The 126,515-nt window shown below is 38.7% G+C and overlaps 3 pseudogenes; 2 read left to right on the top strand and 1 right to left on the bottom strand.

The window, feature by feature from the left end:
• The first annotated feature begins 17,171 nt into the window (after positions 1 to 17,171).
• Positions 17,172 to 113,880, top strand: LOC143384896 (cytochrome P450 3A25-like; annotated as a pseudogene).
• LOC143385376 (olfactory receptor 2AE1-like) lies at positions 24,716 to 25,649 on the bottom strand (annotated as a pseudogene).
• On the top strand, positions 55,218 to 56,145 carry LOC143384854 (olfactory receptor 2AE1-like; annotated as a pseudogene).
• Positions 113,881 to 126,515: the final 12,635 nt, after the last annotated feature.

Here is a 126,515-nt window from a genome sequence, read left to right as displayed (position 1 = left end):
AAAATCAGGAGGCCTTATATTCTGACTTATCGCAAAGGAAAAGCTCAAATCATATTTTGGTGTTCCTAGATCTTGTATCTGCTCTGGAATTGCATCAAGGTGTTTGGAGGTCTATGTGTCCATGTAGGCTGCTGTTTTCTTTCTTTTTATTTCCTTTCACATCCATTGGTTTGGGACATGCAGACTTTCCAGAAAGCATGAACCTCTCTTTTGTCAAGAATTTGGGTAACTTCTGTCTACTGCAATATTCCCTCAGGGACTGCACAGCAACATGAATACCACTGGTGGGACCATCAGCTCCATCTTGTCTATGTCTCATCTCTCCTTGAGAGGCAATCTTCCCAACAGAATTAGTACAGAATGGCCTGAAAGTACAGTGAAGGTGACTGACACAGGGCCAACTCTTCTTGGTATATTAACAAAGCAGGAAGATGGAGTGGTTGCCAAAAACTCCTGAGAAAGGATCATGCACAACCACAACAATCTTACCCAATTCAACTCAGCCAACTTTTCTTGATTCCAGGGGTGAAACCTTCTGCTGGAGATCAGGCTACAATGGTGGATAATATCCAGCCTGGGCCCTTGAGAAGTTTAATGTCTGGTTTAGGGAAACACTGGTGGAAACAAGCAATGTGTTAGAAGAGTAGAGAGGACAACAATGGAAGTGTGTACAGAGCACAGAAGTTGCTTCAGAGGAATAAATGCTGTTGCTGGTGGTGATGGTGGTGATTTGTTCATTTCTTGGTATGTGAGGATTTTTGATTGTTTGTTTTGAACTGGGAATTGAACCCAGGAGTGATTCTCCACTGAGGTGCAGCCTTTATTCATTTATTTTTTATTTATTTGATTATTTATTTTGGTACTGGGGATTGAATCCAGGGGTGTTTAATCACTGAGCCATATCCCCAACAGTTCACTATTTGTTCTAATTAGTTATACATGACACTAGAATGCATTTTGACACATTATACTAAAATGGAGTATAATAATTCTTTTGGTTGTACATGATGTAGACATACGCCAGCCATGTAACCACATATGCACATAGGGTGATGACCAGTTCTTTCTACTATCATTAATATATACATGATGCTTAGTTGATCACTGCATTTCTGAATCTGGTTTTGAACTCATGATCTTCCTGCCTCAGCCTATAGAGTCCTGAGGAGAACAGACAAGGAATAAGTTGTCCTACTCTTCGAGATTAGTAAGGAAAGACTCTACCAAAATAGATGCTATAAGAGCTGGCTTTTGGAGGCTCAGCAGGAGTCTTTTATGAGGCAAAAAATATTCTAGGCAGAGGAACCTGTGTGGGCAAAGATATATGTATGGAGCTTGTGTTAAAAAAGGTGTTATGATTTATTTGCAAATACAGCAGCTATGGGCCTGGGGTTGTGCTCAGAGGTAGAACGCTCACCTACCATGCATGAGACACTGGGTTTCATCCTCAGCATCACAGAAATGTTAAATAATGATGTTGTGTTCACTTATAACAACAACAACAACAACAAAAAGACAAGCAGCTAGGATCCAGGAACATATAAGGAGATTTAATGCCAGTGGCCTCACTTGAGTTTCTCATAATATCACATAACTTTGGCATTATTGATTATGCAGTGATTTCCTGATTTTCCATAAAATAAGAATTGAAAGAATTACAGCAGTCCCATGCCAGGTATAAAACACAGGTCTGGCCACATATCACACACCCCTCAGATATTCCAAAGAGTAATTGCAAAAATCAAGAAAAGAACTTTAGACAGTGCAGCCACACCAGAAAGACAAGGGGATCCATGTTTTAAGTCATGTCTTCCAGGTGCTGGCATGACCCAAAGGTTTAAATAGAAGCAGAATTGGGACAGTGGGGAAGAGGTATGCATTGTTAAGCAGTCTTGTCCAAAATGAGGTCTGCAGGATCACTATCTCACTTCTAGCACTGTTAGGTCACTCCTGAGAAGTCCTTATCACTTGAAAGGAATAAATTTTATTTATTGTTCAGGATGTTTATCTACCAGACCTGGAATCCTAAAAGCGGCAGTGTAGGTCCCATGGAATGATTGCTCCTGTTGAGGGAATAAACTCCTGTGTTTATCTGTCTACAAGGCTCTGCCTTAACGGGAAGGAAATGAACAATGACTGAAGACTTCTGGGAACCACCTTGGGGTTCTGAAGCAAAATAATGTAAAAGCTGACACTTGAGGAGCTGGGGTTGTGGCTCAATGGTAGATCACTTGACTGTCATGTATGGAGCCACTGGGTCTGACACTCAGCACTGCACAAAAATAAATAAATTAAACAAAGGTGTTTGTTCATCTACAACTATAAAGAATATTTTTATAAAAGCTGATAGTTGAATATCCCTTCAATCTTGCCTCAATCTTCAAGGGGGATAAGATAGATTAGATAAATTTGTAATCTATTGCTAGTTTTTATATGAGCACTCCTTAAATTATTAACATGTCTATGTGCAGAGCTGAGCAGTCACAAATATTAAGTTAGTAAAGGATACTGAATGAAGGAAGAATGCCAAGCTTTATCCTGCTTTTAGTTACTCATTGTACAGCTGCAGTTCCCAGAGTCACTGTCTTTACCCAAAGGCAGTATCTGTAAGTCCCTGTTTTCAAACAAAGGTGAAAGTAGGAGAGTGCATGATTCTTTGCCAGCTGCAAAGAGGACACTTGACCCCTCCAATTCCAGGAAATGCAAAGGTGGCCTTTCCACTGAATTCATCCCTGGCCTCACCTCCTTTCCCAGCACAAAAACTGGCCTCACTGAATCATAGCTTGTCACAGAATGGACACTCTGCAGGCACAGTTCTGCAAAGGGCAGCCCATATAGCTGAAAGAAAGATACAGAATTCAAAACTGATGAAGCTTTTCTATCTGTGAGTCACTGTCCAGCCTTTTCTCCTCCAGAAGCCTGGAGTTGGTGGTCTAATCAGGTTCCTGTTTTCCTTAACTATTTGGAAGATCAAAATAGATGATGGAATTGAAATTGCTATAAACACTAAAGAATTTTCTATTGATCTTAGGCAGACTGCTTGAGCTTATCCCTGTCCTGATATCTATTTTACTATGGGTTTGGGTATTTATGGGGAGGTGTGTTCCCAGGGATAATCTGATTGGCTCTGAGTTTGCACGTAGAGTAATGAACCAGAATTGACCATATACAGCTAATGTGTAAGTTCTTTTCACATGCAGTGGGAACCTCATCCTTTCAAGCTTTGGGAATTCTGGGGAAAACCAGGTTCCTTGGGTTTTGTCTCTCCTTCTTCTGGGTTTTCTGCAAAAAGACATTCTGGAGGACTGTACCTGTTCATATACTGATTCCTGTAACCTCCTGGCAGTAGAACCATTTGTACAATGCACTATAGCCCCTCAGACACCCTGGGAGGTTGAGTAAAGAATTCCTTCTTTTCTGTGAACCTTGCCTAGCACATTCTTCCCTCTGAAAACTCCATTCTCCCACCCTGAAATTCACAGAAATGGGTGAATGATCAGTGTCTAGAACAGAAAATACCTGACAGAAATTTTAAGAAGTTTTATTCTTTTCTTTTGTATTATCTTTCCTCCCTCTGGGAGATTAGCATCAGTAAAGAGACTTATTTACCCTCAATATAAAATCTATATTTGGGGTGACAAATACCCCTAACCCAATTGGGATTTTTTTATTTCCCTCTACACTCCACCATGAAAGAATGAATCTATACCATCTAGAAGTGATGTGATTTAATTTTATTATATTGTTATACTTAAAGCTTCATCCTAGGATTTCATAAACTGACTTCCATACCATTTTCATTTAATTGAAACAAGCCTTTATTGAAGCACACTAGTGGCCACTGACTAGAACATAAAGCTGTTCCCCCGATCAGCCCTGAACAATTGCAAGGGTGCTGAAAAATCTCAAAAAGCCTGAAAATCTCAAAAGGGATATTCGGGGGTCTAGCCAATGCAAGCAAGCCAGGCTACAGAAGCAGGAGAGTGCAATTAAGTGGCAGGAAGCCTAACCAATCACAGTGAGTCCAGTCACTCCAGTTAAATAAACAGAGCCCTGTTACCCTAGTTACAGAAACAAATCCCCATTAGGTAGTTCTGTGTTCTTAAAGGTTTTGATAGCAAAAGGAAAACAACAGCTTGACCCAGTCATGACCCTTCTACTTGGCATCTTTGTTTTACAGAATGGAGTCACAAAACAAAATGGAGTCACATTTGCTTTTACTATCACATTCCCACTGGTTTTAGTAGGTTTGATGTCAATCTTGCACATCATTAGGCCTCAGTTTCTTTTTCATCCTTCTGCATCTAAGGGACCATACTAGGCTTGCAAAACCATAAATCAGATCTCATCTACACTCTTGTTTAATAGGCAAGGCCATATATTAGTTCCAATCAAGAGAAGGACTAGGGGCCCAACTATGGCTGAGATGATGGTAGTCAGCCAAGGAGACCATGAGAATAGGTTTTGGAACTAATTGCCTGAAGCGTCTTATGTATTTTTTTTCTTTCTCACTAGCACCAAACTCTTTTTTATTTTCCAAGAATGGTTTGCATAAAACAACAAGTTTTTTTCTAGGGCCATGCAAAGTCCTCCTTGTTTTAGAAAGGAATGATTTAGACCCCATCTGTTTGTAATACTATTTCTATAAGAGAGTCTAGTGAAAACTCTAGTTTGGATATTGATATTTTTAGTTCTCCTTAATCTATATCTATTTGATGGCTGAGGGACTGAAAATTCTTAGAGACTGTGATAAGAGCTGCAGTTCCCAAAGCAGTATACCAAACCAGCTATTCCCATACCAGCCAGGAGAGGAGCTAAAATGGGGGCAGCCTGTCTATGTTGATAAATCAGTGGGCCCTGGCCTTTTAATAAGTCCAGGTTCTTTTCCTTTTTCTCCATCAAAATAGTAGGTTACATAATTTCGAGTTATTGACAGTTTTGAGATTTAGGCAAGAAGTTTGAAGTGGGACCCAGGAAACACAGTTTTTGGTGAACAGGGAGTTGTTCCACTTATAATTTGGGTTGTGGAAGCAAGTGTCTCTTTCTGGTAGATCACCCAGGGTGACCTTGTGGGTAATTCCCCAGGTACATCTTCCTGAGCTAGGCATATTGGGGAACATCTATACAGACCATAATTTTTCTCTAATATTAGGGACCTAGTTCTGCTATAAGGGAAAAGGGCGATGACTGTTCTTGCTTCTTAGAGGTGAGAGGGGCCAATGTGAAGTGGGCAAGCAATTTGGAGTACCTTTGTAGAAACTGAGAAGGTTAAGGAGTCCATTGTAAAAATCTGTTTCAGAAAGAACAGACTAAAAATTCACCTGGGGGTGGACACTTCTATGAGAGAAACAAAAAGACATGAGTACTGAAATAAAATTAATGCAAAATAGCAGTTGTAGTATCTGAAATCTTTTCATGAATATTATGAAAATGGTAGAAATTAATAATTGTTTACCAGGAGGTGAAAGACCTGAGAAATTGTCCCCATACAAGGCCTAACAAAGCCTAATAAGGCCTTTTTTTAGGGATATAAATATTTAACATTGTCAGAATTATAAGGAATGTAGACACAACATTTAGTTAAGTTAGTTAATGTCATCTGATTTTTGTAAAATATCTTTATTGGCATGACCTCTACATTCAGTAGAGATTACTTTGTTACTAAGGGCTAGGTAATTATACTAGCAAACACTGATTAAGTCTACTTGTGTATGAGGTTAGGAAAATATGTAGGACTTAAAATAACTAAAAACTTCAGGCTCTGGCAATTTTTATTATCAGGCATTCTTGCCTAAGAATTTTTCTTTTGTTGCCTCCGGTCTTACTTATTTTTTTTTGTGTGGGGGGGTATTAACACATGTGTACATTTTAATTTACATTAAAATAACTGTTGTTTATTTTAAATGCGCAGGAATGGCTGTGCTTTGGTTTTTAACTGTTTTTGCTAGTTGTTTAAGACCAAGCTGGTCAAACTGACCTTTTTTCTATCTATTGGTAAGAGTCAGCTGAGTTTTCTTGCAGGACACTCTTGGGGAACTTGTGAGCCACATTTCAGCTCTGCTAGTGCCATCTGCATTAAAATGGGTCAAGGTCTTGCTGACCATGTGGCTTCTGACCATGTGGAATGGAGACATTCCCCATCAGGCATGTCTCCCCCTTTTAATGACCCTCCTCTTTTGTAGCATGCACACTCATTGGCTTTCTGTTCTCCAGTGGTCTCATTAATCTCCCTTATCAGGAGGTTACGTGGCCCAGAGTTGCAAAGCTCTTCCCCCTGTCCTGAGTTCAGGCTGACTCAGAGGGCAAGAGCCAAATATTGGTTTTCTTGGCCCCTTTATTTTAACCTTAATTTTTAATTTTGACCTTAATCATCAAGAAAGTCAGTTTTATCAGTCTTAAACTGAGAATACTATGTTTTAACTTTAATATTTATAACTTTAGAGTTAATTTTTTTACATAACACAATATCTTTATTTTATTAACTTATTTAATGACGAGGATTGAACCCAGTGACTCACACATGCAAGGCAAGCACTCTACTGCTGAGGCCTTAGCCCCTTTACAGTTAGTTTAATCCCTTTTAATTATTATCTGTCTACAGATGATGGCTTAGCATCTCAAATTAACTTAGGTTATGTTTTCATGAAGTATTACCTCTGTAAAACATTAATGGGCATCAGTTATTGTTAGTTTTGGAGCAGTCTGCACAAATGTTAGCTTCGCTTGTTTGCCTCAAGTCTGAACACTCAACCCCACTCAAGGTTGAACACTGGACTTTCACTCTTCTGGTATAATGGAAACTCACATCTGACTCCTGCCTGGTCTTCCTGAAGGCAGAAGATGACACCCTTAGCAACTACAGTGATACAATCACTGTATGCCAACAAGGCAGCTTGTAGACCCAGAGAGCCCATTAGATTTTGGCTATAAAATCTCTCTCACAAGGTCCCCCTCTCTTGTTCTCTCTTTCTTATCTCACTTTTGCTCTCTTTCATTCTCCTTATCATTCTCTTTCTCTTTCTTTCTTTCCCTCTCTGGTACCCTTTGTTTCCCCCCTCTAGTATTTTCCTTTCTCTCTCTCTCTCTCTCTCTCTCTCTCTCTCTCTCTCTCTCTCTCTCTCTCTGTTTTTCCTATTAATCAGACACTGCCACTATAATGGTCTCTTGGTTGTTCTGAGTGTCATGGTCACTTTTTTTTATTTATAATGAAAATACAAAGTGAAATTAACAAAAGTAAAATCATATCTAGCTTGTATATAATTTTGAACCTTGGCTGAGTTATATATTTTTTATTTGAGATCATAGTAATCTTTTTAATAAAATCAATCTTTGAATATAACTTTAAATTAACTGAAATCTGGCCTACTTTGAAGTTATTTTGACATGCTGTAAGGTGGGAGGCAGAGCGTTATCTCAAGTAAGGCAGGGCTCTTCACAAATCTTAGGTAAAGTGTTTTAGTTCTAAAGCTGATCTTTGTCTCTCTTTTTAGATATTATTTTATAAAGTTTACAAAATTGTTTTCTGACTCTGTATAAGTGTTAGCTACCACAATATGACATACATCTGAAACATTAATTAAGAAAAGGCTGAGCGCTCTTTATATGTGGAAATGTGGAAAAAATGTTTTATAATATTAACTTTTAAACAGATCAGGCTCTCATTATCTCTTAAAATACCTTTAAATTTTTATATCCCAGTGTAAAAGGTAACATAAAGTTTGGTTACAGACATCAAATAATATAAATAAATTCCCATTAAAATCTATTATCCTTATAAGTTTAAATTACCATTACAGACAATTTTAGTTTGGAGAATACCAACTTGATAAAATGTTCCTTTAAACCTTTTACCTTAAAGACTTGCATACCTGAAAGATATGAACATATTTAATGTGTAAAGAGAGTAATGTACCACACATTTATCTATGTTTTTATATTAACCAAGGTTAGCTTTTAAAGAAAAATCTAGACTCTGTAATGTAGGACAATACTTTTAAATAAACTTTGCTATTTAACCAAGATTACTTGTTCTAGGGGATAAAATTAACAGACACAATGTAATAAATATTTTTAGAAGTTTTTGTCATTTTAGCATATAAATATATCAGTACATTAATATTTGTCTGTAGGGAATGACCTTGGATAGTTTTAACTATTTGTGGTACATATATAACCAACTTAGTTACATATAAACCTTTTAATATTTATCTTTTATATGTAGACATATATTAATTAATTAGACCCTTTTGTTGTTTACTTAGATACAATATAATTATACTTTACCACATAAAGACTTTTCATCTGGAAACATTTTTTACTAAATATATTTTTATATTAGAACCTTTTAATAATTTTTAATCCATTGATCCTTCTTTCTGATTGTAACTTGAAATAATCTTTATACATTTCTGAATTTATATAAATTACTCTATTTTAGTAAGATGAAATGTTTTGTTATTTATGGTACTTTAATTGAAATGTAGTTGAAACCTCTTGACTCCTTGTATGTAGAATTAGACCTGTTGGGACTTTTACTTTATAGTTACCTTATTTTTATGATAACACAAAATATTTTTTAAACAGAGAGAGAGAGAATTTTTTAATATTTACTTTGTAGATTTTGGTGAATACAACATTGTTATTTTAGTTTTATGTGGTCTTGAGGATCAAACCCAGCACCCTGCCCATTCCAGGTGAGCATGTTACCAATTGAGCCACATCCCCAGCTGGACACAAAATAATTTTAATTTTTTTTTAATTTACCAACAAATGAAAATACCAACATTGTTTGAGTATTTTTTCTTATGGAATTTAAGGAGTTAAGAGTACTTGATATTATATTTAACAGTTAGCATTTTAACTTTGTAAAACAATTAGATGCTTCTAACAAACACATCCATAATTAATTTTATATATGTTTAGATGTAACTTATGTTTCTTTTTTAAAAAACAAGGTATCATACAAGTGCATTGAATAGTGTTAGTAATCTTTTTTTCCTGTTGAAGAAAAATCCTAGAGACAATGGATATCAGACACTTTTTAAACATTAACATTTTTAACAGCTGTTTAAACATCTAGAAACAACCTGTGTATTAGTAAGTTTAAAGTCATTTGTACTTTTAATTATTTTTCCAATTTAAATTGAACATTTTAAATCATATTAATCAAAGATATTTGGATATATTTGTTTAAATTTTAATTTATGAGCTCAGATGTCAATTTTTTTGTACCAAATATATGTAGACATGGCAATATATGTAGACAGTACACTGGTGCACCCACACAAAACAAACAGACAAACAAAAGCCTTGTAGCTTATTTTTTAAAAACTATTAGATTGAGAGTTAACCTTTGTAAATTGGCATTAGAATAAAGCAGAGTGTAATCAGAAAAACATATTAATCTAGGCATATTGGATCAAAATTATCAATTGACAAATATAGAATTTTAAAAGTTTTTCTGACCTTTTCCTGAGGTGGTCCTGTTCATCAAAGCTAAAAAGAGTTAAGCGAATACAGACAAATGAAAGGGTATTATTTTTTTTCCTGAAGGAACTTCCCAAAGATGCAGCTCTATTGTCTCCTTGGGAGAGTCCCCCAGGTTGAGGTCCCATTCTAAACTGTTTTTTCTGGTTTCTTGGAGAGTGGCCACCAAATTTTATCCTGACATTGAAAAATCTTTGGACCACTTTTTTAATAGTTGGGAGTTATTCATGCTTGCAAATACTGAGAGACAAAAGCCAAATTTCCCAGACAAAATTATGCTTTTTGTTATACAATTTAGGAATAATAATTTTATAAAACCCTTTGGTTTTAATCTGTCCTCTAAAGTAACTGACATGATTTACCCAGTTGACCACCTGGCCCAGTTCTTAAATGAAGGCAATCTCCAGAATGCTTTTTTTTTTTTTTTTTAACCTTTAGGTTTTACTTTTGACAATTCTTTTAGCCCTGTGGCAGCACTTTACATTTTAATGCAAGCTGTATTGAGCACAGTTAAAACAATTTTAACCGTTTTTTTCCCATTAGAAACAAAATGAGGTAGAAATTAACACAGAACACAAAGGGAACAAACAAAAACAAACCAACAACAAAAGTTCTGAAAATTTTTTAAGAAAATAAGTTAAAGGGATACCATTAGAGATCTCTATAGAGCTTCCTTGTCCCATGATGTTGATGGAGGGAACGAGTCCTGATGAAAGAAGAGCAGTTATGAGAACAAGAAAAGGCCCCATGCATGACACATAGACAGATAAACACCAGACAGATGGCCAGCAAACAGACACTGGACAAATGATAAATAGCAAGGCAGACGCTGGAGAAATGAAAAACAGAACAGATGCAGGACAAGCAACAATTGGTAAGGTCACACAGAGAGACCCCTAATGGGGCAGAGACCATATCTCATCTTGCCCCCAGGAACACATGAGGCCACAGGGAGGCCTCCAGTGGGAGAGAGACAAGATCTCATCCTGTGCCCTGACATAGATGAGGCCCTGCAGGGAGGCCTCCAGTGGGACAGAGACAACATCTCATCCTTTGCCCAGATACAGACAGATGAGGTCACACAGGGAGACCTCCAATGTGGCAGAGTCATGACTTGTCCCGCCCCCAGGTACAGGTAAGAGCCCACTGGGAGGCCTCTAGGGAGACAGTAACAACATCTCATCCTGTCCTGGGAAAGGTGTAAGCAACAGTGTCCAATCTGACCTTTTCCCCAGAGGAGGCGACTCACCATATCTGACAGGCCGGCAGGAGGCTTTTCAGAGCATCCTAGGATAAGGCTGAGTTTCAAAGGCCCATATTTGGAGGCAAATTTGGTGTGAGGGTAAGGAAGAAATGTATCCTGGACGAGCCCCCAGATGTTTTAGTTAAAGCTTCATCCCAGGGTTTCATAAACTGACTTCCAAACCACTCTTGTATAACCAAATCAAGCCTTTATTGAAACACACTAGTGGCCACTAACCAGATTATAAAGCTGTTCCCCTGATCAACCCTGAACAATTGCAAGGGTGCTCCTTATAATCCTGAAAACCACAAAAGGGAGTTTGGGGGTCTAGCCAATGCAAGCAAGCCAGGTTACAGAAGCAGGAGAGTGCAGTCAAGCAGCAGGAAGCCTAACAAATCACAGTTGCCTCAGTCACCCCAGTTACAGAATCAGAGCCCCGTTACCCTAGTTACAGAAACAATGTCCCATTAGGTAGTTCCGTGTCCTTAAAGGTTTTGATAGCAAAAGGAAAAGAACATCTGGACCCAGTCATGACATTCTACTTGGCATGGTTGTTTTGTAGAATGGAAGCACAAAACAAAATGGAGTCACATTTGCTTTTACTATCACAGTATTTAATGGCAGGATTTGTACAGAATATATGAAACCTATGCTGCCGTAAACATTCTCCTCTAAAAAGCAGCAGCAAGTTCTTATTGAAACTGTCTGGAACACATTTTGGGTTCTTATTTTATATTGCATATTTTCTTTTCAGTCAAAAGGACAGTTCCTGAACTTTGGAGGGTCCCCCTCCATGTAGATGAAAGGAATTTCAAGGCATACTTGGCCATTTATTCATGCCACAGTTTTCTCCTCTGCCACTATGGGGCCACTTTTGCAGAACTAGCTGTTTCATAGTTAAAATTGGCCACGACTCTCTTATTCACCATTTATTCTTTCTGTATTTCTCTCATCTTTTCAGATGGTGGAACAGGGGTTGTATGACATAGAACACTCTGGCATGGGGCTGTGAATATGACACATCTGAGTTGCTGGCCACCCAGGCCAAAGGAGCACCAGCCTATGTGGGTTTTCATACAAAAGGAGTTGATGCATGGAGACAATAAACAAACTGTGTTGTGACTGGCCACCTTGGTGGACATGAGCATGCCTGGCTCTGCGCTACCATCTGAGCATCACCAGTTGGAGGAACAGACTCAATGAGAGGGAGAATGTCCTGGAGATGATTCCTCAGTCATTCATTTCTTGCAGTAGCACTCAGAGAACATAGGGAACTCAGCCTTCCCTCTGGCTCAATTCAATCAGATTGTCTGACAACAGACTTGGGTGACACTCAACATAGCTCAAATTTGTGTGAGGTAGAGAGAAGTCTCATTGTTTCAAAATGCTACACTTGCTATTCAACTGAAGAATATTATTACTGCTTCCAAGGATCCATATAAAGTCAATTTTAAAGAAGGGCTGGATGCTAAACCAGGAGCATGGCATGGAAAGAAGGAAAAGCTCAAAAGCTTTGTGACCAAGTTGTAAGAAAAAAATGTCACCAGAGGCTCTCAGCGGACCCTCTGTGATTGAGTGGATTGTGTTAACCAAAATCTCCTCATCAAAGTAACATCAAAATATCACACACAGACCCTTTTTAGCCTGAAAATACTACATTAAGGAAAGGGGCAACATATCAAAGAGACACGCAAATAAAATGCCCTGGCAGAATGCCAGGCTTGACCTTGCAGGAGCACTCAAGTCTGGGAATGTGTATGGAGTATGAACCTAAGAATAGGGGCATGAAGTCTCAACTTCTCTTAGCCTATCATTATGCCTTTAGGATAAGGGGGGCCTCTCTAAATGGAGTTGGGAAGGAGAGAATGTGCTGTTAGAGTTTTTGTTATGTATCACCTACATGTTACCTCCCTCATTGCCTGGTCCAGTTCCTGAGTCAGAGACTGGTCAGGCCCTTATTTATAGAATGACAATCATGGTGACCTGGCTTTCTCTCTCACTTTATAGATATGGAACCTATTAACATGTGCTATGTGAGAAGCTGAGAATTCCTGGGCCAACAACTCTGCAATTCATTGGAATGCTTCTGTAAGTTGAGTATGGTTGAGTTCCTTCTTTTTCTTTGGCAAAAGAAAATGCTAGTTTAATGTCATTGGTAAAAATACACTTCCTTGGGAGAAAGTTCCCAGCTCTCATCCTTTTTGAAACAGTGTGAAAGCTCCACCCTGAGCACAGCCAGGTTTTCCCTGGGGCTCAGTTGTCAACTCTTCAAGAGCCTCAGTGGAAATACTCAGATCCCTAATTCACCTGCATTTGATGCTCAAGATTTTTTTCAGACTTGTACATATCATAAAGAGGATGTTTAATTTGCCTTTGTACATTTGAGCAAAAATCTGTGAAAGAGAAGATGTCAAGCATATTCAAACATTCCTATTCATAACAAGATTTCATGAGTAGCTTTTTTTAAAAAAGTGTTCATGGATATATTTGAAACTACGATTTCTTGAACAATGCAAGTATTCATAGTTTGATAATTTGCACATACATAATTTCTTAATATATAAATCTATGGTTATTTCATGGCACTACCCAAGTTTTACTACTGAAGGTACATGTAGAGATTCGAGGGATGAAACAAAAGCATTCTGCATTTTTTAATTATCCTTCAAAGATAACACCCTATCTGTGAGTCTTAGAAGGGAGAAAATACAAAAGAGATAAGACAGCTCTTATCTATGGATTTCACATAATTAACCACAAGATGAGTATTTTTTTTCAACAAGGTCAGATTTAGTGATATAAAATAAACAGGAATTGGATGATTTAAAAAATTATTAAAATTTAAGTCAATTGAATGGAGTGTTCCAAAAGAAATGTGAATTTGTGGCTTGCATTTGTCATTAACCTGTTTAGGTATTTGACTCAGGGCCTGAATACTGGACAGAAATTCATGAGCACTAATCCAGATTGTCAGAGGATATGCTGCTCTCTGCTTAGATTATCTTTCCCAAAGACTGAGTCTTCTTAATTAGATTCTATTTCTACAATTTGGAGACCTAATGACCACCTGAGAATTTCATACTGATGTTCTCTTTGGAAAAACAATCATTTAATCTTCACACTTCCCAGATAAACTGTTTACTAGACAGGCTGTAAGGTCCACATAATTGGGGTCTCCCTGTGCATCATGAAAGCATCACCCCTGAAACATAGCAACAGAAAAAATTCTTTTTAAGTGTTAGAAGCAAAAACTTAGAGCAAGGACTTAATTTATTGACTCTCATGGGTAGGGGTGGCATCGCCCCATCCTCTCCACATTGATCTGGAAAACTGGAAGGTGACTCCATTTTGTCAATCCTCACTTATTCTTTCTCACTCCACAACATGCATGAGAATCACCATTATGGTTAGGGTGTACCCCAGAAACTCATGTGTGAGGCAATGGAAGAAAGTTTAGAAATAAAGTGATTGAATTGTGAAAGCCTTAATCTACTCGGTACACTATTTCCTCAGTAAAGATTAACTGGGGGTAACTATAAACAGGTAGGGTGTTGGTGGAAGAGGTGGGTCACTGGGGGCCTGGCTTCAGGGCATACATTTTGTCCCTGGTTAGTGGAGTTTCTGTCTGCTTCCTGGTACCATGTCCTGAGCTGCTTTATTCTGTCACACTCTTCTGCCATGTTATTCTGCCTCACCTCAGTCCATGGCAACCGAGGAAGCTGTGTATGAACTGAGACCTCTGAAACTGTAGGCCCAGTAAATCTTAATTTTCTACATGGTTCTTTTCAGGGTCACAGTAGTGAAAACAACAACTAAACTAATCATATCAACATGGTCATCTTAGAGGTGACTGGTGCCTTGAACTTCCTAATTCCCCAGTATTCTAGGGAGATTCATGAGAGAAATGAAAAATATCTGGGGAAAAAATGAGTGAAGTATCCTTGTGAATGTCTCTGGGAAACTCACTTACTTTCTCTCAGCTTTGGTTTTTTCACATCCATGTGGATGGTATGATTCAAATTTGGCAGGATTTCAGAAACAGTCCATGCACATGAGAAAATAATACAGAAATCCAGGCTTGCTTCATATTCATACTCAAGGACAACTGGCCAAACAGTGGCACACACCTGTAGTCCCAACCACTCTGGAGGCTGAGGCAGGAGAATCACAAATTCAAGGTTAGCTTGAGCAATATAGGAAACATGGCAATACCTTGTCTCAAAAATAAAAAAGAAGGATAATTTCTTCAATATGTACAATACTTCAAAAAATTCAAGGTAAACTCTAAATTCTCTTTTCAAATATCTCTTTTATTTTCTCTTCTTTGCCTTTGGATGTCTTAGAATAAGATCTTCCCTCTAACTGCCAGTGATGGACCATATTCCAGTCTGATTTCAAGGGATTGGAATCATTGGTTCCTCAATTAGAAGCAGGGTTCAATATTTTCAAAATAACAATATAAATTCTCTTGTTTCTCCTCCCAGGGTTTTTGGCAATATGACCCCCAATGTCATGAAAAGTATGGGAAAATGTGGGGGTGAGTATTTTGGAAACTTCCCTTGGGTTGACTTGTTGGATGGGGCACTCTAGGACAAGAGGACAATGCCAGCCCATAGCTATTACTGATAATTAATTATAAATCTTTTAGAGTCTTCTTTTCCTGCCAAGGGTCCCATATTTCACCAGGTGTCAAGGTTTATGTCCAAGAATGTCACACTTCAGACTTTTCTAAGTCTCTGATGATCCAAACCCTCTTGGCCTCACCTTCTTTCCAGTGCCCAGCCTCTATCCCCTTTTCCATTTTTCTTCATTAGGAGCCTTTAATAATGCATAGGAGGCATTAAATCAGACCTTTCTAAAATGTGAACCATGCATGGCTTAATCTTCTTTCAATATTGCCACTTTAGTAAATTGTCACTTTATATAAATTTGGGGGTTATTATGTACATTTGAAAGAAAAGTGGAGACAGAGATGAATAGATTGGGAAGTGATTTGACCCCTGCTTTCTTTTATTTTAACTTTCTCTGCAAGTGTAAAGTCTTGGGGATTTCATTTGTTTTTCCCTGTCAATTAGGAGTTTTCAATAGAAGTGTACACAGGGATTTCTCTGCCTACCTCATTCTACTGATTTTGAAGAATGCACTTCCAGTACATTTTAAACCACTGTGTTCCCATGACCTTGTGCACTTCAAAATCTGCTGTGGTGAAAATAGCTAATTTCAGCAGCCATTTTCTTAATAATGTTTGATGAAAGCATTTCCAGAGGTATTATTGTAGTTCTTGTGGACTACAAGCAAGTGAGAGAAGGCTTTGCCTCTTCCTCCCTCTTCATCTTCTCTCATTAAGTCCTCAAAACTGCAGAGCTGGCCACATTATCCTGCATAACTGGCATGGCACATAAAGGCCATTTTGTTGAGTGGAACGAGCACATGGGGCTGAGTCTCCATTGAGACTGTCTCTTGCATCTTAAGCACTTGTAAGAACTTAATAATTTGATTTAATAGGCAACAATAATTTAATTGTTGTATAGTTTTCTCTATCTAATATCCTTTCACATCAGAAGAAACAATTGAGAGCATGAAGAGAGAACCTTCAGAGTGGATAAAAACTTTGTTTCCTGTGCAGCAGTCTGGCTGGGCACAAAATAACCAGTGCTGCCAGGAGGCACTTGTAGGTTCAAACAGGAACTCCTTTATTGCCCAAACTCCAAGGGCACTCCATGCGCACTCCCCGGGAATTCTCTCAGCCCCCAATGGGGCTCCACAAGAACTCAATGGGAACTCAATGGAACTCCAGAGAACTCAAAAGTAGTGGGCACCTGAGGCAGCAGGAGTCGCCCTATTGACAGACAGCAGGGGTCTATATACAACTGAATACACAGCCTGTTTTAATCCAGCATCATCCAGTCACAACAATTATATACAGCTTAACTTAATTATCATCATCTTAAAGGCTCACTGGCATCACCTCTCAACCACTCTTTCTGGCAAAATGCTAGGTGCCATCCCTATTCCCTGTGGCTCTCAACATCCCTGCACTTCTTTTATGGTATTAATATTCACAATATACAAAGAACTCAATGAGCTTAACACCAAAAAGTCAAATAACCCAATCAATAAATGGGCAAAAGAACTGAGCAGACCCTTCTCAAAAGAAGAAATACAAATGATCAATGAATATATGAAAAAAGGTTCAACATGTCAAGCATTTAGAGAAGTGCAAAATTATTTTCCATGATTTTATAATTATGTCAAAATGAAACTTATTGTTATGGATAAATAAAAAGAACTAATGAAAAATTTCAAATGACATTTTGTCTTTATGTTCTAGAAGAGATATTTGATTCATTATAAATATCTCATACTTTATAATCCAGGGAAAACCACTACCTCAGGGACTTGACTCTCCTCTAACTGTGGGTGGAGTTGTGTTTGTGCTTAGATGTTCCCCATCACTAACCAATATGGAGACGCATTGGTGAATCACCTGAGTCAGGAAGTGAAGAAAGGTGAGCCTATCACTGTGAAGGGGTAAGTTTCAGGCCAGCTCTGGGGTTCTGAGCTGTTTTAAGACCTTCCAGCAGCCTGCCAGGGAACTGAAATTACCACTATTGAGCTACTCCCTGACCAGACAAAAGCAAGTGTGTGGTGTCACAAACACAATGGGCCAAACAAGAAGAAGAGGCTCCCAGGAGAAGGTGGGGCAGCTGGGACATCTGTGTACAGAAAACAGAATTAGTTTATCTGCTTGATCGTCAATGTGGATATTATGTAAGTCAAAACACATGTTTTATAATGAAGAATGTGATCACTCAGAAGTTGGGGGTAGAGCATAAGGAATGTTGGTTGGGGCAAGTTTCTGATACCTATTGAGCAGGGACAGAAAGATACAATGCAGGCTATGTAACAACAAATCTCTTCATGGTTGCAATGAGAATGTCAGTAAAATGAAAAATATGAAATATTCCTACCACTTCTTCCTCCAATCTCAATAGAGATAGGGTCCTGAAAGGATACAGATCACAACTACCATATCATTTGTTGTATAAAATGGGTTATTTTGACCCAAGCATAATCTCTGATACTGTAATGGAAAATCTGAAGAAAATATTTTCACCAAGTTGTGAGATCATCCAAGTACATTTTGAGGAGATTTTCAATATTTTAACTGAGGATATTCTTACTCATTATCTTTTGCGAGATTCTGCCTTTGGGTCACTTCAGATCCTAGAGTGCAGGACCTCTCAGGAGCAGTAGCAGTGGGTGCAGAGAAGGGGAGACAATGTTTCTGCCTCTCAGAACAGGGTGTTGCTATGTAATGTGCTGGAGAGGAATCAGCTCTGCACAGACTGTGCTTAGGCAGGGCCTAGGTCAAGGTCACCTATCTTGGATCCCCTAGCAGGAGTCAGTTATAACACCCTGGTCCTGCTGAAGCTCTGTACTTAATCAATTTTATCATCTACACTCCACTCACTGATGTAATTTGTCTGATTATGGGTGTCTGTCTCTCTGTGACTGAACTCCTTGAGCTCACTGCCCTGGTGTCCCTAACTCCCTTGGCACTGGAACAGCTGCCTCATGGCATTTGATAGGGGCATGGACTAGTCATTTGTTCAACAGATATTTCTGACAGTGTGTGAATGTGCTGGTCACACTTCTTCTAGCATGTGTAATAGGAGATTAAAGTGGTACAGATTAAAAGTTTACATTTCTTTCCCTACTCAGAATTTTGGGGAGCTACAACATGGATGTGATCGTTAGCACATCCTTTGGAGTTAATGTCAATTCCCTCAACAATCCACAAGACCCATTTGTGAAAAAAGCCAAGAACATCATTGGTTCAGATGTCCTCCAAACATTGTTTTCTTATAATTAGTATGTGGATTACCATTTCTTTTTTCTTTTAAAATAACAACATCATTAAGATATTATTTACATACTATATGATTCATTAAAATGTAAAATTCCATAATTTTAACATGTTAAATGATACATGCAGCCATCATCATTATCAAAACTCCGAAACTCATTATCTTTTAACTGTCAGCTTCCAAAATCATTTACCCTAAACAAACATTACTCTATTTTATATCTCTTTAGCTTTGCATATGATGTATGCATTATAAAAATGGAGACATGTAATATGCAGTCTTTTGTGATGCAAAGTGATATCATTTAGCATTTTGTTTTCAAGTGAAATATATATCAGTACTTCATGTTTATGGCCAAATAATATTCCATTGTATAGATATACAATGGAATTTAGTTATCTTTTCATCAGTTGATGAACATTTGTGTTATTTACAAATTTTGGCTATTGTGATTGATGCCCTTATGAAAATTAGTGTGAAACTTGTTTGTCAACTCTAGTTTTCTATTTTTTTTGTAGTTTTCAATTTTATCTGAGTGTATACTCAGGAGTGAAATTGCTGCCTTGCAAAGTACTTCTGCCAGTGTTTTCCATAATAGCTGTATAATTTAATATTCTTTCCAAAAATGTGTGAAAGTTCCAATTACTTCATTTATTTCCTAACACTTCATGTTTCCATCTCTTATTTTAGACATTGTAATGGATGTGAGATGGCATCTTATGTGGTTTTGATTTGCATTTTCCTGTTGGTTACTGATTCTGAGCAATGTTAATCACTTTTTTATTTATTATTTTTAGTTATACAAGATATGTTTATAAAAACATAAAGTATATCTTCTTCTAATTAGGATCCCAGGATTGTGGGTGTACATGATATGGAGATTTACTATGAGGTATTCATCTATGTCCATAAGAAAGATAATTCAGATTCACTATTTTGAAGAAATATCTATCCATGTCTTTTGCCCACAATTTCCTGAAGCATTTGTCTTTTTGTTTTAAGGCTTAAGAATCTTACTGGTGTGAGGCTTTACCATGTAAACAACAAGAGGAAGGAAATATTGTGCTTCATTTGTGTACAATGAGTCAAAATGCATTCTGTTGTCATGTATAACTAATTGGAACAAAATAAAAATAAAAGAAAAAAGAATTTTTAGATAATTTAAGTGAAAAAATAATTATTTCATATTCTTTACACAGTTTCTTATCAGATTATGCTTTGAAACACGTTTGTTGTGTTCTATAGATATCTTTTCACTTTCTTGATAGTGTCCTTTGAGGCACATAAATTTTATTTTTTTGCAGTTCGTTCATATCATGGGAGGTACTACATATGCCAACCATTAAAATGAATGAATTACATTTCAAAATCTTAAAATGTATTGATCTCAAAGCTGTAGTGTTCACAAAAGAAAGTAATTGACAGTAGATGCATGCAACCTGATGCCATTTATATAAATGTTAAAACCTCAAAAGGTCTTGGAAACCTAGCTCAATAGAGCTAGTATTGTGGCAAGCATCATTGTTGGAGACTTAGTATTTTCTTGCTGCTAAATCATTTGCTCAGCCTACAGCATCAGATTCTTCAGCTCTTTCCATGCAGGTAGCTTCATCACTGGGTCTCTCTGAGCCATCTTCTTTCCCCTCTTCCTTCAAGAGTTTCTCTTGGTGGAGAATCATGTCTGGAATTTCTGGGTCAATCCTCAGTCGTCTGAACCTTGGTTCTAGGTCCTCCATGCCTGATGGCACATTCAAGTGCCCAAATAGAAAGAAAAGCACCTTCTGGGAAAATACAAGCATGACCTTTGCCCCACATTATAACTGGATCTGGTCCTCTCCATTGACCAGTTTGTAAATCTTTCCACCAAACTTGGCCTAAAGGGCCTGTTGCTGTGGAAGACATGTGTCACTCAGCTGCAGTGTGACACTCTGAGTCACAGTTTTAAAAATTAAAATTGAACAGAGCAGGATTGAGGTTATATGGGGGTGTGTCTTAGTCCTATCTCCCCCTTTTCATTTTTCTAAAAAATTGTAGCTTAATAGATAAATGACCTCAATTTACAATAACTTGACCTTGAGGGTTTTAAGGAATACCTGTTTTATTGTCGATATGAAACTCTTGGCAAAATTGTTGAAAAGAAGAGCTAACATAAGCTGGTGCATTATGTTTTAATTTGTAAAGAACATCCTAATATTGCAAAAGCAGGCAGAAATGAGAAATAGCATGTTGAGTATTTTCTTTTGCATGAGCTGTGGCAAAGATAAATCTAGAATAAATATCTACAATTACATGTACATAAAATTGCTTACTAAATTGAGGAATGTGAGTTACATCCATTTGCCATGACTTATTTGGTTTTAATCCATGTGGATTTACCCCAGATGTTAAAAATGGAGTGTGTATAACACATTGGGGGCAGTGATGTACAATTTGACAAAGTTGCTCTCTAGTAATATTAAATTTTTATGTAAGCATGAAGCATTTTGATTATGCAAAGAATGCAAGGCTTGTGCACAGTCATATAAAGATATTTGCTGACAAACAGCAATCAATTTATCAGTCTTATGATTACATGATATTAAAGGCCCTGGAAGATTAGTGTGGGGCCATATGGGGCCTATAAAACATGGGTGTTTTTGCAGTTGTACTGTCCTTTGGAGGGTATGAAACAAATTAAATAATTCTTGTGATGGTGTATACCCAATAGTTGAAGTTTCAATATTTTTTCAACTCAAACTGCATATAAACTGTCAGAATAAATATTGAGGGACTCATTTGCAAAAAAAAAAAAAGGACATAAAGCTAAAATGAGAGCTTGTAGTTCTGCTCATTGGGCAGAAGAAGATAAGGTTTGTATCACCTCTGTATGAGCATGACTATAAAACCTGCTTTCCCTGAGCTTGAGCCATCAGTGAATACCATTAGTGCTCCATCTATTGGATATGCATGCACAATCTTTGAAAAAATAAGTGTAGTTACAAAGGCAAATTGAATAATTTTATCACAAGGATAATGACTTTCTATCTGACCAGGAAAATTAGCAAAAGCTACTTGCCAATTATTAGAAGTTTGGAAAAGCCAATCATTCTGTTGAGCAGAAAATGGAATGATTATAATATTAACTTCTGATCCAACCAGCTATAAAACTCTGCCTTTGTTAACTAATTGAGCAATCAAATCATGAAAAGGAGTTAAGAGCTTTGAGAAGACTCGACTAAATGAATCCACTCAATAACTCCCATATTGCACCTATAGGAGATTAAGTAGTGGTGAATATCAATAAATATGAAGGCCCTTGTGGGTTATTTCTAATAAGGTGAGCATTTTTAATAGCAATTTCAACTTTCCTCAAAGCCATTCTTCCTTCTACTATGAGCTGAAGAAAAGCTGGAGAAGGCTTTCCCTGTAATATCTGGAATAAAGGACTTAAATCTGAAGGAGTTAGCTTTTTAAGATGGCCTCAGCCAATTTAAATCACCTAATAGTTTTTGAAAATCATTAAGAATGTGCAACTCCCTGACTCTAATTTGTATTTTGTGAGGACAGAATGTATGCCCTTCAATCAAATGACCTAGATATTAAAAAGGGGTTATCCTCTGTACATTTTGAGGTGCAATGCACAAACCCATTGCTGTGAGTGAGGTCTCTAATTGGGCAAAGAAATTTAGGAGTACATCTGAATTCACATGAGCTCAAAGTATATAATCCATTAAATAAATAATATATGCATCAGGAAATTTCTCCCTCACAGGTGTGATGGTGTATGCCACAAAATTTTGACAAAGGGTAGGGCTGTTACACATTCCCTAAAGCAACACTTTCCAGCAATATCTTTTAATTGGTTTTTGAAAATTTATTGCTTGGACACTAAAGACAAACCTTTCACAGTAATCTGGGCATATTGGTATACACAAGAAACAATCTTTTAAATCTACTACTATTAAAAGAAATCCAAAGGGACAGCTGTAGGAGAAAGAAGCCCTGGTTGTAAGGCTCCGTGGGCTTGATAAAACAATTAATTTCCTGAGATCTTGCAATATTCTCCAGTTGCCAGATTTTTTCTTAATTACAAAGATGTTCCAAGGACTGAGCATAGGTTGTAAATGGCCAGCCTGAAGTTGTTCCTGAACTAACATGTGGGCTATTTTAAGTTTTTCCCCTGTTAAGGGCCACTGACTAACCTAGATTGGTTCTTCCATGAGCCAATGATTTTTTTTCTGCTGTTCTCTGCGTTGGGGATCAAGTTAGGGTGCCTATCAAAAGTTTTGGCTGGTGCATTAATTAGTCTCTCTTGGGAAGATTGAGTTGTAGGTAAATACTATTGTAAATTTTCCTCTGTTTCCCTAGGAAAAATTTTTATTAAGTTCCTCAAAAAACATGATAAAATTTGAAGTTACTAATAACAAACCTAAGCTGCTTAGAATATCATGACCCTACAAATTTACTGGCAAGATGTCTAAAACATAAGCCTTAAAAATTTCAGAGTTACCATCTTTATCACCCCAGTGAAGATATTGAGCTCTTTGTGCAGGCTGAGAGGTCTGACCTATCCCCTCCATGTTGGCAGGTGCAATATGTAAAGGCCAGCCCCTAGGTCATAATCTACTAGATAGAACAGATATATCAGCCCCAGTGTATATGATACCTGAATTTTTTATGATTAATTTTAAGATTCATTAGAGGGCATTCTTGGTGAGCTAATTGAGCCCAGTACACTTGGTCTGGCAACCCGAAAGTTGAGGTCTACTCTGGAGATAGGCATGTCGCTCAGTGGTAGAGCACATTCCTAGCATGTGGGGGGCACTGGGTTTGATTCTCAGCACTGCATATAAATAAATGAATAAAATAAAGGTCCATCAACACCTAAAAACATATATTAAAAATAGAATGAACAATTTCATTAATGCAAATTCCAAATACATGACTCAGTACTTAGATCATAGCAGTAAAACAGACTCAGTAAATATTTGTCAAATATATGTATTTTACCACCATTTTACCCATCTATTCCAGTCCTTGGATTATACCCAAAGGACTTAAAATCAGCATACTATAGTGATGCAGCACATCAATGTTTATAGTAGCTCAATTCACAATAGTTAAACTGTGGAACCAACCCAGGTGTCTCTCAATAGATGAATGTATTAAGAAAATGTGATACATACATACTCAATGGACTATTACTCAGCTTTAAAGAAGAGTGAAATTATGCCATTTATCAGTGCATGGTTGAAGTTGGAGAAAATCAGGTTAAGTGAAATAAGCCAATTTCACAAACCAAAGGCCAAATGTTCCCTCTAATATGTGGATGCTAATTCACTATAAGGCAGGGAACACTAGGAAAGAATAGCATTACCTTATATTAGGTAGAGGGAAGTGATGGGAGGGAAGGAAAGAGGATGTAGTGATAGAAAAGGCAGTAGGAAAAAAACAGACATTTTTATTGTATGTATATATATGACTACATGACCAATATGATTCTGCAACAGGTACACTCAGAAAAATGAGAAGTTATATCCCATCTATGTATGACATGTCAAAGTGCATAAACATATTCTACTGTCATGTAGAACTAATTGAAACAAATTTAAAAATATATACATATTTTACAAAAAGTATGTTCAGGTACTATTACTTTGTATGGAATAACAATTCTCTTCTAAAAACTACTGATTCAGGAACTTATTTTTCACCCTTCCTTTCAAAAAACACTTCACTTCATGTCCCATGATTCTGATATTAAGCAAATCTTCTGATTTTATATTTCATAAATACACTTGAGTAACATCATTTATATCTGTTTTATGAATGAAAATATTAATGGCAAAAGCCCTTATATCTTCTTCCTAATATTTGTTGGAGTTTCACTGAACTTTGCAAGTCTTCTTTGGAGAGATTTTTAATCTTTTCCCCTAGTTCTCTAAGGGAGTGTGAAATGTGCCCCATGATGCTTAGATACCTGAGACCAAGGTAAAACAGTGATGTTATACATAAGCCACCTATTTCTTGCAGTATACAAAGAGAATCAAAGATCTGGATTCTTGAAAGATTTATTCAGATCAACATAAGGAGCTTATTCTATTCCATTCTCTATTTGGAACAACTGCAATTGAAATCACTGGGTGATCTGTATCCCTAACACTCTCCTTAGAGCTTTAGCTACATCCTTATTCCGGAGAGCATAAATCAGAGGACTCACAGTGGGAGTAATGATGCTATAGAACACAGAACCAACTTTTTTTTCAGGGGAGTGCGCTGGGACCTAGGCCCCATGTATGAGAATATGCAGGCACCGAACCAGAGAGAGACTACAATGAGGTGGGAGCTGCAAGTGGCAAAGGCAATTCTCTTACTCCCAGCTGAATGCATTTCAATGACACTGTGCAGGATGAAGCCATAGGATGTAGAAACCAGGATGATGGGGAGGAGGAGAAGCACAATGGTGCTGATGTACACTGTGGACTCACAGACGGTGATGTCAAAACATACCAACTTCATGACAGCTGGATACTCACAGTAGAAGTGATGTATTTTCCAAGGTCCACAGAAGGGAAAGTGCATCAAGATAACTGTGTGAATTAGGGAGTTCAGAGATGCCCCAACCATGACATGAGGGCCATCATCAGTCCGACCTTCCTGCTCATGAGCACAGTGTAACACAGAGGATGACAGATGGCAACATACCTGTCATAGGACATGAGAGCTAGCAGAACACACTCAGCACCACCCAGAGACAAACAGAGGAAGTGCTGGGTGGCACATCCCAGGAAGGAGATGGACTTGCTGCCAGACTGGTAGTTGGTAGCCATCTTGGGGATGGTTGTGCAGACGTGCATCAGGTCCATGAGGGAGAGCTGGCTGAGCAGGAAGTACATGGGGGTGTGAAGCCCACATTCCACACAGATGAAGAGGATGGTGAGGGTGTTGCCACTCAGTGCAATGAGGAAGACCATCATGGTCAGGCAGAAAAGGAAGAGGTGGGCCAGGGAGTCATCGAAGAGCCCTTCAAGGATGAAGTCTGCCAGAGACGTCTGATTCCTCAGCCACATGGTCCCTTCTCAGTCCCTGGGGAAACAGGGAGTGGAGACAAAGTGTGATGCCAGAAATATGGGGTCCTGTGTACAGGGTGATAAGCTCTCTTGATCCAATAAAACATTTGTGACGAGATTTTTCTCTATTTGTAAGTATCCAGCAGCTGAAATTATTGAAATTCAGTTTTTTCAAAACAAGAGAAACCTAAAATTTGTTATAACAATTGTGGTCATTTGAAATACCAAGACTATTAAGGGCCAAAATTTATGGCTCTTCTTACTAAATATAGGCATATGTGTGTGTAATCATATGTGTGATTTGTGTTAGTGTGTGTCTGTGTTTGTATGGTTGTTGGATTATATTTCCTATTTTACCAGGCAGGTTCTAACAAGAGCATCTGAACCACTAAGACATTTCTATTTATACATGTAATTCCTAACATTACAGAACTTTGGCCTTATTTCTTTTGGAAGCTGGTTAAGGAGTTTGTGTACTGCTGTCATGTTTAAGTCTGAAGTGGAAACTTTAAGTCTACAGGACAAGCAGTAGAAAGGGAAGATAGTACAAAGCAGGGCAGACAAGAGGCCGACTAAATCCAAAAGCATGAGCTATATCCCCACAAGAGAAAACAAACAAAAAGAGTCAGTTCTGATTGCCTATGGAATTAGGGACTGGTGTTCTTTTTTTTTTTGTATTGGCTCTTTTGAATTCTACAAAATACTAGTGTTTGTTTTAACATAATTAAAAAGCATCAAATAGGCCTCAATTCAGTCCACCTACTTCTCTTTCACTCTCCTTCTCTCTTACTCTGATCTCTTCCCTCTACTCAGCTGATCTGCTATTTATTTATGGTTTTTTTTATTAGTTACTTGTGGTTATACATAAAGATGAGATCCATATGGTATATTCATATAGGCATATGGGAAATTTAGGTCAGATTTCTAATGAAGCTGAATGCACACCCCTAGCCCAGAATTCCAAGAGCCTAAAGGAGAATCCTGGGGAAGGGTGAGCAACTGCCGGCCCAGCCACTGCTCCCTACCAATGAGGTGTGAGCCAGCAGACCAGCAAAAATGTATTAGTACTCACAATGACTGCTTACCTTCTTCCCTCTAATATACAAGGAAGCTCCCCTTGAGACCCACCTTAAACAGAAATGATGGATTAGAGGAAATTTAGTGAGATGTAGTTTATCCAAGCCAACCTCACACATCACAAAGTCACTGCAGTCCATCTTCTGCCATTTTGACACACATGCACACCTCCATCACTCAAGTTAACCTCAAATACAAAAATGATATGTGTGTAAACTAAATACAATATATACAGCATGAAGGAAAACACGTTAATCCTTTCTCCAGGAGAAAATCCAAAGTTCTTTGTTTGGCCTAGGGGAGATATTCATTCCTCTGATATATGTGTCCCCTTTAATATCCTGGAACTTCAATATTTTCTGAATGATATATATGAAAAATATTCTTATGGAAACATGAAAGAAATATTCATTACTCCCACTCATGGGATAGAGATTCTTATCCAAAAAAGGGTTAACCAGTATCTTGGATATCAGCCCCTGTTTTCTCACTCAGTCCAGGCATCTTCCCAATAGATCCATGAACAAACTGGACATGGCATCAGGGGTAAAGTTAACCCCTGGATTCAGCATGATGGACATACACTCACCAAGGCTAATCTGTCTGAAGCCGCTGCTGAGAACTCATGGCTAACAGCAAAGATCATCGTGAGTTCCCAACATAGCACCATTCCTGGGGTGATCAACCAGCCCCTCCATAGTACATTGTTGACATTGGACCACATTCAACATAAAAGAGACACTCCTTTTTTTTCTGGACTGGACACTCTGGGTATGCATTTTGTTTCCTCGCCCGAACTGCTGCTGCCAGAACTACCATCTCTGGATCACAGAATGATTTATTCACCATAAGAGTATTCCACACAGCATTGTTCCTCATCAAAAAGCTTGATTCACAGCAAATAAGTGTGCAAATGTGGCTTGTGTTCATGGGATTTGTTGTAATTAACATAGGTCCTCCATCTTCCTGAAACACACAACCTGATAGAATGGTGAAATACCCTGAAAGACTCTGTCTCAAGCAACACCTAGGTGGCAACACCACTCATCGCTGGGACAATGTCCTCCAGGATGTGGTACATGCTCCACATCTGCATCTAATTTATGGTACTGCTTCTCCCACAGCAATGAATCATAGGATCAGACTCCAAGCATTCAATGGATAGAAATGAGAGTGTGTTCTCTCCCTATAACAATGATGTCTATGGCCCACCAACATTATTTGTTCCTGCATTTTTCAGTTCTGCTGCTTTAGAAAACTCTTAACTACAAAGGGAGATATTCTTCTACACAGACACAAAGTGATTCCATTTTTTGAGAGTTGAGGTTGCCCTGCTGCCACTTTAGGATGCTCATTATAGCTGAATCAACAGGTGAAGAAGAAGGTCACTCTGTGGCATGGAGTGATTGATTCTGACTAGGAAGGGGAAACTGAGATGCTACCTCACAATACAGAGAGGAAGAGCAATTGTGACATAGGACATTTTATCAGTGCCTCTTCAAACTCCCAGGTCCTGTGATGGACAGCAATAGGAAACTAAAGCCCATGTCAGGTGACACTGATAAGGGCTCAGATCCTTCAGAGATGAAGGTTTGGGTCCCCCACCTGACTAGAAACAATGACTAGCTGTGAACCAAGGCAGTATGGTTTGTGGAGTGAAATAGGATAATAATAAACACCAGTAATGACCATGTGGACAAACCTCAGGAACACAAATTGCCATATTTTGTGCATTTCTTCTTAATGCTGATAAGAATTTGTATTTATATTAAACACATTAAGCATTTATTTCACTGTCATCCTCTTATCAAACATGAGGTGTGAATAATACCTAAAATCATATCTCAGTATTTAAATAACTGGATATAAATGAAGTAGTATGAATCCATAGAAACAGAATAAATATCACCCAAAATATAAAAAAGAGGAATTTTTCCCTTAATGAGAAAAGGTTTGTATATTTTATATACTCTACTTGGGAAAAGTTGACAACATCTTAGTTTATACATAGATTAGTCATATCATATTAGGTTTAAGGATATTTTATATTGTCTTTATTGGAATAATGAGCAAATTTTTTTAAAAATGCATGAGTGCTCTGTTGACACAAAACAAAGCAACCATACCTATGTCCTGGGTAGATTTGTGAGTCAATAAATGACAAAAAAATGCTGACAAAACTAGGGTTTTCACATTGATTAGGCCACACTTGACAATCTGCCCTCTCTCCAGTTCTCCCCAAAACACTAATAAGAATGAGAAGTTCATCTCCATGGGGGAAATCAGACTCAAAAAGTCATAAACTAAGTAGAGTCTTCTATCACTTCTTGTGTCTTACCTCCTCAATATCTTCCTATACTTTCACATATTCTGAATCACTGATGTACATTAACAGGAAAGAACCATTACCATTAATGGAAAGTGATCATGACAATTATAAGAGTGAATACCAGTAATTAAAAATAATTATGTGAGTATAAAAAATTAACTTCAAACATAATAGCAAATAACACAGGACTTAATTCATTCTGATCAAATTTCAACTCTACCAGTAAAAACGAGTTCACATTTATTTTTCTTCTGTCCTAGGGTTGCCCTAGGATTATAATGACAGTCCTGTCACACTGTTACTTCCTGCTCAGCTTCTGTGGACTAAGAGAACAATTTCAACCCTGGTTCTCCTGATTACTCCAACCCAGTCGACTTGATCTGCACACATTTTTTCTACCTAATTACCCACACACATCTCTTTCTCTTTCTTCATTAGTTTCTGACTTTCTCTATGAACCTCCTTGGTATAAGTTTTTCATGGTCTGTCTCTATTCTCTCTTCCTTCCTTAGGCAACCCATTCTTACTTGTACCCCTTAAGTTATGTCTTTCTTTATCTTCTCAGGAAGCATCCTCATGTGCTGATCAAATGTCACCATTGATTAAAGGATAATCTCACAATGCCCTAGTTTCTAATAAAGGCTTCTGAACACCTCAAGCCCCAACACTATGTTACCTGCAATTTTCTCTGCAGAGATTTGTGCACAGAAGTGAAATGGAGAGAGAAGAACATCCTTCCAGCTGCACATTGGCTATTGGTCTTCCACACAAGCACTTGCTGAAATATTCCTCAGACTCCTCCTCTAACCCTGGAAGCTGCATCTTCTAGCAGAATACCAGAGAGAATATTTGTCCAGCTCAGTCATCATGGTGTGCACTAATTATCCTAGTGATGGAGATCACACAAACAATAGGATATGATGTTCTAGGACCCTCTCTAAATCTGTCTGTGTTCATTATTTTGAGCCCTGTCAAACAGATTAAGTAAAAACGAACACATATGGCCCCTTCTAGTTGGGACCTGGTGTGGTACATATGTTTCCTCTTGACTCTAAACTTACATTTGATCTTATTTACATTACCACATTGAGAGCCTGGGAAATAGAAATGGCCATTTATGTTACCTGAGTAAGATACTAAACATAATGTTAGCTTAATCCTCAATGCTCCCAGAGTCCAATAAATATCCACTTTGCAGTCTCTGTGGTTTTGCGTCACCATAGCATCCTTGTCATAGATTTACCCTCATTCCCTAGTAGTGACATACAAGTATATAGGTTTTATGTAGTTACTAAGCTCCTTCCATACCACAGAGATGTTTCCTCAACAGTAATCAAAGGGGTCAGAAGAGGCCAGACTGTCCTGACCTGAGCCAGTCATGAAGGAAGAGGCCATTCTCCATGAGGATAAAACATCCCTCAGGTCCTCAGGACCTCTGATGTCAGCAGAGGTGAATAGAGATCTGAAGACCTGATGGCATCAGGGATTCTCACTCAGAAGACACACTGTGCCACAGTCTGTCTGGGAACAAAATAACTGAGCCACCACACACCTTGTAGATTCAAACAGTAGCTCTTTATTCCCGAACTGTCACCGGCACTCTACACGCACATTCTGGGAAAATACACACACTCCCCCGGGCTCTGCATACCAAATACTCTCTGAATCCCATGAGAACTCAACAGGAACTCAAGGATCAGGTGCCTGAGGCAGCAAGATATGCCCTATTCCCAGCAGGATCCACCCTAAACCTGGAAGCGCCCTATTCCCAGCAGGATCTATCCTAAACCCGGATCCACCCTAAACCTGGATCCACCCTGGTCCTTGAGCAGGGTCACCTTTCTCAAACATTCATGCAATGTCACTGCAAATGACCTGGGTCCAAGGCAAGCCCATTTCCACGATGGAGAGTCCTCCCTCTAAGCAACATTGGGTAGGCTGACAAGGAAATTGCCTTGCGTCATTCCTACTTGGCTATGGCTCTCAGCATCTTCCCCCTTTTGATTAATTAAACAACAAGCAATGTGGCTTAGAGACCATGTCTGTTAGGTTGTCCAATTCAACATATGGTTCTTACCCGTCATCTGATGATCTGACCTCTAGGCGTCAGCCTCCTGTCTTAGGTTGGTACCACTGCAATTGGATCATACCCATCACTGACTACTGGTCCAGCATACAGCCATACTTGTGGATAGGCCTATTCACCAGTGGGGGGGTGAAGTTCCTTGCCTCACCTCTGTTGGCCCCCAAATTTGGCCTTGGTGCCAGTGGTGAGGTGAGGTTCTTTGCCTAACCTCTGTTGGCCTCCAAATTTTAGACCATCACTAGCAGAAGGGGGGAGATACAGAAATGCCATGACACCAAGCCAATTGACGGCTCTATTGGAAAAATTGTATCACCGGTGACATCATCAGCAAAGAATATGCCAGCACTACCACAATTCGCTGCACCAACAGATAGTTCACAATGCATTCAAGTGATCCATAGTCCAGGTAAGTTCTGCAAGCAGTTCAAAGTGGAGGAATCTATCAATATGTCCATTTCCTCCCAAATTAAATCGACTCCTTGATTGAGCATTACTTGTTGAGTTATTATTCATTGATGCATCAGTTATATAGTTTACTTTGATAGCTATCATAGAAGCTGTAGTTTGGTTTTATCTTTGTCTTCACCGGCACTGGGATGAAGATAGGAATTCTGGCAATGATGCTAAAAAGAAATTATGTAAATTAAACCATTAAAATCATGTGAATAAAAAAAAATTCAGATCCATTTTTTCATGAGCGCTCCTCATATATGAAATATGGACATATGTACATACAGACATACAACACAAAACACAAGAGTGCACACAAACGTACAACACATAAGACAATAGTAAAGGCCCTGTAGCTTTACACAAGTGAAATCTCCATTGCAATGTTTAAAAACTCCACAGTCAAAAAATAAAACTGATCAGAAAAAACATTAACCTAGGTTTGTATGAGCTCAAAAAATAAAATAAAACTTTATGATGTGGGAAAAGGCAATATTAAAATAGATATTTAAAAAAGCATCCTGGTTAATCACTGTCACAGATGTAAGCATAGCCAAACTGGAGCTCTGGATATCAGCTGTTATGGATTTGAGTCAAATCATCTTCTTTTTGGTCTGTAGAAATTGCTTTGGTTAGTCTCTCTGGAATCCAAATCGCCTGTTGTTCTCCCTGTGGAAACACACAAACTGAACCCTGACTCCAGACAATCACTGGGTCAGGACCTTTCCATTGTCCTGTCAGAATATCTTTCCAAAGTACCTTAGGCTTATGTACATTTTTTTGGACACATATGACTTTCCACAGCACTGAGACTTGATGAATCCAAATTAAAAAATTTTAGAGTAAAAAGGGTTATTTTAAGTTTATCTTTGGGGGATATATACCCCTTAAAGATCCTTTTAAATTTAAGTCTTTAAAAAGCATTCTGCCTTAATTTTTAGAATTATTTTAGTCCTTTTAATTTTTTGATGTGGTATTAAAACAATTTCCTTCTAGTTTAATGTTTTCTAAATTGGCTCTTGTCTATAAATTTTAACACCCTCATCTGAGACTTCTAATTTCTGCACCACCAGAAATTAAAGTTGATGGGCTTTTTGAAAAAATTACTAATAATCTCCTTGTTCTTCTATTTTATCCAATATTTGACTTTGAACTTCTCTTTTCTACCTTTTTCTATCTTGAATGTCTGTATCTAATAGTTGTCTTAGCCTTTTGCATTTTCTATCTGAAATACCTTTACTTGATATTTTCAACCATTTTCTATCTTATTTCTGTCTTCTAGTTTTTTCCCCCCTAAGGTTTGTACATTCACCCCTAGTTGATTTTTCCCCCTAGTTTTCTTTTGTTTTCTATTTTGTGGGTTTAAAATTCTTGTCTTCCTACATCTTCTCTAACTTGCTACATCTTTTCTATCTTCCTACATCTTCTCTTTTTTTACCTTTCTGTACTTCTGTCTTTAAAGTTTTCCACTTCAAATTTTTAATCTTCTTTATCAAAATATATTTTATCCTATTATCTTCCCATTTTCACTTTTTTTTAAGTAATGCTTTTAAGATTAACTAGGCTTCGAATGACACAATTTTTCCTCTGTCCTGAAGGCATCTCAACCACCTTCAATTTAACCTTTTAAAGCCTTTTGCAACTTACTTAGACATTTTACAACTTTTTACTTTACCACACAGAGATTATCTCATTTAGAAACATTTATTTTTTTTAACCTTTATATTAAAATATATTTCCACATCTTGAATCTTTTTATATATCTTTTGTAGCTGTTAACCCTTTATAAAAATCACATTCTGAAACAACTCTTATAAAATTTCTGATTTAGACAAATTATTCCACTTTAATAAGATGAAATACTTTCAAGTTTTTTTATGGTACTATAATACTATAATTGAAACCCAACTGAAACTTCTTATACTCTTTGTATATAAATTACACATGATAGAATCTTAACTCTTAGTAACCTTGTTTTAGCAAAGACACAGACACAAAGCAATATTAAACTTTTTTCCATTTACCAATTTATGAAAACACACATAATGTTTAAATATATTACCTTATGTAACTTAATAAGTAAGAGTACTTGATTTTATATTTAGGGGTTGATATTTTAACACTTTCGCTTTGTAAATTAATCAGATGTCTGTAAAAACCAAGATCTTAGACAAGTGTAGAAAACAGAACTAGCCATCTCTTTCTTGTTGAAGAAAAATCCTTCTACAGGATACCATGATGGTCCCATTGATATACTTAATAACTCATCTTTAAAAAGCCATGGGCTACATTTTTGTATTTCATCAACATATGTCCTAAGTGTTCTTGATCTTATGCCTCCTTCCTCTAATAATTTCTCTTCCTCAGGGGTAAACAACTTTAAACCTTGAGTCAACCATTTTCCCCAGTTTGCCTGAGAAAGTTCTAGGAACAGGCAACTTGAAATAAAAACAAAATATATCAAAACAAGAACACATTGTTTTTTGAAATGGTCACCCATTCTCTCACCTTCCCTCAGGGGCGACCAATTTCACTTACCTCTAAGCTTCAGACGTTGCCCGCACGGGCCACCAAATGCTGCAATCTGTCTGGGCACAAAATAACCCAGCCACCACACACCTTGTAGATTCAAACAGCAGCTCTTTATTCCCGAACTGTCACCGGCACTCTACACGCACGTTCTGGGAAAATACACACACTCCACCCGGCTCTGCATACAAAATACTCTCTGAATCCCGCAAGAACTCAATGGGAACTCAAGGAGCGGGTGCCTGAGGCAGCAGGATATGCCCTATTTCCAGCAGGATCCACCCTAAACCTGGAAGCGCCCTGGTCCTTGAGCAGGGTCACCTTTCTCAAACATTCATGCAATGTCACTACAAATGACCTGGGTCCAAGGCAAGCTCATTTCCACAATGGAGAGTCCTCCCTCTAAGCAACATTGGGTAGGCTGACAAGGAAATTGCCATGCGTCATTCCTACTTGGCTATGGCTCTCAGCAACACCAGATGTCTTCTGGGCACCATTACCCAAGATACCAATTAGTCTGTGCCATGTGCACTGAGGTGAGTATCCCACGATGCTGTACTTGAAGTTTGTTAGCAGGGGAGGGGGGACCTGGGTAATTTGTGGGATCTGCTTCTGAAGATAACATGGGAATACTCTCTAGGGGCTAGTTAATAATACAGAGTAACTGTTCCTACAGTCCCTGATTTGCTTTCTTCATTAGCGAATTCAGGTCTCTGCAGCCCCTTTCCATGCTACTCTTTTGAGAAGAAAGTCTGAGTGCCTTCTTGCCCAGTGGCCACTTTTCTGTTTTTTCCCATGTGTCATATTATAGAAATGACAGCAGGTAATTACCAAACTCAGTCTTGTTGGTGCTTCAATTCTATGAACCACCCAAAATAGCTTGTCAGGATATTTTATATGGACCAATAGAAAGAAAAGTGCGTTCCCGACATTTCGTTTACTCCCAAGTTTTATTCACTTACTGTCCTCCTCTCATCATAAGCATATTTGAGCTATTCTTGTTTCTCTTATCTCAACTCAGATATTAAGTTGCCTTGCTTCTCTGAGTTTACCTTAACTCTATATCATGGCTTGTTGTTTAAGTAGAGGAAACGTATTATCACTTGCTTCAAAACCTACAAACTAATACTTTTATCTTGTACCTTCCTTTATGACAGAATATAGTTTTAATTAAGGCAGTCTTGGCATTTATATGATTTATTTATTGTTTCAGAAACATTTTATGAGCACCTGCTGCATTCCAAGAACTGTACCAATTACATAATTATTAACAAGCATGAGAGGTCTTTTCCTCCTTAGGAGTTACAGACACAACTATGTCAACTTGGGTTAAGGATTTGTATTAATCAATATCCAATGCAAGTGACAAAAGACAGAATGTGTTGAATCTTTTTTGTTTGTTTGTTTGTTTTTAGTTATGTCTAACATTAGGATTCATTTTGACATAATTACAAAGCATGGAATATGATTTGTCCCAATTCAGGCTGCAGTATTTCCCTTTCCCTTCCTTTCTCCCTCTTTCTTTTCTTTCTTCTAATCTACTGATCTTTCTACTATTTACTTTTAGGCTTTTTTTTAAAAAAAACTTGTAAATATACATTATGGTGAGGTTCCTTGTGGAATATACATTTATGTGGTATAACCATATATGAATTTTAAATATATTCATATATATGAAAATTAGTTCAGATTCACTCTGCTGCTCTTCCCTTATCATGTACTATCTCCCCCTATTTATTCCCCTTTATCTAGTCCACCTATCTTACTTCTATTTTGATAGAATCCCTCATTTTCCTTTAATCTTTTTCTCTCTCTCTTTTTTGGACTAGCTTTTACAAATCAGAGAAAACATTCAATGTTTGGCTATAGTGAGAGATAGAGGTCAACTTTCATTTTCTACATATGGATTTCCAGTATTCCCAGCACCATTTATTCAAAAGGCTATTTTTTCTCCAGTGAATGTTTTGGAAAGTTTGTCTAGTATTAGATAATTGTATTTATGTGGGTTTACCTCCTCTATGTCTTCTATTCTGTTCCTTTGTTCTTCAATCTGTTTTTTGCCATGCTGTTTTGTTACTATAGCTCTGTAGCATATTTTGAGATCTGATATTGTGATGCCTCCAGCATCACTGTTTTTGCTCAGGATTCCTTTGGCTATTCTGGGTCTCTTATCTTTCCAAAGGAATTTTAGAGTTGCCTTTTCTAGCTCTGTGAAGAATGTCATTGGTGTTTTGATGGAAATTGGATTGAATCTCTATAATAGTTTTGGTGATATGGTCATCTTAATAATATTAATTCTGCCTATCCAAGAACATGGGACATCTTTCCATCTTCTAAGGCCTTCCTCAATCTCTTTGTTAACCATTATACAGTTTTCATTGCAATGTTTCCTGAAATCCATTGTAATATTTAGCACCACTTTTTTCCCCCAGGTTATTGTGAATGGAATAGTTTTCTTTATTAAAGTATAGGAAAGTTATTGAATTTTGTATGTTCACTTTAGAAACTGATTTTACTAAAATTTTATTAGTTCTAAAAGTCTTATGTTGGTCTCTTCCTTGATGTCTTCTGTAACACATAGTTTATTCAGTAGCATATTGTTTTGTCTCCAGATTGTGGAGAGATTTTTATTTTTTATTTTGTCATTGACTTCCAATTTTATTCCATTATGCTCTGACAAAATGTATGGTAGTATCTCTACTTTTCAATTTTTGTTTCAAGCTATGGAACAAACCAAGTTGTGTTTCAACAGATGAATGAATGAAGAAAATGTGATATATCTCCAGCCATAGCCAATGGACTATTATTCATCCATAAAGAAAAATTAAATAATGGTATTTGCTAGTTAATGAAAGGGAGACTATTATTCTCAGTGAGATATGCCAGAAACAGAAAGCCAAAGATTCAATGTTTACTCTGATTTGTAAAAGCTAGTCCAAAATTAGAAAAAAAAAGAGAAAAAGATTAAAGGAAAATGAGGGATTCTATCAAAATAGAAGTAAGATAGGTGGACTAGATAAAGGAAAATGAAAAGGGGGAGATGGTACATTATAAGGGAAGAACAGCAGAGTGAATCTGAACTTTCATATATATGAATATGTGTAAAATACATATATGATTATACCACATAAATGAATATTCCACAAGGAACTTCACCATAATGTATATTCACAAGTTTCTATATTAAAAAGCCTAAAAGTAAATAGTAGAAAGATCAGTAGAGTAGAAGAAAGAAAAGAGAGAGGGAGGAAGGAAGGGAAAGGGAAATACTGCAGACTGAATTGGGACAAATTATATTCCATGCTTTGTAATTATGTCAAAATGAATCCTAATGTTAGACATAACTAAAAAGAAAAAAAAAGATTCAACACATTCTATCTTTTGTCACTTGAATTGGATATTGACTAATACAAATCCTCAACCAAAGTTGATATAGTTGTGTCTGTAACTTCTAAGGAGGAAAACACCTCTCATGCTTGTTACTCACAAAATAATCAGTACAGTTCTTGGGACACAGCAGGTGCTCATAAAATGTTTCTGAAACAATGAATAAATCATATAAATGCCAAGTCTTCCTTAATTAAAACTATATTCTGTCATAAAGGAAGTTACCAGATAAAAGTATTAGTCTGTAGGTTTTTAAGCAAGTGATAATATGTTTCCTCTATCTTCAGAAGCAGGTCCCAGGTCCCACAAATTACCCAGTCCCCCCTCCCCTGCTAACAAACTTCAAATACAGCACCATGGGATACTCACTTCAGTGCACACAGCACAGACTAATTGGTATCTTGGGTAATGGTTCCAAGAAGACATCCGGTGTGTCTTCTGAGTGGGAATCCCTGATGCCATCAGGTCTTCAGATCTCTATTCACCTCTGCTGACATCAGAGGTCCTGAGGACCTGGAGGATGTTTCATCCTAATGGAGCATGTTCCTCTTCCCTCATGTCTGGCTCAGATCAGGACAGTCTGGCCTCTTCTGACCCCTTTGATTACTGTTGAGGAAACATCTCTGAGGAATGGAAGGAGCTTAGTAACTACATAACACATACATACTTGTATGTTACTACTAGGGAATGAGGGTAAATCTATGACAAGGGTGCTATAGTGATCCAAAACCACAGAGACTGCAAAGTGGATATTTATTGAACTCTGGGAGCATTGAGGATTAAGCTAACATTATGTTTAGTATCTTACTCAGGTAACATAAATGGCCATTTCTATTTCCCAGGTTCTTGATGTGGTAATGTAAGTAAGATCAAATGTAAGTTCAGAGTCAAGAGGAAACATATGTACCACACCAGGTCCCAACTAGAAGGGGCCATATGTGTTCGTTTTTACTTAATCTGTTTGACAGGGCTCAAAATAATAAACACAGACAGATTTAGAGAGGGTCCTAGAATACCATGTCCTATTGTTTGTGTTATCTCCATCACTAGGATAATTAGTGCACACCATGATGACTGAGCTGGACAAATATTCTCTCTGGTATTCTGCTAGAAGATGCAGCTTCCAGGGTTAGAGGAGGAGTCTGAGGAGTATTTCAGAAAGTGCTTGTGTGGAAGACCAATAGCCAATGTGCAGCTGGAAGGATGTTCTTCTCTCTCCATTTTACTTCTGTGCACAAATCTCTGCAGAGAAAATTGCAGGTAAGATAATGTTGGGGCTTGAGGTGTTCAGAAGCCTTTATTAGAAACTAGGGCAATCAATGGTGACTTTTCATCAGCACATGAGCATGCTTCCTGAGAAGATAAAGAAAGACATAACTTAAGGGGTACAAGTAAGAATGGGTTGCCTAAGGAAGGAAGAGAGAATAGAGACAGACCATGGGAAACTTATACCAAGGAGGTTCATAGAGAAAGTCAGAAACTAATGAAGAAAGAGAAAGAGATGTGTGTGGATAATTAGGTAGAAAAGATGTGTGCAGATCATGTTGGCTAGGTTGGAGTTGAAAGAATGAACAAGGCTCATAGGAGAAAATGCCCATTTAATGAGGAACAGCTCTGCATATTTATAGATCCAGTGGTAGTTTGACATTTATGACAGTTTAACAGTTTAATAGTTTTACAGTTGGCATGGGGTGCTTTCTGATTGGTGGGTAAAGATCATGTGAGTCGGCAGGGGTAGTCTGATTGTTTGGTAAGGATCATGTGAGCCAAAAGGGCTAGTCTGATTTGTGGGTAAGGATCATGTGAGCCAGCAGGGCTCATCATTGGACGGCTCTTCTTGGGGAATGGGGAAGTTAGTCTTTGTAGCTAGGGTGACTCCCAACTCCCAATCAGCCAGGGTGATTCCCTTCTCTTTGTTATTAAATGAGAATGGGTGTCAACTCATTCTAGCTGCTTCCTGCTCAGATGGGGCGGTGTGGGAGAATCAGAGAGGAGGGTAGTAACGAGCCCCCACAGGAGGACAGAGAGGACCTGTATAACTTCAAGAACCAGATTGGCAACCGGAGATCTGGGCTGACTGATCCGCGCGGCCCGCCTAGCGGCTACAGACGGCGGGGAGCCACCGAGAAGAGACCAGCACGCAAGCAGGGAGAAACGTTGCTGCAGATTCTGAGGAATCCTGCCATCTGAGCACTCACGGAGCCCTGGGCTGAGTTCAGGATTTCAGACAGGTAAGGAAGCGGCACAGTTCTATCCCCCACAACGGAAACTCCACCAAGGAAATCTGAGGCCACCATCTTGGAGAGCCAAAATAACCACCACCACTCTCCAACCGATTGCAACAATAAAACAGGGGCGTGTTACTCAGCCCATCTCCCATACAGTGGGGAATTCGCATAAAATCTCTCCTAGGCTCTCCAGGGGAGGGATTATCAGAGCAAGCCTACATAAAGACGCGGGGAAAACTAGAGACACCCGACCTTCAACTCCCCCTCCCATCAGCGGGGAAAAGGAAACCTGTACTGCCAGTGCAGGGGGAGGGGCAAGTGGAAAAAATCAAAACAATAGTGCTGGGGCTCTCAATACCCACCCTCCACGCCCAACAAATGGCAGGCCCAGAGTACAGTTTGACCTGCCGAGAGGCATCACTCAGGGGAAATCTGGTCTAGCAGGAGAAAACAGGGCTAGCAGGAGAAACCAGGGGACTAGAGGCCAGACCCTCACGTCTGGGAGGCTGGAGTCCGCGCCCCCCGCGCGGCTGGGCAGCTAGAGATCGCCCGCTCACCAGCGACAGCTGGCCCATTTCCCCTGCGACTGAGCAGCTGGGAACCACATGCCTGCAGGCAATAGCCGGCCCATTGCCCCTGTGTTTTGGCGGCTAGGGATCGCACGCTCCCCAGCGACAGCCGGCCCATTACCCCTGCGACTGAGCAGCTGGAAACCGCACGCCAGCCAGCAAAGCCAGACCATTGCCCCTGCGTTTAGGAGGCTAGAGATCGCTCGCCCACCAGCGTCAGCTGGCCCATTTCCCCTGCGACTGAGCAGCTGGGATCCGCAAGCCTGCTGGCAACAGCCAGCCCATTGCCCCTGTGTTTTGGCGGCCAGAGATCGCACGCCCCCCAGAAACAGCCAGCCCATTGCCCCGGCGTCTGAGCAGCTGGAAACTGCACACCAGCCAGCAAAGCCGGCCCATTGCCCCTGCGATTTGGCGGCTAGAGATCGCACGCCCACCAGTGACAGCCGGCCCATTGCCCCTGTGACTGAGCAGCTGGAAATCGCACGCCCACCGGCGACTGATCGCCTGCCGGCTGCCCTTGCAACTGGGCAGCTAGTGACCACCTGTCCGCAGGACACAGCCGGCCCTTTCCCCCTGCGGCTGGGTGGCTGGAGACTGCACGCCCACCAGCGACAGCCAGCCCATTGCCCCTGCGATTGGGCGGCTAGAGATCGCATGCCCACCAGTGACAGCCGGCCCATTGCCCCTGAGACTGAGCAGCTGGAAATCGCACGCCCACCGGTGACCAACCGCCTGCCGGCTGCCCTTGCACCTGGACAGCTGGTGACCGCCTGCCCGCAGGTGACAGCTGGCCCATTGCCCCTGCGGCTGGGTGGCTGGAGACCGCACGCCCACCAGCGACAGCCGGCCCACTGCCCCTGCAACTGAGCGGCTGGAGACTGCACGCAGCCGGCGACTGATCGCCTGCAGGCTGTCCGCGTGACTGGGCAGCTGGAGAGCGCCCGCCTGCCGGCGACAGCCGGCCGCTGCTGGTATGGCTAGGTGGCTGGCGGAAGACCGCAAGCCCACTGGCCACCGATCATCTGCCCACTGCCTGCACGACTGGGCGGCTGGAGACCACCCGCCCTCTGGTGACCAACCCCGCGTAGGGGCGACTAGAGACCACCCACCTGCTGGCGACAGCCCACCCGCTGTCCACACTACTAGGCGGCTGGAGACCTCCCACCCACCGGTGACCAATCGCCCGCCAGCTGCCTGCGCGACTGGGCGGCTGGAGACCTCCCGGCCAACGTTGTCTGGGTGCTGAAACCAACCAGAGACAGTCAAGTCCCACCCCCCCATTCGGACACCCCAGCAAGGAGCCTGGGGCCCGCCATAGCAGAGAGGTGATGTCACTGGAGCTTGGCCTTGGGAATTCCTTCCCAGCGGAATTCACTTTAGCAGACATAGTCTACCAACACAAAGGAGAGACAACAAAGATATACAAAACCAAAACAAATTTATAGAAGAGAGCAGAAACACAGCAATCAAATAGAGCTGGAAAGTAGCGTGAACATGAAAAAACAAGGGAAAAGAGTAGTACAAACAATGCAGGACAACTTAAATCTATAGGAAGACCTAGAAGCATCAGAAACAGGGATAGGGAAAGAACTCAAAGAATACCTAACTCAGATGGAAAGGAATATTAGAGAAGACATGAGACAACAAGTCCAAGCAATAAAAGTATATTTTGAAAATGAGTTAAACAAACAAATTCAAATGGCAAAGCATGAACTTTACCAGGAGATAGAGATTTAAAAAAAAATCAAATAGTAATCCTAGAAATACAGGTATCTATATACCAGATTAAAACCTCATACAAGAATATTACAAATAGACTAGATCAAGTAGAAGTCAGAACATCAGACAATGAAGACAAAGTTTATCAACTTGAAAAGAATATAGTCAACACAGAAAAGATGCTTAAATCCCATGAGCAATCTATTCAAGAGATATGGGATGTCATAAAAAGACCAAATTTGAGAGTCATTGGGATAGAAGAAGGCATAGAGAATCAAAACAAAGGAATGGACAACTTATTAAATGAAATAATCCTATAAAACTTCCCAGAGATGAAAGATGGAATGGATTGCCAAATCCTGGAAGACTACAGGACCCCAAACATTCAAAACCGTAATAGACAAACTCCAAGACTTATAATTATGAAGATAGCCAACATACAGAACAAGGAGAGAATATTAAAAGCTACGAGAGAAAGGAGGCAGATTACATTCAGGGGTAAACCAATTAGGTTAACGACCAATTTTTCATCACAGACTTTGAAAGCGAGAAGATCCTGGAACAATGTATTTCAAACGCTGAAAAATAATGGATTCCAACCAAGAATACTGTATCCAGCAAAATTAAGCTTCAGATTTGACAATGAAATTAAAATCTTTCATGATAAACAAAAGCTAAAAGAATTCGCAGCCAGAAAACCAGCACTGCAAAGCATTTTGAGCAAAGCACTACAAGAAGAAGAATTGAAAAATAGTGCTCAAAACTATCAGCAGGAGGTATCTCAATAAAGGGGGAGGAAAATAACCAAAAAGTAAAAACTAGCCAAACTAAAATAAATAAATAAATAAACATGACTGGAAGTACAAATCATATTTCAATTGTAACCTTAAATGTTAATGGCCTAAACTCACCAATCAAGAGACATAGGCTGGTAACCTGGATCAAAAAAACAAATCCAACAATATGCTGCCTTCAGGAGACTCATATGATAGGAAAAGACATACACAGGCTGAAGGTAAAAGGTTGGGAAAAATCTTACCACTCACATGGCCCTCGGAAGCAAGCAGGAGTGGCCATACTCATATAGAATAAAATCAACTTCAAACCTAAGTTAATCAAAAGGGATAAAGAAGGACACTATATACTGTTAAAAGGAACCATCCACCAACAAGACATAACAATTATCAATTTGTATGCACCAAACAATGGAGCTGCAATGTTCATAAAACAAACTCTCCTCAAGTTCAAGAGTCAAATAGACTACAACACAATAATTATGGGTGATTTCAACACACCACTCTCACCATAAGACAGATCCTCTAGACAAAAGCTGAATTAAAAAACTATAGAACTCAATAGCACAATCAATAACCTAGACTTAACCGACATATATAGAATATATCAACCATCATCAAGTGGATACACGTTCTTCTCACCAGCACAATGATCCTACTCAAAGATAGACCATATATTATGCCATAGGGCAACTCTTAGTAAATATAAAGGAGTGGAGATAATACCATGCACTATATCTGATCATAATGGAATGAAACTGGAAATCAATGATAAAAGATGGAAGGAAAAATCCTACATCACATGGAAAATGAACAATATGCTACTGAATGATCAATGGGTTACAGAAGACATAAAGGAGGAGATAAAAAAATTCTTAGAGACAAATGACGATGAAGACACAACATACCGGAATCTATGGGACACAATGAAAGCATTTCTAAGAGGGAAATTCATTTCTTGGAGTTCTTTCCTCAAAAAAAGAAAAAACCAACAAATAAATGAGCTCACACTACACCTCAAAAACCTAGAAAAGGAAGAGCAAAGCAACAGCAAATGTAATAGAAGACAAGAAATAATTAAAATTAGAGCAGAAATCAACGAAATTGAAACAAAAAAAACATTGAAAAAATTGAAAAAACTAAAAGTTGGTTCTTTGAAAAAATAAATAAAATCGACAGGCCCTTAGCCATGCTAACGAAGAGAAGAAGAGAGAGAACTCAAATTACCAACATACGGGATGAAAAAGGCAATATCACAACAGACACTACAGAAATACAAAAGATAATTAGAAATTATTTTGAAAAACTATAATAAAATAGAAGATAGTGAAGATATCGATAAATTTCTTAAGTCATACGATCTGCCCAGATTGAGTCAGGAGGATACACACAATTTAAACAGACCAATAACAAAGGAAGAAATTGAAGAAGCCATCAAAAGACAACCAACCAAAAAAAGCCCTGGACCTGATGGGTATACAGCAGAGTTTTGCAAAACCTTCAAAGAAGAATTAATACCAATACTTTTCAAGCTATTTCAAGAAATAGAAAAAGAAGGAGCTCTTCCAAATTCATTCTATGAGGCCAACATCACCCTTATCCCAAAACCAGACAAAGACACTTCAAAGAAAGAAAACTACAGACCAATATCTCTAATAAACTTGGATGCAAAAATTCTCAATAAAATTCTGGCAAACCGAATACAAAAGCATATCAAAAAACTTGTGCACCATGATCAAGTAGGATTCATCCCTGGGATGCAAGGCTGGTTCAACATACGAAAATCAATAAATACTATTCACCACATCAACAAACTTAAAGACAAGAACCATATGATCATCTCAATAGATGCAGAAAAAGCATTTGACAAAGTACAGCATCTCTTTATGATCAAAACACTAGAAAAACTAGGGATAACAGGAACTTACCTCAACATTGTAAAAGCTATATATGCTAAACCCCAGGCTAGCATCATCCTAAATGGAGAAAAACTAAAGGCATTCCCTCTAAAATCTGGAACAAGACAGGGATGCCCTCTATCACCACTTCTATTCAATTCAGTTCTTGAAATACTAGCCAGAGCAATTAGACAGACAAAAGAAATTAAAGGCATAAAAATAGGAAAAGAAGAAATTAAATTATCGCTATTTGCAGATGACATGATAATATACTTAACAGACCCAAAAGGGTCTACAAAGAAACTGCTAGAGTTAATAAATGAATTCAGCAAAGTGGCAGGATATAAAATCAACACGCATAAATCAAAGGCATTCCTGTATATCAGCAACAAAACTTCTGAAATGGAAATGAGGAAAACCACTCCATTCACAATATCCTCAAAGAAAATAAAATACTTGTGAATCAACCTAACAAAAGAGGTGAAAGATCTATACAATGAAAACTACAGAACCCTAAAGAGAGAAATAGAAGAAGATCTTAGAAGATGGAAAAATGTACCCTGTTCATGGATAGGCAGAACTAACATCATCAAAATGGCGATATTACCCAAAGTTCTTTACAGGTTTAATGCAATGCCAATTAAAATCCCAACGACATTTCTTGTAGAAATAGATAAAGCAATCATGAAATTCATATGGAAAAACAAAAGACCCAGAATAGCAAAAGCAATTCTAAGCAGGAAGTGTGAATCGGGAGATATAGCGATACCAGAGTTCAAACTGTACTATAGAGCAATAGTAACAAAAACAGCGTGGTACTGGTACCAAAACAGGCAGGTGGATCAATGGTACAGAATAGAGGACACAGAGACTAATCCACAAAATTACAACTATCTTATATTTGATAAAGGGGCTAAAAGCATGCAATGGAGGAAGGACAGCATCTTGAACAAATGGTGCTGGGAAAATTGGAAATCCATATGCAACAAAATGAAACTGAATCCCTTTCTCTCGCCATGCACAAAAGTTAACTCAAAATGGATCAAGGAGCTAGATATCAAATCAGAGACACTGCGTATGATAGAAGAAAAAGTTGGCTACGATCTACATACTGTGGGGTCGGGCTCCAAAATCCTTAATAGGACGCCCATAGCCCAAGAGTTAATAACAAAAATAAATAAATGGGACTTACTTAAATTAAAAAGTTTTTTTCTCATCAAGAGAAACAATAAGAGAGGTAAATAGAGAGCCTACATCCTGGGAACAAATTTTTACCCCTCACACTTCAGATAGAGCCCTAATATCCTGAATATACAAAGAACTCAAAAAATTAAACAATAAGATAACAAATAACCCAATCAACAAATGGGCCAAGGACCTGAACAGGCAATTCACGGAGGAGGACATACAATCAATCAACAAGTACATGAAAAAATGCTCACCATCTCTAGCAGTCAGAGAAATGCAAATTAAAACCACCCTAAGGTACCATCTCACTCCAGTAAGAGTGGCAGCCATTATGAAGTCAAACAACAATAAGTGTTGGCGAGGATGTGGGGAAAAGGGTACACTTGTACACTGCTGGTGGGACTGCAAATTGGTGAGGCCAATATGGAAAGCAGTATGGAGATTCCTGGGAAAGCTGGGAATGGATCCACCATTTGACCCAGCTATAGCCCTCCTCGGACTATTCCCCGAGGATCTTAAAAGAGCATACTATAGGGATACTGCCACATCAATGATCATAGCGGCACAATTCACAATAGCTAGACTGTGGAACCAGCCTAGATGCCCTTCAATAGATGAATGGATAAAAAAAAAATGTGGCATCTATACACAATGGAGTACTACACAGCACTAAAAAATGATAAAATCATAGAATTTGCAGGGAAATGGATGGCATTAGAGCAGATTATGCTAAGCGAAGCTAGCCAATTCTTAAAAAACAAATGCCAAATGTCTTCTTTGATATAAAGGGAGAAACTAAGAACAGAACAGGGAGGAAGAGCGTGAGGAAAAGATTAACATTAAACAAAGACGATTGGGGGGAGAGAGAGGGAGAGAGAAGGGAAAACATATGGAAATGGTAGGAGACCCTCAATGTTACACAAAATACATAGAAGAGGTTGTGAGGGGAAAGGGGGGGGGAAACAAGGGAGAGAATTGAACAACAGCACAAGAGGTAGAGAGGGAAGATGGGAGGGGAGGGGAGGGGGGATAGTAGGGGATAGGAAAGAGAGTAGAATACAACAGTCACTAATATGCCATTATGTAAAAAGGAGAGTGTGTAACCGATGTGATTCTGCAATATGTATTTGGGGTAAAAATGGGAGTTCATAATCCAATTGAGTCAAATGTATGAAAGATGATTTATCATGAGCTTTGTAATGTTTTGAACAACCAATAAAAAAAAAAGAACCAGATCAACGAAGGTTCCTTGCACAACAGATCCATGATGATGTCAGTCCATCCAGCATAGGTCTTGACTGTAGGTATCATCAGTATCTAGGAGTTGGTAATTTCTGAGGAGAAGCTGGTTAAAAGCTTGATTAGAAATTTTTTACCCACCTGAGTCTGAATGAACTTTATGATAAAGAGAAGGAACAGGCACAGGGAATTTTTATGGCCCAAATCTAATGGGGTCTCTGGGTCTGCAAGCTGCCTTTTTGGCACAAAGGTGTTAAGTGTTCACCTTTGAGTGGGGGCTTGAGCATTTGAGCTAGCTCCTTCTGCTCTCTATTTAAACTGTCTCCTACCTGGATGTCTCTAAAACCAGCTTGCTTCTCTCTTTACCTTTCTCAAAATATCCCAGTTTTACAAACCATCTTGCTTCTCTCACTTATCACTGTCCCCAGCTTTCCCTAGTCACACCAAGAAAGCATGGGCTTTGTAATAAAGAAGACAGTTTCTCCCATGCTCTGAACGAAGGTGGCCAAGGGAGGATGGTGGCCCATTATTACCAGGTTTCCCTTTGAGAGCAGTCAGATCTCTCCAGACTTTATGTGAAACACCTCAACCTTAAATACTGATACTTGAAATTCTTACGAAATTGAGAGGGTAAACAAAACACTCATGTTCCTCCTTAGGCACAGAAGGCAACTGGTAAAGTGCTCTCTTATGATAAAGGTAGTTCACCCTTATTCAGGGGTCACCATGCTTCAAACACGGAAGTGGTTTGTCAGAAGGACAACACACAACTGCCCCACTACCTGCTAGATCCAAGCAAGTAGGGGGTCTGTAAGGAGAAGAAGGGGGTCTGGCTGGAGGGGGCCCTTAGGGTCACTTGCTTTGAATCTCCACACATAGAGTGAAGAGAGGACCCAAGAGGGGCCAGAAATGAGGAGGAGCATTAGGTATTGGGCTAAGAATGGAGACACGGGAGAGGCGGAGCTTGAGGGCAACTTGTGGGGAGGGATGACAAGAGTACTTAATGACAGGTGATGATCATTGGCTCTTCTGATGAAGGTGTAGGAGCACTGGGCTTAAGCCTGTAAATGTTAATCCATGGGGTAAGTTTGTTATTAAGCAGCTTGAGTTTGGCCACCAAAAGAGTGCACATAATCACCTGAGCAGGACTCCACAATTTTGGCTTTAGAGGGGCTTTTCCCCTGGTGGGAAATAGTAAACAAGTTGACCAGGTGTTAAGGAGGTAGGGTTTTGAAAGAGACTGGGGTCAGTAAGGATCCAGCCTTGATAGCGCCAGAGTTCAGAGCATAGATGGAAGAGGAGGGGCAAGGTATAGGTTTCAGAGATGGGTAGGGGTTCTGTAGGCAATCCGAGAGGAACAAGGGGATGAACATACATGACTTCGAAAGGTGAGAGATTAGAAGGCTTCGTTAGCCAGGCTGTAATGCGCAATAAAGCCAAGGGGAGAACTTTTACCCAGTCCAGGCTTAATTCCATGGTGAGCTTGGTGAGGGTCTCTTTAAGGGACCTATTAGTCCCTTCAACCTTTCCAGAAGCCTGGGGACGGTAAGGGCAATGAAATGCCAAGGGAGTGATAGTGCATGATCCAGTTCCTGAATTATCTGAGGGGTGAATTTGGGGCCATTGTCTGATTGGATAGAAGTGGGCATCCTGAAACAGGGGATTATGTGAGTAAGCAACAGATCAACTACCTTAGAGGCCCTTTTGTTAGAAGTGGGAAAGGCTTCAACACATCCCGAAAAAGAATCTACCAATTCAAGAAGATATTTTATTTTTTTTTACTCAGGCATGTTGGTGAAATCAATCTGCCAGTCTGCAGCTGGGATATGACTGCAGGCCTGATGAGAAGGGAAAGATTTAGGTTTTAATGGAGTATTGGTATTGGTTCTCTGGCCGATCTGACAAGTGGAAGTGATCTGTTGTAGGAGGGTCTTATCGCATGGGGAAAGGGTGAAAAAGGAGTTAAGGAAAGTAGTGAGACTCTGTGGACTAGAATGGAATAGAGAGTGAAGAAACTGGAAGAGTTTTTGGGGATCTTTGGGCCAATCCCTGGTGGTAACGAAGAGTAGAGAAGAGGAGGTAAAGCTCTATAGGGTGGCTGATCGAGCCACTTGATGGGCCTTGGAATTCCCCATAGTAGTAAAAGAGGAGTCAGTTTGATGGGCCTTGCAATGTATTAGTAGGCCAGAAATAAGTGTGGAATTAATGACTGCCATCTCTCTGGTGGTCAGTAGCCCCCTTTAGAGACAGGGTTTTTCCCTCCACTAGCTCGTATGCCCTTGTGGCAGCTATGAATCCAGCTTGTTGGTTGGTGGTATTGGGTGGGAGAGGTTTTGCCTCTATGATGGATGAGAGGGAAAAGAGAGCTTACCCCCCACACACTTTAACCCCTTCTTGTATAAGAGGGCAGGGGTCCCTCAGAAATGGTGGTAGGGGAGAGTAAAATTGTCTCTAATATCTCCAGGCATTTGTGGACAGTATCTTGTGAGGGAGACGATGGGAGAAGAGAGGCAGGGTTTAATGGAGAGCAGGACTGAAAAGAGACAGAGGGATTTACAAGGAGAGAGAACCCTGGAAGGAGGAAGTGACTGTAGCCCCTTGAAGGTGAGGAAATCCTTTAGATGGTGAGAAGATGAGATGGTTATTAGGGACCCAAAGGTAAGCTTGTGTGCTTCCTTCTGGAGGTCATGGGCTGCTGCTAGTGCTCTGAGGCATGGGAGCCAGCCCCTGATGGTGGGGTCAGATAAGTAGGCCACTGTTGCAAATGTGGGGCCATATCCCTAAACCAGAACGCCCAGACTTTGTCCTTGTTTCTCACATAGATAGAGGGTGAAGGGTCGGGAGAGGTCAGGGAGATGCAGGGTGGGTGCCCGGAGGAGTGCCATTTTAAGGATTGTAAAGGGCTTCCCTACTGCTGAGGGTAGGGGTTCATCTTGGGGTCCCTTGGCCAGATTATATAGCAGCCTGGCGAGGAGGGAGAAATTAATTGTAGAGATCTCTTAGAATGGAGGGATAGGAATCCAGCCCCTGAAATACCCAGCCAAACTCAAGAAAGAGAGTATGTCATCTTTGGACTTTGGTGTAGGTATAGACACAATAAACTGTTTTCTGTCTACTGTAATGGCTTTTTCCCCTTGAGAGATATGTGACCTCTTTACATGATATTTGAGAATTTTGTGGAGAGGCCCAATATCCCTTTAAGGCCAAGAAAATAGGAGACATCTGTTGAGTACCCTTTGCACTGGCTAAAAGAATTTGTAGAGGTTTGCAAGTGGTGCAGAGTGGGGATTGGATCAGAGCAAGAAGAAAGCCTGAACATAAGTGATCTCTACCCATTACCCATTTTTTTTTTAACGCTCACAGTAATTGTAGAGATCCCTTAGAATGGAGGGATCCAGGGACCCAAAAAGGGGCCATCTGCTTTGGTTGCCTAAGGGATAAGTGGGCCAGGCCGGGGTGATATATTTGATCTAAGAAGCATTGTAGTGGAGAGTCAGTGGGAAGAGAGGACACATTACCCATGTAAGGAGGAGGGAAGAGGACGCAGAGAAGGAGGAAACTGATTTATATGCAAAAGTGGTGTCCCCACTAGAGCCAAAAAATCAGAAGTGCCTAACTGGCAGATTCGAGCTGCAGAGATTGGTCATCACCAAATCCTGACAGTCTAAGCTCTCATCCTGGACAGAGCAAGAGCCATGGGAGAACTTGACCAAGACTTTTTGGGACCCCTCCTGAAGAGGCCAGATACTCTTAGGCCTGGAAAGAGGGAAGAGGCAAGGCAAGAGAAGGGGAGGGTAAGCGTCTCTCTAGCGGCTGAGTCTTAAAGGTGAGAGAACTGGGACTTTAGAATCTGCCCAAGAGTCCCTGTGGGCCATCGTAGCCTTACAGGCTGTGGTAGAGTGCTTTCCTCCCTGCAGGTGGGCAAAGAGATTTGCCGAACAATTGCAAGAGGGTGGATTCAGGGCACTGAGGGTGATGGTGGTGGGATCTGTCCAGGTAAAGGCAAAAAGATCTTGTGATTCGGGGGCAAGGGGAATGGAGAAGAAAGCATCCTTTAAATCTATGACAAAGAAGTGGGTGGCAGTGTGGGGGATCTGAGACAGCAGGATGTATGTGCTGGGAACCAAGGGATATATGGGCCTAATGGAGGTGTTGATGAGTTGTAGGTCCTGAACTATGTGATAGGTTCCATTGGGCTTTTCTACTACTAGTATGGGAGTATTGTAAGGGGAATGAGCATGAAGGAGGTACCCCTTTTCTCAGAAGGTCCTGAGTAATAGGTTGTAGGCCCAGAAGAGCTTTTGTGGACAAGGGGTATTGAGCCTGATTGGGGAAGGTGTTAGGATCTTTACTGGTGGGCAGAAAATGTTGGTGGGGGTGTGGGTATCCCATACAATCGGGTCAACCAAGTTCATAGGTAAGGGGTCCTTTTTAGTATGGTGTTTCATATCAGCCTCACAAGTGGAGCAGAATGGCCATTTTTCTGCCAAAAGAGCCAGAAAAGATGAACCGGCTGATTCTGGGGCCTGAGAGATGCCAGGAGCCCAGATGTTGATTGTTGTATTGAATTTAGAGGGAATATCTAGGCCGAGCAAAAGAACTGGTCATTGGGGCATAACTAGGGATGTCTCAGAGAATGGGAAGTTGCCTATGGAACAGAGTAATAGGGGAGTCTTTTTTTGATAGATGGTATTTCCTCCTACCCTGACAATAGGAGAGGTGGATGGTTTGCCCCCAGAATTCTGTCAGGACTGAAGGTAGCCCTGGTGTCAAGAAGAAAGTCAACCTTGCACATATCCACCTGAATCTGCACCCTGTGTTCCTGTCTATTAATCATTATGGCCGGGGACAAGGACCCATGGCTCCATCAATCTTCCATTGCCATGCCCAGAAGGTCAGAGGGTAACCTGGCCATAGACCTCCTATGGGATCTAGGACAGTCAGAGCCCCAAAGACCTTCTTGTTGACATTTAGTGCAAGGAGTACATGGAGTTCATGGTGCGGGGCATGTCCTGGCCCAATGTCCCTCCTTGCCACACTTGAAGCAGGTACCCAGGGGGGATTTCGGTGATGGGCAGCGACCCCAGGAAGCACCCTGCAGGGCCTGGGCGAGTATCTGAAATTTCTCAGTCTGGGGTGTGGCAGGGCCTTGTTCAAGCATTTTTAGTTTGGCCCATATGTCGGGGTAGCTCTGCAAGAGGAAATATGTCATAAGGACATGATAGCCATCTGGGGTTTCAGGATCTAGGTTACTGCTGAAGGGCTTTTGTAAGCCAATTCAGAAATTTCAAAGGGGTCTCTTGTAATTTTTGGAAATTGACAGCCTTACATGCCGCTTTTTTGAACCCAACAATAATACATGCAGAGAATCTGTCCCTACTCTGTATGCCAGCTTGTGTATTATCTGGGGCAACAAATGGCCCCAATGGGTGATTGGGATTAACTCAGTAAGTTTCATCTGTATGGGCTCTGGCAAGTTCCTATACTCTGGTATGTTCCTCAAGAAGGAAAGTATTAGCCAATAACATATAAGTGAGGCTATAAGCCTGGAGAACCTATTGAAACTCTCTTCTGTGGTGAATGAGCCCAACCTTCGCTTGAGTTGCATGAAGTCATTCATAGAGAAACGGACATGTACCCAGATAATGACTTCAGGTCCAGCAACTTCTCTTAAGGGGGCCATGGTTTGTGGGACTAGTGAGTGGAACCTAGTTTGGGGGGAATAAACATGTCAGCTGAGTCAGGGGGAGCACCTGAGTGGCTGGATGGAGCCAACCGGGGAGGTCAGAAGGGAGGGGGTTCATCTTCTGAATAGGTCAGGTTGACAATGAAGAAGAGAAAAAGCCTCAACATAAGGGATCTCCTTCCACATTTTTGAGTGCTCACAGAAGTTAAACAGATCTCTGAGAATTGGGGGATCTAGGGATCCTCCTGGGTGCCATTGACTTTGATTGTCTAATTGATAGTAAGACCAATCTTGTGTGCAGAATTTAATAAGGGGGAGTCTGCAGGGAGGGAAGAATAGGCCCCCATAGGCAAGGAGAGGGACAAGGGTGGTTGAGAGAGAGAGAGAGAGAGAGAGAGAGAGAGAGAGAGAGAGAGAGGAGTGCCTGTTCTTCCACCCCTCTGGACCTCCTGCTCATGAACCAGGTTCCAGAGAGTCCACAATGACCATGAGGGTTGTAGTGGGGTGCATTTTCTCCTCCATATTGGGCATCAGAGGTTTGTTGGACGATCACGGTCAAAGCCCCTGTGTATAGCCCATCTGAAGTTGGATACCTGATGGGGGAACTCACCTACTGAAGATCCGGTGTTGTGTGAATAGTAGCAGTGCTCAAAAAGAGTGGACAAGGATGGCAAGCCTTGAGAGAGGGGGCCCTCAAGCAGCGAGGCATTCACCCTCCCAGGTTTTGGCACCAATGAAAGAACAAAAAAGGCACATCATTGGAGAAAATGCCCGTTTATTGAGGAACAGCTCTGTATATTTATAGAATTGGGGGTGGTTTGACAGTTATGAGAGTTTAACAGTTTAATGATTTGACAGTTGGCATGGGGTGCTTTCTGATTGGTGGGAAAGATTCATGTGATCCAGCAGGGCTATTCTGATTGGTGGGTAAGGACCATGTGAGCCAGCAGGGCTAGTCTGACAGGTGGGTAAGAATCATGTGAGCCAGCAGGGCTAGTCTGACAGGTGGGTAAGAATCATGTGAGCAGCAGGGCTCACCATTGGACGGCACTTCTCGGAGGATGGGGAAGTTAGTCTTTGGAGCCAAGGCTACTCCCAACAGGAGTAATCAGGGGAACCAGGGTTGAAATTGTTCTCTTAGTCCACAGAAGCTGAGCAGGAAGTAACAGTGTGACACGACTGTCAATATAATCCTAGAGCTACCCTAGGACAGAAGAAAAATAAATGTGAACTCGTTTGTTACTGGTAGAGTTGAAATTTGATCAGAATGCGTTAAGTTCTGAATTTTTTGCTTTTATTTTTGAAGTTTATTTTTTATACTCACATAATTATTTTTAATTACTGGTATTTACTTTTATAATTGTCATGATCACTTTCCTTCATTGGTGGTGGTTCTTTCCTGGTAATGTACATCAGTGATTCAGAATCTGTGAAAGTATAGGAAGATATTTAGGAGGTAAGCCATAAGAAGCGATAGAAGGCTCTACTTAGTTTGTGACTTTTTTGAGTCTAATTTCCCCATGGAGATCAACTCCTCATTCTGACAAGTGTTTTTTGGGAGAACTGGAGAGAGGGCAGATTGGCAAGTGTGGCTGAATCAATGTGAAAAACCTAGTTTTGTCAGCATTTTATATAATCTGTTGACTCACAAATCTACCCAGGACACAGGTATGATTGCTTTGTTTTGTGTCAACAGAGCACTCATGCATTTTTTCAAAAATTTTGCTCGATAATCTAATAAAGGCAACATAAAATATTCTTCTACCTAATCTGATAAGACTATTTTATGGATAACCTATGACGTCATCAACTTTTCCCAAGAAGAGTATATAAAATATACAACCCTTTTCTCATTAAGGGAAAAAATACTTTTTTTTTGTATTTTGTGTGAAATTTATTCTGTTTCTACTGATTCATACTCCTTCCTTTATATTCAGTTACTTAAATACTGAGATATGATTTTAGGTATTAATCACAACTCATGTTTGATAAGAGGATGACAATGAAATAAATGCTTAATGTGTGTAATATAAATACAAATTCTTATCAGAATTACGAAGAAATGCACAAAGTATGACAGTTTGTGTTCCTGAGGGTTGTCCACATGGTCATTACTGGTGTTTATAACTATCCTATTTCACTCCGCAGTCCATACTGCCTTGGTTCACCGCTGGTCATTGTTCCTAGTCAGGTGGGTGACCCAAACCTTCATCTCTGAAGGATCTGAGCCCTTATCAGTGTGACCTGCTAGATAATTACAAATAGAGAAATATCTCTACACAAATGTTTTATTGAATCAAAGTGCTTATCACCATGTACACAGGATCCCATATTTCTGGCATAACACTTTTTCTCCACTCCCTGTTTCTCCAGGGACTGAGAAGGGACCATGTGGCTGAGGAATCAGACGTCTTTGGCAGACTGCATCCTTGAAAGGCTCTTTGATGACTCTCTGACCCACCTTTTGCTTTTTTGCCTGACCATGGTGGTTGCACTGAGTGGCAACACTCTCACCATCCTCCTCATCTGTGTGGATTGTGGTCTTCACATCCCCATTACTTCCTGATCAGCCAGCTCTCCCTCATGGACCTGATTCACATCTGTACAACCATCCCCAAGATAACTGCCAACTACTTGTCTAGCAGCAAGTCCATCTCCTTTGTGGGCTGTGCCACCAACACTTCCTCTATTTCTCTCTGGGTGTCGTTGAGTGTCTTCTGCTAGCTCTCATGTCCTATGACAGATATGTTGCCATCTGTCATCCCCTGCATTACACTGTGTTCATGAACAGGAAGGTGGGACTGATGATGGCCCTCATGTCATGGTTGGGGGCATCTCTGAATTCCCTAATTCACACAGTCATCTTGATGCACTTTCCTTTCTGTGAGACTCAGAATATACACCACTTCTACTGTGAGTATCCAGCGTTTGTGAAGTTGGAATGTGTTGACATCACCGTCTATGAGTCCACAGTGTACATCAGCACAATTGTGCTTTTTCTCCTCCCCATCATCCTGGTTTTTACATCCTATATCTTCATCCTGCACAGTGTCATTGAGATGCATTCAACTGGGAGTAGGAGAAATGCCTTTGCCACTTGCAGCTCCCACCTCATTGTGGTCTCTCTCTGGTTTGGTTCCTGCATCTTCTCATACATGAGGCCCAGGTCCCAGTGCACTCCACTGCAAAACAAAGTTGGTTCTGTGTTCTAAAGCATCATTACTTCCACTCTGAATCCTCTGATTTATCCTCTCTGAAATAAGGATGTACGTAAGGCTCTGAGGTGAGTGTTGAGGAGAGATTTTATCTCCCAATGACTATACCTGTGTTTGTCCCAAATGTAGATGTTATTCTGGTTAAATCTCTAAGAACTTTCAAGAATCCAGATACCTGATATTCTCTGACTCCTCCAAGAATAAAGTAGTTTACATATAACTTCACTATTTTAACTTAGTTGCAGGAAATCAAGCAGCATTGTATATGTGTCTACAGTCATTTAGAGTAGTAGAGAAATATTTAGAGTAGTAGAGAAATATCTTTAGAAATCCCATTAAAAGAAGACATATAATGGTCAGTGACACTAAAAATATTAAGATAAATATATAAGGACCTTTCTATTATTATTTGTCAACAAGACGTATGCAAATCATGCCACAGAGGGTATTTATGGAGTGTAAAATTAGAATTTGTTGCTAAATATCAGAATCATGGGAAGTAAAGGGTATATTGAAGGAAAAGGAAGATGATACAAAATTTATACTCAGGACCTTTATAGTTCCTTGAATCAGTGTTTATGAAATTATAAGAGAAGAAATAAAGAGATGAGGATATGAAGAGCGGTGAAGAGAGTCCAAAGAGAACCAGAGAGGCTAAGTCTTCACGTTTGGCAATAAGGTGGTCACCTCCTTTCCATCACACAACACAGAGTACTGTGTAGAGACACTTATCAAGCCTAGAGAAGGTCCAGCGTCACAAGTAACTCAAGAGCAGCATCAATCTATCTTCAATTCAATTTTTTTATTCACAGAGCCAATCAAGATGTCTTTTGTTCTGACATACATCTTTCTTTAAGAACAGAGCATAAATCTTTAGGGAGATTCAGTTTCTACTTTACAGGCTTTTCTCTTGACACAATCTTTAGAACATTGGGTTTTCTGGCTGAAGTAATGATTCCCTGCTGAATTTCAGAGGAATCTGAAAACATTAAACTAGCATACGTAAAAGTAGTAAATGAAGCGCCCAAACCAGAAGGAATTAGAAAAGGTAAATTTCAGAAAATAAAGCTGTATAAACATATGAAAACTACTTTTAACCTTGTATGGCTGGGATTCCTTCCATTTGTTTTATAAGCTTTGTCAAGGTTGGATAGTTAAAGCATACATACATCTGTTCATTCAAGAAAATATTTCATGAGCATCTATTCACTACCATGCCTGGGATAAAATCATGTTGGCTTGTGTTTTTTTAAATTTAAATTTTATCAAGAGAGCTGGGGATGAGGCTCAGTGGTTGAGCACTTGCGTAGCAACTGTGAGGCCCTGAGTTCCCTTGTAACACAAAGAAAAAAGTTTAAGTAAAATGGATGAATTTAAAAAAATAAAACCAGAGTCAAACTCTCTGTAAAGCTAAATAAAGTGAACTTCATGGATGTTTGCTCAGGTTCCTTCATGCATGGGTTACACAGGAAATCCTGAGTAGGTTTTATAATTTGTAGTATATGAGTAGTCCTTCCCTTCTAAAAGAGTCCAGTCATGCCTCTTGATTGAACCCATGCAGTTTAAAGATGGACAAGACCTTCAGGGAAATTTTATGCCTTCCCCTTTCAAGGCTCCTCTTTGTCTTTACTTCCAAGAGAAGTGCAAATGGGGAACTTTTGAGTCCTACAGAGTTTTGAGGAGCACTTAGGCCCCATTCTGACCAAGAATTCCTTTACTGTCAGCGGTACTTCCAACAGAGTAATATTCTGATCCCAGGAGAGGGAAGGGAAAACAATTGTCATGGAGATTGAGAAATTCCTTCTGGGAAAGACTAGGAGCTTGCAGAAAGTACCTACCCTATCCCAGGTGTACTAGAGACTTATTTTCTATCAGATCTAAGTTCCCTATATGTACATATGTAAAGCATAGATACATGGCTGCTCTGAATCCTCAAAGAAAATGATAACCATATCTCTCCTCCCGTTTCTGAAATGGAAAACTAACAGATGGGGGAGGATTTGCATATTAAATTAATAAATCCTAGAAAAAAGCCATATAAGACCTTGCTTTTTATGACTCAGTGACAACTTTACATTTTTCAGAGAAGAGATTTCACATTGTTCCATAAATGTAACAACAAATTACTATTTTTAAATTTCAAATACCTTGCAAATATGTTCTGCATTCTGAGAAACAGGTGTGTGCATATTCACACACACACACACCCAAACACACACACACAGAAAGAGGGAGAGAAATATCATTTGTAAAATTATAAAATTAAAAAGAGCAAAAAAAATGACAGCCATGAAATCTAATTCTAATTCAAATCACTTTTTAAATATTTTTGAGTGCTTACCATGGGTGAGGTCCCCTTACAAGTCACCACTAAGAGTTTATGAAAGGCATAAATAAGGTGATGTGGTTAAATGGGATGATGTAATAAGATATAGAAAAAATGGGCCTCCAGGGGCTGTGGTTGTGGCTCAGTGGAAGAGTGCTTGCATAGCCTGTTATAGGCACTGGATTCAAGTCTCAGCACCACATTTAGAAAACTAAATTTAAACCAGAGTCATACTCGTTTAAATTTAGTCCTACAAATGGGATGCTTTAATAACAAAATATTAACTTAGATGATGAAAACACTTTGCAGTAACCAATAACAAAATGGAGAAGTGAATGAGTCTTGCATTAGATGGGGTGGGCTCCTTGAAAGAGTTTGTATATTGAACTAGAATTTGAAGGATGAGAAGAAGGGGGGAAATAAGAGTCAGAAAGAGTTATTACTGAAATGTAAAAAAAGTAGTTTTTCTGTAACAGGACTCCTGGGAGTCAATCAGGATTACCCTGAACTGTATAAATCCTTCATAATGTTAAGAAATGATTGATATCAGTGATTCTCAATTTTGTCTGAGAATGAGAACTGAAGGATACAAGATCAGTATACAAAAAGAAATTGTGTTTCTATCACTGTGATAAACACTCCAAAAGGGAAATTTAGAAATGAAGAAAATATTTTAATTTATGATGTCATTGAAAAGAACAAATACTTAGGAATCAAATTTACAAAAGTGCAAATTAGGTCTGTGCCTGTAGCTCAGTTAGTAGAGTGCTAGCCTAGCACATGTGAAGTACTGGGTTTGATCCTCAGCACTACATAAAAATAAAATATATTGTGTCCATCTATTATAAAATTATTTTTTAAAAACCAAAAAAGAGAAAAACACGTACAATAATAACTATAAAACACTGTTGAAATAAATTAAATAGGATCTACATGACTATCCAAAAACATGCCAGGTTCATGGATCAGAAATCTTAATATCAGCAAAATGACAGTACTCTTAAAATCAATTTACAGGTTTGAGTGACCTTTGTAAGAGAATTTTAGCTGACTTCTTTGTAGAAATTGACAAATTGATTTAAAATTTAAATTGAATTTAAAGGGCCCCCAAATAGCCATAATGATCTTGAAAATCAAGATTAAAGTGTAGGATACACATTTCTTGATTTCAAAACTTAACATAAAGCAAAAATATACTTTTAGTGATAAAGCAAAATGGTAGAACTATTATAGAAAAGAGTTTTGGTGGTTCTATATTAAGTGAAACACAGAATTATTGGTCCTGGCAGATGGGTAACATGTAGATAAATGGGATATGATTTGGAGTTCATAAAGAAACCAACCTGACTATGACCTGTGGAATTTTGAGAAAGGTGCCATTGCCACTGAATGGGGCAGACAATCTTCAAAAAATGAAACTGAAAAATGAATAGCTACATTCAAAACAATAAAGTTTTGTCCTTACCTGACCCTGTATGTAGAATTTAACTCAAAATGGTTGAAATAACTAAGTATAAGAGTTAAAGCTATGCAATTATTGACAGGAAATTACAACAATTCTGTAAATCCATATGGCCTCAATGGAGTCTGAGATTTGATAATTAAAGCACAAACAATAAAAGGAAAACACATAAATCACACATCATTCAAATGTAAGTTTCTGTGACATGTTGAGTTTTTAACATTTTTATAAATAGCATCATATTATATGCATTTTCTGTCAATTGCTTTTCTTTTATGAACTTTACAGCTTTGAGATTAATACATTTAAGATTTTGAAATCTAGCTCATTCATTTGAATAGTTGAGGGATATAGTAGCTTCCATGAAAGGAATACTTTGCAAAAAAAACTAAAAACTTTGTGCTTCAAAGGAAAATATCAAGAAAGTGAAAAGACATCTATAGAATAGGACAAGCGTGTTGTAAATCATAATCTAATAAGGATCTCTGTGAAGACTATATAAAGATTCTTAAGCCTCAAAATGAAAAGACAAATGCTTTGGGTATACATAAGCAAAAGATGTGGATAGATATTTTTTAAAAATAATATTTTTATTACTTATGGATGGAACTTTATTTATTTGCTTATATATGGTGCTGAGAATTGAACCCAGTGCCTCACACATGCCAGGAAAGTGCTATACCACTGAGCCACAATCCCAGCCCATGAATAGATATTTCTTTAAAAGAGTGGATCTGTCTTAACTTTCCTATGTACACAGATGAATACACCACAGTGAATCTCCACGTCATGTCCATCCTCAAGACTGGGATACTAATTAGAATAAGATGTACTCTATTTTTGTATAAATATGTCAAAATATACTCTCCTGTCATGTACACTAAAACAGAACAAATAAAAAAGTAACTAACATTGCTCAGTACTAGTAACCAATAGGAAGATACAAATCAAAACCACAGGAGATGCCATCTTACATCCACTAAAATGTCTAAAATTAGAGGTGGAAACATAAAGTCTTAGAAAATATGTGAAGTAATTGGGACTCTCATACATTTTTGGTGAGAAAGCAAAATGGTACAACTATTATAGGCAACATTTTTGGTGGTTCATTAATAAGTGAAACACAGAATTATTGTATAAACCAGAAATTTCACTCCTGAATATACACCAGAAGTAATTGAAAACTAGAGTTCACAACAAGTTTCACAGTTATTCATAATAGCACTATTCACAATGGCCAAAAGGTGGAAATCACCCAAATGTTCATCAATGAGGAATGGATAACCAAATTGTGATATATAAATAAAATGAAATATTGTTTGGGGTAGACACATTGCCCCAATTGGAGGAGGGGCGGAGAGAGCCGCCTCCCAAGTCTGCAAGGTGGGCAGACCTGCGACCGACCAGCGGAGCAGGCCCAGAAGCCCGCTGGCATGGTAGACACATTGCCCCAATTGGAGGAGGTGCGGAGCAGAGCCGCCACATGCGCCTGCAAGGTGGGCAGACCTAAGACCAACTGGCGGAGCAGGCCAGGCAGCCTGCAGGCATGGTAGACACATCGCACCAATTGTAGAAGGGGCGGAGCAGAGCCGCCTCCCAAGCCTGCAAGGTGGGACCCCAACCTACCGGCGGAACAGGCCCAGAGGCCCACCAGCGTGGTAGACACATTGCCCCAATTGGAGGAGGGGCAGAGCAGAGCCGCTGCCCAAACCTGAAGGTAGGCAGACCTGCCACTGACAGGCAGAACAGGCCCAGGAGCCTGCCAGCATGGTAGACACATCACCCCAATTGGAGGAAGGGCCTAGCTGCTGCCCACAAGGTAGGCAGACCATGCATCCCGGAGAAGGGGCCCGGCAGCACGCCAGCCTAGTTGAAAGATCACCCCAATTGGAGGAGGGGCAGAGCTGCAGCCTGTGCCTGCAAGGTAGGCAGACCTGCAACCTGGAGAACAGGCCCAGTGGCCTGCCAGTGTGGTAGACAGATCATCCCTATTGGAGGAGGGGCCCAGCCATTGCTTGCAAGGTAGGCAGACCACGCGACCTGGAGAAGGGGCCCAGAGGCCCGCTGGTGAGATAGATTGATAACCCCAATTGGAGGAGGAGCACAGCTGCCACCCACCTCTGCAAGGGAGACTTTGCAACAATACAAGAGCAATATAAATATATAGGGGGAAAATTCAATAACACAACAGTTTCAATAAGCAGAAAGAAACACGAGCAGTATGAAAAGAGAAGGAAAGAAAGGACCACAAGCAATGCAGGTCAACTCAACTTTAGAATAATTAATAGCAGCAGCAGATGGAATGTCAGATAAAGAATTCAGGATTTACATGCTTCAGATGATGTGGAGTCTCAAGGAAGACATTAGACAGCAAAATCAGACAATGAAAGATCACTTCGACAATGAATTACATAAACAAATCCAAGAAGCAAAAGATCAACTATATAGGGAGATAGAGGTTATAAAAAACAAACAAACAAACAGAAATCCTAGAAATGCAGGAAGCAATAAACCAACTTAAAAACTCAAATGAGAATACTACCAGCAGAGTAGAACACTTAGAAGATAGAACATCAGACAATGAAGACAAAGTATTTCAACTTGAAAAGAATATAGACAGCTCAGTGAGACTATTAAGAAACCATGAGCAGAACATCCAAGAAATTTGGGATAACATAAAGAGACCAAACTTAAGAGGCATTGGGATACAGGAAGGTATAGAGGTCCAAACCAAAGGAATAGCAATCTGTTCAACGAAATAATACGAGAAAACTTCCCAGACTTGAAGGATGAGACAGAATCCCAAATCCTAGAAGCCTACAGGATGCCGAATGTGCAAAATCATAAGAGATCCACACCTAGACACATTATAATGAAGATGCTCAACATACAGAATAAGGAGAGAATTTTAAAAGCTTCAAGAGAAAGGAAGCAGATTACATTTAGGGGTAAACCAATCAGGATAACAGCTGATCTTTCAACACAGACTCCGAAAGCTAGAAGATCCTGGAACAACATATTTCAAACGATGAAAGAAAATGGGTTCCAACCATGAATTGTGTATCCAGTGAAACTAAGCTTCAGGATGGAAGAGGAAATTAAAACCTTTCACGATAAACAAAAGTTAAAAGAATTTGCAGCTAGAAAACCATCTCTTCAAAACATCCTCGGCAAAACATTACAGGAAGAGGAAATGGAAAATAACAATGAAAACCAACAGTGGTAGGTAGTACAGTAAAGGGAAAAATAATTAAAGAGGAAAAACAAACCATGTTAAGTAACATAAATAAACAAATAAGGCTGGAAGAACAATCCATATATCAATAATAACCATAAATGTTAATGGCTTAAACTCACTAATTAATAGACACAGGCTAGTAGAATGGATTAAAAAAAAAAAAAAGATCCAACAATATGCTGCCTACAGGAGACGCATTTGATAGGAAAAGACATACATAGACTGAAGGTGAAAGGTTGGGAAAAATCATATCACTCATATGGACTTCAGAAACAAGCAGGAGTGTCCATACTCATATCAAATAGAATATATTTCAAGCCAAAGTTAATCAAAAGGGATAAAGAGGGACACTACATACTGCTCAAGGGAACTGTACACCAGTAAGACATAACAATCATAAATATATATGCTCCAAACAATGGTGCAGCTATGTTCATCAAACAAACTATGCTCAAGTTCAAGAGTTTAATAGACCACCATACAATAATTATGGGAGACTTTAACACACCTCTCTCACCACTGGACAGATCTTCCAAACAAAAGCTGAATAAATAAACTATAGAACTCAATAATGCAATTAATAACCTAGACTTAATTGACATATATAGAATATACCACCCAACATCAAGCAGTTACACTTTTTTCTCAGCAGCACATGGATCCTTCTCAAAAATAGATCATATATTATGTCACAGGGTAACGCTTAGATATTATAAAAGAGTAGAGATAATACCATGCATCTTATGTGATCATAATGGAATGAAACTGGAAATCAATGATAAAAGAAGAAAGAAAAAATCATGCACCACTTGGAGAATGAACAATAGGTTACTGAATGATCAATGGGTTATAGAAGACATCAAGGAGGAAATTAAAAAATTCTTAGAGATGAATGAAAACACAGACACAACATATGGGAATCTATGGGACACAATGAAAGCAGTTCTAAGAGGAAAATTCATTGCCTGGAGTTCATTTTTTTTAAAAAAGAAAAAACAACAAATAAATGATCTCACACTTCATCTCAAAATCCTAGAAAAAGAGGAGCAAATCAACAGCAAAAGAAGCAGAAGGCAAGAAATAATTAAAATCAGAGCTGAAATTAATGAAATCAAAACAAAAGAAACAATTGAAAAAATTGACAAAACTAAAAGTTGGTTCTTTGAAAAAATAAATAAGATTGACAGACCCTTAGCTATGCTAACAAAGAGAAGCAGAGAGATAACTCAAATTACTAGCATACAGGATGAAAAAGGCAATATCACAACAGACAATTTAGAAATACAGAAGATAATTAGAAATTATTTTGAATCCTTATACTCCAATAAAATAGAAGACAGTGAAGGCATCGATAAATTTCTTAAGTCATATGATCTACCCAGATTGAGTCAGGAGGATATAGACAACCTAAACAGACCAATATCAATCGAGGAAATAGAAGAAGCCATCAAAAGACTACCAACTAAGAAAATCCCAGGACCGGATGGGTATACAGTAGAGTTTTACAAAACCTTTAAAGAAGAACTAGTACCAGTACTTTTTAAGCTATTCCAGGAAATAAAGAGGGAGAACTTCCAAATTCATTCTATGAGGCCGACATCACCCTAATTCCTAAACCAGACAAAGACACTTCAAAGAAAGAAAACTACAGACCAATATCTCTAATAAATCTAGATGCAAAAATCCTCAATAAAATTCTGGTGAATCGGATACAAAAACATATCAAAAAAATTGTGCACCATGATCAAGTAGGATTCATCCCTGGGATGCAAGGCTGGTTCAATATATGGAAATCAATAAATGTTATTCACCACATCAATAGACTTAAAGATAAGAACCATATGATCATATCGATAGATGCAGAAAAAGCATTCGACAAAGTACAGAATCCCTTCATGTTCAAAACTCTAGAAAAACTAGGGATAACAGGAACATACCTCAATATTGTAAAAGCTATCTATGCTAAGCCTCAGGCTAGCATCATTCTGAATGGAGAAAAATTGAAGGCATTCCCTCTAAAATCTGGAACAAGACAGGGATGCCCTCTCTCACCACTTCTGTTCAACATAGTTCTCGAAACACTGGCCAGGGAAATTAGATGAAAGAAATTAAAGGCCTGTATATCAGTGACAAATCCTCTGAAATGGAAATGAGGACAACCACTCCATTCCCAATATCCTCAAAAAAATAAAATACTTGGGAATCAACCTAACAAAAGAGGTGAAAGACTTATACAATGAAAACTACAGAACACCAAAGAGAGAAATAGAAGAAGATCTTAGAAGATGGAAAAATATACCCTGTTCATGGAAAGGCAGAACCAACATCATCAAAATGGCGATATTACCAAAAGTTCACTATAGGTTTAATGCAATGCCAATCAAAATCCCAACGGCATTTCTTGTAGAAATAGATAAAGCAATCATGAAATTCATATGGAAAAATAAAAGACCCAGAATAGCAAAAACAACTCTAAGCAGGAAGTGTGAATCAGGCAGTATAGCGATACCAGACTTCAAACTATACTACACAGCAATAGTAACAAAAACAGCATGGTACTGGTGCCAAAATAGGCAGGTGGACCAATGGTACAGAATAGAGGACACAGGAAACCAATCCACAAAATTACAACTATCTTATATTTGATAAAGGTGCTAAAAGCATGCAATGGAGGAAGCATAGCATCTTCAGCAAATGGTACTGGGAAAACTGGAAATCCATATGCAACAAAATGAAACTGAATCCCTTTCTCTCACCATGCACAAAAGTTAACTCAAAGTGGATCAAGGAGCTTGATATCAAATCAGAGACACAGTGTCTGATAGAAGAAAAATTTGGCTATGATCTACATACTGTGGGATCGGGCTCCAAATTCCTCAATACGACACCCATAGCACAAGAGTTAATAACTAGAATCAACAAATGGGACTTACTCAAACTAAAAAGTTTTTCTCAGCAAGAGAAACAATAAGAGAGGTAAATAGGGAGCCTACATCCTGGGAACAAATCTTTACTCCTCACACTTCAGATAGAGCCATAATATCCAGAGTATACAAAGAACTCAAAAAATTAAACAATAAGATAACAAATAACCCAATCAACAAATGGGCCAAGGACCTGAACAGACACTTCCAAGAGGAGGACATAAAATCAATCAACAAGTACATGAAAAAATTCTCACCATCTCTAGCAGTCAGAGAAATGCAAATCAAAACCACCCTAAGATACCATCTCACTCCAGTAAGATTGGCAGCCATTAGGAAGTCAAACAACAACAAGTGCTGGCGAGGATGTGGGGAAAAGGATACACTTGTACATTGCTGGTGGGACTGCAAATTGGTGTGGCCAATTTGGAAAGCAATATGGAGATTTCTTGGAAAGCTGGGAAAGGAACCACCATTTGACCTAGCTATTCCCCTTCTCGGTCTATTCCCTAAAGACCTAAAAAGAGCATACTACAGGGACACTGCTACATCGATGTTCATAGCAGCACAATTCACAATAGCAAGACTGTGGAACCAACCTAGATGCCCTTCAATAGACGAATGGATAAAAAAATGTGGCATTTATACACAATGGAGTATTACTCTGCATTAAAAAATGACAAAATCATAGAATTTGCAGGGAAATGGATGGCATTAGAGCAGATTATGCTAAGTGAAGCTAGCCAATCCCTAAAAAACAAATGCCAAATGTCTTCTTTAATATAAGGAGAGTAACTAAGAACAGAGTAGGGAGGAAGAGCATGAGAAGAAGATTAACATTAAACAGGGATGAGAGGTGGGAGGGAAAGGGAGGGAGAAGGGAAATTGCATGTAAATGGAAGGAGACCCTCAGGGTTATACAAAATTACATACAAGAGGAAGTGAGGGGAAAGGGAAAAAAGGGGGAAAGAAGTGAATTACAGTAGATGGGGTAGAGAGAGAAGAGGGGAGGGGAGGGGAGGGAAGAGGGGATAGTAGAGGATAGAAAAGGCAGCAGAATACAACAGACACTAGTATGGCAATATGTAAATCAGTGGATGTGTATCCGATGTGATTCTGCAATCTGTATATGGGGTAAAAATGGGATTTCATAACCCACTTGAATCAAAGTGTGAAATATGATATGTCAAGAACTATGTAATGTTTTGAACAACCAACAATAAAAAAAGTGTTAATTGAAAAACAAACAAACAAATAAATAAATAAATAAATAAATAAATAAATAAATAAATCTGAACATTTAAAAAAAAGAAATATTCTTTGGTCAAAAAATCTGAGGTACTGATATATATATTTCAATTAAAAATGCTAAATTATAGCCCTTTACATCACAAAAGACTACATATTATATGACTCTATTTTTATAATGTAAATGATATCTTAACAAAGTTGTTATTTAAAAGAGAAAAAGAAATGCTAGTCCACATAGTATTTATAAGAAAAAGTGGATGAAAGACATCTAAATCTCTGATTCTCTTCACTATTTTTCTCACAAAGAATCTTGTGGATTCTTTAGGGAATAAACATTAACTTTCTCTGGCTGTATCTGGCCCTGTGGTCATGCCCCTGCCAGTCCATCTTCCACTCAGTGTGAATGAAGATAGTGTGGCATCCTTCCTCTGTGTACCAGGATGTGCTAGTGATTATGCCTGTGCTGTAGGCCCCAAAGATTCTGAGTAGAGAAAACACAAAGTATTTAAATCTGTGCCATTTTACCGTCCTTCTGCTACACATGCAGCAAGAAGTAGGACCAGCACAGATCCACACACTGTCAGAATTATCTGTTGACCAAGTAGCTAGTGCTTGCTCCCATCACATGCCATGGGGCAGCTGCCCTTGTGCCAGGGGAGTCAGAGACACTAGTGTGAGTGAGACTCATCTCTCAGATCAAAGGGGGGAGAGAGAGAGAGAGAGAGTGAGAGAGAGAGAGAGAGAGAGAGAGAGAGAGAGAGAGAGAGAGAGAGAGAGAGAGAGAGAGAGACCCATATGTGAACAAATTACAGCAGCAAGTGAAGAATAGATGATAAAAGATGATTAAGGGGGGTTCCAAGATGGTGGGCCAGAGGGAGACAGAATTCTGCATTGCTCAGTGACCTGGGGTTCAAGTTTTGAGAATATGGCTTCTCTGCCAGCAATATTCCCACCCCATGCAGGAAGCACCTTGCCTGTCCAGGGCTCCAGGCCTCAGGATCAGAGTAGGTCTCCCAACTACTATCTCACGCAGGAATACTGGATACCTGAGTGAGACCATTCATGGCAGTGGCAGTAGCACCCACAATGAACTTTTGGCCATCAAATCGAGCAGAAGTCACAGATGCTGCTTCAATGGAGGACACCTGAGCTTCCCATGAGTAAAAACTCAGTCTGCCACCCCTGTGTGGACCCTCATCTACCAATGTGGGAAATCCCCTGATCACTGCTATCTTGGGACTCTGCAGCAGCTGACATAATCACGTATGCACAGTGCCTGCCAGCATCTAGGAACTCCACACAGGCTCTGAAGTCAGCTGGCATTGCCAGCCACAGAGCTTGCTGCTGAACTCATCACTCAACACCATCACAAGGCTCCCTCCACCAGAACACACACCCCACCGATGAAAGCAGGAGCCTCCATCTTGGGTCACCTTTACCACCATCTTCCTGGGACTCAGTATCTAACTCCCCTTCTCCCCAGCAGCTGCTAACTCTGCACAATGACATCCTGGTTACTTCCACCATCCAGAAGGCAGAGATACCAGCTAACAACAGAGGACCCCACCTATTGGATGAGAAGGAAAGCAGGAAAGATACTGATAAACTACCAAAACAATCCCTGTGTCTTTCTTCAATATTTTTTTCTCTTTCTCTCTATCTCTCTCTCTCTCCCTCTCTCTCTTTCCTCCTCCTTCTCCTTTCTCCTGCCCTCACATCCCTAACATATGTGAAACCAAATACTGTGCATGAATTAGGATTTTGAGGTCTGGGACGTCTGAATAGTATATTACATTATGTTGTACATTCTTTTAATACTATTGTATTTTTTAAATTTTTAATATCTTTTTTTCTTTCTTCCCACCAGGTTCTGCTATTTTAACATTTTTTAACTTTTTTTGATATATCTGTGTGTTTGTTTTATGTACTCTACTGCCTTCTCACTTAATTGTCTACCCAAAGGTACTTCCTATCCTTCTACTAATTTCCCTCTTTAGATTTCTCTTTTATACTTCCTAAGGTAAAACAACTCTATATCCTCACCTTCCACCTCCTCACCATATCATTCTATTCCTTGCCCCAGTTTCCTTATCTACCATCAGAATCTGTAAATCCTTTTACAAGCCTACTGAGTATATTGTAGAAGTTAATTCACCATTTTTGTACATGGTGAACAAACTGTAAACGTCTTATTAGCAAATATTTGGTTTTTTAGGGTATGTACTTGTTTATACTGGGATCTCATAACATTGTCCTTGACTTCAAAGAAGAGGTATTGGGTTCCTACAGGGACACAATAAGCCTAAAGGGTAAAATAGGTAAAGCCTAGATACACAGTGCTAGAAGAAAAGACACACAAGTAATATGAAAAGACAAAGAAAGAAAGTGCCTCAAGCAAATCAAGATACTGCATTTTTAGAATCCATGGCTAGCACAGCAGAAGATATTACAGAGAAGGAGTTCAGGATGTACATTATTAAAATGTTCTTTGAACTAAGAGATGGTATAAGAGCAAATACAGGCAGCAAAAGATCATTTTGAAAAAGAGCTACATCAAAAAATAGAGGAAGCAAAGGATACTTGAATAGGGAGATAGAGGTTTTTTAAAAAAACAGACAGAAATCTTGCAATGAAAGAAACAATAAACCAAATTAAAAGTTCAATTGAAAGCATCACCAACAGATAAGACCACTTGGAAAACAGGACTTCAAACAATGAAGACAAAATAGAAATCTTGAAAAGAATGAAGACCACACAATGAAAATTGTAATAAACCATGAGCAGAAGATATAAGAAATATGGGATAGCATAAAAAGACAAAATTTAAGAGTTATTGGGATATTGGAAATAATGGAGTTCCAAACCAAAGGTATGAGCAATCTGTTCAATGAAATAATATCAGAAAATTTTCCAAACATGAAGAATGAATTGAAAAACCAAACTCAAGAGGTTTACAGGGTTCCAAATGTACAAAATTCTAACAGATTCACACCAAGGCACATTATAATGAAAATGCCTAATATACAGAATAAGGAGAGAATATTAAAAGTCATAAGAGAAAGGAATCAGATTACATATAGTTGGAAACCGATTAGAATATGTGCAGAGTTTTCAACCCAGACCCTGAAAGTTAGAAGGTCCTGGAACAATATACATCAAGCTCTGAAAGAAAATACATGCCAAACAAGAATCTTATATCCAGAAAAACTAAGCTTTAGATTTGATGATGAAATTAAAACCTTCCGTGATAAACAGAAGTCAAAAGATTTTACAACTCAAAAGTCTCTACTAAAGAACATCCTTGGCAAAATATTCCATGAAGAGGAATTGAAAAACAACAATAAAAATCAGAAAAGGGAGGTACTATACTAAAGAAAAAACAAATCAAAGGAGAAACCAAGTCAAGTTAAATACCAAAAATAAACAAAAATGTCTGGAAATGCAAATTATGTCTCAATAATTACCCTGAATGTTAATGGCATAAACTCACCAACCAAAAGATTGGATTTTTTAAAAAAGGCTCAACAATATGCTGCCTCTAAGAGACTCATCTCATTGTAAAGGCCATCCACAGACTGCAGGGGAAACGTTGGGAAAAATCATACCACTCACATGGACTGTGGGAGAAAACAGAGGTTTCCATCCTCATACAAATAAAGTAGAATTCAAGCCAAAGTTAATCAAAAGGGAAAGATGTACATTACATACTGCTCAAGAGAAACATACACCAAAAGACATAACAATCATAAATATATATGCCCCAAACAATGGTGCAGCTATGTTCATCAAACAAATTCTTCTCAAGTTCAAGAGTCAAATAGGCCACAATATAATAATTTTGGATGACTTTAACACACCTCTTTCATCACTATTTAGATCTTCCAAACAAAAGCTGAACAAACAAACTCTAGAACTCAATAAAACAATCAATAACTTAGACTTAACTGACGTATATAGAATATTTTAATCTTTAACAAGAGAATATACTTTCTTCTCAACAGCACATGAATCCTTCTCTAAAATAGACCGCATAATATGCCACAAAGCAACTCTTAGAAAACATAAAAAGTGGAGATACTACCCTTAATTTATCAGATTATAATGGAATGAAATTATAAATCAATGATAAAATAAGAAATAAAATCCAATCCAACACCTGGAAACTAAACAATATGCTATTGAATGAACAATGGGTTATAGAAGACATCAGGAGGAGATTAAAAAGTTTTGAGAGGTGAATGAGAACACATATACAACATATCAAAATCTCTGGGACACTATGAAAGCATTTATAAGAGGAAAGTTCATTGCATGGAGTTCATTCCTTAAGAGAAGAAAAAGTCAACAAATAAGTAACTTAACAAAGGCATAGAATAAATCAATAAAAAAACCTTCTGAACAAATCAACCCAAAAAGCATCAGAAGACAGGATATAATTAAAATCAGAGCTGAAAGAAATGAAATTGAAACAAAAGAAACAAGGGAAAAAATTGACAGAACAAAAAGTTGGTTCTTTGAAAAATAAAATAAAAGTGACAGACCCTTAGCCATGCTAATGAAGAGTAGGAGAGAGAAAACTCAAATCACTAACATAGTTGATGAAAAGGGAAATATCACAACAGACATTACAACATACAGAAAAAAATTATAAATTATTTTGAAAATATGTAGCCTAATAAAATAGAAAATATCAAAGGCACTGATAAATTTCTAGAGTCATATAATTTGTCCAAATTGAATCAGGATGATATGCAGAACTTAAACCAATCAATTTCAAGTGATAAAATAGCAGACACCACAAAACTCTACCAACCAAGAAAAGCCCAGGAATGGATGGATACACATTCAAGTTCTACAAGACCTTTAAAGAAGATCTAATATCAATACTCTACAACTCATTTCAGGAAATAGAAAAAGAAGCAGCACTTCCAAACCCGTTCTATGAAGCCAATATCACTCTGATTCCAAAACCAGGCAAAGACACATCAAAAAGAGAACACTTCAGACCTCTAATGAATATAGACACAAAGATTCTCAATAAAATTCTAGCAAATTGAATACAAAAACATATCAAAAAGATACTGTGCCATGATCAAGTGGGGTTCATCTCAGGGATGCAAGGTTGTTTCAACATACAGAAATCAATAAATGTATTTCATCACATAAATAGATTTAAATATAAGATGCATATGATCATCTCAACAGATGAAGAAGAAGCATTTGTCAAAATACAGCACTGTTTCATGTACAAAATACAAGAAATACTAAGAATAACAGGAACATATCTCAATGTTGTAAAAGCTATCTATGCTAAGCCCCAGGCCAACATGATTCTAGATGGAGAAAATTTGAATGCATTCCCTCTAAAATCTGGAACAAAACAGGGTTGTTCTCTTTCACCATTTCTATTTAACATAGTTCTTGAAACACTGGCCAGAGCAATTAGACAGATGAACGAGATTAAAGGGTTTAATTTCATTTTGTTGCATATGGATTTCCAGTTTTACCAGTACCATCTGTTGAAGAGGCTATCTTTTCTCCAATGCATGTTTTTGGCACCTTTGTCTAATATAAGATAATTGTAATTTTGTGGTTTGTCTCTATGTCATCTATTCTGTACCATTGGTCTACCAGTCTGTTTTGGTGCCAATACCATGAAGTTTTGTTACTATTGCTCTGTAGTGTAGTTTAAGTTCTGGTATAGTGATTCCACCTGCTTCACTCTTCCTGCTAAGGATTGCTTTAGCTATTCTGGGTCTCTTATTTTTCCAGATGAATTTCAGGATTACTTTTTCTATTTCTATGAGGAATGCCATTGGGATTTTGATTGGAATTGCATTAAATCTGTATAGTGCTTTGGTGGTATGGCGATTTTGATAATATTAATTCTGCCTATCCAAGAGCAAGGTAGATATTTCTATCTTCTAAGGTCTTCTGTGATTTTTTTCTTTAGGGTTCTGTAGTTTTTATTGTGTAGATCTTTTATGTCTTTCTTTAAATTGATTCTCAAGTATCTTATTTTTTTGAAATTATTCTAAATGGGTAGTTTTTATTCTCAGAGGATTTGTCACTGATATATAGAAATGCCTCTGATTTATGGGTGTTGATTTTATATTCTTCTACTCTGCTGAATTCATTTACTAGTTCTAGAAGTTTTCTGCTGGAGCTTTTTAAGTCTTGTAGGTATAGAATCATATTGTCAGCAGATAGTGCTAATTAAGTTCTTCTTTTCCTATACATATCCCTTTAATTTCTTTTGTCAGTCTAATTGCTCTGGCCAGTGTTTCAAGAACTATGTTGACTAGAAGTGATGAAAGAAGACATCCCTGCCTTGTTCCAGTTTTTAGAGGAAATGCCTTTAACTTTTCTCCATTTGGGATGATATTGGCCTGAGGCTTAGCATAGATAGTCTTTATGATGTTGAGAAAAGTTCTTGTTATCCCTAGTTTTCCTAGTATTTTGAACATGAAGCTATGCTGTATTTTCTGAAATGCTTTTTCTTCTCAAATTAAGATGATCATATGATTTTAATCATTGAGTCTATTTATGTGATGATTACATTTATTGATTTCCATATGTTGAATGAACCTTGCATCCCTGGGATGAATCCCACTTGATCATGGTGCACGATCTTTTTGACATGTTTTTGTATTCAATTTGCAAGAATTTTATTGAGAATTTTTGCATCTATGTTCATTAGAGATATTGGTGTCTTTGCCTGGTTTTGTAACCAGGTTGATATTGGCCTCGGAGAATAACCTTGGAATTGCTGCAAGGACAGTCTTTCTAAAGATGGTGCTGGAACAACTGGACATTCACAGGTCGATAAAATGAAACAACAAAACCGAACCTCATCTTGTTTAACAATAAACATGACATAGATCATAGATTTAAATGCAAAGCATAAAAGTACAACTTTTAGAAGAGAAACAAGAAAAACAGTAGTCAAAAGTAAAGAATTTTCAGATATTATGCCTAAACCACAAATAAATATTAATATATTAGTCTCCTCCAAATAAAATCATATTTGCTTTAATGAAGACCCTGTTAAGAGGAAAAGACAAGATACATATACAGACTCTAAAAGACTAGTAAGACAGAGCCTTGGGGAACACTTTGTCTGGACTAGATGATAGTTACATGAATCACAGTAGCAAATTTGCAGACATACATAGGTACACTTGCATGAAGCACATTAAAAAAAACTGCTGAAATCTAAATACGTTCTGTGAATTGTATCAATGTCAATTTCTGGTTGCTATAGTAAGAGGAATAGACTATACTCATAGATAAGCAATGTGCTAGTAAAACATAACTCTTGGAATGCAGGAAAGAAACCTCCCTGTATATTTTTTTTGAGCAATCCTCTGTGAAGGCATAATCATTTTAAGACACAAATTTAATTTTAAAAATCTCATTTAAAAAATAAATGCTTACAGCTGATTTGTGAAAACAAATTATCACTGTTTTGATCATCTCTGGATCTGCAAAAACTAACATAGATGGTGGATCATCACACAACCTGCAATGGTAAAGAAGAGCTGATTAAACTAACAAGCCAGATTCTGCAGTTAGAGTGACCCCCAGGAATCCAGACTGATGTTCCATAACCCATATGCATAACTGAATAATGAACACTAGATACAAGGTCAAATTAGGATATGATACACAGTGAGATTCTGGCCATAGAAACCACTCTGATTTTCATGAAATGAAGGTCTTATAGCTGAAGTAGGGAAGAGATATTGAAAGACAAAATATTCTTCATAAGGAGAGCCTGGTCAGATAAGTCTAAATGGTGCATATGTATTTTCAATTCCATTCACAACAATTTTTGTATTTTAAAATATTTCATTATCAGTGGAGTTTAAAATTTTTATTTTTTAATTGTTAAAGATGTTGAACCTTTTTTCAAACATTCATTGATCATTTGTATTTCTTCTTTTGAGAAGATCTGTTGAATTCCTTTGCCAAATTATGGATTGAGTTATTTGGGGTTTGTTTGTTTGTTTGTTTGGTGTTAAGCTTATTGAGTTTTTGTATATCCTGGAAATTAACATCATAAATGAGATGCAGGTGGCAAAGAGTTTCTCCTCTTCTGTACATTCTCAGTTAAAGTTCTTGATTGATCTTTCCCTGTGAAAGAGTGTTGGATTGGTAAAAATTTGAAGGAAAGTAAATTATTAAGTCCTTACAAGGGCTTCAGATGCTGATGTTGTATCAGTGGAGATTCAGCCCTGTGTGCTCTTTCCCTTCGATGACATGCCGTTTAAGATCCATGCCAGTTAGGCAGGATGCTGTGGTCAGCTCTTCAGCTCTTGAGAACTTGATGAGAGAAGATGAAGAGGTAGGAAGAGGCAAAGCCTTCTCCCCCTTGCTTATAGCATACAAGAACTACAATAATACACAACTTGTGCTGCTTTTACCAAACAGCATTAAGGAAACAGCTGCTGAAATGAGCTGTATTCACTCTACCAGACCCTGAAGCACATAAGCCCATGGGGGAAACACAGTGGTTTAAATGTACTGGACATCCATTCTTCATAGTCAATAGAATGATGTTGGCAAAGACATCCTCCTGAAAACACCTGACAATTAAAAACAAATTAATTGCCCCCCAAGAGTTTACACTTGTAGATAAAATTAAAATAAAACAGAGGACAAATCATTTCCCAATCTGTTTATCTCTGTCTCTCATCTTTTCTTTCAAAAGCACATGATGAACCCAAAATTTATATAAAGGTGTTTGACTTTTAATCAAAGTGACTATCTTGAAAGGAGATAAAGTCATGCATGGTGCATATATTAGAAGGGTTTGAAGTAATGCCTCCTATGCATTGTTAAATGTTTTGTAAGGAAGGAAAATTGGAAAAGGGAGGATTGACTGAGCACTGGATAAAAGTTGTGACCAGGAGTATCTGGATCTTCATAGACTGAGAAAATTCAGGAGTGTGGTGTTCTTGGCTTTCAGTCCTGACACCAGGTGACATATGGGATCCTTGGCAGGAGTAGGAGCCCCCAAAAGCTTTATGATAATTACTCACCAGTAATACATCTGGACTGGCATTGTCCTTATGCAGTGGGGTGCCTCATGACAACAAGTCTACCTAAGAAAACTTTCCAGAACACTCACTCCCACATTTCCCATATTTTCATGACATTGGGTTCATATTTCCAAAAATCCTGGGAAGAGGGGAAAAAAGAAATTATATTGTTATTTTGAACATATTGAATTCTGATTCTAGTTGGTTCCAATCCCTTGGCATCAGACTTATTGTCCAATGCTGCAGCTGGAGAGAAGCACCTATTCTAAGACATTTGAAGGCAAAGGCGAGAAAACAGAGGAAATATTTGAAAAGGGAGTTTATAGTGTATCTTGAATTTTCTTGAAGTATTGTACTATATCTGTATCTATATATATATATATATATATATATATATATATATATATATAGAGAGAGAGAGAGAGAGAGAGAGAGAGAGAGAGAGAGAGAGGCAAGATCTTGCCATATTTTCTATGTCGTTCAGGCTATCCTTGAATTTGTTATTCTCCTGCCTCAGCCTTGAGAGTATTTGGGACTGCAGGTGTTTGCCACTGTTTGGCTAGTTGTCTTTGAGTATGAATATGAAGCTTCTGGGTTTCTGTAGCATTATTTTGTGAGTTTTTTGTTTCTGGAATCCTACCAACTTTTGAATTCTTTCCTCCACATGAATGTGAGAAAACTAAAACTGAGGGAAAGTGAGTGAATTTCCCAGGGATATTCACAATGACACTTCACTTGTTTTTTCCAGATTTTTTTTTATTTATCTTATGAATCCCCTAGAATACTGGTAAAATTAGGAAATTAAAGGCACCAGGGAATTTAATTTTACAAAGTTTATACGATTGTTTTAGTTCATCTTTTTACTGCTATGACCAAATGACCTGAAAAGAACAATGTAGGAGAGGTAAAATTTATTTGGCTCACTGTTTCAGAGGTCTCATTTCAAAGATGGTTGATTCTTTTGTTCTGGTCTATTGTGTGGCAGAACAACATGGCAGAAGAGTGTGATGGAAGAAAGCAGCTCAGGGCACAGCACCAGGAAGCAGACTGAGAACCTCACTCACCAAGGACAAAATATAATCTCCAAAGGCAGGACCCAGTGATCAACCTCCTCCAGCCACACCCTACCTGTTTACAGTTATAACAGTTAATGCACTGATCACATTAAAACCCTCATAAGCCCATCACTTAATTAATTTCTTAATTTTTTTGCATAGTTTCACATATGAGCTTTTGGGGGACACCTCATATTTAAAACATAACAGTGGTCCTCAAACATGTTGTCGAGTGAGAACAAATGAGTGATGAATGACAAAATGGAGTCAACTTCAAGTTTCCTAGCTCAGTGCAGAAAAGAAGGGGAAATGCCACCAATACTCTCATTAATTTCGCTTCAGGAGTCAGGCCCTGAGTCAAACACCAAACTGGGTTAACCACAAAGTCTTGGTCAAAATTCACATTCTTCCTTATGGAACATGTTACATTCAACTCAGTGAATTTACATTTTAATAATTTTTAAAATCATCCAATTTCTGCTGATTTTATATAACTGATTCTGCCTTTGTTGAAACACAAAATTCATCTTGTGGACCAATAATAGGGAATAGAAGACATAGCGACAAACCCATGTAAATACAGTTATCTCCTACTAGAAAAAGGCACCCAAACATACATTGGAGGAAAGATAGCATCTTCAACAAATGGTGCTGGGAGAACTGGAAATCCACATGTAACAAAATGAAATTAAATCTCTATCTTTAATCATGCACAAAACTCGACTCAAAGTGGATCAAGGACTGGAATTACTCCAGAGACCCTGTACCTAATAGAGGAAAAAGTAGGTCCAAATCTTCATCATGTTGGATTAAGCCCCAACTTCCTTAACAAGACTCCTAAAGCACAAGAAATAAAATCAAAGATTAATAAATGGGATGATCTCAAAGTTAAAAGCTTTTTCTCAGCAAAAGACACAATCAATGAGGAGAACAGACAGCCTATATTTTGTGAGCAAAATTTTGGCCACACACACATCTTATAGGCAGTAATCTCCAGGATATATAAAGAACTCAAAACACTTAACATAAACAAACAACCCATTAAAAAATGGGTTAAGGAGCTGAACAGACACTTCTCAGAGGAAGATATATAGTAGATCAACAAATATATGAAAAATGTTCAACATCTTTAGTAATCAGAGAAATGCAAATCAAAACTACTCTGAGATTTCATCTCATGACAGTCAATATGGCAGTTATCAAGAATACAGACAACAATAAATGTTGACAAGGATGTAGGGTACCACAGTCTGGCTGGGCACAAATCACAAGCCGCCACAAAGCACTTGTGTCTTCAAACAGGAAACTTTATTGCCTGAACTCCACCAGCACTCCAGGCACACACTCCCTGGGAAGTCTCCCAAATGCCTCCAGGAACACACCACACCCCAACAGGAATTCCCTCCACTGGGCTGCATGGGCATTCACTCTTGCAACCCTATGAGAACTCAATGGGAACTCCAAAGTAGCGGGCACCAAAGGCAGCAAGAGCCGCCCTATTACTGGTGTAAAGGTCTAATATACAATTGAATCAATCCATCATCATCTTAATGGCTTGCCTCTCAACCATTACTTCTGGCAAAATGCCAGGGGCTATTCTGACTCAGCTGTGGCTCTCAGCAGTAGGGGAAAACCCACAGTCATACTTTGCTGGTGGGACAGCAAATTGGTGCAACCAATCAAGAAAGCAGTATGGAGATTCCTTAGAAAACTTGGAAGGGAACCACCATTGGACTTAGATATCCCACTCCTTGACCTCAACCCAAAGAACTTGGAATCAGCATACCATAGTAACACAGTCACATCAATGTTCACAGCAGGTCAATTCACAATAGCTAAATTTTGGAAGCAACCTAGATGCCTTTAAATAGATGCATGGATAAAGAAACTGTTGTATATGTACAAATGGAATATTATTTAGCATTAAAAGAATAAAATCATGACATTTTCTGGCAATTGGATGGAGTTAGAGAATATAATGTTAAGTGAAGTAAGCCAATGGCCCAAATCCAAAGGTTGAATGTTCTCTCTGATAAATGGATACTAATCCAGGGAGCAGGGAGGCATGGGAAAAAATGGAGGAACTTTGATTGGGCAAAGGATAGGCAGGGTGGGCAGGGTGTGGGAGGGCAGGAAATATGATGGAATGAGATAGACATCATTATCCTAGATACCCTAGATACAACAATCACCTTGCAGTAGTGCAGAAAGTACCAAAGAGAGGCAGAGGTGTTGGCCCAGGCATTCTCATCCTCTTAAATAGCCCATGTGAAGATGTTCTGTATCTATAAAGTGAAAGAGAAACCCACATCACCATGATTGTCAGTCTATAGATAAAGGATTAGCCAGTCTCTGACTGAGAAACTGGACCAGGCAGTGAGGGAGGTAACATGTTGGTGACACATAATAATGAAAACTCCATCAGCAAATTCTCTCCTTTGCAACTTCAGTTAAAGAACACCCCCTCCCAACTCCAAAAGCACAATAATTAGCTAAAAGAAGTTTAGTCTTCATGACCCAAATTCATGGGTTCATACTTGATAAACATGAACACAAGTGAGTGCTCCTGAGAGGTTCAGGCTGGCATTCTGCCAGCACATTTTATTTGCTATGTCTCCTTGGTATGTTGACTCTTCCTTAATGTAGAGATTCCTAGTCTAGGTAAAAAAAAGGGTGGGGGAGACTGATGTTTTGACATTATGTTGATGATGAGATTTTGGGTAACCAAGTTCACTCAATTACAGGGAGTCCACTGAGAGAATATGGTGACCTTTTTTACCTTGCAATTTGTTCACAAAATTTTTACGCTTTTTCTTCTCTCTATGCCATATCCCTGGTTCAGCATCCAGCACTACTTTAAATCTGAATTCACATGGGCAATTTGAAGAAGCCTTAATATTCTTCTTTCTATTGAACGAAAAATGTGTCATTTAAAAAAATGACACTTCCATTGGACTAACACAAATGTGAGATCTGTTGAGTGACACCCAAGTCTGTTGTCACACAATCAGGTTGACTTGAGCCACAAGGAAGGCTGATTTCCCTTGCAGCCAGAGGAAAGGCCACTCTTTCCATTTCCTGAAATTGGAGGTTCAGGTGTCCTCTTTGCAGTTGGCAAAGAATCATGCACTGTCTTACTTTGACCTTTTATAATATGAACTTCAAGAAGCAACTTTTGGTAAATCAGTAACTCGGGTCCACAGCTGTTCAATGGGTAACTAAAAACAGGATAAAGGTTGGTGTTTGGCCTTCTTTGGGTGTCATTTACTAACTTAACATTTTTGACTGCTCAGCTCTGCACATAGACATGTTAATCATTTAAGGAGTGCTCATCTAAAAACTGGAAATATCACATTTATTAACCCAAATTTACCTAATCTATCTGATACCCCCTTGAAACCTGAGGCAAGATGGAGGGAACATTCGATCATCAGCTTTTACAGTACCTTGTTTCAGAGACCTGGTGTGGTGCCTAGAAGTTTTCAGTCATTGTTCAATTCCTTCCAGGAATGACAGAGCATTATAGACAGATCACCATGAGGAGACTGTACCCTCAACAGGAGCAATCATTTCATGGAACCTACACTGCCCCTTCTAGAATTTTAGGTCTGGTAGATGAAAATACTGTGCAGTAAGTTAAATTTACCCACTTCAAGTGATAAGGACTTCTCAGAGTGCTAGAACTGAGATAATGATCCATCATACTCCAGTTTGGCCAAGACTACTTAAAAATGCATAACTCTTCCCCACTTCCCCATTCTTCTTCTATTTAAAACTTCCAGTCATGTCAACACCCTGAAGATATGTCTAAAACCTGTATTCCCATTGTGGCTGGTATTAAAGTTCTTTTCTTGATTTTCACAATTACCATTTGGGTTTGTTTTTTGGGGTGAGTGGCCAGACCTGGATTTTGTACCTGGCCTGGAACTCCTGTAATACTTTTAGTTCATATATTGTGGTAAATCAATAAATCACTGTGTAATTGGTAATGCCATAGGTTATTTGATATAATGAGAAACCGAAGCAAAACCACTAGCATTAAATCTCCTTATGTGTCTCTGCGAAATAGTTGCTCTTGTTAAAAACAGACTTTCATCAAAATAAATGTTTCATCAAAATATTCTTAACTCTTTGCCCACACAGTTTCATCTTTCTAATATGATTTTGTGCCTCATGAGAGATTCCTGCTTAGCCTCCAAAACACATCTCCTATAGCACCTATTTAGTAGGGTCTTTCCTTATTTATATTGAACAGTAGAACAATTTATGTTTTGCATGTAATCCCCAAGACTATGGAGGCTGAGGCAGGAGGATTGCAAATTCAAAACCAGCCTCAGAAATTCAGTGAGGTCTTAAGCAACTTAGCCAAACCCTGTCTCAAAATAAAACATACAAAGAGAAGAATAATAGAATGAATCACACATTATTACTCTATGCATATGATTACACAACCCATGTATCTCCACATAGCATACAACCAGTAGATTCATTCTACTATCCTTCTTACCTAGTATCCCCTCCCCTCCCTTCACTCCCTTCTGCCTAATTCAAAGAAATTCTATTCTTCCCTAACTCCCGAACTTATTGTGAATTAGCATCACCATATCAGAGAAAACATTCAGCCTTTGGTTTTTCTGGGTTTGGCTTAGCACAATATTTTCAAGCTCCATTCATTTACTGAAAAATATCATAATTTCATTCCCTTAGGCTGAGTAATATTCCATTGTGTATATATAACACATTTCTTTATCCATTCATCTGTTGAAGGGCACCAAGTTGGTTCACTGTTTAGCTATAAATCTCTGCTCTAAGTACTTGGTTACATAGAAACTCAGCCCCAGATATCATGATGATTTGAGAGAGGCACACATAAACATGCAATTGCAGGATGCCAAATAAAGTAATCATAGTGGAATGAGAAGCAGCATCCTATCAATCCTGAATGGTGGAACTTCTTTCTTGCCATGGGATGGTACATCCCCTTGTTCTTCATCAGCCCAAGTGACATCTCTTTGAGAAGCCTGTTTTGATTTCCACTGGCAAGTAAATTGCTCATGGTGTTGGTTTATGTTTTACATTCAAAACTCAGAGGCAATAGTCTTAAATATTCAAAAAGAAAAAAGAAATAAATGAAAGAAAAGAAAAGAGAAAGATGATTTTTGTAACCTAGCTGTCAAATGCACTTTCTTCAAAGTAGGGACTATCTTCATCTTGCCAGTTTGGGGGAGGCAGGCAGTATCTAAGCTTTATGGCTGGGAGAGGGAAGGGCCAAATCTTCTGGCCTTTGTGTATGTGTTGGTGAGGAGAGGGTCAGGTCTAAGGACATTCCCACGTGGCACTGGAGGAAATATGTACCTCAACCCAGGATCACTGCAGGGTGACTGGGCTGTATGCCTGCATGTGTAATGCATAGCTCAGATCATTCTTTAGGATCTGAGCCATGCATTACACATAAGGTTAACCTTTCCTGGGGGAAAGAGACACTAAACGGCAACAACAAAAATTCCATTCATGTAGATTTTTAATTACAAATTGGGATAAATACTGTGAATTAAAATAATTCTTTACTGAAGCTTGCAGCAGGATTTGACTCATTCATTCTTTCTTTTCTTCAAATCACTCCACCTTTGAAAAATATAAAAACAACAGGATCAATGGGACTGGAGGCATGGAAAGTGTGAGGCATTGGATTTGCCTGGACCTCTTTCCTCATGTGGGAGAAGTTGACCTAAGAGGTCCAAAAGTCTTGTTATCTCAATCACAAGACCCACTCAGCACTGCCTGCATATCTCAGGCTTGGCATGAAACACACCCCTTCCTCATTATTCTAATTATCTTGTATATTATAGTCGCCAAATTTCTCCAGTTCATGCAGAATCTAAGAGATCCTATGATCAGGATGCATAAAAGGTGGAATAAACTGGAACTGAAAGATGACACACTGGCCACAGATATCCTGAGCTGTAAAGTCTAGAGAGGTCTCACAACTGGGAGTGCAAAAAAAAAAAAAAAAAAAAAAAAAGGCACCGCACATAGGAATCAATAACTCAGGAAAGAATAGCTAGCACTTATTTACTTATCCATATTTTAAAATTTGGTCTTTTTAGATATACATGACAGTAGAGTGTGTTTTGACATTACACATACATGGAGTATAACTTATTATAATTAGAATAACATTCTTGTGGTTGTACATGATGTGGAGTTTCATTAGTGTTGTATTCATATATGAACATAGGAAGGTGACGTTCAATCAATTCCACTGTCTTTCCTAGTGTGTGTGTGTGTGTGTGTGTGTGTGTGTGTGTGTGTGTGTTTTTCTAAGAACTTCTTCATTAACTGGTAAAATCCATCCAACAACTTTATGAGATTTGTGTGGTTATAGTCATTATTTTATGAATGAGTAAACTAAGTCCCACAAAGTTTAACTCACTCACCCATGGTTACCTAGATAATTACTACCAGAGCCACTGTTCTAATTTAAATCATGTAACTCTAGAGACCAGGGTCTTAACCTTGCAACCTGGGCTCAGCCTCACCTACTGCCAAACAGGATGAGTTAAGAAACTGGGATGTGGCCCAGATCTTTTGAAACTGTTGTGCCCAGATCTCTGTCTCCTACAAAGGCACAAATTGAAGATAGCATTTTAGCCCGGTGGGGGACATCATATCTCCCCTCCTCACTCTAGAAGAGGGAACCTTATGAAGATTTTGAGGTTAAGAGTAAGAAGACTTCATCATGGCTGCTCACTTTCTACTCCATTCCTGAGCCTTTCTTCTTTTGAAAAATAACCAATAAGGAGACAGAGTACCTCATAATTTAGAAAGTTCATTTACATCTCTCTTAATGATGGATCCTATTTTTACTCTGTGAGACAACTAGAGTTGGGTTGTTTTAATTCCCATGTTATATCTGTGAAACCAACACTGAAGAAGAAAATTGCTGAGGCAATTTAATACTGAAGTGGGGCCCTGGAGCCAGAACTTGTGATTCCAAATTGTGCTGAAGGTGCAAGGGATTCTCTCAAAAACCTGGTTGATGTGTCAGCCTCACATAGGTTAAATATTTCTTTCCACACCTCCCAGAATTCTCCCAACATAGTTATGAAATGGTGCAGAACTGCTTGTGAACACAAATCCATAGACAGTCTTTAGTTTATTACTAAATGTGAATTCACTGAATTTCTGGAGTCAACCGACAGTCAGAGGTAGAAATAGTTCAGTCATTTTATAATCAGAATCATTTTGATAGTCAGGAAAGCAGGAAGAAAACGAGGAGAAAGCCAATAAATCAAAGAGAAATCAGAATTCATGAAAGAGAAAATGAGTAAGGAGAAGATGAGCATCATGAGGTCATGTTGAAAAGCACTGTAAAACCTGCACACTCTCCCCTCCACGTTGGAGAGTGAACTTCTAACTTGCTTGATGGGACTGTAGGCTGGTCTTATCCAGGGAATGCCCTGCTTACCACCAGGCAGAGCCTTGTAAAATGGGTCTTTTAATATTTATTGATTGATTTTGATACTCAGACTTTTTACTTTTTATTTTGAATCTGGGTCTTGCTAAGTAGGTTAGGACCTCACTAAGTTGCTAAGGGTGGCTTTAGACATGTGATCCTCCTGCCTCAGCCTCCCAAGTCGTTTGGATTACAGGACTGTACCACGACGCCCAGCTAACATTTCTCTTTTACTAAAATCCCTCCAAAGGCTACCCACAGGATAAAATCGACATGCCTTCAGCAACACCTGATTCTTCTTCACCAGGACACACAGGCCTCTTCAATCTTGTCTCACTCTATACCTCCATAAGATGTTTTATGGGATTGTTATTATTTATCACATCTCAAGCTCCCTAAATATGACATGTTCTTGTTTTCGTTTGTCTATACATGCTACTCTTCTCCTGGAATGACCCAACCTGTTTTTCATTAAGTGAATTTCTAACCAACTTTCAGGAGTCACACAGGGCATCATCTACCCCAACTAACCCCTTCAACTGACTCACCAGATAGGTGGTGAGAGTCCACTTCTGTCCTCTCATAATTCCTATAAAGAAACATACAATGGCTGTCAACACAGGATTCCCATTAAAATTGATGTGCATGGGAGGTTGAAAAATGCAGATACCATAATCATACAACATGGAATATAATTTGCTCTACTCCAGACCCTAGTAATTTCTCTGTTCCTCCCATTGTCCTTCCCTCTGTTACCCTTTCTCTATTTTTCTTTATATTTATGTATACTTTTTGAGAATTAGTGCTTTATTGTTATAATGAGATTACAATAAATCACTGAGTCCAACTCAATATAGGAATTGGAACTTTTAGTCACTACTGGTGGGCCAAGAGAAGGCCACAAGTCTGCACTACTTGACCCACTCCAGGGGTTGGAGCACATCATTTATACTTCAAAATGACAAGTGAAGCATATCACTACATTAAACATAAGTGGCTGTTACTATGATTCAAAACCATACACATAAATCATAAGCTCTAAAACCATAAGCAGAAGGGGAAATGGATCAAAACAACCCTAAATGAGAACAATTGAGAGAATGGTTACTAATATCTAGACAATATTCTATGTGGTTAGGGTACATTGCCAAGAAAAATGGGAACCAAAAAGAGAATAATTTTACATTGTATAAGAAGAAGAGAAACATTCACGTTTCTAAGCAGGGTACACTAAGCAGGATCAGGATGACAGTGGCAGGGGTTTCTCCTGGCAAAAGAATTTCTTATATGAAATGGAGTCTCAGAGTAAAATGGAGTTTGTCTGGTTAAGACACATATATCCTGGCCCATAACATTCCCCATTATCAATGAGGTAGGGGGTTGTAATGGCCATTCATTTATATGTGTGTGTTTGTGTGTGTGTGTGTGTGTGTGTGTGTGTGTGTGTGTGTGTATACACTTGGTTCACAAAATATATTGTTTTAGTTGTCCTGGCCTTAGAACACAGTCTGAGTAAGAGAAAAAAACATAACTTAATGTACTTTTCATTTCTTTTCGTTGTTGTTGTTGTTTTATCTTTAGAGGGTGGTTGGGGTCTCTTAAGTCTTTCCATTCTTTTGCAGGAAATAGTTTTGTTGTCTTGACTCAGGTGAGATATATCCACCATGTGAGTTCATTTACCTTCATGGCTATTGGGGCAGTCAGGATGAATGAATAAGGTTCTATCTAAATATATGTTAGTCTTTTGTGAAACCCTTTGACATAGACAAAGTCATAGTATTTGTTTTCTTTAATAATGAAATTAACAAAAATAATAACATGCTTAGTTTGTGTAATAGCTATCTTGAAGTTTGGCTGTCTTATGTATTCCTGAGGTTTGAGATCATAGTAATCTTTGAAAAAAGTATCACTCTTCTAAACATACCTTTAAATGAACTGAAGACCAGATTATTTTGGAGCCACTCTAACGTGTAGTAGGTGGAAGGCAGAGTTTTATCCCAGGTAAGATGGGACTTGACAAGTTTTAGGTAAAGTGTTTTAGGTTTGAGGCTGATTTTGCCTTTTTCTTAAATATAATTTTATAAAGTTTGCATACATTATTTCCTGAGTCTATATGAACATTAGTTAACACAATATAACATTACATTTAAAACATGGAATAGAGAAAGGCTAAGGGGGCTGTTATCTTTCCTTTTGTGTGGGTAGGTGGCAAAATGTTTTTATGTTTCCCAATATTACCTTTAAACAGATCAGGCTCTCATTATTTTTAAAAGTGCATTGAAAATTCAATTGTAGGGATCCAACATGGCGGCGGGCAGAGAGGCTGCGCTTTTAATGCACTCCCAGTGATGGGGTCATAAAGTCGCAAGGATAACTCTTGGATTCTACCAACGGAGATTCTCCTAGCAAAATTCCACTGAAGAGAGACTGCCCGGGAGCTACTAGGATTTTTTTGAAGCATCTGTGTGACCCGGACGAGCGGGACCCTGCCACCAGACGCGGAGTTCCAGATCCACCAGCCACAGTCTGCGCACCGCGGGCACAGCTGCAGATCCGTCCACCCGCCCACAGCCAAAGTGACTGGGTCCTGCTAGACGCCGAGACACAGCTTGGCAGGAAGAAGTCTTTAGCCAAGCCTCCATGAGCCAGGAGCTGAGGCGAATGGGGAGGGACCAGTCCCACCCCTCCCCTCGGACACTCCGGCAAGGAGCCTGGGGCCCGCCATAGCAGAGAGGTGACGTCATCGGAGTTCGGCTGGCGGAATTCCTTCCCAGCAGAATCCACTTTAGCAGGTGGATACAAGCAGCCAGGAAACTTCATTGACTTCTCAGGGGTCATGTCCGTAGGGAAGAAGAGGGGATCCCAGCCCCCCAGCCCCCCATATCACCAGCGGTGACCACCAAGGTCTTAGCTGCCAGTTTACCACAGCACTGGGGCTTAAAAGGGACACGCGGTGGGGTTGCAAGTGTAACTAGATCTCTGGGGAATCACTTCTGGGGAACAGGACCTGGCTGGCAGGCTGACAGGAGGAAGGGCGTTAAGAGCTGGAGAAGTGAAATGGCTCTGGACTGACAAGTCTGAGAGACCCCCAGGAGACACCCTACAGAAATAGCTCTTGGCAGGTAGAGAGCAGACGCTCCGCTTGGAGGGCACAGCTCCGCCTACTGGAAGAGAAGAAGGTGGATCTCTAAGACTTTAATTTTTTGTTGTTGTTGTTGTTGTCGATATTTTTTTCTCTCCATCTTCTCTCCCTGTTCCTTTCTCCCCTTTTCCTTCTCTTTTTCTATCCCATTTCAAGTTTTATTGTTCTTTTCATTCCCCTCTAATCTATCTCTCCCTCTATCCTTTTTTCTTTTTAATAGCACCTTCATTCCCCTACCCCCCAACTCTCATCCCAAGCATTACATCTTCCATTGTGTGTAATTGTCTAAATGCAAATAGGTGAATGTCTTGAGGCTGTCTATAAGACTCCTAAATACCTAGCTACTACCAACACCCTGATCCAATTGCCTGGTAGTATCCACCTTCAGTGGAGCAATCTTCTAAAGTAGCCAAGACATACTAACCATCGTACCACCAGAGCTCCCAACCTAAACATATAGTCCTAAGAACAAACAGCAAATCATTATATGCATACAGAACCTAGAAGCCTTATATGAATCAGCTGAATGAATCAGCTTTAAAGTACAACAAAGCCCAACATTTCTAGGCATAATCTCCCACCACAAAAGAGAGACAACAGAGATATACAAAGCCAAAACAAATGTATAGGAGAAAGCAGTTACAAAGCAGTCAAACAGAGCTGGAAAGCAACGTGAACAATATGAAAAAACAAGGGAAAAAAGGGTTACAAAAAATGCAGGACAACCTAAATATACAGGAGGACCTAGAAGAATCAGAAACATGAACAGGGAAAGAAATCAAGGCATACCTAATTCAGATGGAACGTTTTATTAGAGAAGACATGAGACAGAAAATCCAAGCATTGAAAGTATATTTTGAAGAGGAACTAACCACACAAATTCAATCCGCAAAGAATGAGCTTTATCAGGAGATAGAGGTGTTAAAAAAATCAAGCTATAATCATAGAAATGCAAGAAACCATAAATCAGATTAAAAGTGCTAATGAGAATATTACAAACAGACTAGATCAAGTAGAAGTCACAACATCAGCTAATGAAGACAAAGTTTATCAACTTGAAAAGAATATAGTCAACACAGAAAAGATGCTGAAATCTCACGAGCAATCTATCCAAGAGATATGGGATCTCATCAAAAGATCAAATTTGAGAGTCATTGGGATACAAGAAGGCACAGAGAATCAGTCCAAAGGAATGGATAGCTTACTAAATGATATAATACTAGAAAACGTCCCAGAGATGAAAGATGGAATGGATTGCCAAATCCTGGAAGCTCACAGGACCCCAAACATCCCAAACCATAATAGACCAACTCCAAGACACATAATTATGAAGATAGCTAACATACAGGACAAGGAGAGAATACTAAAAGCTACGAGAGAAAGAAGGCAGATTACATTTAGGGGTAAACCAATTGGGTTAACGACTGATTTTTCATCACAGACTTTGAAAGCGAGAAGATCCTGGAACAACGTATTTCAAACACTGAAAAATAATGGATTCCAACCAAGAATACTGTATCCAGCAAAACTAAGCTTCAGATTTGACAATGAAATTAAAATATTTCACGATAAACAAAAGCTAAAAGAATTCACAGCCAGAAAACCAGCACTGCAGAGCATGTTGAGCAAAATATTACAAGAAGAGGAATTGAAAAATAGGGCCCAAAACTAACAGTGGGAGGTATCTCAGTAAAGGGGGAGAAAAATAACCATAGAGGGAAAACTAGCCAATCTAAAATAAATAAATAAATAAATAAACATGACTGGAAGTACAAACCATATTTCAATTGTAACCTTAAATGTTAATGGCTTAAATTCACCAATCAAGAGACATAGGCTAGTAACATGGATTAAAAAAACAAATCCAACAATATGCTGCCTTCAGGAGACTCATATGATAGGAAAAGACATACACAGACTGAAGGTGAAAGGTTGGGAAAAATCATACCACACACATGGCCCTCGGAAGCAAGCAGGAGTGGCCATTCTCATATCGAATAAAGTCAACTTCAAACCTAAGGTAATCAAAAGGGATAAAGAAGGACACTATATACGGTTAAAAGGAACCATCCACCATCAAGACATAACAATTATCAATTTGTATGCACCAAACAATGGTGCTGCAATGTTCATAAAACAAATTCTCCTCAAGTTCAAGAGTCAAATAGACCACAACACAATAATTATGGGGGATTTCAACACACCACTCTCGCCATTGGACAGATCCTCTAGACAAAAGCTGAACAAAGAAACTATAAAACTCAATAACGCAATCAATAACCTAGACTTAACTGACATATATAGAATATATCAACCATCATCAAGTGGATACACTTTCTTCTCAGCAGCACATGGATCCTACTCAAAGATAGACCATATATTATGCCATAGGGCGACTCTCAGTAAATATAAAGGTGTGGAGATAATACCATGCACCATATCTGACCATAATGGAATGAAACTGGAAATCAATGATAAAAGAAGGAAGGAAAAATCCTGCATCACCTGGAAAATGAACAATATGTTACTGAATGATCAATGGGTTACAGAAGATATAAAGGAGGAAATCAAAAAATTCCTAGAGATAAACGACAATACAGACATAACATACCGGAATCTATGGGACACAATGAAAGCAGTTTTAAGAGGGAAATTAATTTCCTGGAGTTCATTCCTCAAAAAAAGAAAAAAACAACAAATAAATGAACTCACACTACATCTTAAAACGTTAGAAAAGGAAGAGCAAAACAACAGCAAATATAGCAGAAGACAAGAAATAATTAAAATCAGAGCGGAAATCAACGAAATTGAAACAAAAAAAAACCATTGAAAAAATTGATAAAACTAAAAGTTGGTTCTTTGAAAAAATAAATAAGATCGACAGACCCTTAGCCATGCTAACGAAGAGAAGAAGAGAGAGAATGCAAATTACTAACATATGGGATGAAAAAAGGCAATATCACAACAGACACTACAAAAGTACAGAAGATAATTAAAAAGTATTTTGAAACCCTATATTCCAATAAAATAGAAGATAGTGAAGATATCGATAAATTTCTTAAGTCATATGATCTGCCCAGATTGAGTCAGGAAGACACACACAATTTAAACAGACCAATAACAAAAGAAGAAATTGAAGAGGCCATCAAAAGACTACCAACTAAGAAAAGCCCGGGAACGGATGGGTATACAGCAGAGTTTTACAAAACCTTCAAAGAAGAATTAATATCAATACTTTTCAAGCTATTTCAAGAAATAGAAAAAGAAGGAGCTCTTCCAAATTCATTCTATGAGGCCAACATAACCCTGATCCCAAAACCAGACAAAGACACTTCAAAGAAAGAAAACTATAGACCAATATCTCTAATTAACTTAGATGCAAAAATTCTCAATAAAATCCTGGCAAATCGAATGCAAAAGCATATCAAAAAAATTGTGCACCATGATCAAGTAGGATTCATCCCTGAGATGCAAGACTGGTTTAATATACGGAAATCAATAAATGTTATTCACCACATCAATAGACTTAAAGATAGGAACCATATGATCATCTCGATAGATGTAGAAAAAGCATTTGACAAAGTACAGCATCCCTTTATGTTCAAAACACTAGAAAAACTAGGGATAACAGGAACTTACCTCAACATTATAAAAGCTATATATGCTAAGCCTTAGGCTAACATCATTCAAAATGGAGAAAAACTGAAGGCATTCCCTCTAAAATCTGGAACTATACAGGGATGCCCTCTATCACCACTTCTATTCAATTTAGTTCTTGAAATACTAGCCAGAGCAATTAGACAGACAAAAGAAATTAAAGGCATAAAAATAGGAAAAGAAGAACTTAAAGTATCGCTATTTGCGGATGACATGATAATATACTTAACAGACCCAAAAGGGTCTACAAAGAAACTGCTAGAGTAAATAAATGAATTCATCAAAGTGGCAGGATATAAAATCAACATGCATAAATCAAAGGCATTCCTGTATATCAGCAACAAAACTTCTGAAATGGAAATGAGGAAAACCATTCCATTCACAATATCCTCAAAAAAAATAAAATACTTGGGAATCAACCTAATAAAAGAGGTGAAAGATTTATACAATGAAAACTACAGAACCCTAAAGAGAGAGATAGAAGAAGATCTTAGAAGATGGAAAAATGTACCCTGTTCATGGATAGGCAGAACTAACATTATCAAAATGGCGATATTACCCAAAGTTCTCTACAGGTTTAACGCGATGCCAATCAAAATCCCAACGGCATTTCTTGTAGAAATAGATAAAGCAATCATGAAATTCATATGGAATAACAAAAGACCCAGAATAGCAAAAACAATTCTAAGCAGGAAGTGTGAATCTGGAGGTATAGTGATACCAGAGTTCAAACTGTACTACAAAGCAATAGTAACAAAAACAGCGTGGTACTGGTAACAAAACAGGCAGGTGGATCAATGGTACAGAATAGAGGACACAGAAACCAATCCACAAAATTACAACTTTCTTATATTGGATAAAGGGGCTAAAAACATGCAATGGAGGAAGGATAGCATCTTCAACAAATGGTGCTGGGAAAATTGGAAATCCATATGCAACAAAATGAAACTGAATCCCTTTCTCTCGCCATGCACAAAAGTTAACTCAAAATGGATCAAGGAGCTTGATATCAAATCAGAGACCCTGCACCTGATAGAAGAAAAAGTTGGCTCCGATCTACATATTGTGGGGTCAGGCTCCAAATTCCTTAATAGGACACCCATAGCCCAAGAGTTAATAACAAGAATAAACAAATGGGACTTACTTAACTAAAAAGTTTTTTCTCAGCAAGAGAAACAATAAGTGAGGTAAATAGGGAGCCTACATCCTGGGAACAAATCTTTACTCCTCACACTTCAGATAGAGCCCTAATTTCCAGAATATACAAAGAACTCAAAAAATTAAACAATAAGATAACAAATAACCCAATCAACAAATGGGCCAAGGACCTGAACAGACACTTCTCAGAAGAGGACATACAATCAATCAATAAGTACATGAAAAAGCGCTCACCATCTCCAGCAGTCAGAGAAATGCAAATCAAAACCACCCTAAGATACCATCTCACTCCAGTAAGATTGGCAGCCATTAGGAAGTCAAACAACAATAAGTGCTGGCGAGGATGTGGGGAAAAGGGTACACTTGTACATTGCTGGTGGGACTGCAAATTGGTGGGGCCAATATGGAAAGCAGTATGGAGATTCCTGGGAAAGCTGGGAGTGGAACCACCATTTGACCCAGCTATCGCCCTCCTCGGACTATTCCCTGAGGACCTTAAAAGAGCATACTATAGGGATACTGCCACATCAATGATCATAGCAGCACAATTCACAATAGCTAGACTGTGGAACCAACCCAGATGCCCTTCAATAGATGAATGGATAAAAAAAAATGTGGCATCTATACACAATGGAGTATTATGCAGCACTAAAAAATGACAAAATCATGGAATTTGCAGGTAAATGGATGGCATTAGAGCAGATTATGATAAGTGAAGCTAGCCAATCCTTAAAAAACAAATGCCAAATGTCTTCTTTGATTTAAGGAGAGCAACTAAAAACTGAACAGGGGGAAAGAGCACGAGGAAAAGATTAACATTAAACTGAGACGAGTGATGGGAGGGAAAGGGAGAGAGAAGGGAAATTGCATGGAAACGGAAGGAAACCCTCATCATTATACGAAATCACATATATGAGGTTGTGAGGGGAAAGGGGGGAAGGGAGAGAACGGAACAACAACAGATGAGGTAGAGAGGGAAGATGGGAGGGGAGGGGAGGGAGATAGTAGGGGATAGGAAAGACAGCAGAATACAACAGTCACTAATATGGCATTATGTAAACATTGTGAATGTGTAACTGATGTGATTCTGCAATTTGTATTTGGGGTAAAAATGGAAATGCATAACTCACTTGAATCAAATGTATGAAAGATGAAAAAAATAAAAATTAAAAAAAAAGAAAATTCAATTGTAATGTGAGGAGTAACACAAAATTTCATATGTAACTTATTGACAACACATTAATTTATCTGGTTGTAAAACATTAAATGACATGAATAAATATCAACCCAATTTGTTATTTCTATACACATCTGAGACTTTTGTTACAGATAATTTTAGTTTGGAGAATATCAACATGGCAAAGTGCTCTCTTAAGCTTTACATTTTACTAATTTTAACTTTTACAGTACAGTTTAGAATCCAGAGTACAGTAACAATAATCATAGGTCTGCATGGGTTTACAAAAATCAAAGGATATCCTTAAATTTCTTATACATTTAGAAAACAGTGTAATAATCAGAAACTGCCTTGGTGAAAGTAACGTGATATAGGAGAGATCTCCTGGGACAACATGTGGAGGAGGTAGAGCAGACCAACCTGGCCCCACATATGAAGGAGGTTGATCAGAGAGATCTCAGCCCCATGAGCAGAGGAAGAGCAGACTGAACCCAGCCAGACACACAGAGAAGGAGAAATCTGACCCCAGCCCAAATGTGGGTAGGAGGAGGAGACTGACCTCAGCTAGACACATGGAGGAGGAGGAGGAGATTGACTGCAGCTGCATGTGTGGAAGAGTAGCTCAACCAATGCATGGCTCTTCTGGCTTCTTTCCATCTAGAGACAACAGCCAGGACCTGGAAGACCATCACCAAGGTCCTGGCCTGGTTACACCAGAGGTATCCTTGCTAGCCTATTTCTCTTGATACATCTTTCAACCTCCCTCTATATTCTCACCTTCTACCTCATAAATCATACATCCTATATCCTCCCTTTTGTTCATCATTCAAAATTGTATACCCTTATGCAAACCTACTATTTTTAAAATGGATTCTAATTGGATACATTATTTCTGTTTAATGCGACAAAACTGTAATTGTCTAAATAGGAGTTATATAGTTTAAGACCTTATATTGTTTGCTTTGGATGCTGTAAATATTAATATACTCCTTAAAGTCAAGGTATTGGTAACCTGCAGGGACATTACAAGATTAGAGTAGAAACTGTAATACCTCAGATCTGTACTGCTATAGAGGAAGACCATAAACAACATAAAAAAAACAAGGGAAGAATGTGACCCAAACAAACCAAGACAGTACAATAATAGAACACATTGACATCATGGTAGAAGAAATGTCACAGAAGGACATCAAAACATACATAATTAAAGTGATCTTCAAGGCCAAGAATAAGATAAGACAGCAAATACAGGAGACAATAGATCACTCCAATAATGAGATAAGAGACAAAATGCAGGTAGCAAAAGATTACTTCAAGAAATACATAGAGATTCTGGAAAAAAACCAGAACCCTCAAAATGAAGGAATCAATAAACCAAGTTATAAATTCAATAGAAAGCATCACCAATGGACTAGAACACTTGGAAAAGAGAACATCAGGTGATGAAGACAAAATATATAATCTTGAAGATAGAGTTGACTCTGCAGAGAAGATAGACAGAAACCATGAATAGAACATCCAAGATTTATGAGATAACATGAAAAGACCAAATTGAAGAATTATAAGCATAGATGAAAGAGCAGAGATACAAATTCAAGGAATGCACAAGAATTTAATGACATAATATCAGAAAATTTACCAAACCTAAAGAATGGAATAAAAAATCAAATACAAGAGGTTTACAGGACCCCAGATGTACAAAATTACAGCAGACCCACACCAAGATACATTAGAATGAGAATGACTAACACAGAGAATAAAGAAAATCTTAAAGGCTGTGAGAGAAAAACAATCAAATTACATATGGGGGAAACCAATTTGGATCTCAACTGGTTTCTCAACCCAGATGCTCAAAAGGTAGGAGTTCCTGGAATGAAATGTTTCAAGATGTAAAATAAAATGGATGCCAACCAAGAATTTTACATCCAGCAAAATTAAGTTCAGATTTGAAGATGAAATTAAAACCTTCTATGATAACAAACATTGAAAGAATTCACAACTAGAAAGCCTGAGCTACAGAGCATTCATTCTCAACAAAATATTCCATGAGGATGAAGTTAATAAAAGTGGAAACTAGCAAAGGGAGAAACTACACTAAAGTATTATTCAACCAAAGGAGAAATTAAATCAAATTAAAAACCAGAAGTAAAATGACAGGGAATACAAATCATAATTCAATAATAACATTGAATGTTAATGGCCTAAATTTATTAATCAAAAGACCTAGACTGGCAGATTGGATTAAAAAGCAAGACCCAACAATATGCTCATATCCTCCATGGGCATGCTTTCCTCTTACCTCATGTGCTCTCTCCTCAAGTTCTCATAGAGTTAGGAACCTGAAGACACCAGTGGTCTGCTTAGACCAACAGACTTATGTTCATCCCAGTCATAGTATGGAGTAGAAAGTGAGTAAGTGAGCAAATATCAGAAAACTTGCCTCCTGAGTTCCCACTCAGCATGGAGAGATGGAGAACTGCCACCTCTACACAAGGACAGGGCAAGTTCAACACTTGCTCTGAGTTTTCACTTCTGAAAGTTAAGAATAAATCTTTCCATTGCTAAAATGCAATTGTGAATTTTAACTATACAAAAGAGGTCACAGAAATGTGGATTTTGGGATACATCTACTGAAAAGTTCATTTGGGAAAGATGAAGAGGAAATATTGCTTTTTCAGAGAGAAAACGCATGGAGTCCTTCACTGGAACAAACAAAATACTCTTGATGTGTAAATGTTCATCAACAACTAAAAAATATTTTTAAAAAATTCTTCTATGGGGCATGAGGACATGGTAAGCAGACGAAAGTGCATGAGTAGTTATTTAGATATATCCTTTTTGGTGGAATTCAAGGATTTTGTAATGAGAACACCCATGGAGAGAAAAACTGATTAGAAGACATTTGATTCTAATGTTTCACTTGAGTTTCTGATAAGAAGCAATAACCTGGGGCTAGGGATGTGGCTCAAGCAGTAGCGAGCTTGCCTGGCATGCATGGGGAGCTGGGTTGGATCCTCAGCACCACATAAAATAAAATAAAGAAGTTGTGTCCACCAAAAACTGAAAAATGAAAAAGAATGAGTAGGAAGATATCGTCCAAAGGAGCAGGGACAGGTTTGTTTGCTGTACAGAATGACAAAGATAACCTGTCCCTCCAGAGCAAAGGACAGTCAAGCAGCTTATGGTTCCACACTTAAAAAAAAGAAGAATAAGCAATAACCTTTGGGCATAATAATAACACTAATTGAAGTTTTTTAAAAAGTACATATCTTTAATTGTAGGTGGACATAATGTCTTTTTTTAATTTTTATTTGGTGCTGAAGTTTGAACCCAGCGCCTCATGTATGCTAGGTGAGCACTCTACCACTGAGCCACAACCTCAGCCCCATCAAAGTTTTTATTGATAATTTTTATAAAATCTGAGCTCAAAGATCAAAATAGGCATGTCTCCAGGACTCATTGCCAACAGCCATGGTGGAGAGGGCACCTGGCTTCTGCAATAGTTGGTGAAGCACAGATAGTTTTTTCTATTGGTTGAACACCCAGCCCCACCTCCTTTCCCAGAATATAAATATGCCAGTTTGACTTCATTGAATCACAGCTGCTCACAGAAGCAAGCTTGGCACATCTAGATCACATATCTGGAAGGACAGTAGTGATGGACCTGATCCCAAATTTTTCCATGGAAACCTGGGTTCTCCTAGGAATCAGCCTGGTGGTCCTTGATCTATGAGTAACTGTTCCAGTTTCTCTCCTCTTGAAACCTCCCATTTCTGTGACTAGGAGGTATAGTGATATTATTTGATTTGGAGGAAGAACTTTGGAGTGAGTCTCAGTTTGAACCTAGATTAATCAACCAGAAGAGTTAAGTAGATGCAGATTACAAACAACTGGACACCTTCTGAAAAGTGATGCACTCTGCAAACTTTCAGAATTCTGGGGGTAAAGAGGGGTCTTCACAAGTTTCTGTGTCATTGTTTATCTTTTGTGTTCTATGTGTACTACAAAAGATGTGTAAGAGGCTTGTCTCCTGTGGAACAGGTGGTTCCTTCTCACTCCTCCCCACGTCCCAGCACCATTTGTAAAATGCACCAAGTGCACCCCAGGTGCTACCACAAGCTCAGACTCAGTTCTTCCCTCTGTTCTCTTCCCTTTCCCTGGGATAGCCCTTCCTCCAAAAACTCAATTCCTCCACCCTGAAATATGCAACAACTTCTGAATGATAAAACTATTGAGCAAAAACCTGGGAGAAATTTTGAACTTTATTTCTTATGTTACCATCAGTGTAGAGCTTTGTTTCTCCCTTGATGTGAAATCTAATGGCAGTTTCAAGAGACTGAAGTTTCCAAGCCCATTTTGTATTTTAAATATTTGCTTATGAAATTCCAGTACAGGAGCATGAATAAAACCATCTAGTATAAGAATTCCTTTAAATAGTGAGAATTCTGGTCTGGGTTTGTGGCTCAGTGGTAGTGAGCTCATCTGGAATGTGTGAGGCACTGGGTTGAATCCTCAGCACCACATAAAAATAAATAAATAAAATAAATGTATTAAGTCTGCCTACAACTAAAAAAATATTTTAAAAAATAGTGGGATTCCTGGTTTCATAGATCATGTGAAGAGAGCAGTTATTTCTGACTGGGTGTAGAAGACATTGCCCCAAGGAGATCTTTGACTTCTATCTTAAATCCACTTCTACAAGAATAGGCATTCATAAGGTTGTGAAAATAGAAAATATAAACCTGGTTGTAACAATTGAAGTAAAGGGTAGTATTCAGGCTTTTGTTGCATCTATTTTCCCACCAGTGGCATTTTAAAATTAATGGAAATATTTTAATTTTATTCTGTTCAATAGTACAATTTCTTTGAGGTAAGTTCCTCACATTCCTTCTGAAGGTCAAAATAGGATGCTTGGAATCTGTATTTGTGAAAATTAACTTATTTAAAAATGACCTCATCTTTTTTGAACAATTGAAGGAATATTAATCTAATACATACATCCATGATGTAGATTGGACATGTCTTTAAATATACCTGCCCAGCAGATTATTCTTTCTCAACAGTTTCCCATATGCCAGTGTTGAGGGCCACGGCCAGGTCAAGATGGTGCCTGGCATTTTGCCAGAAGGGGAGGTTCCTGCTGCCTCAGGTGTCCCTTATTTTTGAGTTCTTGCGGTGTTCCCATTGAGTTCCGGTTGAGCACTCGTGGAGTTCCTAGAGAGTTCGCGTGGGTTGGTAGAGTTCTGGTTGAGCTCACATGGAGTTCCTGGAGGGTCGCGTGGGTGGCATTCGCATGAGTTCAAAAATAAAGTTTGTTCCTGCTTGAATCTACAAGTGGCTCGGCCTCCTGGTTATTTGTGCCCAGCCAGACTGCGGCATTTGGTGGCCCGTATGGGAAACGTCTGAAAATTGGGGGTAAGTGAAACTGTTCGCCCCTGAGGGCAGGGCGAGACAATGGGTGACCATTTCAAAAAACAATGTGTTCTTGTTTTGATTTGTTTTATTTTTGTTTCAAGCTGCCTGTCCCTAGAAATATCTCAGGCAAACTGGGGATAGTGGTTGGCTCAAGGTTTGAATTTGTTCAGCCCTGAGGAAGAGATAGAGATAGACCACGGATACATATGACAAGAAAATAGAAAAACTGACACAATGAATTTTTGTTCCATTTTTGTTTCATTTTGTTTTGTGATATCTTGTTGGGTTGCATTACCTTTGTAGCAGAAATATGGGGTCCTAAATTAGCAAAAAACAAACTGAAAGAGTGTTAAATAAATTGCCAAACGAAGGAGGCACCCCAGTAAAACCAAGGACAGTTAAGGCATACATTAATACGATACAAAAATGAGCCCATGACTTTTTAAGGAGGAGTTGTTGAATATATCACAATGGGAACATCATGGTGAAGACTTAAGGAAGAGGGAAAAGAAAAACCCAGAAACTTTGCCAGTGGGCACATTGCCATTGTGGATGATGATAAGATTTTGTTTGCCTAGTCCAAAGCTTTCAGTTCAGATTATGGTAGAAGACATATTAGATCAGGAAAAAGAGGAGGCCTCTCGAGATAGTCAGAAAGGGGAAGAAAGTTTAGAGGAGAAAAAGCTATCAGGGGAGAAGTTACAACAGGAGGCTGCTAACTAACACAGTTTTATCACCAGAGGGCATAATTCAACCAACAGCTCCACCTATGAAGACAACATATGCTGAGTGGCCCTTAACCCCCATAGTTGATAGATGGGATCCTGAGACAGGACCTCAAAGATTAGCATGCCCTGTATTTGAGGAGGCAGGAGGGCAGCGAATTCTCAATGCTTTAGATTTCAAAACAGTGAAGCAACTGAAAGAGGCTGTAACAACCTATGGTCCTCGAGCACCCTTCACTGTAAGTATGGTTGAATCCATTACCAACTTGAACATGATGCCAGCAGAATGGTAGTATGTGCAAAGCTGTGCTAAATGGAGGACAATATCTGGTATGGAAGGTTGCCAATCAGGAATTTTGCACGGAGACAGCTAGGCGAAATGCAGCAGCCAGTTATCCTCAGAGAAATCTAGATATGTTGTTAGGAAAGGGACCTTATGAGGATCAGCTGCAACAAATTAGATATGATCCTGCCATACACTCACATATCGCTTCAGCTGCATTTAGGGCATGGAAAACTTTCCAGGGGCATGGAGATTTACAAGGTCAATTATCTAAGGTAATACAAGGAGCTAATGAACCTTACGCTGAATTTGTAGATAGGCTTATACAAACAGCTACCAGAATCTTTGGGGATGTAGAACAAGCGATGCCATTAATAAAAACAACTATCCTACTAACAAGCAAACAGATGTTGCAGGGAGGCCATTAGACCATGGAAACATGGAGATTTAAACATATATATTAAATAATGCAGAGACATTAATGAACAAGGACAATTCTTGGCAGCTGCAGTATAATAGGCTTGAGGTGCCAGGCCAAAAACATGCTAAAATTGTGAACAAACAGGACATTTTAAAAGGAATTGCCCCATAGGAGGAGGGTTTAACAAAACTAGGTATCAAAGGGGTAGAATACTGGGTATTTTCCCATGATGCCATAGAAGGAGACATTGGGCTAATGAATGCTGTTCTCAAACCACTATAGAGGGTACTCCATTATCAAAAAACGGAAAAGGACCAGGTGTTTACCCATGATATCATGGAGAAAAACATTGGGCTCCATTGCCAAAAAACGGACAGGGGGGCCCAATGCTCTGGGGCCCTCTACCACAAATATACAGGGTATTGGAGGAACCCAACAACACCATCAGGGTAGTGCCCAGGACAAATTATCCATTAGATCCCTCATCAGACAAACCAGAGGGAGTGCAGTGTTGGACATCTGCACCTCTGCCAGAGCAGTACTAACTCCAGAGATGGGAGTACAAATCATTCCCACAGGGGTAAAAGGACCTCTTCCCCAAGGAACAGTAGGCTTATTATTGGGACACAGTTCTTCTACTCTAAAAGAACTTATGATAAGTCCTGGGGTAATTGATCCCGATTATGAAGGTGAAATAAAAATTATAGCCAGTTCTCCAAGGGGTATATCAGTAATTTCACCAGGAGATAGAATAGCACAGTTATTAATAATACCCAGTCTACATGATAAATTTTCCAGTTGTACTATAGAAAGAGGTTCCAGGGGATTAGGCTCCACAGGTGTAGATTGGGCTATGCTTTCTTTAAATTTAGATTCTCGCCCAATGCTAAAACTAAATATTCAAGGACGTGAATTTAATGGGCTACTGGGTGGGTGCAGACCTTAGCATTATCTCTCGTCAAGAATGACGAAAACATTGGCCATTACAATAAGCCATTCAAATGCTTCGAGGCTTAGGAGTGACAATTATTCCCCATACAAGTGCGATGGTATTAAATTGGAAGGAACCTGAAAGATGTGAAGGAACTATACAGCCATATGTATTGGATCATCTTCCTATAAATTTATGGGGATGAGATGTCCTAGATCAGTTAGGTTTGACACTAACAAATAACATCAATCCAAATGCACCCACTATTAGGACTAGACAACATTCTAGGAAAGAAAAAAGATTAGGGGAACAAGCACAAGGTATAGCAGCACCAATACAAATAGATCAAGAAATAGATAGACATGGATTGGGTTTTCAGAAGGGGTCACTGAGACAATAAAAATTACTTGGAAATCAGAAAGACAAGTATGGATTCCTCAGTGGCCCCTGACTAAAGAAAAGATACAAGTAGCCCATGACCTGGTCAAACAACAGTTAGCAGAGGGACATATACAACCTTCCGTATCTTCCCATAATACTCCCATTTTTGTCATCAAAAATAAATCTGGTAAATGGAGATTATTGCAAGATTTAAGAGCCATTAATAATGAGACGGTTATTATGGGACAGCTCAATCAGGGATTCCCCAATTGTCTGCTTTGCCAAAAACCTGGTATGTTTTAGCTGTAGATATTAAAGGTTATTATTATTTTTTTTTTTTTGCAATTCCAATTCATCCTGAGGATAGTCCATGTTTTGCATTTACTATCCCTGCACTGACTCATGAAGGACCTGATCAGAGATATGAATGGAAAGTATTCACTCAAGGGATGGCTAACAGCCCAACTATGTGTCAAATTTATGTTAACAAAGCAATCCAGCCACTTAGAAATCAAAATCCTGAACTACAAATATTTCACTATATGGATGATGTATTGTTAGCACACAAAGATAAAAACACATTGCTAGAACGTTATGCCACACTTACAAATTATTTAAAAAATTATAATCTAGAGATAGCAATAGATAAAGTACAATTAAATTTTCTCATTAATTATTTCGAGTTCTATTATCCTCAACCATGGTCCATACACCAAATATTCAAATACGAGTAGATCAACTCAAATCACTTAACAACTTTCAAAAGTTATTAGGAGACATAAATTGGATAAGGCCTTATCTAGGCATACCAACAGGAGAGTTGGGACCTTTATTTGATATCCAAAAAGGTCCATCAGATCCAAATTCACCCTGAATGTTAACACCTGAAACAAGAAAGGCATTAAAAATCATTGAAACAGGGCTGGGGATGTGGCTCAAGTGGTAGCGCGCTCGCCTGGCATGCATGTGGCCCCGGTTCGATCCTCAGCACCAGATACCAACAAAGATGTTGTGTCCACCGAGAACTAAAAAATAAATATTAAAAAAATTCTCTCTCTCTCTCTCTCTCTCTCTCTTCTCTCTCTCTCTCTCTTTAAAAAATCATTGAAACATATATGGAAAATATGCACTTGAATAGAAATGACATAAGTTTGCCTTTATTATTTATTGTACTACCAACAAAAAATATTTCTACAGGAGTATTTTGGCAAGAGGGTTCATTATTGTGGATACATTTATCTTTTTCTCCTAACACTATTCTTACTTGGTATCCTGAGGCTTTAGGACAATTAATACTCAAAGGAATAAAAGCAGCAAAGGGAGTGTTTAAAATTTCTCCCAATAAAATTATTACTCCATATACTATGGATCAAATTGATGAGTTAGCTAATGAGTTAAATACTTGGGCAATAATCATGTGTAAATCTAATGTTTCATTTGATAACCACTTACCGTCTAATCCTTTTTTGTCTTTTTGGTCTTCGCATCCTGTAATTTTTCCAAAAATGACAAGAAAAACAACTATCATGAATGCTCCAAATATATTCACTGATGGGTCAAATAATGGTACAGCAGCAGTAGTTACCCCTGATCAAATTTTTACATTTTTAGTACCTAAGCAATCGGCTCAAAAGGTAGAGCTTAATGTAGTATTACAAGCTTTTGTGATGTTTAAAGATTCTGTATTTAATTTATTTTCCAATAGTCAGTATATAATTAATGCTATAGTATCCCTTGAAGATGCTGGTAGGATTTCCCCTTCCTCTACTCTTTTCTCTTTGTTTTCCACTACACAAAATCTAATCTTGGACAGAAAAGATCCATTCTTCATAGTACATATCAGGGCACATACAGAATTGCCTGGAGCCCCTAGTTTGAGCAATGATTCAGCAGATAAAACTACACATGACATACATATTTATTTTACACTACAAGAAGATACAAATTTTCATAAATCCTTCCATGTCAATGCAAATACTTTAAAAAGGCATTTTAAAATAACTAAGGAACAAGCTAGACAAATAATAAAACAATGTCAAAATTGTGTGACCTTTTTACCACAAGTTAATCTTGGAGTCAATCCTAGAGGACTGATACCTAACCATATTTGGCAGATGGACGTCACACACTTGCCAGAATTTGGAAAGTTAAAATGTTTGCATGTTACAGTTGATACTTCTTCCAGATTTTTGATGGGCTCCCTTCATGCTGGAGAAAAAGCTAAAGATATTATAGCTCATTGCTTACAAAATTTTGCCACTGTAGGTGTTGAAAAACAGTTAAAAACAGATAACGGTCCTGGCTATACTTCTATCTCCTTTTAAACAATTTTGCTCCTCATTGGGCATTACTCATATAACAGGAATCCCATACAATCCACAGGGACAAGGCATAGTTGAAAGAGCTCATCAAACTATTAAAATGTACTTATTAAATCAAAAAGAGGGAATTGGGAAGGGGTATATATCCCCCAAAGATAAACTTAAAATAACCTTTTTTACTCTAAACTTTTTAAATTTGGATTCATCAGGGCTTTTTGCTGTGGAAAGGCATATGTGTTCAAAAAATGTACATAAGCCTAAGGTACTTTGGAAGGATATTCTAACAGGACAATGGAAAGGTCCTGACCCAGTGATTGTCTGGAGTTGGGGTTGTGTTTGTGTGTTTCCAAAGGGAGAACAGCAGCCGATTTGGATTCCAGAGAGACTAACCAAAGCGATTTCTACAGACCAAAAAGAAGATGATTTGACTCAAATCCATAACAGCTGATATCCAGAGCTCCAGCTTGGCTATCCTTACATCTGCAACAGTGGTTCTCCCACACCTGGAGAATAAGAATAATGAACACCATTAAGGCCTATTTCAAATGTAAGAAACCTTGGGCCTTGCTTGTGGGAATACCTTCAGACCCATATGCAAGTTACAAGAAGAAGGATGGGATATCAAAAGAAGAGTCAAACCCAGGTGGTAACCAGGATGCTTTTTTAAATATCTATTTTATTATTGCCCTTTCCCACATCAAGAAGTTTTATTTTGTTTTTTGAGCTCAAACAGACCTGTTTTTCTGGTGATTTTTATTTTTTGACTGTGGAGTTTTTGAGCATTGCAATGGGGATTTCACCTGTAAAACCCTACAAGGCCTTTATTATTATTTTATGTGTTGTATGTATTGTGTTATGTGTGCACACTTCTGTTTTGTGTTGTATGTCTGTATGTGAGTATGTCATATATCATATGAGGAGTGCTAATGAAAAAATAGATCAAAATATTTTTTTATTCACGTGATTTAAATGTTTTAATTTAAATTGGGTAAACAACTGTTGAGGATTGTTTTAATATGTGAACAAAAAAGGAGGTTAACATATCTGTTTGTTTACTTTCACCTTTCCTTTTCATTGTCTTTAATAATTCTGTTCAGGATAATGTAAATTGTTCAGAAAATTGTTTTCTTAGTACCTGTTGGAATGTTACATAACTTTTTTTAGCCATCATTGCCAGAATTCCTATCTTCATCCCATTGCCGGTGAAGACAAAGATAAAACCAAACTATAGCTTTTTTGATAGCTATCACATTAAACTGCATAAACTGATGCATCAATGAATAATAACTCAACAAGTAATGCTCAATCAAGGAGTCGATTTACTTTGGGAGGAAATGGACATATTGATGGATTCCTCTGCTTTGAATTGCTTGTAGAACTTGCTTGGACATGTATCACTTGTGTGCATTTTGAACTATCTGTTGGTGCAGCAAAATTGTGGTAGTGCTGGCATATCTTTGCTGATGGTGCCATTGGTGGTAAAATTTTTCCACAAAGAGCCATCATTTGGCTTGGTGTCATGGCATTTTGCATCCTCCTCCCTTCTACTAGTGATGGTCTAAAATTTGGGGGCCAACAGAGGTGAGGAAAAGAACCTCATCCCCCTCCACTGGCACCAAGGCCAAATTTGGGGGCCAACAGAGGTGAGGCACAGAACCTCACCCCCCCACACTGGTGCAAGGCCAAATTTGGGGGCCAAAAGAGGTGAGGCAAAGAACCTCACCCCCCCCACACTGGTGCAAAGGCCTATCCACAAGTATTGCTGTATGCTGGACTGGTAATCAGTGACAGGTAAGATCCAATTGCAGTGGTACCAACCTAAGACAGGAGGCTGACACCTTGAGGTCAGCTCATCCAATGACAGGTAAGCACCACATGTAGTATTGGACAACCTAACAGGCACAGTCCCTAAGCCACATTGCTTGTTGTTTAATTAAACAGAAGGGGGGAAATGCTGAGAGCCACAGCCAAGTCAGAATGGCCCCTGGCATTTTGCCAATAGTATTGGTTAAGAGGTGACACCAGCGAGCCATTAAGATGATGACTGTTGAGTTCTCCTGGAGTTCCCATTGAGTTCCAGTTGAGCTCTCATGGGGATTCCTGAAGAGTTCGAATTGTTTGGTGAAGTCCCGGTGGTGGGAGTTCTGGTTGGTGTGGGGGGTGTCCTGGGAGAAGGCCACGTGTGTGGCATTCACGGGAGTTCAGAAATAAAGATTGTTCCTGCTTGAGTGGCTTGTGATTTGTGCCCAGCGAGACTGTGGCAGAGGTTCTCCATGTAGTCTTAAATACACTGCTTCACTCTTAATATCCACCACCAGAGAGTTATATTTGTCACAGTTCAGAAACCTGTATTGACACACTTTTATCATTCAAAGTCCACAGACTTCCTTAGGGTTTGCTCTTGGTGTCCACAGACTTCCTTAGGGTTTGCTCTTAGTCTTGTACATTCTCTGACATGTATCCACATTATAGGAACATACAGTGTATTCTGTGCCCTTTTCATTTATTTTCCAAGTATTTTCTTGCTTTCTGATTTAAGATATTCTAGGTTTCTGCTCTGTTTCTCCTGACAGCTTTGGAATCGGTGATTTTTCCATGAATCTTAGGGTTTTATTTATTTATTTATTTAGTAATTAATGGAATTTAGAAATCAAAACTGAGATCATCTTGTAGATTTTTGCTTTTAGATACTCTCAGCAGACAAGATTATTAATGTGAAATACTTCTACATGAAGCAGAGGAAAGAAATATTTCTGTATCTACTCACATCCAGTGATATAAACTATTTTTCTCTCTCCTTCAAAAGAAATTTTCTAATTTAAAACTTATTTCTGTGACACAAATACTCCCATTGCAGTTCGAATTTTGGGTACCCAGTGTCTTGACAATCATGAAAAAATTCCTGAATGTTGAACAATTAATTCTAGAGATGAGGGCTGGGCTTACTACAGCCTGCCAGTGTACATATTTTTTAAATATCTTTATTTTTTAGTTGTAGGTGAACACAATACTTTTACTTTATTTTTATGTGGTGCTGAGGATCAAACCCAGTGCCTCATGTATGCTAGGTGAGTGCTTTACCACTGAGCCACAAACCTAGCCCCAGTGTACATTTTTTTAATATTCATTTTTTGGTAGTAGACAGACACATTATGTTCATTTTATTTATTTATTTTTATGTGGTGTTGAGAATCAAACCCAGGGCCTTGCACATGTGAGGTGAGCACTCTACCACTGAGCCATAACTCCAGCCCCTCCAGTGTACATACTTTTGTGTTCACATGTGCATATACATCCATCCATCCATCCATCCATCATCCATCCATTCATCCATTCATCCATCCATCCATCCATCCATCCATCCATCCATCCATCCATCAACTCATCTATTTTATATGTCTCTACCCAGTTCTATTCAGCTCTCTGTGATGATGGAAATGGTCTATAGTTTGTTTCAATACAATAACCACCAAACACATGTGCCTACTGACCATTTGACACATGACTAGTGCCACTGAGGAACTGAAGTGTATTGACTTTTAATTAATTAAAATTTAAACACTCACATATGGCTGGTAGCTACGAATGCAAACATCTGAGCTTCAATCCTTGAATTTTTTTTTTTTTTGGTGTTGGGCAGTGGGGTACCAGGGATTGAACTCAGAGGTACTCAACCACTGAGCCACATCTTCAGTCCTTATTTAGAGACAGAGTCTCATTGAGTTGTATGGCACCTTGCTGTTGCTGAGGACACATGAATATCTTGCCTCAGCTTCCCAATGGGATTACAGGTGTGTGCCACTGTACCTGGACCAAACCTTGACTTTATAGTCCTACTTCATGGGGTTCAAACTCACTGGGATAAAAGATTTGGTAATTAGATGTTCTCATGACATCATCATAGAAAAACATCATAGAAAAAAAATCAGTAAATCTCAACTCTGTAGACCTTTCAAACCCTGGTTTTGTGTATTCTTTCTTTATCTTGAATTGCATGTTTGGCATAGGGACCATGTTATTTCAGGGATCTAGGTATCTAAATGTCCTGATGCATTCCAAGATACATGAGTTAATTTCATGATTGTGCTTAGCTTCTGTCAAGAGAAAAATCAACATGGAGGTCAGTTTCTATGCGAAGATCTGTTTGGTGTGCATAAAGTAGAGCAGAGAGAGGGCATGTACTAAGGAAGGTGATATTCAGTCATGACTGAATACGTGTTGTGTTTTACTAAAATTGACCCTACTTTTTCACCACATGTCATGCCCATTGCCGCTCTATTGACAGTTTTCAATAGAATAGAATCACCACATTTTATGGAAGTTCATAAAATGGAAGTTCATATTTTGACTTGGTAGTTCTAGAATGGGTTTGAGATTCTGTGTTTCTAATAATTTCCCAAATGCTATTGATACTGCTTGGCCATGGACCAGGCTTTGAGTAGCAACAGTATCTTTGCTGCCCAATATTTCCTTACATTTCCTCCAACATGTTTAGATGAGACATTCTTCAATTTCCCACACATTGAAACCTTAGTATTACAAACGATCAAATCAGTATTTCAAGCTATATGTTACCTAGAATAATTAAAAACTGTCCTGGACAAGAATATCATCTGCTTTTGTACTTACATAAAGTAGATTTATGATAATCTAAGGGACATATTGATTATACTGTGTATCTTAGCTAGAAATAGTGTCTTTGGAAATTACCTATCTTTGGTGGTGCTGAGAATGGCACAGTTAGTAGCCAAGTCCAAGAGTGGTGTAGACCTCAGGAAAACTGGATTAAAAAGTTTTCCTTTGTTTCCCCTATCAGATAGACACGAGAGTGAAAAACCACTCTGAGAATGACCCTGAATTGCTCTTCCTTGGTCCTGCCTAGTCATCTGTAGGTTTCAATGGGATTTCTCTTCTTCTAAACCCTGATGTTGTGATTTTCTGGAATTAACTAGGTTGTGTTTCCTCTTCCATTAGCCCTGTCTGATCTTGAGCTTGTGGCTCAATCAATTATCTTCATTTTTGCTGGCTATGAGACCACTAGCAGTGCTCTTTCCTTCATTTTGTATGAACTGGCCACCCATCCTGATGTCCAGACCAAACTGCAGCAGGAGATTGATGCGGCTTTGCCCAATAAGGTGAGAAGATTGTACCTGGAGAGGGAGGAGAGAAGTGGACCCTCAACATGACTGCCTCCTTGTCTCTTCCTAGGAGACTTTTTTCCAAAATAGTCACTGATTCTTTTTACCAGCTCTATTTGGAAAGAATCTGAAGAGACAAATGAAGGAGAAAACAGTATTTGGGGGGAAATGTTATTCCCAAAACTACAAGGAATTTTGAAAAGAATGAAATTTCAGTTGTACCCATTACCAGTTACCATGATGACACCGAGGAAGTGTAAGCATGTGTCACTCAATTGTCCAGATCATTGTCTCTGCTGAGCTGTGGCATGAACTTCTGCCCTACTGTCTGCTGAGTGATCCTGTGCTTGGTGGGCAGACCGACTCTGCTCTGCTCCACACATCTTCACACTCTAGTCATGTATTAGAGAGAAGTCGTCACAGGATGAGTCAAGTTTTATGGCTCCTGAGCCAAACACTTTACTTCTACCTTGTGTCCTCTCCAGTGACACACAGGCATTAGTCACATGTTGTGCCTGCTGTCCTCACACCTCTGCCTAAACAGAGAGTCTATTGGATATGAAGACACCTGGTCTCTGGGGCTGGCATGGCTGGTTTGGCAGTGAAGTGGGCACAAAGCCTCTTCTTCAGAGCTCACAATGAAGCCATGAAGAACAACCAGGAGACTGGTCCAGCAACAGAGGGTGGGGATGAGAGTGGCTTCCTGTCCTCCTTAGAATGTTCTCTGGAACTGAAATTGTGTGACATGGTGCCATCCAATCTTAGCCCTTTTTTGGTGGTATTAGGGTGAAAGTTACCAGTTTCTCCCAACATTTTTACATGATGTAGTGTTATCTTGATATATAAAGCAGGATTATTCAACTATAAACTGATGTAGAAAGGTTATTTCCTTTTTAATATATTCTATTTACTTGAAATAGATACATGAGTTTTCTAGTGAAAGGTGACAGTGACTTTCACATATTTTGCCTGAGTGTAATTGTCATATTCTGTTTTTGGTGCTATTAGTCACTTTTCCTTACATGAGAAAAAGTAGTACATGATGCTGCTGAGGATATTACACACTGAATTTGGGATTGCCCCAAAGGTCTCTTATGTCCATAACTACCCTGCACTTCTCAATGGGCCATGGACATGGTTGTCAAATGAACATGATTGTTATTACAATGCTAGTTCAATTTTAAGCACTACTCTCCTTCACCATTCTGAATATATTTTGGGATCTTCTAACACTTTAATAATACAGCATAGATTGAGTTTAAAGTTCGTTTCAAACCTTAATTCCCCAAAATTTCATTTTTTCCCTTAAGGCACCTGTTACCTATGATGCAGATGGAGTGCCTAAACATTTTGCCTTCAGACACCTGTTACCTGATGCAGATGGAGTATCTGGACATGGTGGTAAATGAAACTCTCAGATTGTACCCAATTTGTGCCAGACTTGAAAGAATCTGTAAGAAAGATATTGAAATCAATGGAGTATTCATTAGGAAGGGGACACTGGTGATGATACCAATCTTTGTTCTTCATGGAGACGCAAAATATTGGCCAGAGCCTGAGGAGTTCTGCCCTGAAAGGTACAGGGACCCCGGGAAAGGGAACAAACTGGGCTAGGCTGATTCAAGCATATCCTTGTATCTATTAGCATAGGTGACATACAGGTAACTGTGCAATCATTTTCATGTATGTATTTTTATTTTAAGCTGTTTTCATGTTACAAGCATGATATTTACTTGCAAAATGGTATAAATTTGTGACAAGGAACAAAAAGGATGCTATATCCATCCAGTATCTCAAATTCTTTAAATAATCACAAGTTTATAATGTAATTATGTTCTCATAAACATATTTCTGTATAAATATGGATTTTTTGAAAAACTAGATTGTATCATATTTATTTGATTTTGAAATGTTTAACAATAAGCTGTAAATTTTCCATTATCACTTGATGACACTCTTTATGTACTGGTTTTGCACCTATGATTTCAACTAAATATAAACATTTTTCTTGTCATTTCCCTATAAACTGTCTAATACAATAAGTGTTTATAGAGTATGTACATTTCATTAGTTATTAAGTGCAATCCAGAGATGATTTAAAATATATTTCAGTAGGTGCTTAGGGTATATAAATATTTCCCCATTATTTTTATAAGAGACATCATCACCCATGATTTTGTAGTGGCCAGATGCTGAAACCAATCCTCCTCAGACATGGCACCATGATTGTGTTTGTGTGTATGCACATGTGTGTGTGTGTGTGTGTGTGTGTGTGTGTGTGTGTGTGTGTCTGTGTGTTTTCAAATTTTATAGAATGTGCCATAACTGACAAAACCACTATGTCATTTCATTTTATGTGTTTATGCTTTATATGTCTTATATTTTTTGTGTGTATGTTGTTTCCTTTACTGTCTCAATTTACCATGATTCCTTTTAAACAGCATTAATCTCATCTCAAAAAGGCTGAAAGATCCTATAGGTTAAGGGAGGAGGGTGGGTGGAAAAATTCCATAGCTTAACAATTCTCACAGCAAAACCACAGCTGGATTTCAATAAAATTCAGCCCAGAAAAGCTTCTTTTGCACCATTGCTTGGGGGGTGTCTAAAGAACACTTTGAAACAAGTAACTGTTGTGGTTTTAATGTTTTGTTGATTTGTCATCTATTGTGGAACCAGGTTCAGTAAGAAGAACAAGGACAGCATCGATCCTTATGTGTACATGCCCTTTGGAAATGGCCCCCGAAACTGCATTGACATGAGGTTTGCAATCGTGAACATAAAACTTGCTCTTGCCAGAGAAATGCAGAACTTCTCCTTCCAACCTTTTAAGAAAACACGGGTCAGTAGATTTTCATATACATGTTTTACTTGAAGATGTTTTTACAAACTGAGGGACCTAGTCACAGAAAAAATATGCTAATTAATCATTTAATTCTTAGATCTGTAGTCCAATGAGTCTCTTTTGCACCATCCTTGAGATTTTAGAGTTCTTCCCTGTGGGAGCTCTAAGTCTATGGCTTTATGAAGACCAAAGTATAAAAAACATATGGACTCAATGCAGATTAGTGTGACATGTGTATGTGTGGACTCTGTACTTGAACATAGTGTAAATTCAGCTTTAATTCTCCTGGAGAGACCCTGTACACAGTTGTGAGATGTGGTGACCACAGGATTATGTTCGAGTGAAGCTCTCCTAAGCAGAACTTATATAACCTCCCTATTGATAGTGGTTCACCTCCAGGACTGGTAGGTTTAATACAACTTTTCCTTCTCAATGGGCCATCTGCATGGGAGAGGAGGATAGAGATGGTTTTAGGGCCAATTGGCTAGTATGAAGGAGTCCCCTGACACACCAGGAATGGGGCAGATACTTTCTGCAAGCTCTGTCTTCTCTAGGCTGGTCTTCTCAATCTAAACAATAATTTGCTTCTTACTGAGAGAAAAACAGTACTCTGTTGGAGATCCCCCAGCCCTGTGGAGTGATTCTGGAAATGGCATGAGGAATTAGTCAAAAAACTGAAGGGTTTAGGAGTTCCCAATTTTCACTGTGCTTAGAAGCCAAGAGGAGATTCCCAAAGAGCATAATGTTCTTAAGGAATTAAGTCCACTCCCATCATTCTACAGATTGAGTTCAACTGCAAGAAGTGAACAGACCCTGCCCATGACGTTGAAGTGTATAAAACCTCCTCAGGGTTCTTTGTTAAGTTTCAGCAGGCACAAAATTAACTTTCTACAGTGTTTTAAAAGTTTGTCTTAATGTGTAGGAATCAATTTTAAATTTTTAAAACTTGTTTTTTTTAATGTAAAATTTTCTTAAAATTATTTTTTTGTTTACTTGATGGACCTTTATTTTATTTTATTTATTTTATATGTGGTGCTGAGAATCAAACCCAGTGACTCACACATGCTAGGGATATGCTCTACCACTAAGCCACAACTCCAGTCCTTTATTTACAATTTTTTCAATAAAGTGAATAAGTCAACCTCAATTTGTCTCAGGCCTAGTATAAGAGATAGTCATAAAATAATTTTTCACATAAATGAATATTTTTACTATCTCATCATGACACATGTTAGAGAAGGAGTAGAAGGAATTCAAGATACATCATACTAAAAATAGTTTTCATGTTTGTAAAGCATGACTGTGCTTAATGTATCTTCTCTACTTTGCTGATGCAATTGCTGTTGCTTCATTTATTGTGCTTCATTCTCCATGTGCTTAGATATATGTTACAGATTCCTCTGCAATTAGGCAATCTAGGACTTCTTCAACCTGAAAAGCCCATTATTCTCAAGGTTTTGTGCAGAGATGGGACAATTAGTGGAGCCTGAACTTCCCTAAGGATTTTTTGCATGGTTCTTCTTGGAGACTGGGACACAGAACATCAAAGAACAAAAATTTATTTTTTGAGGAAAACTCAAAATGAAGGTAGACTCTGTATCCCTCAATTGATGAATGATAAGAGATTCTGGAGACCTTTTCTGAGCTTTCTCAGGGTCTGCATAGAGTATTATCTATTTTGTGATGGAAAGTAGGTGACCACCTCAGTGCCAGATGTGAAGACTCACCCTTTCTGGGTTTAATAGGCTCTCTCCTCTCACTACCAGTTATTACTGGCAGCTCATCCTGAGCTCTAATCAGAGAATCAACAATTATCACCAAATTTGTCAACAATTTTTAATGAAAATGAGGATGGTTGTGGTGACTTTTGTAGTGACATTGATATATATGATGTGTTCTTTGAAATATGCTGTGATATGTTTTATACTGAGAAAGTCAATAAACATATCCTTATAAAATATATCTGAAGCCTCTATGCCCATTTAAGGGGATATATAGTACTGAGTCAGTGAGAGTCGAAACCCAATCTTTTGATCATCACAATCACTGAATACATGAAGCTTTTTCAGAAATTCAAATTAAATAGTAAGATAGATACAGTTAACCCACTGTGAATTTTTTCATTGCTGGAAAAGTATATTCATAGTGTGCTTCTGCAGTTTGGAAGCACATAATTTGAAAAACTCTACTGAGGTAGTTATTACAATATCTTTAGTTTAGATTTCATATTCCCTTCCTATTTCCTTATTGATTCTGGAAATCAAGAAACATATTTGTAGTCCATCTTCAATTCTCAACTTGATAACAAGCACAATGAGCATTGAATTAGAAAATGGTTGATAGTCAAACATTTTTACAGCAGTGCTCCTCAGATTCACCTTGTATCAGGAACTACACAGGATTTTTCCATCTTATTCCTGTCTAATATCTTCCTTCCCTTTACTTCCCTTTCCCTTCCTGAAAAATTCACTCCTAATGCCATTAGATATGGTCCAGCAATGTGAGGGCACACTTTATGGTGGAAGAGGGAATAATGGTGGCTTTAAGTCAGATATCAGATACAATAGGGAAGGTGTCCTCAGAAGGGACAGCCTGCCTGAGTATGGGAGGCCAAGAAACCTGAGATGGGCTCCACAGACAGAGGTAGCCTGTCATAAACACTCGTTGACAAAATAGGGTAGAAAACACTGAGGTGAGCTAAGGAGGGCATGTGGTTTTACAATAGGAAGAATGGAATTTAGCTGTATAAAGAGAGATTGTTTAAAAAGTAAATACATCTAGGACAATGAAATCCAGTTTTCATAGAAAATATTGGTGAAGTGACTCTCTGGTTCAGGAAAGAATATTGGAATGAGACCTGTGAAGGAAGACTGAAATGAAATGTATCACTGTGAATTCATGCTTTTCCAGATAGAAAAATAGAGAAACAAGTGTGTGTGTGTGTGTGTGTGTGTGTGTGTGTGTTGTGTGAGTGTGTGTGTTTGTTTGAGTGTTTGAATATAGAAATTTAAATTTATACTTGTCTGCACTAATGGGACTGGGTAACAGTGACTTTTTAATAGCAAGGACCAGTCGATCAGTCTTGGTGACCAGATCTTTGAATAAAAATATCATATTTCACTATAGGAAGCAGGGCTAGTTAGATAAAAGGTTGATTCCAGGTTAAAAATTGGGAAAGTCCAAAATGAACCTTTAACACCTTTTTGTGAAAAATGCAAGAACATATTCAAAAAAGGGAGGAGGGTGTCCCAGGTCTACCCAGGCCTATCCCACCTCCATCTTGGGCCCCTGTAAGCATCGCCATAGCCCTCCCCATGCAATAGCCTCCACCTCGGGAAAATAGGTAGGGCTTGCAGGCAGCTGCATCTCAGAACAGGCAGCCCAAAGGCACTGAAAGTCCCACTTTTAGCCCCATTTCTGAAAGTAGTTGCATCCATTTTGACACAACTTCACAGCTATCTTGAGTTATCTCCACTATTGCCACCACCACATTTATTTGCAGTCGCATTTATCATGGGACATTGGCTGGAGGCTAGAAGTCCAAAACCAAGGTGAGGTACAAGTAATCTTCAGGATCACTATAAGATTATAGGGTAGAAACTGTAATATCTCAGATTTGCACTGCAAGAAAGAAGACACATAGGCAAAGTGAAAAAACACACCAAGATACTACAATAATAGAATCCATGGAAAGTGCAGTTGATGAAATGTCAGAGAAGGAATTAAGAATATACATAATTAAAATGACCTACAAAGTAAAGAATGACTTAATTGAGAAAATACAGGCAAACATTGATCACACCAACAAAGAGATAAGGGGGCAAATACAGGTAGTAAAAGAGTACTTCAAGAAGGAGAGATCCTGAAAATAAAATCAGAAATCAAGGAAACAATCAACAAACTAACAAACAAACAAAAACTCAACAGAAAGCATAAACAGATTAGATGACTTGGAAAACAAAATTTCAGATAATGAAGACAAAATATACAATCTTGAAAGTTGAGCACACAGTGAAGATGGTAAGAAAGCATAAACAGAACACCCAATAATGATGGAATAACATCAAAATTCCAAATCTAAGATTTATTGGGATAGAGAAAGGCATAAAGATTCAAACCAAAGGAATGCACAATCTCTTCAGTGAAATAATATCAGAAAATTTCCCAAGCATTGTAGTAAGCCATTGTTGTAGATTGTGGCCGCCATTAGAAGATGGCGCCGGCTTCCACTGTGGCCTGTGATAAACAAATTCTTTTGTGGAGAGTTGGCACGCTATCCCTTGCCACCCTATAAGAAAGATCCACGCGGCGGCTTAAGATTGGTACGTGGGGGGCTTTATTAGGCTGTGCTTGGGCTCTCGGAGAGGAAGAGAAAGGAAGGTCACTAAAAGATACTTTAATCAAGGCCTGAATAAACTGCTGAAAGAAGATTCCTGAGTTGCGTCTTCCTTGCGGGCAAGGGGTCGCGACAAGTGGTGCCGAAACCCGGGAAACAGAACTTTCAGCAGTCAGGGGTGGTGCACCAATTAGTCCCAGGTAAGTTGGGACCCGCAGGTAAAGCGGAGATCAGTCCTAGATAATTGGGACCCGCAGTTAAAGCGGAGATTAGTCCCAGATTAATTGGGACCCGCTGTCAAAGCGGCAGCTCCTCTGTAAAGCCAGAGAGAGCATTAAATCTTATTGCAGCTGCACTGTGTACTTTTGCTCTTACTTTCACTTTTGTTTTTTGTGTGTCTTTTGTTGTGTCATGGGTGTCGTATCTTCAAGTCCGCTTCTCCTGGCCCTAGATAACCTGTTACGTTCCAAGGGCCTAGAAGTGAAACGTAGTACTTTACAGAGATTTTTACAGAAGACAGATATTGCTGCATCGTGGTTTCCGTTCTGGGGCAGCTTTACTCTACCTAGCTGGGATAAGTTAGGCACAGACCTTGACTTTGCTTCTGAGCAGGGCATATTAGAGGGTGGGGTGATACCCCTTTGGAAGATGATCCGTAGTTGCCTCGCAGATAGCAGATGTCAGGAAGCACTTACTAAAGGACAAGAAGTTTTAGAGCAATTACATGAAGAAAGATCAGAAATGGCAGGCAGTGAGGTATTTCAGGAGGGTGGCAGTGTGCGGAGCGAGAAACAGGGGAGGAAACAATTATCTCCGGCAGGCAGTGACGTATTTCAGGAGGATGGCAGTGTGCGGAGCGAGAAACAGGGGAGGAGGCGATTGTCTCTGGCACGGAGTGAAATATTTCAGGAGGAAGGGAATGTGCAGAGCGAGAAACGGGGGAGGAAACGCTTGTATCCAGATCTCAGTACACTGCGCACACTCCCATGCAAAAGTGGGTCAGAAGAGGAGGAGGATGAGAAGGAGGAGCTCGGGAGACTGTCTCGGCAGCTAGGGAGTTTAACTATGGGAGAAGGGAACAAAGATAAACAGGAGCTCAAGAAAAATGATCCTCCGGACCCGCCGCCGTACGGTGAGGGTGTTTCGAGGAGAGCTTTCCATGCCCAAACATAGAGGGGGCTGTTAACATTTTTACTGATGGTTCCAAGTCTGGAATGGGAGCCTACGTAATTAATGACTCTCCCCCTATCCAGTATCAATTTGCTCCTGGAAATCCACAATGGGTAGAACTACAAATTGTTATTGAAGTTTTTAAACAGTGTTCTTTTCCTTTTAATCTTATTTCGGACTCCAGCTATGTGGTACAAGCACTAAGAGTCCTGGAGGCCGTGGGAGCTATTAGTGATGCCCACAATGTGTCTGTTTACTTTACTCAGTTACAACAGCTTATCTCTAACCGCACTGCTTCTTTTTATCCAATGCACATCAGGGCTCACACCTCTCTTCCTGGTCCGTTATCCCAAGGTAATGCCTGTGCGGACTTAGCCACTAGAGGTCAATTGATATGCTTGGCTTCCTCCTTAGAGGGGGCTAAGTTGTTTCACCAAAACTTCCATGTTAATGCATTAACGCTGCGCAGGCGTTTTTCCATCTCAAGAGCGGATGCTCGGCAGATAGTATTGCAATGTCCCCATTGTGTCACATTTCTTCATCCCCCTAATTATGGAGTAAACCCACGGGGATTGAAGCCATTGATTGTTTGGCAAATGGATGTAACACATATACTTGACTTTGGTAACCTTAAGTATGTGCATGTTTCCGTTGATACGTGCTCTGGAATTATCCATGCTTCTGCTTTATCGGGAGAAAGGGCACGTAATGTCATTACTCACTGTTTAGAGGCATGGGCAGCATGGGGTGCACCTGCATCCCTTAAGACTGATAATGGACCTGCTTATACTGGCAGACAATTTACAGCTTTTTGTTCTACTATGGGAGTGCAACTTACTCATGGTTTGCCTTATAATCCTCAAGGACAAGGCATTGTTGAGCGTCCTCATCGCACCTTAAAGGAAACTTTACAAAAACAAAAAGGGGGAATAGGAGCTGAACACACTCCTAAAGAACGCCTGTCCTTAGCTCTCTTTACCATTAATTTTTTGAATTTGGATATTCATGGTCGCTCTGCGGCCGATAGACATGTGTCCCCTCAGCCCTCTGTGATTGGCTATGTTAAGTGGAAGGATGTTCTTATGGGCCAATGGAACGGCCCTGACCCCGTGCTGACATGGGCACGAGGATCTGTATGTGTTTTTCCCCAGGATCGTACGGAACCATTGTGGGTCCCTGAACGCTTGACAAGAAGAGTCTCGACATCAGCTGACCAGCAACAAGAGATACCACAACAATCCTGTGATGAAGATCTTCATTCTGCTAAGTGCTCTGGCTCTGGTGCTGGTGCCGATGACACAGGCGACACCAATGCGGTGGTGGGCAGTGGCACGGGCATGGCCAATGCCGATGCCGGTTCACGGTAATTCTAGTGTCCTCCCCACTCTTTTTTCTACCTCATGTGAGATGTCTACTCCCTGTGCCTCTCCTAGAGGGGACATGGAGAGAATTTTTAATCAACCTCAAGTTAATCTCACAGGAGTTTTTTGTTTCAGCCTTAGAAACGCTAATTACATTAGCCTTAAGACCAAAAATTTGACTAACTGGGAGGACCCATTGCGGTCCAATCAGGTCTCAGGAAGCATTATCAGTGCTGTATTGAGCAAGGTAGCTTCGGGGAAGCAATCAGGCTCAGGGACCCCCGCAAACAGCAGCTCTGCTCTTAACATAACTACCTTGGCTATTATCTCCGAGGTACTAATCCCAGTGCCTCCTTCTTCTAGTAGTATTTATAATGCCACTCATTTCAAGGCCTCTCCTTACTGTACCCCTAATCTTGGTTTCCCCCCAACATTTACACCTTGTCAGGATCATTCTTGGGAGAAACATCAAGTTGCTAAAGGTTTCTCCCTTTCCCCCTCTCTTGATAGGTATGTTTATAACTTTAACAATAGTGCCAGCTCCTCTACAGGAGTAGGTTGGTCCTGGTTTCAATGACTGATTTCCAATGAAAAGGGGGCTTCAGCCGATATTTCTGCACTGGCTCAGTTGGTAGGAGCCAAAAGTTGGCTGGCTAATATTTCTGGTACTGTTAGGGAAAGTGAACAAGGTAATAGACTTACATCTGTTTCATTCAACTCTCTGTTGTATAATGCCATATTGCCTCCTGCTATGGTCTGTGTCCAATCCCCCTTCTTATTCCTTTTGGCTGAGGCCACCTCGTCGGGGATGCTGTATTGTTCTCATACTACCTGTCTCTTATCTGAGTGTTGGAATGGTTCCTGGACTGTAGCAGTGGTTATGAAATTTCCAACTTTCGTCCCAATCCCGGTCACTGCAGATCCTGATAAATTCCTTATTGTTGAGCTACTTAAAGTCCGCAGAGATTTTGGAATCACAGCGGCTATAGTGACAGCCGTGGCGATATCTGCTGCTGCAGCGGTTACGGCCGGAATGGCTATGGCCAATCAAGTACAAACTGCTGCCACCATTAATCAAGTTGTCCAACAAACTTCCACCATACTTGAATCCCAAAATACAATTAATCAACATATTTTGTCAGGGATTTTAGCTGCCAACCAAAGAATAGATTTACTCCAAGCTCAGGTAGAAGAATTGGCTGACTTAGTGCTTTTGGGTTGTGTTGACCAACGTGCACATTTATGCATAACCTCTATCAGATTTAATGATTCCAGGAATTCTTCCCACATCTTGGCGAATATTTGGCTGGAAATTGGTCCATGGAAGCGGAAGACATGATCCAGTCTCAACTAACCCAGATAGCTGTCTTGAATAGCACCCGTGTTGATCCCGTGACTTTGGGTCAATTCACCGATTGGATATCTTCTGCCTTTTCCTTTTTTAAAGAGTGGGTGGGGGTAGGCATTTTTGGTGCAATGTGTTGCTTCGGTATGTTTCTCTGTTTGTGGTTTCTCTGTCGCCTCAAAGCCCGCAATGCTCACGATAAGGCTATGATCATCCAAGCTCTTGCAGCTTTAGAAAATGGCAATTCACCTCAAGTCTGGCTTGCGCAGCTTAAACAGTAAATCTTTGACATGGCCATTGCACCCCAAGTTATTATAACATTGCACTGGGATCGGCATGTCTTTCCTCATTATTCTCTTGGTGTTGGAAAGCCCTTGCACTCTGCCGGTCTTGCTGCCATTGCACGCAGGTGGGTTTCCACACTAATGCTTCTCTATCACCTTAAAGTCCGTGCCTTTCTTTCAGGGTGCTGTCAACTCGTTTGTCGTTGTGTACAGCCACAGAACAGCCTCAGCTGTCCCCCTTCGTCCACCTTCATCACGATGCAGGATGCGAGGCAAAGCACTGCACTTGAGTGATCCCTCAACGGACCCCAAGGAAAGCATGTCCTATTGCATGCGGGTTTGACGTCCACACCCCCGCCCTACGAAAAAAGGCGTCGGCTGATATGGGGTCAGGTCTGGGGAAGGCGCCTCCTTAGGACTGAACCATACATTGCAGCCGCTTCTGCACAGTGGGATAGGACCTCTACTTTCGCCTGCATTGTTTTATAAAATAGAAGGGGGAACTGTAGTAAGCCACTGTTGTAGATTGTGGCCGCCATTAGAAGATGGCGCCGGCTTCCACTGTGGCCTGTGATAAACAAATTCTTTTGTGGAGAGTTGGCACGCTATCCCTTGCCACCCTATAAGAAAGATCCACGCGGTGGCTTAAGATTGGTACGTGGGGGGCTTTATTAGGCTGTGCTTGGGCTCTCGGAGAGGAAGAGAAAGGAAGGTCACTAAAAGATACTTTAATCAAGGCCTGAATAAACTGCTGAAAGAAGATTCCTGAGTTGTGTCTTCCTTGCGGGCAAGGGGTCGCGACAAAGCATGAAGAATAAATTGCAAAATCAAATACAAGAGGCCTATAAGGAAACCAAATTTACAAAATTAAAACAAATCTACACGAAGATACATTATAATGAAAAGGACTAGCATACAGAGTAAAGATAAAAATTTAAAAGCCACAGAGAAAGGTATGAGATCACATATATGGAAAAAATTAGGATCTATACAGATTTTTCAATCCAGAACCTCAAAGCTAAAATATCCTAAAATATATATATATATATATATATATATATATATATATATATATATATATATACCAAGCTATGAAAGAAAATAGATGCCAACCAAGAATCATATTCAGCAAAACTAAGCTTTAGATTTGATGATGAAATAAAAACCTTCCATGACAAACATAAGATAAAAGAATTACAACTAGAGAGACTGCAGTACAGAACATCTTTGGCAAAATAGACCATGAGAAGAAAATGAAAAACAACAATGAAAATCAGCAAAAGGAGTGATTACACTAAAGGAAAAATCAGCCAAAAGAGAAACCAAGTCGATATAAATACCAAAAATAAACAAAAGTGACTGGGAATACAAATTATGTCTGAATAGTAACCCTCAATATTAATATCCTGAAATCACCAAACAAAAGACATAGACTGGCAAATTGAACTAAAAAAAAAAAAGACAATATGTTGCATTCAAGAGGCTCATCTCATAGGAAAAAGCATCCACAGACCAAAGGTGAAAGGTTGGGAAGAAACACACTCACATGGTCTGTAGAAACAAGTAGGGGTTTCCACCCTCATATCAAATAGACTTCAAGCCAAAGTTAATCAAAAGGGATAAAGAAGAACATTTCATACTACTTAAGGAAACCATAAATCAATAAGACATAAAAATTATAAATATGTATGCCCCAAGCAGTAGAGCATCTATACTCACTAATCAAACTCTTCTCATCTTCAAGAGTCAAATAGACCACAATAAAGTAATTCTGATGACTTTAACATGCCTCTTTCACCACTGGATAGATCTTCAAAACAAAAGCTAAACGAAGAAATTATAGAACTCAATAATACAACCAATAAGTTAGACTTAACAGACATAGAGAATATTTCATCCACCAATGAGTGAATACACTTTCTTCTCACCAGCACATAGATTCTTCTCTGAAATAGATCATATATTATACCACAAAGAAACTCTTAGCAAATACAAAGAAGTAGAATGTTTTGAACAACCAATAAAAAAAAGAAAAAAAAAAACCAAAGAAGTAGAGATAATACACTGAATTCTATCAGATTATAATGGAATAAAATTAGAAATCGATGATGACATAAAAAATAGAAGATACTCCAAAACCTGGAGAGTAAATATTATGCTATTGAATGAACAATGGGTTGTGAAAGACATAAAACAGGAGATTAAAAATTATTAGAGGTTGTGGCTCAGTGGCAGAGTGCTTGCCTAGCATGTGTGAGGCTCTGGGTTTGAGTCTTAGAATTGCTTATGAAAATAAGTAAAATAGACATGATGTCCATGTACAACAACACAAAAAATCTAAAATAATTTGAAAAATCCTTAGAGTTAAATGAGTACACTGACACAATATATTGAAATCTCTGGGACACTGTGAAGGCAATACTAAGAAGAAAGTTCATTGCATGGAGTTCATTCCTTAAAAGAAGAAAAAGTCTACAAATAAATGCCCAAAATTATATCTGAAAGCACCCCCAAAAAGAAGAACAAATCAAGACCAAAGCAGTAGAAGACAGGAAATAATTAAAATTAGATATGAAATCAATGAAACTGAAACAAAAGAAACAATTAAAAAATTGACAAAATAAAAAGTTGATTCTTTGAAAAAAATAAATAAAATCCATAAACCCTTAGTCATGGTTATAATGAAGAGAGAATAAACTCAAATTACTAACATCTGTGATGAAAAAGGAAATATCATGATGAACATGACAGAAATACACAAGATAATTAGAAACTATTTTGAAAATTTGTACTCCAGTAAAATAGAAAATATCAAAGGTATTAACAGATTTCTAGGGTCATATGATTTTCTCAAACTGAATCAGGATAATATTCACAAGTCAAATAGATATTTTAAGGAATGAAATAGAAGATGCCATCAGAAGCCTCTCATTCATGAAAATCCCTGGACCAGACAGATACCAGCTGAGTTCTAAAAGACCTTTAAAGAATTAATACAAATACTCCTCAAACTATTTCATGAAATAGAAAAAGAGGGAGCACTTGAAAACTCATTCTATCATGCCAATATTGTCCTGATTCCAAAATCACATCAAGACACATCAAAGAAAGAAAGCTTCAGATTTCTAGCTCTAATAAACATAGATGCAAAAATTCTCAACAAAATTCTAGCAAATAAAATACAAAAACATATTAGAAAGATAGTGACTTACAATCAAGTAGGGTTCATCCCAGCGATGTAAGGATGGTTCAACATAAATATAAATGTAATTAATCACATCAATAGACTTTATTAATTATAAAATGTAATTAATTACATCAATAGACTTAAAGATAAGAATCATATAATCATCTCAATAGATGCAGAAAATACAAAATACATCACACCTTAATGTTCAAAACACTAGAAAAACTAGGGATACTAGGAATATTTTCAATATTGTAAGAGTTATCTATGCTAAGCCACAGGCCAACATCATTCTAAATGGAGAAAAATTGAATGCATTCCCTCTAAAAGCTGGAAGAAGACAGAGATGCCTTCTTTTGCCACTTCTATTTAACATAGTTTTTGAAAATCTAGCCAAAGCAATTAGATAGATGAAAGAAATTAAATGGATATGGATAAGAAAAGAAGAACTCAAACTATCACTGTTTTCCAACAACATGATTGTATGCCTAGAAGATCCAAAATATTCCACCAGAAAAATTCTAGAACTAATAAATGAATTCAGCAAAGTATCAGGATGTAAAATGAATACCCATAAATCAAAGGTATTTCTTTACATCGGTGACAAATCATCTGAAAGAGGAAAATCACCCCATTTACACTGTCCCCAAAATAAATAAATAAATAAAATACTTGGGAATTGACTTAATGAAAGAGGTGAAAGACCTCTAAAATAAAACTACAGAACACTAAAGAAAGAAATTGAAGAAAACCTCAGAAGATGGAAGATCCTCCCATGCTCCTGGATAGGCAGAATTAATATTTTCAAAATGATTATACTGCCAAAGCACTATACAAATTTCATTCAATTCCAATCAAAATCCCAATGACATTCCTCATAGAAATAAAAAAAAGTAATCATGAAACTCATCTGGAAAAATAAGAGACCCAGAATACGTCAAACAATCTTTACTGAGAAGAGTGAAGCAGGTGGCATCATTATACCAGAACTTAAACTAAACTATAGAGCAATAGTAACAAAAACAGCATGGTATTGGCACCAATGGTACAGAATAGAGGATACAGAGACAAACAAACATAAATACAGTAATCTCATACTAGACAAAGGAGCCAAAAAACTATACTGGAGAAAAGAGAGCCTTTTCAAAAAATGGGGCAGAGGAAACTGGAAATAGACATGCAACAAAATGAAATTAAACTCCTGTTTCTCACCATGCACAAAACTCAGCTCAAAGTAGATCAAGGACCTAGGAATTAAACAAGAGACACTGAACCTAATAGACAAAAGTAGGTCCAAATCTTCATCATGTTGGATTAGGCCCTGAATTCCTCAAAAAGATTCCTATAGCACAAGAAATAAAATCAAGAATCAATAAATGGGATTGATTCAAACTGAAAAGCTTCTTATCAATGAGGTGAATAGAGAGCCTATAGAATGGGAGCAAATTTTTAACCACATACACATCAGATAGAGCATTAATATCTAGGATATATAAAGAACTCTAATAATCTTAAAAACAAAGAAACAACCAAAAAAACAAAACGAGTAATCCAATCAACGAATGGGCCAATGCATTGGTTAAGACCTGGTACATATTTTAGTCCTAAGCACAGATTAGCCTATTGATATTGATGTAAGTTTTTAATGATTCTATTTGTGTGTTATATGTAATATTGGGGTTTATACTGATGTAATCATACAGGCATAAAATATAATTTGCTTCACTTTATTCCCCAGTGCATCCACTATCCCTCCTCTCCTCCTTCTCCTTGTTCCATTTCATTTAATCTATTGGTATTCTATTTATTTATAGCTTTTAAAATTTGTGTTTGTAGATGTACATAAAGGTGAAATTCAATGTATGAAGTACATCATTTATAGACATAGCATAATTTGGCCAATTTAATTTTATTTTTTCTCTCTTTTTTCCATTCCTCCTCCCTTCTCCTCATTCCCCTTTCTCTGCCCCACTGGTCTCTCTTTCACTTTCATGGGATTCAACTCCCCTTTTTATTTCTTAGTTTGGTATAGCTTCTGCATATGACAGAAAACATTCAACACTTGTCTGTCTCAATCTGGTTTATTTCACTTATCCTGATGGTCTGTGGTTCCATGCATTTCCTATCGGATGACATAATTTTATTATTCTTTATGGCTGAGTAAAACTCCATTATGTCCCTTTTAACATGTGTGAATTGTTCCTCATGTAAGTAGAGCAGGTGGAAAGTCATATTGGATTTACTCATAACATCATCTCAGAAAAACACATGTTTTTATAACATAGAAACATATAGTTTCCATAGAAATGTGTTTCCAAAAGAAAATAAAAAGTTTTGGGGGTTTGGGTGCACTAATTAAATTGCTTATGGTCATAAAATGATACTTCAAACTTTCCTTGTTGAATCAATGTTGTTTTACATGCATTCAAATCTTATCACATT

Source organism: Callospermophilus lateralis, chromosome 19, assembly GCF_048772815.1.
Source record: "Callospermophilus lateralis isolate mCalLat2 chromosome 19, mCalLat2.hap1, whole genome shotgun sequence".
Lineage (NCBI taxonomy): Eukaryota > Metazoa > Chordata > Mammalia > Rodentia > Sciuridae > Callospermophilus > Callospermophilus lateralis.
Note: the sequence above shows the minus strand (reverse complement) of the source record. Positions and strands in the feature narration are given on the sequence as shown.